The 144,179-nt window shown below is 43.4% G+C and overlaps 4 protein-coding genes across 6 annotated transcripts in view; all 4 read left to right on the forward strand.

Moving 5' to 3' along the window:
- The first annotated feature begins 1,030 nt into the window (after positions 1-1,030).
- LOC125457960 (succinate receptor 1-like) lies at positions 1,031-15,926 on the forward strand. Of its 2 annotated transcripts, none has more exons than XM_059650908.1 (2): positions 1,031-1,145; positions 14,233-15,926. In XM_059650908.1, exon 2 carries the CDS (start codon positions 14,236-14,238, stop codon positions 15,220-15,222), a length of 987 nt encoding a protein of 328 aa, XP_059506891.1. In that variant the 5' UTR covers positions 1,031-1,145; positions 14,233-14,235; the 3' UTR covers positions 15,223-15,926. The 2 variants fall into 2 exon arrangements, with proteins under 2 accessions (XP_059506891.1, XP_048398740.2); XM_048542783.2 differs by having other exon boundaries at positions 1,039-1,133.
- Positions 15,927-28,155: 12,229 nt separating this feature from the next.
- LOC125457449 (succinate receptor 1-like) lies at positions 28,156-63,303 on the forward strand. Its single transcript, XM_059650848.1, is given in 6 exon segments — positions 28,156-28,441; positions 50,625-50,709; positions 51,840-51,907; positions 53,858-53,949; positions 57,288-57,386; positions 62,281-63,303. Coding segments are annotated over 6 exon segments (1,653 nt in total).
- A 19,264-nt stretch (positions 63,304-82,567) lies between these two features.
- Positions 82,568-121,356, forward strand: LOC125457450 (succinate receptor 1-like). The gene is made up of 6 exons (XM_048541647.2): positions 82,568-82,615; positions 102,277-103,201; positions 104,438-104,543; positions 108,615-108,724; positions 117,392-117,442; positions 121,306-121,356. The coding sequence occupies exons 2-6, from the start codon at positions 102,281-102,283 to the stop codon at positions 121,354-121,356; spliced, it is 1,239 nt and encodes a 412-aa protein (XP_048397604.2). The 5' UTR covers positions 82,568-82,615; positions 102,277-102,280.
- A 16,669-nt stretch (positions 121,357-138,025) lies between these two features.
- LOC125457871 (succinate receptor 1-like) overlaps positions 138,026-144,179 on the forward strand; it is a 13,233-nt gene continuing 7,079 nt past the window's right edge. Inside the window, exons 1-2 of one of the 2 annotated variants that reach the window (XM_048542585.2) lie at positions 138,032-138,141; positions 143,440-143,504. In XM_048542585.2, coding sequence (XP_048398542.1) covers positions 138,081-138,141; positions 143,440-143,504 — 126 coding nt within the window. In that variant the 5' untranslated portion in view covers positions 138,032-138,080. Of the gene's footprint in view, positions 138,142-143,439; positions 143,505-144,179 lie in introns of both variants that reach the window. The other variant, XM_048542586.2, reaches the window with a different exon arrangement.

The raw sequence follows: 144,179 nt of genomic DNA on the forward strand, positions 1-144,179 counted from the left end.
TGCTTAAATTTAAACTTTTATTAAATAATTGTAAAAGACAAAAAAATTAATTAAGTAAATTTAAAGAATGAAGAAGAGAGGAAAGAAACAATAAGCCTCATGTCCTTCTGCAGTCAGGGATCCCTCAACTGGTGGTTGGCCTGGAGGCTGAGTTTGTTCCTGGCACTGTACACGATTACAATCGGAGGCGAAATCCAATGACTTGGAATGAAACTCTCTCTCTTATATTGTGTAACAAACAGCCAGGCACAGAAAACTGCAGGTACAAAATACAGAAAGGCTGCCCGGAACAGAAAACACAGCTATGGAAAACAACAAGCTGCAGGTGCCATCTTCGGCCCAAAAAGAAGTGTTCACAGGACTCGCTCAAGGTCATGCAGCTTGTTGAATATCATCTTATTTTCCCATCCTGTACAATCTATTTTCCCATGCAGCTGTTGAATACCATCATTACCTTTTGGTCCTTTGGCCTTTCCTGTACACATAATCAGTATGAGAGTGAGAAGAATGAGTCTGTGACTAGTTCCTTTTTAACCCTCACGTCTTTATCTAATTCACTTTTGAAAGAAAGCTAAGCTTGAATCAAGAACAAAGTTGGTAGAAAAGCTCAGCAGGTCTAGCAGCATCTGGGACGGAAAAAATAAACGAAGGAGGTGTCAACGGACCCGAAATGTTAACTCTGATTCTTTTCTTAATAGGTGCTGCCAGACCTGCTGAGCTTTTCCAGCAACTTCTGTTTTTGTTCCTGATTTATTGCAGCTTGAATCTATATTGAGATCCTCTCAGCAAGTACTTTCCAGAGTGAAACCACTATCACAACATGAAATTGCCTTTCCTTACGTCAACATTGAGTCAATTATAAGATTCTTTAAGTCAGTTTGCTCTGCTTCTCAACCCTTCCACCCAGAGAGTGCTGTGTCTTTGCACAGGAGCAGTTTGTAGACAAGACAACTGATGCAAAACTCACTGGCCACATCACATCCATTTCCTCTTGTGAGCCTCATATACTCTTCACTTCCTCTCTTGTTCGGGCGCACTGTGAAGACTGAACTCACTTACAACGGAACTGTAAAAGGACCTATCGTTAGTGATCCTGGAGTAACCTGCCAGTACAGGGATCCTGTTCGAGGGTGGTGAGTAATCCAGTACGACATATTCTGCTTTGTTGACTTTACATTTAAAAGTATTGAAGGGTTGAGAAGAGATATGGGAGTGATAATTCTGTTGGAAATCAGGAATACAATTCCTTAAGAGATAATGGGAACTGCAGATGCTGCAGAAGCCGAGATAACAAAGTGTGGAGCTTCAAAATTTCCTCTCCCCCCACTGCACCCCAAAACCAGCCCAGCTCGTTCACACCTCCCTAACCTGTTCTTCCTCTCACCCATCCCCTCCTCCCACCTCAAGCCGCACTTCCATTTCCTACCTCCCAACCTCATCCAGCCTCCTTGACCTGTGCGTCCTCCCCGGACTGACCTATCCCCTCCCAACCTCCCCACCTATATGCACCTCTATAGGCTCCATCCCCACCCCTTTAACTTGTCTGTCTCCTCTCCACCTATCTTCTCCTCTATCCACCTCCAATCCACCTCCCCCTCTCTCCCTATTTATTTCAGAATCCTCTCCCCATCCCCCTTTTCTGTTGAAGGGTCGAAGCCCGAAACATCAGCTTTGGTGCTTCTAAGATGCTGCTTGGCCTGCTGTGTTCATCCAGCTACACACTTAGTACAATTCCTTAACATTGTCAAACTGTTGGAGACCTTTGACACAGCTTCCTGGAAAGCAAAGCCTTACATCTTCCATAACCTCGCGACACTGTTTACAGCCAGTTGAGTGCTTTGAAAACTGAATCACAGTCGCACCTGTGACAGTAATATTCTACAAAAAAAATGCAATCAAAGTCATTTGCTCACAGTGATGTTGGTCCAGTGATGCAGTATCTAAAAATTAATCTGTCGGGGTGGGTCTTGCTGGGATACCGTCATTTATTGTCCATCGCTAATTGCTTAGAGGCAATTATAAGTCTGAAGTCACATGCGGGCCAGGCAAAGTGAGGATGGAAACTTCCTTTCGTAAAGGGCATGAGTGAACCAGATGCGTTTTTGTGGCGATTGGTTATAGGGTCACAATTAGACCCATTTCATTTTCTCGTGTTCAGTTCCTTATATCTAAAGTTCATCAAGTAGAATTTAATCCTACCTCCCAAACCTATTAGTTTTGGGTTGCTATCACAGTAACATTGCCACAATATCACGGCTGCCCCATGTTAACTGACATGTTACTTAGGGGATTTGGAATCATAGAATCACTGCAGCGTGGAAGCAGGCCATTCAGCCCACCAAGTCTGCACCATGCTTCCAAACAGCATCCAACCTAGACCCATCCCCCTATCCTTTCCATTAACCTTGTCTTTCCCATGGCTGATCCACATAACCTACATATTCCTGGACACTATGAGCAATCTCGCAGAGGCAATCCACCTAACCTGCACATCTTTGGAATGTGGGAGTAAACTAGAGAAAACTAGAGCACCAGAGGAAACTCATGCAGACACAAGGAAAATGTGCAAACTCCACACAGACAGGTGCCAAAAGTTGGAATTGAACTGAGTTCTAGGCTCTGTGAGGCAGCAGTACCATCATGGAGTGATTTAGAGGAATTAGAGAAATTTGAAAATGATTTCAAAATCTCAGAATTTTGGAACTGCTGTCATGCTTATAAAGGCCATTCACCCCAATCTGAGTATGGTAACAGAACTGGGGTTTATAGTAGCAGGGATGACTATTTTCTTGAGCTCTTCATGCTAGTGAGAGAAAGTCCAAAGGTTGGTTGAACAGAGATCTGAAAGTTGACAAAACGTTTCAATAAAATAAGGATAGAGAGTGTGTTTCCACTTGGGGTAGCAAAACTAGACCGAGAACCCGTAAGCTTACAATGATCACTAATAAATCCAACAAGGAACTAAAGTGAAATATATTTACAAGCAGACTCATTAGACTGTCGAACTCAGTATCACAAGAAATAGTTAAGATCAGTAATGGGGAAATTAGATAAACAGATGAAAGTGAAAGGAAGAGAAGGAAATGGAGTCATAGTGAAATAAAAAAGAGTAGATGGTGGCTTATGTGAAACATAAACATCCACAAGGAGCTGTCGGGATGAACAGTCTGAATCTATTGTGTAAATACTTAGTAACTTTTTATCAAAATGCTGGTAATCTATTGACATATTGTGTCAAACTCACGTCAATATTGATACTCTCCTGAAGACCATGCATCTTAACCCCTGATTTCATTCCCACTAGCTAAGCACTGATATTGTCTCTCTAATGATACACAAACTTGTCATTCTGAATGATCTTAAGCTGAACTTCAACAACCACATGCTACACACTACTAAAATGGTCCATTTCCAAATTCACCCTTTGACTTATTCCAGGGTAATCTCATGTGCACACGCACAGACACCCTTGTTAATCTTTGCCTCCAGGTTTAGCCTCAATGTGCTTCCCTCTTGCAATCCTAAACTCCACGCTATATAAACTCAAGAATCAATTCAAATGCCTATCGCCCTATTCTAATCCATATCAGGTACTCTCTTCCCATCAGCCCTGTCCCTGTCATGCCCTCTAATTGTGCTTCTGTCGAAATATTAAATTCAACAGCCTTTTTGTCATCAACAAATCTTGACAAACCCCACCCTCATCTCCACCTGTAATCCACTTCTAGTCCCATACATTATCACACACACTGTACTAATCCTGATTCATTCATTTTGGCACCTCCTTGCTCTCCTGACATGGCATTTGATTGTTTAAAACCAAACCTTCTGGAACTCCTTCCCTACCTGTTTCCAGCCTTTCTAAATCCCCATGTCATCGACCATACTTTCAGTCACTTCCCTGTGTTCACTTCCTCCTCTGACTACTGTACATCAATTGTTTTGCCTCTCCAAATTGTGTTACATTTTTCACTGCATTAAAGCCTTGTTACTTGTAACCATAGGGGCCAATCAATTAAGCTAAAGACACAGCATGCGTATGGACCAGATTCATGCCAACGCCGCAGAGTTGGATCCGGAACTCAGCTGAAGTATACTCAGGATCTGCTTTCTTAGTGTAACCATTGTAGAAATTCATGGCTTTTCAGTGACTCACTGCCTTTGGGGTGAAAATTAATGAATATTTGTGATGTGGGACTGTCGTTGTGTAATGGTGGACAATGGCTATTGGAGGTACTTTTTGATAGTTCTTAAGACCATAGATATAGGCAGAAGTCACACAATGCCAGGTTGTAGTCCAACAGGTTTATTTGAAATCATAATCTTTCGGAGCACTGCTCCTTAGTCAACCTTTGAGGTCAGGCAATTAGTGCTATTTTGCCTGTTATGTAGATGAACCCCAAATACAATATTCCATCACCCATGCACCTTAACCCTTTAAACCTCCTTATGGCGTTGATGCAACTGACATATTCTGCCAGGCTTCCTCTGATGTGGTTGCAAAACAAAATCACTTTGTACATTTCAGGTTAGATCATGGTCCATGGATATGACAGCAATGTCTAATGTTTAGTATCTCTCCCACCTTATCACTGTTCCTTCGTTTCTTTCACAATTTCCTCATTGCTTATCCTTCCTTATTTGCTCAGTCATAATTACTTCTTTGCCTCAATCAATAGAGCTAAATTAACACATTTCAGCCTTTCTGTCATATCACCTTCTGCTTGTTAAAATGCTAATCTCCATTGACTCGTAATAAATTGACTTGCTACATATCAGTAATAGCACACGCACACTGATTGGATAGTCGCCGCCGACATTTACTTTGATTAATACCGTTTAAAATTCTCCATGGACGCAAACATCATCTTGTGCGACACTTTCAAATCAGTCACATCACTTGAAAAGTGCTGGCTCTCTGTTCAGAACAGCGAAGAACTGCAAATGCTGCAGGACCTCCAAAAAGAGCAGAGGCTGCTACTGGAATTTGGCAGTTTGGTTGCATCTGTGGAGAGTGAAACTGAATCTTATAGGGACCTGAACGATATGGATTACAGCGAGGAGAGTGGCAGAATGGTGTGAGAAGTTCAGTTGTGCCTAACTTAATGTTGGGAACACTTGCTGCACCTTTAAACAAGATTCTGGGTATCGAGGCGATATTCTCAGTGGTGAGTTGCCCATTGAGGGATTATTGCTTGTTAACAACCTTATTAATTGCAGCTCCCACGCCATTAATTATAGCTTTCTATCATACAATCTGCCAGCAGAATTAGGGATGTTGAGAATTCTTGACGTGAGAATCACCACTTTCCAAAGGGCCTCCACATTGGGAACAAAGTACCAACATTTCAGGAGATGCTCCATGTGCACTTGCCACATGCATCCTGTGCTCATGGAGATTGGTATCTGACATGTGTTAGTCTTTGAATTCTCTCAGTACATCTCTGATCCACTTGCTGTATAGGGTCTGTTCCTCAAAGCTGCCTCTGAGAGCGTAACAGCAATTACCGTTGTAAACTGGCAACACGGACACTTTGCACTTGGGGGCAAAAGAATGTTTGGAAAGACATTGAAATACAATATAAAATAGCATGCATAAATCTAAAAGGGGTGTAGAAACAGAGGGTCCTGCGTATATATTTGCACAGATCATTGAAGGTGGCAGGACAAATGGAGAGAGTAGCTACAGTTACATGGCATACAGTGTTCTCAACTTAATTAATGACTCCAAGAGCAAGGTGGTGATGTTGGCTATGTACAAGGTGCTTGTTAGACTTCAGTTGGAGTATTGTGTACAGTTGTAGGCGCCAAATTATAAGACATTATGAATGCATTGGTGTGAGGGCAGAAACAGTTTACAAGAATGGTTCTAGGAATGAGAAACCTCAGCAATGGGGGAGAGTTTGAAGAAGTTAATACTGTTCTCCTTAGAAGGAAGAAGACTGAGAGGGGGTTCAATAGAGGTTTTCAAAATCATGGCTAGATAAAGTAGAGAGAAGCTGTTCCCACTTGGAAAACGGAAAAGCAACAAGAGGGCATTGATTTAAACAGATATGCAAACAAGGCAACAATAATGCGATAACAATAGTGAGTAGTTAGGGAAATGTGGTGCAGGCGTGTTTAATTGAAGCACTCAAGGGGGTATTGAATGATTACTTGGATAGAAATGGCAAGCAGGGATATGGGGGAAAGGCAGGGGATTAGCACAAGGTAATAGAATCAATGCAAGCATGATGGGCTGAATGGCCTCCCTCTACACCATAACAACTCTGTCATTCTGTGACATGTGTCTAGCTCATGGAATGGACAGGCAGGCTCTCCAGGCTGCTGATTTAGTATCTAAACATTGTGAGCCAATCCTAGTGCTCTGGTCGAGGATTGCCTTGATTTTAGACATAGCCCCTCAGCTGGGGACACCAAGCTTGTGGTATTGCTGCATCATGATTCCCAGCCATCCTCAAACAAGTCAAGGCTGATAGCCATCAAATAGGATGTGCAGGACGCTAAGTCAAGAGCAGTATGTGATAATTATCTGTGGACACGGACACGGTCAGTCAGTTGGGGCAGTCACAGTCAGGGGTGAGAGGTTAAATGTTGTCATTTGGATAGCTTTTCATTTCAGGGTTCTGTTGAATTCAAATCCCACCATCTGCCATGGTGGGATTCGAACCCACCCACCCTGAACATTAGCCTGGGGTTTGTGCATTAGTAGCCCAGTGACGTAGCTCAAGGCCACCACCTCCCACGTTGAGTCCAATCTGATTCTTTTTCAGAGCCAAAGGGAGCTGGAAAGTGATTAGTTTAATGCTGTTGGAAAAGAAAGGGAAGGGGGAGCAATTGGAACAGATGGTATCGTCTGTGCTTATCTCCTTTCTTTATGGTATCAACGCTGCTTATCTGCAGTTACTGTGCTCAAGGAAGCCTGCTGTGATGTACTGAACATTAATCTCCAGCCTTTTTGCAAAGACACATGACATGGAAAATTTCCCAGTCACTGAAAACCTAACACATTATCTCGTAACCTGGCAGCAGATTCAGGGAAATTCCACTGTCACTGGGATTCCTGATTTTAAAAAAAATCTTCCATTTCATCATCTGTGTCTGCAGTCAAGAAGAGAGTTATGTGTTGGAAATATGTAGTCTGTTTTCAGCCTAATGCATTTCTGGGAAAAGGACAAAACACAAACCAATAATTACATCAAGTTTTGAAATTTACACAGCCTTTACTATAGAAGTTGAATTTCATGAACCCATCCCCACCTCCGCCAGCAAATGTTTTTGACAGGAGAGCATGTAAACTATTTTTCGTGACTAAACCACTGCCTTTTCCATGTATTTCCTCAGGCAGCCCCCATGACATAGAGGGCAGATTAGGCTCCCACTCTCCCACTGAACCTACGGCCTATTGAGGATCTTAGGTGGGGCCTCAATCTGCGTCTACTGATGTAAAATGCTGCATAGCATAAGACATATCAGGATGAAAAGGCAACATTTTCATCCGTGTTGGTGATAAGGTGGGAATGAAAGGTAATACATTCTTAAGAGAGTGTACTGTATGCATCAGGGACAACTCTAACTAACTCTGTACCCCAAGATAATAGGAACTGCAGATGCTGGAGAATCCAAGATAACAAAGTGTGTAGCTGGTTGAACACAGCAGGCCAAGCAGCATCTCAGTAGCTGTGCTCCTGAGATGCTGCTTGGCCTGCTGTGTTCATCCAGCTATATGCTTTGTTAACTCTGTACCCCTCCTTCTTGGTGGCCTCCCAATTGGCCTCCAAAACCTTCATGCAAGCCCCTTCAACTCCTTCCCTGAAGTGTTCGATCCCTCCTCACCCTACAAATTGGGATATACCTCAATCCAGTCGCCATCATCTCACTCGCCGGGCCTTCTTCAAGTCTCAGCAGCATGGCCGGTGCTGATGGCAAGTCAAAAGCTGCTATGCAATCAGATCGTCTGAAAGCCTTCACGGAAAAGACCCCCTTCCATGATGAGGCAGAGATCTGAACCTCATCTAGTGGCCATCATCTGAAACATATTAACCCTGGGGGCAGCCTTATTTAATGCTGGTCAGTTTTTGTACGAGGAGTGGACAAGGAACATGTGCCTCACCCCAACCTTTGTGCAATTCAGGCCATTATTTCAGGATAGAGCAGTTTTAGAGATCATACAACCTTACACAGTCCTCAAGTAGCATGACTCGCATGTCAAAATTGACAAGAAACATTTCAGCATATATGGATGTAAGAAATGCGCTTTCAAAAGGTACACATAAAGTCAAGAAAACTTGACTTTGACCTCAAATATGGTTGTAATGCACACTTTCTGTGGGCTTCAACTATGTAATGACTCACTCACTGACTCCAAACATTAGATGTATAGAAAAGTTTATGCAAGTACATGGCTTTTTCTTCCCTCTGAATAAGGATGTAACTGTCTCTAAACATTTCATTTTTGTCAGCCTGTACAAATTGACAAAGAGAGGTCAGGATTTTTATAGGTCTGTAGTCATGAGTACTGTCCTAGATAGCTTATTATGGAATGACAAGTGCTTTTGAGTGCAAGACCTCCAGAGATGGGGTCAATCCTATAAAACACCAGATGTTCACTCTTGTCTTGTTAAACAAATAACTATCCACCTTGTATCTATTATTTTGTTTCCTAGCTCAAGAGCTCTCAAAGTTTTTCAACACATTCACATCGTTATCAGATACTAAGCACGTACTCTGTACCTCAATGGTAAACAAGCATCAGATTCAGCTAAATTTTAAACTGATTCATTGCAGCATGAAAAATCAGAGCATAAGTCAACTATGATGCCCATCATAGATAACAAAGTGTGGAGCTGGATGAACACAGCCGGCCAAGCAGCATCTCAGGAGCACAAAAGCTGTCATTTCGGGCCTAGACCTCTCTGATGAAGGGTCCGGGCCTGAAACGTCAGCTTTTGTGCTCCTGAGATGCTGCTTGTCCTGCTGTGTTCATCCAGCTCCACACTTTGTTATCTTGGATTCTCCAGCATCTGCAGTTCCCATTATCACTATCTATGATGCCCATCAGACCAGGTCCATCATTCAATACAATCACGAATGGCTGAAAGGTCACAAAGTGCATGGAACAGCCAGAATCTTGAGTAACTGTTCCTCCAATCACAGGCTGTAGCTCTCCTGTATCTCTCCCACTTCTCCCATCTTTTGCACTGATGTGCTGGTCTTCCCAGTCACTGAGAACAGAGCTAGTTGTGGAGCCCTCTCTTCCAAAAAGTTGTTTAATTATCCCCTGTCATCCATGGCTAGATATTACAGCACCATGGGCATTAGATCTGACCCATTGGTGTGGGATCAATTAGTCCTGCCCACTTCTTTTTCACCCAATTTCTTGCCCTCTTGATTGACATTTCCCTGTATATTTTGAACATGAGGGTTGATGAGCCATCTCAGCCTCTTCCTAAAATACTCAGTATTACCAACAACAGGCAACAAGTGGTGGTATAATGGAATTATCATTTGACAATTAATCCACAGACCCACATAATTTTCCTGGGTTCAAATCCTGCCACAGTGTATGTTGGAGATTGCATTCAATTTTTAAAAATAAAAATCTGGAATTATGGGTTTAATGATGACCGTGAATACATTGTCATTTGTCAAGGAAAAATCCATCTGGTTCATTAACGTCCTTTATGGAATCGAACAGCTATATTTACCTGTTCTGGACTAAATGTGACTCCAGGACCCCAGCAATGGGGTTGAGTCTTTACTGCCCTCTGGGAAATTACGGATGGGCAATAAATGCTAGCCTGGCCAATGGTGCTCTCATGTCACAAATGAATAAATAAAAGTCTTCAGCCAACTTAATTCATGGCATGTGATATCGAGAAATGGTTGATGACACTATAAAGACTGTGAGCCGTCACAATACTGCAGCATTCGTCATGATAATTGTGCTCCCGAACTAGCTGTGCCTCTTTGACCAGCTGTTTCACCATTCCCACCTTGTTGGGTATGCCAATGTTGTGGCTAATAATGTACCAAACAACGTGGCAAATCTGGCAAGGTTGCAGGAACAGCAACTCATATTCCACTTGGGAACCCTGCAGCCCAATGGTATCAATGTGGATTTCACAAGCTTCAAAATCTCCCCTCCCCCTACAGCATCCCAAAACCAGCCCACCTCATCCCCGCCTCCCTAACCTGCCTTTCCTCCCACCTATCCCCTCCTCCCACCTCAAGCCCCACCCACATCTCCTACCTACAAACCTTATCCTGCCCCCTTGACCTGTCCATCCTCCCTGGACTGACCTATCTCCTCCCTACCTCCCCACCTACACTCACCTTTACAGGCTCCATCCCTGCTTCTTTGACTGGTCTGTCTCCTCACCATCTATCATCTCCTCTATCTAGCTTCTATCCGCCTCCCCCTCTCTCCCTATTTATTTCAGAACCTGCTTCCCCTTCCCCATTTCTGAATGGTCTAGGTCCGAAACGTCAGCGTTCCTGCTCCTATGATGCTTGGCCTGCTGTGTTCATCCAGCTCCACACCTTGTTATCTCAAATTCTCCAGCATCTGCAGTTCCTACTATCTCTAATGACACATCTGCTGGGCCAATCCCTATTTGGAGACAGGACGTACTGAGAGAAAGTGAAGGTGGCCTCAGGAACATTGTCCATAAGTTATGATCCGATGTGTATGACTATGTCTGGCAGCTTCTTGATTTGTGTGTGGGACAGTTCTCTCAATTTTGGCACAAGAATACAGAGGTTAGTAGGGAGATCTTTGCTGGGCTGATAGGAGTGTGTGGCTTTATTCATTATTGACATTGCTCCAGCAGTTTGATGCAACGGAGTACCTTTCTGAGTCATTTCAGAGTCTTTCACATTGTTGTTGGGCCTGGTCATATATAGACCAGGATGGCAGATTTCAAACCCCAGCATGGGCTTTTATGATGAGAAAAAGAAACACCATTGCTGTGATTTCATTCTCAATTCCAGATTCATTAACTGGATTTATTTTCCATGGCGGGATCTAAACCCTTGCTCTGATAGTATTAGCTTGGGGTGCTGAATTATCCTCATCCAGGTACATAACTACACCTTTCTTTGTCAGTGGGCTTACGTCAGGTTTCTGACATTTCAGCACATTGTTTCCTTGCGTACCTGCCCAATACTGACTAAATACTGCACTAACCATAATTCACACTCACTTTCATCTCCCACCCACCTCTTCCACCCACTTCCACATCCATGCAGGCTACAGATGCAATTCCACCTGCCACTTACCCTTCACTCTTCCAGCTGCCTTTGTGTCATCAGCAAACCTAGTTGCATTACACATATCATCTCATCATAGTCGTTGATTTTATACTGTTGATAGCTGAACTCCAAGCACTGATCTTCCTGTACACCACTAGTTGAAGCCCACTATGCAGAGTTTGCATGCTGTCCCCATGCCTCTGTGTGGGTTTCCATTGCGTGCTCCAGTTCCTCCCACTGTCCAAAGATCTGCAGGTTTGGTGAATTGGCCATGATAAATTGTCCAGTAGTGTCCAGGGATGTGCAAGCTAAGTGGATCAGCCATGGAAAATGGGCGATCATAGGGATAGAGTTGGGAACTGTGTCTGGGTAATATGGTCTTCGGAGGGTTAGTGCAGGCTCAATGGGTCAAATGGCCTCTTTACAAACTGTAGGGGATCGACGATTCTATCTCAGAAAAGAGCCATTTATTTCTACCCTGATTACTGTCCATTAGTCAATCCTTGATTCTTACAATGATGTTACTCCTAATAAACTGCCTTTCCATGGATTGCCACCTAAGTATGGTGGTGGCGGGGGGGGGGGGGGGGGGGGGGGGCGCTGCACAGTCGAAGTGTTCCATTCATCCTGAGAATGATGCAATCAGGAATTCTCAACTCCAGGGAGACCCACCACAATGGTAAGGTCAGGGGGAAGGAACTTCACAAAGAGCAATCTGAAACAAGTCCTCAATGGTGATTGATTTGGAAGATGCCCATTGATATCAATGGCTGTGATAATGGATGAAGGCTGCATCAATAGGGAGATGCCCAGTGGCTGAGGTTTCTTTGTCATTAGAACTGGAATCTACCTTCTGTCAAGGACCTTGTGCCTGCCGCTGTGCAATGACATTCCCATGTTAAAAGATGTCCCATAAAAGGCACCTATTCAGTCCCCTAAAATACAACACAAACTCTCCCGTGATCGCCAAGAGTTGACAGGGTCAAAATTGTGATCTCTGTCAATCTCTAGCTTCAGACTGGCGTGTAAGTGGTAGAATTTGAATCAGTTGTTTCACTCTTGAAATAGGCAAAGGAGAGCTTTCTTCATGGCTGAGCAGCTTTCTTCAGGATCCACTCTGTTTAACGTCCCACCATGCCACCCTAACCCCCTATGGAAGGGGTCAGAAAAGGTATCTTAAAATTAGCTTTTACCATCACCAAACTGTCCAGAAAATCACATGTAGATGGCTTATCTACCTATGGTCTGAAAGCCAAAGGAAGAACCTGTCCCATGTGAATTTTTCACAGTTAACAAGCAAAACAAACACCCAAATGAAGAACTGCCATCTTGCCCGGGAACTCAGGCACTTCAACATTGATATTGTTGCCCTGCAGGAGACTCAAAGACCAACTGAATGACAACAGAGAGAAGGAAATGGTGACAACAAGAGGATCAACCCAGGATCCATGTATTTGGTTTGTCATCAAGAACTAATTTGTCAAACAACTCTTGGAGCTCCCTGTTGGTGCCAACAATTGTCTCATGATCCTCTGTCTATAACTTGCCACAAGACAGAAACTAATAGTCATGAGTGCCTATGTTGCAACCTTTGATGCCATTGATGAGTTTAAAGAAGGCTTTTACCCAATCCTGGATCCATACTCATTAACATCCCTAAAGAAAATCCTCCTGAGGGACTTCAATGCCAGGGTTGGAAAGGAATTCAAATTCTATCAAGGAACCAATGAAAAAAAAGCAGGAGTCAGGTATTGCAATGCCAGTGGGATTCTTTTGCTCACCAAATGCGCAGAACACCAGCTGGTCATCACGAACACACTGTTCTGCCAAAATGACCAGGTCAAGGCTTGTTGGAGGCATCCTCAATCAAAGAACTGGCACGATTGATCACATCATTCTTTGATTCCAAGGCCAAAAGGATGATGTCCTCACTACCAAAGTGATGACCAGTGCAGATACTGCTGGGCAGACCACTGCTCATCCAATCAATGTTGCTAGAAGAAGCTGAAGATGAAGAAGCTATTTGAAAAAACATTTAATGTTGACCTGCATCAAGAGCCAAATGGACTAGCAAACCTCCAACAATGTCTTCATCAAAGCCCAGAAACAGCTACAAATGTGTGGGCAGGGTTGAGACTCAAGAATCGGGATCTTCAGCCACACAAGGACCTTCAGAACCCGTGGCTGTTTGCATGGAATTTCCGAGGTAGACAATCAAATTTGTTAGTGAGTGATTGCCAATGATTACTCCCAATGCCATGAGATTTATTTTGTGTAAGGAAATCTTTCCTTTCTCAGAGGATTGGTGTATCAGAAAGCTGGCATGGGCTTTATGGGTCAAATGGCCTCCTTCTGTTTTATAATCTCCGAGTGTTCTTTGACTAAGTTGGTTTAGCCGATTGTGGGAATGGAACTTTTCTCAGTTGTCCTCCTCCCCATCACATGAATCTGTCAACTGAATAATGACAAAGGAATTGTATGTTGATAATGTTGAAATAACAAACATAGTTTAACATAATTTTTATGTGTAATATTACAACTATTTTTCTAAAACTATAAAGGTGGTCTTGTAATTAAGAGGAGGCAATTGCCCAGTAGTATTATTGCTAAATTATTAATCCAGAGACCCAGCTAATGTTCTGAGGACATGGGTTCAAATCCCACCACGGCCGATGGTAGAATTTGAAATTAACAAAATTTTGGAATTAAGAGTCTGATGATGACCAGGAATCCATTGTCAATTGTCAGAAAAAACACACGTCTGGTTCACGAATGTCCTTTAGGGAGGGAAACGTGCCATCCTTAACTGGCCTGGCTTACATGCAACTCTTATCTGCACTCTGGACAATTAGGGATGAGCAATAAATGTTGGCCTAGCCAGCAACACCCTCATTATGCAAATGAAAAATAAAGTTACATACTACAAACTCTTTTACTGTGCCCATATTGTTTTACCTGTGTTTGTTTTCCAATTTCTAGGAAATGAATAAGACATGTTTGGACATTAATCCTCAGCTGGAGAAGTATTACCTTCCAACATTGTACGCAATAGAGTTCATTTTAGGACTGGTCGGAAACGTTTCTGTGATATGGGGCTACATATTCTGTCTGAAGGAATGGAAGTGCAGCAACATCTACCTTTTCAATCTTTCCATCACGGACCTGGCTTTCATTTGTACCCTTCCCATGCTCGTCGTCTACTATGCCAAAGGCAATAAGTGGGTTTTTGGTCAGGTCACGTGTATATTAAATAGATACATCCTTCACGCTAACATGTATACAAGTATCTTGTTTCTCACTTGCATCAGCATCGATCGTTACCTCCTTGTGGTAAGCCCATTGAAGCTTCACTGGTTTCAGAAAAAGTTCAATGCTGTTAAAATCTGCCTCAGCATCTGGGTTTTTGTAACACTGGAGTTGGTGCCTATATTCATTTTTATTGATGGTCAGATAATCAACAGCACAGACGATGAGTCCTCCTTCCAGTGTTTGGATTATGCCAGCTCGGGAAATGCCTCCCAGAGTCTGATTTACAGCTTGTGCCTCACAGTTTCTGGTTTTCTCTTACCTCTCTGCGTCATGTTTTTCTTCTATTTCCAAACTGCACGCAGCCTTAAGAAACTAATGCAACAGCGCACCAAGGTTCAGGCAGAAAAGCCGCTTGCCTTGGTCGTGTTGGCCATTGTCATTTTCTTAGTATTCTTCACTCCTTATCACATAATGCGCAACATTCGCATTGCTTCCCGAGTGGAGACCAGCACCACGTCAGAGTGTAGGAAATTAGCTGCAAAGGCTCTGTATGCCATCTCAAGGCCCCTGGCTTTCCTCAACTCCATTACAAACCCAATTTTCTACTTCATGTTGGGGGACATGTTCAGGGAGCAGTTCCTCAACAAACTGAAGAGCATCTTCTGGGGAAAGTCTGAGGTATCCCATCAGAAAGAGGACAGTCCCACAAACAAATGCTGAGGCTCAATAATTCTGTAAATTAATGAAACAATTCATGAACTCTCCATAACTCACTTCATGTTTGGGAGTAGTGTTTTGATGTATCAACATTTGTTACCATTATCAGGATGGCAGAAGGCAAATTAGATGGACTTCTGATTGAAAGTAGGTTTTTTCTTTCTATGTTAATTCCTATACAGCTATTCATTTAACATTTTTTAAAAATTGCCAAGTTTTAAACTGTAACTGGTAAACATGTTGAAATAAGATTAAAGTATCTATTGTATTGCTGTATTATGTTGCATTATAATGTGTAGTTAAATGCTTCCTGTACTTCTTTGGACAATGACTGCATACATTGTGACATTTCTTCCTCTCCATGTGAAGGACACTGTTTTAGCTTTGGGAAAACGTCAGGGACATTGAAAGCCAGAAATGCAGCCTTGGACATTAGGATTGTAGATGCAACCTGGCTACTTGCTCAAGTGCAAGAGCTTTTGACAAAAAGATCTCATCAGTCTCACCAACACTTGGCCCACCACAATTGTGTACGCCTGAAAACTTTGCGCAAGTTGTGGAAATGCTCAGTGATTAGCAATGCCATGATCAACTCATTAAGAAAGTGGAACTCGTGTTTAAGTGGAATAATTTTGCAATGATTTGCAAGTAGAAGACTGCTTCATTGGCTTGACACATGGAGGACTGCCTTCCTGAGCATAATGTAATTACTGTCACAAACAATAAAAACTGATGAAGAGTCATCTAGATTCGAAATGTTAGCTTTCTGTCTCTCCACCGATGACCTGCTGTGATTTTCAGCATCTTTTGTTCTCAATAAAAACACATGGTCATTTTAAGAAATGCACAGTCTTGCTTCTCATTGCAATTTGGCCTCGGTATTTTTTCCAACATTCTCTCATTCCTGTGCCAGACTCCCTTCAATCTTAAAATGATTCAGTTAAACTGGTATTGAACAACCGTAGTTTCATTGCACTCCAGAAAGGTCACACTAGACAGGTTCACATTCTACGTGGCCAAACGTCATCAAGTTTCAGGGGACAATTCTATGCCATAATTTTAGCCTCAAACTTACAGCCTGAAGCATACAATGGCACAGCCCATGCACAATGTTATCATTCCATTTCTACTGAATTTGGGCAGATTGAGTGATACTGTCATACTCCCTTCAGCAACACATCAAGCCCCCAACCCTCACCCCATCATTTTAAAAAAATACACAATAAAGTAGAGTCTCTTCCAGGAATTGAATTAATCAAATTATAATCAAGATTTATGTTGTTTTTAAATCAGTAGTTTTGTTAAGGCACTGAGCATTTAAAAAAGGGGTATTATAGTGAAGGTAATTACACATTTGGAATTTCAAAATGGGCTTGCATGTTGCTTAAAAAAATCTGGGATAAGGAAGCAGTTTGGATTATACAAAGCTTTCAACTAAAGTTAAACTGAGAGAAACAGTAGGTAAATTGAACATAAAAATGAAGAGAGAATCGATTAGATTAGGTTCCCTACCGTGTGGAAACAGGCCCTTCAGCCCAACAAGTCCACACCGCCCCTTGAAGCATCCCACCCAGACCCATTCCCCTATAACCCACACACCCCTGAACACTATGGGCAATTTAGCATGGCCAATGCACCTAACCTGCACATCTTTAGACTGTGGGAGGAAACCGGAGCACTCGGAGGAAACCCATGCAGACACGGGGAGAATGTGCAAACTCCGCACAGACAGTCACCTGAGGCTGGAAACGAATTCAGGTCCCTGGTTCTGTGAGGCTGCAGTGCTAACCGCTGAGCCACCGTCCTGCCCAAGTGATGATATGATTAAAGAATTTTGAATTATAAAAAGGGAAAGCTGAACTTGACGTGTCTTCACAAGAATTAGTTCAGGAGTGAGAGGAAAAGCAAAAGGTTAGTAGATCTCTGAATGGGCCCCATCAAAGTTTTAATTTAATGTCGATCTCGCTCTTTGTACACCTTCTCTACAGCCGTAACATTGTATTCCTCGCTCTGTTCTATTGCCCTAATGCACTTTTTATGATCTGCCTATGTTGCATACAAAACAAAACTTTTCACTGTATCTGGATACATGTGACAGTAATAAATCAAATCAGGAAATCATTAGTCAGTTTGCAGATGACACCAAAATTGGTAGTGTAATGGATAGCAACGAAGGTTACCTCAGAGTAGAACGGGACCCTGATCAGATGGCCCAATGGATCGAGCAGTAGTAAAAGAAGTTTAATTTAGATAAATATAATGTGCTGCATCTTGATAAGGCAAATTAGGGCAGGGTATACACACTTAACGGTAAGGTCCTGGGAAGTGTTGCTAAACAAACAGGCCTTAGAGTACAGGTTCATAATTCCTTGAAAGTAGAGTTAAAGTAGACAGGATCATAAAGAGGTTGTTTGGTATGCTTGCCTTTATTGGTCAATTCATTAAGTATAGGAGTTAGAAGCCCATGTTCTAGCTGTGTAGGACATTGGTTAGACCCTCTGATGAAGGGTCTAGGCCCGAAACGTCAGCTTTTGTGCTCCTGAGATGCTGCTTGGCCTGCTGTGTTCATCCAGCCTCACATTTTATTATCTAGGACATTGGTTAGACTACTTTTGGAATACTCCATGCAAATTCTGGTCTCCCTGCTACAGGAATAATGTTGCGAAACTTGAAAAGGTTACAAGATTTACAAGGATGTTGCCAGGAATAGAGAAGTTAAGCTATAGGGAGAGGCTGACTTGGCTGGGGTTTTCCCTACATTGATGCCAAGGGGTGAACTTATAGAAGCTTATAAAATCAGGAGGGGCATGGATTGCGTGAACAGCCAAGGTCTTTTCCCAAGTGTGGAAGAGTCTAAAAATAGAGAGCATAGGTTTACTGTGAGGGGAAAGATTTAAATGGATCTAAGGGGCAACCTTTTCACACAAAATGAAGTGTTTTTATGGAATGAACTGCCAGTAGACGTGGTGGAGGGTGGTACAATTACAACATTTAAAAGATATCTGGATGGGTATATGAATAGGAAGTATTGAGATGCATTTTGTCCAAATGCTGGAAAATGCGACTAGATTTATGTAGGATATCTGGTCAGCACGGGTAAATTGGGCTGAAGGGCCTGTTTCCATGCTCTACAGCTCTATGACTCTGAATCTAAAGGAAAACAGAATTGGAAATAAAAATATTTAAATTTGAATGAAGGCAGAAAGAAACAAAGATGAATCGACAGAGCAGAGAAAGAAAGCAGAGGAATGTAAAGGGACACAGAATTGAAAAAAGTTTAAACTTCTTGGAAACGATTTGGAGAGACATAAAGCAGAAAGAGGAGGATGATTGTGACTCCAACAAGCAATCTGATTTGACTTTAATTAGTGTCTAAATTTGCAGAGATGGTACTTAAAAGGTATTCCATCTAATTTGTAAAGAGGTGAAATAGCTAAAAGACATTTAGATCTTAATATTATAGTGTTGAGATATGCAATTATGAATCTGTACGACAGCTGGGCAAAAGAACAACCCACAGTGTATGAAACTGTTAAAAGACCAATTCTCAATGCTTATGATCTTGTTGCTGAAGCTTAGTAATTAAAATTTAGGATGGCAAGAAAGAACTCTAACTTGTGAAACAAAATAAGGCCATAAGACTAGAAGAGGTAGGAGCCATTCCACAATTCAATCATGGCTGAAATGTTTCTCAAAATGTAAGAGATAAAGAAAAGGTATGGGATCTGTTATCGAGTCATAGAGGTGTACATCACAGAAACAGACGCTTCAGTCCAACTCGTCCATGCCGACCCAAATTAATTTAATCCCATTTGCCAACATTTGGTCCTTATCCCTCTAAATCCTCCCTATTCAAATGCCCACGCAGATGCCCTTTAACTGTTATAATTGTACCAGCCTCCACGACATCCTCTGGCAGCTCATTCCATACACACAAGCACCCTCTGTGTGAAAAAAGTTGCCACTCTAGTCACTTTGAAATCTCTCACCTTAAGCCTGTCCCATCTAGTGGGTTCTCCTCACTGGGGTAAAGACCTTACTATTCATCCTATCCATGCAGCTCATGATTTTAAAATACTCCATAAGGTCACCCCTCAATTCCTGATGTTCAAGGGAAAATAGCCCTAGTCTATTCAGCATCTCCCTATAACTTAAACGTTCCAACCCCAGCAATATCCTTGTAAATCTTTTCTGAACCCTTTCACATTTCACAGCATCTTTCCTGTAGCAGGGAGACCAGTTGTTTTGATCACTGAAGGTAGAGAACAAAATTGAGGTGGTAAGGGAAATTGTGGTTATGGAAGAATTCCAAAGTAATATTCTAATAAACCTGGATGAGGGCCAAATATCAAAAATTTGAAAGGTAGCAGTTCTTCCAGATACCAATGGTATCTCATATAGCCAATGAAGAAGAGTGAAACCTAAAAGTGATGTAAGAAATCACTTTTTTTTTCATTTTATTCAGACTCGGCATTCTAAAGCCAATTGTCAAAAGCTAATTGGGAGACCAATTGCAGTGTTAGGAATACTCAAAGAAATGTGAGAAAATAGGGACAAGAAAAAACTGCAGAAAGCTGCAGCACAGATGAATTTGGAGGTTGTCAAGCATAAATCACAAAAAGGTAGAATACAAGTTCGGCAGGTAATGCTTAAGTCAAATAGGATTTGGAACAAAAACAGAAATTGCTGGAAAATCTCAGCAGATCTAGTAGCTTCTGTAGAGAGAAATCAGTGTTAATGTTTTGGGCCCAAAGACCTTTCTTCATCACTGATGGTAGCTAGGAAGATAAAAACAGAAATCTCTGGAAAAGCTGAGATGGTCTGGCAGCATCTGTGGTGAGAAATCAGAGTTAACATTTCAGATCGAGTCTCTGATTTGCAGCTTCTGCAGTTCTTCTGTTTTTTTTATAGTTAGGAATTTGTCTGGCCCATGGCCAAATAGAATTAGGCCCTTTTTTCCAAAGCAGTGTAGTGTAAAAATAGGGAAGTCTTGCTAAAAGTACATAGGTCTCTAGCCACACACCTGGAACATGGTAAAGTTTTGGGCCAGTAATCTAGGGAGGGTTATAAAGGCATTGGGGGCAGCCCAGGCAAGGCTCACTGAGCTGATCAAGGGTAAGAAGGGATAACGAAGTGTGGGGCCAAATGAACACAGCAGGCCAAGTAGCATCTTAGCAGTACAAAAGCTGACATTTCGGGCCTAGACCCTTCATCAGAAAAGGGGAATGGGGAGAGGGTTCTGAAATAAATAGGGAGAGAGGGGGACGCAGAACGAAGATGGATAGAGGAGAAGATAGAAGGAGAGGAGAATATTGGTGGGGAGGTAGGGAGGGGATAGGTCAGTCTGGGGAGGAGGAATAGGCCAAGGGGGTGGGATGCGGTTAGTACGTAGGAAATTGAGGCGCGGTTGAGATGGGAGGAGGGGATGGGTGAGAGGAAGAACAGGTTAGGGAGGCGGGGATGAGCTGGGCTGGTTTTGGGATGCAGTGGGGGGAGGGGAGATTTTGAAGCTGGTGAAATCCACATCGATGCCATTGGGCTGCAGGGTTCCCAAGCGGAATATGAGTTGCTGTTCCAGCTCCACACTTTGTTATCTCGGATTCTCCAGCATCTGCAATTCCCATTATCTCTGATCACAAGGGTAGGAAGGGAGTTGCTTTTCAGGAGATGTTGAGTAGAATGGACCTGCACTCATTGCAGTTTAGAAGAAAGAGAGATGAGCATATTGAAAATAGAGTAATGATTGTCAGATCAGCCAAGATTTCATTGAATAGTAGAATAGACTTAATGAGTTGAATGGCTTACCTCTGCCTTTCCATCTTATGGTCTTCTGTAAGGTAAGGTGCGTTGCCTTCTCAAAACATTACAGTCCACCTGGTGTAGGGCCCTCAGCCCTCAGTGTTGTGAGTTCCAGCAGGGATCTTGTGCTTCTAAATGGAAGTGGTCACGGATCTGGAAGGTGCTTTGCGAGGAATCTTGGTGAATTTCTGCACAGCATTTTGTAGATAGTAGCAGAAGTGTGTACTTTCAGTATGAAAGGAGGGAATATTTGAACATACTGCTTTTTCCTAGATGGTGTCAAGCTTCTTGAGTGTTGTCGGAACTACAATCATCCAGGCAAGTGTGGAGTATACCATTTCACTCCTAACTTGTGCCTTGGAGATGGTGTACAGTCTCTGGGGAGTCAGTAAGTGAGTTAATTGCTGCAGGGCTCCTAGCCACTGACCTGTGTTTGTTGCCATAATATTTATATGGCTACTTATGAGGATACATTGCCTTTCCCAATGAACAGCTGTCATGTTAATCATTTGCTTCATTACCTGAGTTGGCCATGCATAACTCCAGGCTTCAATTTGTAAACCTCAGCACTGTCACTCAAGACCTGCATATGTCAAAGATTACTTCTGTACTTGGTGGAAATCAGTGGCGCAGTGTGGAAAGCAGCCTTTTGGCCCATTGAGTCTACACCGGCCGTTCAAAGAACATCCCACCCAGACTCCACCCGATTCCTGAAACCTTGCATTTCCCCTGGCTAATCCACCTAGCCTGTCCATACCTAGACACTGTAGGCAATTTTACATGCCAATCCACTTAGCCTGCAAATCTTTCAACTGTGAGAGGAAACCCACGCAGAAATGGGGAGAATGAGCAAACTCAAACAAGGACAGTCACCCAGGGCTGGAATCGAACCTGCTGTGAGGCAGCATTATTAACCACTGAGCCATCATGCCGTAAAACCTGAAATCTAAGAAATGACTTGATGAATCAACATTTTATGTCTAGGATATCTTAAGTTAATATAGGACTTCAGTTTTACAGGAATGAGACGTAATGTTTAATCATTCATTTGTTCTGTGTTTGATTACGTGTGTAAAGTATCCTCCATCCTCTCTACGCGTAATTAGTTAAGAGTTAGTATGGGCCACTGAGAAAAGTGAATCTAAGCTGTTTGTAAGTAGTTGTAAGCAGAAGACCAGCTATTTTAAAGAAAAAGGAACAAAGAAAACAAAGAACAGGCCTGTACGAAGAACAGGCCCTTTGAAGCGTCTGCTGACACATTATGCCTTTGTGAACTTATAACATTTTGCCTCTATGCAATTAATATCCCTCTATTCCCTGCATATTCATATATCTGTCAAGATGCCTCTTAAACATTGCCAAAGTGGTGGAGGCAGATATAATAGCAGTGTACTCCAGACACTTACCACCCTCTGTTTGAAAGACTTGCCTTTTGCATCTCCTTTAAACGTTCCCCCTTTTTCCTTAAACCTATGTCCCCTAGTAATTGATATTTCTACCCTGTGAAAATTCCAACTATCCATGCCTCTCATAATTTTGCAAACCTCTATCATGTGAAGGCAAAGCAAATTTGTACAATCTCTCCTTGTCACTAATACCCTCCAAAACAGGCGACATCCTGGTTAACCATTTGTATACCCTCTCCAAAACCTCCACATCCTTGTGGTAGCTTGGCAAAATAGGCTCCTATGCTTCCAGAAAAGAGCTCTCTGCACTTTGGAAACAAAGAGGAACAGGCTCATTCGAGCCTTTGAGCCTATTTTGCCACTCAGTATGGTCATGGCTGATCACCCAACTCAGTTCCCTGTTCCCACTTTTACCTCATATTCTTTGAACTCTTTAGCTCGAAGAGTTATATTTAACTCCATCTGGAAAGCATTCAATGTTTTGGCTTGAACCACTTTCTGTGGCAGAGAATTCCACAGGCTCATCATTCTCTCAAAAATTTCTCCCCATCTCAGTCCTAGATGACCTACTTACCCTTACCTTAAATCAGCTCTCCTTGTTTCTGGGCTCTCCAGTCATCGAAAACATCCTTTCTGTCTAGTCCTGTTAGAATTTCAGGATAATAAAGTGTGAAGCTGGATGAACACAGCAGGCCAAGCAGCATCTCAGGAGCACAAAAGCTGACGTTTTGGGCCGAGACCCTTCATCAGAGAGGGGGATGGGGAGAGGGTTCTGGAATAAATAGGGGGAGAGGGGGAGGCGGACCGCAGATGGAGAGAAAAGAAGATAGGTGGAGAGAAGAGACTGCTCTTGACCGCGTCTCCCATGTTTCCTGCAACACATCCCTCACACTCCACCCCTGCCACAACCGCCCCAAGAGGATCCCCCTCGTTCTCACACATCACCCCACCAACCTCCGGATCCATCGCATCCTCCTCCGACACTTCCGCCATCTACAATCCGACCCCACCACCCAAGACATTTTTCCATCCCCACCCTTGTCTGCCTTCCGGAGAGACCACTCTCTCCGTGACTCCCTTGTTCGCTCCACACTCCCCTCCAACCCCACCACACCCGGCACCTTCCCCTGCAACCGCAGGAAGTGCTACACTTGCCCCCACACCTCCTCCCTCACCCCCATCCCAGGCCCCAAGATGACTTTCCACAGTAAGCAGAGGCTCACCTGCACATCTGCCAATGTGGTATACTGTATCCATTGTACCCGGTGTGGCTTCCTCTACATTGGGGAAACCAAGCGGAGGCTTGGGGACCGCTTTGCAGAACACCTCCGCTCGGTTTGCAACAAACAACTGCACCTCCCAGTCGCGAACCATTTCCACTCCCCCTCCCATTCTTTAGATGACATGTCCATCATGGGCCTCCTGCAGTGCCACAATGATGCCACCCGAAGGTTGCAGGAACAGCACCTCATATTCCGCTTGGGAACCCTACAGCCCAATGGTATCAATGTGGACTTCACAAGCTTCAAAATCTCCCCTTCCCCCACCGCATCCCAAAACCAGCCCAGTTCATCCCCTCCCCCCACTGCATCACACAACCAGCCCAGCTCATCCCCTCCCCCTACTGCATCCCAAAACCAGCCCAGCCTGTCTCTGCTTCCCTAACCTGTTCTTCCTCTCACCCATCCCTTCCTCCCACCTCAAGCCGCACCCCCATCTCCTACCTACTAACCTCATCCCACCTCCTTGACCTGTCCGTCTTCCCTGGACTGACCTATCCCCTCCCTACCTTCCCACCTATACTCTCCTCTCCACCTATCTTCTTTATTCTCCATCTTCGGTCTGCCCCCCCCCCTCCCTATTTATTCCAGAACCCTCTCCCCATCCCCCTCTCTGATGAAGGGTCTAGGCCCGAAACGTCAGCTTTTGTGCTCCTGAGATGCTGCTTGGCCTGCTGTGTTCATCCAGCTCCACACCTTATTATCTTGGATTCTCCAGCATCTGCAGTTCCCATTGTCCCTGTTAGAATTTCATTGGTTTATTGAACGCCTTTTGCCCCCCGCAACTCCCCCACCACCACCCATTTTTCCTAAACTCCAGTGAATATAGTCCTAACCAATCAAATCTCTCTTCATGCATTACTTCTGCCATTCCTGGAATTAATTTGGTAAACATGTGATGTACTTCCCCCTTGGCCTAAAAACCTTCCTGAAATATGGAGATGAAAACTGCACACAACATTCCAGGTGTGTTCTCACCAAAGCCCTTTACAATTACAGCAAGAAAGCCTCTTCATTCAATGGTGTTATCTTGCTGTTATTTGCAGCAGCCACCTATCAGTCTTTGCAAGAAGCAGGGCAGCTTTAGAGATGACCTGAGCTGCTTTAAGAGATAACTTTAATCTGCTCCTTGACCCCTCACAGCTCTTCATGTGCTATGCATGCTGTATCTTTCTGTAAAAGAAGGCAAGGGAATTGATGTCACTATAAAATACAACATTGGTTCTCTGCGGCTCAGCAGCAATGTGAAGCAGTGGTGTTGGTGTCACTTTGCAGGGACAGTTTGTAGACTTTTTAAACATTTATTTATGGGATGTGTGCATCACTGGCTAGACCGGTACTTGCTGCCTGGAGGGCAGTTAAAAGTCAAGAATGTTGGTGTGAGTCTGAAGTTGCATGTAGAACAGATAAGGTAAAGACAACAGCTTCCTTCCCTAAAGGTCATTAGTGAAGCAGAATGGTGTTTCCCCCAACCATCATCTGCAGCTTCATGATCATCATTAGATTGTTATTGCCAGATATTTGTTGAATTCAAATTCTACTATTTACCATTGTGAGATTTGAACCTAAGTCCCCAGAACATTGACTATATCTCTGGATTAATAGTTGAGCAATAACACCACTAAGCCTCCCCACTATATAAAGATTACAGATAGACTACTCACAAGACACATCATATCCATTTCCCCTTTGTCGGCCTTTTATACCTTTCACTTCCTCTGTTGTTTTAGATGCACCGTGAAGACTGAACTCAAGCACAACAGGTTTACAACAGGAGCTGATCTGCAGTGATCCTGGAGTAACCTGAAAGTTAATGTGGGGATCCTGTTCTGGAGTGGTAAGTAATCCTGTACTACGTGTTCTGTTTTGCTGATTTTAGGTTTAAAGTACTGAGACAGTTGGGAAAAGAGGGGTGGTATAGTGGTTCAGTGGTTAGCATTGCTACCTCATCAGTGCTAGGGACCTGGGTTCAATCCTACTGTAGGGCAACTGCCTGTGTTGAGTTTGCACATTTTCTGCATGGGCTTACTCTGAGTGCTCTGGTTTCTTCCCACAGTCCAAAGATGGTCAAGTCAAGTGAGTTAGCCATGGGAAATGCAGGCTTACAGGGGTAGTGTAGGGGAGTGAGTTTGAGTCTATGTTCATGGGTGAGGCCTTGTTAGGCTGAATGCCTTATTTCCACACTGTGGGTCTTCTATAACTGAGAGCCATAAGAATGATAATTCAGGAGCACAATTCCTTCACATGTCAAATTGATAGTGACAGCTTATGGAAAGAAATTACTCTAATAATCGACAACACTTTGTGGTTAATGAGTTCCTTTGGAAGATCAGTCACTGTTGCACACATGACTGCAATATTGCCAAACAGCAAAGTCATGATGATTTGTTTCTCGTGATGTTGGCAGAGCAATATGCATTGAACAAGGATGACTTCCCCGGTCTTCTGTGACTAAGAAAATTCGACAACAACCTGAATACACTTCCTTGGAAGTATCCCTCTGAATTTGGTGCTTCAGTTCCCAAAACCACAACTTCCTGAATCAGGTATAAGGGGATTACCACTTAGTAATACAGCACAATTTAAATAGTCATGCTAGATGTGGGGCTGTGCTAGACCTAATCCTGTGGAATGAAGTTAGTCAAGTGGATGAAATTTCAATGGCAGAGCATTTTGGGTACAGTAGCCATGAATCTGTAAGTTTCAAAGTCATTATGGAAAGGGATAAGGATAGTGCAGAAGTGAAGTGCCTAAACTGGGGGAAAACCAATTTCAATATCATTAGACCGGAACAGGCAAACATAGACAGGAAGTAGCTACTTGAAGGTATGTCTATGTTTGGCAAGTGAGAGTATTTCAGAATTAGTGCAGTGAGAATTCAGAGCCAGTGTGAATCACAGAATCCCTGCAGTGTGGAAACAGGCCATTTGGCCCAACTCGTCCACATTGCCCTTCTGAAGAACATCCCACCCTGACTCATTCCCCTACCTCTCTATTTCCCCCTGTCTAGCCCACCTAACCTAAACATCCCTGGACACGAGAGGCAATTTAACATGGCCAAACCACCTAGCCTGCACATCTTTGAGCTGTGGGAGGAAACTGGAGCAAACCCACACAGACACGGGGAGAATGCGCAAACTCCTCACAGACAGTTACCTGGGTTCCTGGTGCTGTAAGGCAGCAGTGCTAACCACTGAGACACCGTACTGCCCAACGATGCAAGGATTTCTAGGAACATTGAAGAATAGCTAAGAAAGACATAATTAACAATAAGTTTAAAATGAGGAGTAGGTGGCTTAGAGGAGATCTGAGAGAAGATGTTTTCACCTGAGTGGTAGAAATATAGAACACAATGCCTAAGAGGGTGGTGGAGGCAGATACTCTTGTAACATTTAAGAAGAAATTAGATGAAAGGTTAAAATGCCAGAGCGTAACAGGTTATGGACTAAGTGCAGGTGAAATGGGATGCATGCAGTTTGGTGTTTGTTGGTTGGGATAGTCATGGTGGGTGGAAGGGCCTGATTCCATGCTGGTTTTGATTCTAATGGCAAAGAACAAAATGCCTACCAACCATTAAAGTTACACCTTATAACCCAAAGCAATCTGTCTCCCTGTGGGAGAAACTATTTTCTGAGGATCTATTATCAGAGGATCCCTAACAATTACATTTCATTGAAAGGATCTTCTTTTTGTATTATTTGTAAGTCTCCTGCTTTGCAAATGTATACATTAACTCTGTACAGATTCCTCCCACTTTCATGTGACATGGTATTATTTAACATTGTTCCTTAATGAATCAGCGAAGGTTCCTTTATGAATGGTTTGTTTTAAATGATTTGAATGTTTTATTGTCGCGTGTATTTTAAAGTGAGAAAAACAGTAAAAATAGTGAAGAGATTTTCCATTATTGCCATGATTCGGCACCATTTTGAATAGTTTTAAGAATAAGAAAAGCATAGAAAGATATAACTTAAGACAGTCTATCAAGCCTGAGCCAGCTCTTCATCAATGGTGCTTATGCCGTTATCCCTCCTCCACTGCCTCACCGACATCTACACCAGACACAACCAACATTGAAGTTGTGTCAGTGATAATGGGAACTGCAGATGCTGGAGAATCCAAGATAACAAAGTGTGGAGCTGGATGAACACAGCAGGCCAAGCAGCATCTCAGGAGCACAAAAGCTGACGTCTCGGGCCTAGACCCTTCACCAGACCCTCTCTGATGAAGGGTCTCGGCCCGAAACGTCAGCTTTTGTGCTCCTGAGATGCTGCTTGGCCTGCTGTGTTCATCCAGCCCCACACTTTGTTATCTCAACATTGAAGTTGACGCTCTTCAGGAGCCATCAAATACCACCAGGCTGATTCTCCTTTGCCACTGCCTCTCTGCTGCCTGTGCTGGGCCTGCCAAATGTCAGAATTGCGTCTCCTGCCACTGGACCTCTCTTGTCAATGTCGCTGCGCTCCCCATCCACCGCTGCCAGCACCCGACCCTACTATCAACGACGTTGCCAATACTCAGGTGCCACCTTTGGCCACTGGGCCTACCTTGCCAATGTCGCCTCTGCCAATGTAGCAGCCATCAATTCCAATGCTAGGCCCCGTGATCACCCTGGAAAAGTAAGTATGGGCTCACTGGCCACTGCCAAAATGCCCACACACGGCCCACTCTTGACCGCCATGAGATCCACGCTGGGCCCACTTGAGTCTGTGCTGGGATTCCTTGCTGTCGCTGATGGTATGTAAGGATGTAAACAAAAAAGAGGAAAAGAAGAAAAGTGTCGAATGAATCATGAGCTTTATCCAGTTGATTTATTTGCGATCTTTTCTACTCATCAGGATATTCCTTTATCTGTCCTCTATTCTTTCATCTCAACACAATCCTTCATTACATGTTTTTCAGTAAAGATGCTTCATTTCTTTGTTTTTATAAGTGTTGTCGTATTCTGGTTTCCAATTATATTCCTGCAAAAAGAATGATTTCCATTTCTGTCGGATGGTTTTACTTTGTTTTGTGTCATTAAAAAAGCTCTTTGCCGAAGAGAAATAAGGCCCAGCCCAAGACTATTTTTTCAGTGATTTCAGTGAAATTAAAACACTTGTTGCTCCTCAAAATTGTTCAATTGTTGATAACTAGACTTTAGAAATAACAGACCTTGGGTATCAAGTTTGTAACTTAAACAAAAATGAACAAGTTGTTCATAATGTAAATTTAGCAGAACACAAATGAACAGCAAGGCTGCCTCATTAATATCTATGATCTGAGTCCAACTTTTTTTTTCAATTGTAAACACCCCCTCGAAGATACCAACATACATTTAAGGGATAAATTAAAAAGAAAATAATTATACATTTGACAGTGCAATAACTGTTCCAATGATGAATACCGGGCCTTCATGAAATCCTTTAATGATGGGCATATTATAGGCAGTTAGGGCTGTACATTTGTTTGAATTTCATAGTCACCAGTCAAGGCAAACAGCTTCAACAGATCTTTGGAGACTGATGTTCTTTTCTCAGAACTTTTAACAAGTCAATAACTAGTCAATAACTAGAAAGTAAAACCATAAAATAGCTTCCCAATCTAGCAACTTCCCAAGCAAAACTGCCTTCAAACCAAAACCCAGTCACAGCTAAATCAGTCAATACTTTTTATTTTAATGTTTGCGTAGTTGGCTGGCCAGCACCGGTCCTCCCTCAATTGTTCATCCAACCCATTGCCAAAGCAATTGAGCATAATATCACCTTGATGCAAATCAACTACAAGGTCTTAAAGCTGGAACTAACCAGCCATTAACCTTCCAGGCTAGTTCCTAAAAGCAAATATCCATCCTTTGTTCTTTCTTTTCTTCTTTAAGGAAAAACAAGCCATTGTCCAAAGGTCAGTCTTCAATCCTCAACTTGCAGTTCCAAACCAAACATGGGAAAATTAAAAGAAAAAGTAACAATGGTCTCAATGGTTTTATTAAGTCCACAGCCTGACCAGACAGGCTAAGATTAAGCCTTCAGCAATTTTTGTTGCCACTTTAGTTACACTTAATGGTCATTGCTTTGCACCATCAGGCTCAAAATCATGTTAAAGAAATGAACGAGGAAGGGAGAAAATGCAACTCTATTCACATTAGAAAGCCCCAGAAACTCTGCCAAATCCAAAATCCAATTGAAGTAGATCAATATAAATTGTGTTCTTGGAAATTAAACATATCTGTTTCACAGGAAGGATGAACTATTTGTCTCTATGCTAGTAGAAATTGACAAGTTAAATTTAAAAAGTAATTGATTAATCTGCAAAACAAAATATTAGCTTACCTTTTAAGTATTTTGATGCTGCACACACCAAGAATATAGTTGATACTGACTGTAAATGGTCCGTGCAAGTTCTTTGGGCTTGTATAAGAATGTTTTTACAATCTGAAGAATTCTGTCCTCTGTTGAATTAGGCCCAGGCGGAAAGTAATTCACTCTAGAAAACGACAATGTTGTCGAAGTGAATACTGAGATACAGGCTACTAAACTAGGTGGGATTGAGGTTCACACGGAAGAGGTATTAGAAATCCTTCAGAGGGTGAAGATAGATAAGTCCCCTGGGCCGGATGGGATTTATCCTCGGATCCTCTGGGAAGCCAGGGAGGAGATTACCGAGCCTTTGGCATTGATCTTTAACTCGTCATTGTCTACAGGAATAGTGCCAGATGACAGGAGGATAGCACATGTGGTTCCCCTGTTCAAGAAGGGGAGTAGAGACAACCCTGGTAATTATAGACCAGTGAGCCTTACCTCAGTTGTTGGTAAAGTGTTGGAAAAGGTTATAAGGGATAGGATTTATAATCATTTAGAAAAGAATAAATTGATTAGGGATAGTCAGCACGGTTTTGTGAAGGGAAGGTCGTGCCTCACAAACCTTATTGAGTTCTTTGCGAAGGTGACCAAACAGGTAGATGAGAGTAAACTGGTTGATGTGGTGTATATGGATTTCAGCAAGGCGTTCGATAAGGTTCCCCACAATAGGCTATTGTACAAAATGCGGAGGAATGGAATTGTGGGAGATATAGCAGTTTTGATCGGAAATTGGCTTGCTGAAAGAAGACAGAGGGTGGTAGTTGATGGGAAATGTTCATCCTGGAGAGCAGTTACTAGTGGTGTACCGCAAGGGTCGGTGTTCGGTCCACTGCTGTTTGTCATTTTTATAAATGACCTGGATGAGGGCATAGAAGGATGGGTTAGTAAATTTGCAGACGACACTAAGGTCGGTGGAGTTGTGGATAGTGACGAAGGATGCTGTAGTTTGCAGAGAGACATAGATAAGCTGCAGAGCTGGGCTGAGAGGTGGCAAATGGAGTTTAATGCAGATAAGTGTGAGGTGATGCACTTTGGTAGGAGTAACCAGAAGGCAAAGTACAGGGCTAATGGTAAGATTCTTAGTAGTGTAGATGAGCAGAGAGATCTCGGTGTCCATGTACACAGATCCTTGAAAGTTGTCACCCAGGTTGACAGGGCTGTTAAGAAGGCATACAGTGTTTTAGCTTTTATTAATAGAGGGATTGAGTTCCGGAACCAAGAGGTTATGCTGCAGCTGTACAAAACTCTGGTGCGGCCGCACTTGGAGTATTGCGTACAGTTCTGGTCACCGCATTATAAGAAGGATGTGGAAGCTTTGGAAAGGGTGCAGAGGAGATTTACTAGGATGTTGCCTGGTCTGGAGGGAAGGTCTTATGAGGAAAGGCTGAGGGGCTTGAGGCTGTTTTCGTTAGAGAGAAGAAGTTTGAGAGGTGACTTAATTGAAACATATAAAATAATCAGAGGGTTAGATAGGGTGGATAGGGAGAGCCTTTTTCCTAGGATGGTGACGGCAAGCACGAGGGGGCATAGCTTTAAATTGAGGGGTGAAAGATATAGGACAGATGTCAGAGGTAGTTTCTTCACTCAGAGAGTAGTAAGGGAATGGAACGCTTTGCCTGCAACGGTAGTAGATTCGCCAACTTTAGGTACATTTAAGGCGTCATTGGATAAGCATATGGACGTACATGGAATAGTGTAGGTTAGATGGGCTTGAGATCAGTATGACAGGTCGGCACAACATCGAGAGCCGAAGGGCCTGTACTGTGCTATAATGTTCTATGTCTATATCTAAACACACAAATCATACATTTGCTACTCAGTTCCTTGAATTTGCACCACCATTCTACAAGATCATGACTGATCAGATTACACCACATTCCCAAGTATATGTGGTAACCCTTGCTTAACTATTTACCTCGATGTCAAAAGCAAAGAGAGAGTTGTGTTGACTTTGCATTATAATGGATTTTCCAGTTCTAAGCCCAAGAGGGCAAAGTTTTGTTTGATTGATTTCTCTTCATGTTCAGGCAACCCAAAGATGTCACCTGAACCCTAGTTTTTAAATTATAATTCAGTTTGTTTCATTTACAAAAACTTTTGAACTGCAAAGGAATTGCTTTGTTCCTCTGTCTGCACATTTAAGGCAGAGGACAGGAGAGAAGATAAATTTGAAATTACAGGCTTTGGTATATCTAGGGGTATTAGATTAGATTCCCTGCAGTGTGAAAACAGGTCCTTCAGCCTAACAAGTCAACACCACCCCTTAGAGCACTCCACCCAGACCCATCCCCCTATAACCCATACACCCCTGAACACTATAGGCAATTTAGCATGGCTTATCCACCTAGCCTGCACATCTTTAGACTGTGGGAGGAAGCCCACGCAGACACGGAGGGAACGTGCAAACTACACGCAGACAGTCACCCAAGGCTGGAATTGAACCCAGGTTCCTAGTGCTGGGAGGCTGCAGTGCTAACCACTGAGCCACCGTGCTGCCTAGTTTATTTGCATTTCAACTTTCAGGAGGTCAGAGTCCAATAATAGTTTCCTCGGTGAACTAGATCCAGTAGTTTTCCCTTGTGCAGGCAACATGAAGGCTTCTTTCCAGCTAGCAACTTGGACTCAGGGATGGAGGGGCCAAGGCAGTCTGCCAGGATGGCCTGGAGTACCATTCTCCCTCTGCTTGTCAAACTGCAATTGAGCTAGACTCTTGGAAGTCAAGATGCACTGATTTCAGTGATTTGACAAGGGCAGATATTTCAGGTACTATTTATCTCAGTGGACGAATGCTCTCCTAGCTGGAAACAAATGGTATGTCTCCAAGTCCTTTGTCAGTTTCAGCTGGAATGTGTCTACAACACAGTGTTCAGAGCTTCTGGGAATACAGCCATGTGATTAGTCTCTGCTATTCTCAGTTCACCATTTTTATAAGAAATAGAACTTAAACATGAAAATACAGAAGAGGATGGAGTTTTCTGTGTGTTTCTCTATGCGCAGACTGGCCGTCACAGCTGCCTTAAAAATATTCAGAGACTGCTTCCACCCTTTTTGGGGAAGAGAAATTCAAAGGCTCACGTTTTTATCTCAGTAATAATTTAACTTCATCTCTGCCTTAAATGGGCAATCACTTGCCTTTTATTCGTCCAGCCAAAGTGGAAAATTTCACATTTCCCCAGGTTACACTCAAATTAGCAAATTTAAATTGCCAATTCATTTAGCCTATTTATACCCTTTCGTACCATCCTTATGTTCTTCATACCTTAGTTTCCTACATATTTTTCTGTCATCAACAAATTTAGCAACTATTCCTTCAGTCCTTCATCCAAGTCACTTATATAAATTGTGAAAATGTTGAGGCCTCATTACTGATCCCGGTAATCACTTATTAAATGTCACCTGACCTGCTGTGTTCCTCCAGCTCCACACTGGTGTTATCTCTGACTCCAGCATCATAGAAGAGGGATGATAGCAGAGGGATGTTTTTGTGATTGGAAGCTGATGACCAGCAGTATACCACGGGGATAAGTGCTGGCACCGTTGCTGTTTGTTATAGAACATAGAACATAGAATAGTACAGCACAGTACAGGCTCTTTGGCCCATGATGTTGCGCCGAACTTTTACCCAAAACCTAAGGTCTATCTAACCTCCAACCCTACCTTATACCATCATCCATATGCCTGTCTAATAGCCGCTCAAATGCCTCTAATGAGGCCGACTCCACTCCCCTCTCCGGCAATGCATTCCACACTCCTACCACTGTCTGAGTAATGAACCTATGTCAAACATCTCTCCTATATCTACTTCCACTCACTTTAAAACTATGCCCCCTCATAACAGCTACCTCCACCCTAGGAAAAAGTCTCTGGCTGTCTACTCTATCTATACCTCTGATCATTTTGTACACCTCTATCAAGGCACCTCTCATCCTTCGTCATTCTAAAGAGAAAAGCCGTAGCTCTCTCAACCTTTCCTAGTAAGACCTTCCCTCCATTCCTGGCAACATCCTGGTAAATCTCCTCTGCACCTTTTCCAACGCTTCCACATCTTTTCTGTGATGAGGCAATCAGAAATGGACACAATACTTCAGATGTGGCCAAGCTAGGGTTTTTTTTAATATTTATAGCTTGGATGTGGATGTAAAAGGTAGAATTAGAAAGTTTGTAGATGATATAAGGATCGTCTTATTGATAATGAGAAGGATGGTCTCAGGCTACATTCTGATATTGATTTGCTGGTAAATTGGGCAAAGCTCTGGCAGCTGGAATTTAATCATGATAAGTGTGAGGTGGTGCATTTTGAGAGGTCTAATAAAGAAGGATATACACAATGGATGGTAGGTCTCTAGGGAAAACTGAAGAACAAATTGACCTTAATGTACTCATTCATTGATGCCTGAAGGTGTGAGGACAGGTAGATAGGATGGTGAAGAAGGCATATGGGATGCTTGCCTTTATTAGCTGGAGTACAGGAGCAAGGAAGGCTTGTTACAACTTTATAAAACTTTAGTTAAGCCATGGGTGGAATACTTTGTGCAGTTCTGCTTGCTATACTGTCTGAAGGGTGCAACTTCACTAGAAATGGTGCAGAGACGATTCAGCAGGACGTTGCCTGGGATGAAAAGTCTCAGTTATGAGGACAGCCTGGATAGGCTGGGCTTGTTTTCTTTGATAGAGAGGAAGCTGAGGGTGAATCTAATTGAGGTATACAAAATTATGAGAGGCATAGACAACTAAGTCGTGAGAGTCTTTTTTTCCTCATGGCATACCTGTCTAAAACTAGAGAGCATAAGTTTATGATGAGGACTAATTGGTTTAGAAGAGATCTAAGCAAAACATTTTTGTTCCTCACCCAGAAGGTTCTGCCTGAGAGAGGGTTGGAGGCAGATACTCTCACAGCATTCAAGAAGCATCTGGATGAGCATTTAAAATGGACACCTGTATCATACTGGGGCTGGTGTTTTAGCAAACTACAGGCTTGGTGCAGAAGAGAGAGTTCTAAACTAAATAATTGGAGCAAGAGCTGAAATTTAAGAAGACATTGTGAATCAAAGTATAGAGACAAGGCAGGCGAGTAAATGTTAACATGGGAAATTGCAAACAGTGACAGGAAGCAATGAAGAGCATGAATCTAATTGTGAATCAGCAGATAAGACCAGAGCTTATAAATATAAAAAAGGGATAAAACTAAGTGCTTTGTGTTTGAATGCACAATGCGTTCAAGACAAATCAGATTAACTGATTGTGCAAATAGAGATAAATAATCATGACTTGAAAGACATTTCAGATACATAGATTAGAATCTGACCAGTGGAGATCACATGATGTCTAAAAAGGACAGAAATCTTTAAAAATTGAAGCGTTTGTTCTATTAATTAATAATGATAACAGAACGAAGAGAGAGGGGTGGCTTAAACCATGGAAACATGATATAGAAGTGGTCTAGATAGAAATGAGAAATGTTAAAGGCAAGATGTCACTTGTGAGGAAGTGTAGAGGCCCCCTAACAGTTGCCACTTGGTAGGAAAAAAGGAAGAAATAATGGCAGTTTGTCACAAATGTTGAAATCGGGAATTTTAATGCACATTTTGTTGGAAAAATCAGATCAGCAAGTATAACCTCAATGAAGAGTTCCTACAATGATTTGATAATAATTTATTACATGAGCACGATGGTGGTATCCTTAACTCTAAGCCAGGAAGTCCAAGTTCGGTTCTGAACAAATTGATTAGAAAATAAAAACATAAACTTTTTATAGTAGTAGGTTCTGGAGCAAAGCAGAGAGCAAGCTGTACTTGACCTAATTTTGACAGCAAGATGGGAATAATCAATGATGGTCATAGTGAAGGCATACTTAGGCAGTTGAAATCATAATGTGATTGAATTTTATATTCTGTTTGAGGGAGAAAAGATTGAGATCAAGGCTAGTATCTTCAACTTAAATAGGGGCAATTATAAGAGTATGAAAGCAGAGCTAACAAAAGGGAGCTGTTAATTTAAATCAAGGGACAGATACAGGGGCCGAAATTTAAGACAATATTTCAGAATCCACAGAATAGATGCATTTCGATAAGAAAGAAACAGCCTAAGGAGAGGACCCGCCATTTATGTTCACTTAAAAGAGTTAGAGGCTAAAGCTTAAAAAGTTATTCCTATATTCTATTTTACCACTGTGGATCAACCTTTTGGTACGCCTTTGCTGAATTCTAAATTGCTCCCAGTCCTCAGGCTTACAACTTTTTCTTGCAACTTTATGATACCCCTTTGGATTTAATACTATCTCTAATTTCTTTATTAGTCATGGGCCACTATTCATCTGTGTTTTGCACAAGAAAAAAAATGTATATCTATCACAATGTGTACACTAATTTCTTAAACTTAAAGCTTTATTTTTAAATATCAAAATAAATTATTGCTATCTGTTTTGATATTTCTTGATAACTTTCTCTCAATTTTGATATTTTTCAACTCCTTAATCTTATATTTACTGTTTGCTATTTTTAATATTCAGGCAAATAACAGTCGACTATAACAGCTTCTATAAGTGTGTAAAAACACAAAAGATTGTGAAAACAGTCAGCCCCTCATTGTCAATAAGAGAAATGTTGACAGAGAAAAAGGAAATACCAGAGGACTTAAACAGCTACTTTAGTTCTGCCTTCAAGGAACAAATAACTTCCCAGGTATGCTTGGGAAAGAAAGACCTTAGTAAGGAGGAGGAACTGAAATAAATTAGTATTTGTAAAAGAAATCGTGCTGGAGAAATAATGCAAGTCAAAGCTAATTAATTTCCAGGGCTTTGTAATCCATACCTGAAGGAAGAAAAGGTGGTGGTCAAGGAAACAATGGATATATTGGGTTGCTATCTTCCAAAATTCTGTAAAATCTGGAAGACTCCTGGCAGAGCTAAGGATGTTTTTTTCCTCTAATTATTTGTGGGATGTGGGCATCGCTGGCTGGCCAGCATTTCTCCTCCATCCTAGTTGTCTTTGAGAAGATGGGGGTGAGCTGCCTTCTTGAACCACAGCAGTCCATCTACTATAGGTTGACCCACAACACCTTTAAGGAGGGAATTTCAGGATTTTGACCCCGCGACAGTGAAGGAACAGCGATATATTTCCAAGTCAGGATAGTGAATGGCTTGGAGGGGAACTTGGAGGAAATGGCGTTCTCATATGTCTGCTGCCCTTGTCCTACAAGTTGGAAGTGGTCGTGGGTTTGGAAGATACTGTCTGAGGATCTTTGGTGAATTTCTGCTGGGCACCTTGTAGATAGCACACACTGCTGCTCCTGAGCATCGGTGGTGGAGGAAGTGAATGCTCATAGACGTAATGCCAATCAAGCGGGCTGCTTTATCCTGGATAGTGTCAAGCTTCTTGAGTGTTGTTTGGGCTGCACATATCCAGGCAAGTGGGGAGTATACCATCACACTCCCGATTTGTGCCTTGTAGATGGTGGGGGGGCAGGCTTTGAGGGAACAGGAGGTGAGTTACTCACCAGCTTCTGGCCTACTCTTGTAGCCATTGTGTCTATGTGGTGAGTCCATTTGATTCTCTGGTGAATGATAACACCCAGGATATTGATAGTAGGAAATTCAGTGATGGTAACACCATTGAACGTCACCGGTTGGTGGTTAGATTGTCTCTTATTGGTGATGGTCATAGCCTGGCATTTATGTGGCGTGAATGTCACTTGCCACTTGCCAGCCGAAGCCTGGATATTGTCAAGACCTTGTTGCACTTGAGAACGTTTAATCACATCATTTAAAAAAAGAGGAGGAAGGAAGCAGAATTACAGGCCAATTCACCAAATCTCATGAAATAGGGAAATTACTAGGGCCTCTTATAATGAAATCACAGAGTCATAGTCACACAGCATCAAAACAGACCCTTCAGTCCATGCCGTACATATTCCCAAACTAAACTAGTCCCTGCTGCCTGCACTTGCCTCATATCCCTCCAAACATTTCCTATTCACATGTTTTTTCCAAATGTCTTTTAAACATTGTAATTGTACCCACATCCACCACTTCCTCAAGAAGTTCATCCATACACAAGCCATCATCTGTGTAGAGAAATTGCCCCTTATACCTTTTTAAAATTTCTCTTCTCTCACCTTAAAAATGTGTCCCCTAGTCTTGAAACTCCCCATCCCAAGGAAAAGACAGCTACCATTAATTCTATCCATACACTTCCTTATTTTAAACTTCTATCGGGTCACCTCTCAAACTCCTAAACTCCATAGAAAAAAGTAATAACAGAAAACTTAAAAAACATCAACAGTTCGACAAAATCAAGATGGATTTACGAAAGAAAAATCATGTCCACTTCACCAACACCTTCCACTCCAACCTTCAGTTCACCTGGGCCATCTCCAGCACATCCCTCACCTTCCTGGACCTCTCAGTCTCCATCTCAGGCAACCAGCTTGTAACTGATGTCCATTTCAAGCCCACCGACTCCCACAGCTACCTAGAATACACCTCCTCCCACCCACCCTCCTGCAAAAATTCGATCCCCTATTCCCAATTCCTGCGCCTCCGCCGCATCTGCTCCCACGATAAGACATTCCACTCCCGCACATCCCAGATGTCCAAGTTCTTTAAGGACCGCAACTTTCCCCCCACAGTGATCGAGAACGCCCTTGACCACGTCTCCCGCATTTCCCGCGACACATCCCTCACACCCCGCCCCCGCCACAACCGCCCCAAGAGGATCCCCCTCGTTCTCACACACCACCCTACCAACCTCCGGATACAACGCATTATCCTCCGACACTTCCGCCATTTACAATCCGACCCCACCACCCAAGACATTTTTCCATCCCCTCCCCTGTCTGCTTTCCGGAGAGACCACTCTCTCCATGACTCCCTTGTTCGCTCCACACTGCCCTCCAACCCCACCACACCCGGCACCTTCCCCTGCAACCGCAGGAAATGCTACACTTGTCCCCACACCTCCTCCCTCACCCCCATCCCAGGCCCCAAGATGACATTCCACATCAAACAGAGGTTCACCTGCACATCTGCCAATGTGGTATACTGCATCCACTGTACCCGGTGCGGCTTCCTCTACATTGGGGAAACCAAGCGGAGGCTTGGGGACCGCTTTGCAGAACACCTCCGCTCAGTTCGCATCAAACAACTGCACCTCCCAGTCGCAAACCATTTCCACTCCCCCTCCCATTCTCTTGATGACATGTCCATCATGGGCCTCCTGCAGTGCCACAATGATGCCACCCGAAGGTTGCAGGAACAGCAACTCATATTCCGCCTGGGAACCCTGCAGCCATATGGTATCAATGTGGACTTCACCAGTTTCAAAATCTCCCCTTCCCCTACTGCATCCCTAAACCAGCCCAGTTCATCCCCTCCCCCCACTGCACCACACAACCAGCCCAGTTCTTCCCCCCCACCCACTGCATCCCAAAACCAGTCCAACCTGTCTCTGCCTCCCTAACCGGTTCTTCCTCTCACCCATCCCTTCCTCCCACCCCAAGCCGCACCCCCAGCTACCTACTAACCTCATCCCACCTCCTTGACCTGTCCGTCTTCCCTGGACTGACCTATCCCCTCCCTACCTCCCCACCTACACTCTCTCCACCTATCTTCTTTACTCTCCATCTTCGGTCCGCATCCCCCTCTCTCCCTATTTATTCCAGTTCCCTCCCCCCATCCCCCTCTCTGATGAAGGGTCTAGGCCCGAAACGTCAGCTTTTGTGCTCCTGAGATGCTGCTAGGCCTGCTGTGTTCATCCAGCCTCACATTTTATTATCTTATGTTCAATAACCAACTAGTTTTTAACTAGTAGAACAGAAAAGGAAAATCAGTGGATGTAGTGTATTTGGATTTTCAGAAATAATTTGATAAAGTCTCAGATGAGAGATTTGTATGCAACAATTAAAATACTTGGCACTGGGGCTAATATACTGGCATAGATTGAGAACTGTTACCAGGGAGGAATAAACAGCCTTTCTCAATTGGAAGGTGGTGACAAGAAGGGTACTGCAAGAATCAGTGCTTGGTCTCCAGCTATTCACAATTTGTATCAACCACTTTGAGGAGGAATCTAATTTAATATTTCCAAGTTTAGAGATGATACTGAATTGTATGGAATTGTGAATGGTGAGGAGCATGAAAGAATTTTAAAAGCAATTTACGTAAGTTGAGGTGGCAAAAAGTAAGTGCAGTATAACATGGATAATAATGAAGCTGTCCATTTCAAGAGGAAGCACAAGAAGGCAGGGTATTATGGACATAGCAATAGTTTGGGAAGTTTTGGTGCAGACCTGGGCATCCTTGTTGACTGAAGGAAAGTATGCTGGTTTAGCAAGCACTTCAGAACAGATCTGGAACGTTGGCCTTTTTTGCAAGGGGTAATGAGTACAGAGGCAATGATGTCTTAAAGCAGCTGCAACTGCACTTTGTATGGTTCAGTCTCCTTATCTAAGAAAGGATATACGCATCAAGGGAGTCTAGTCAAGTTTCACTAAACTGATTCCTGGGGTGACAAGTTGTCATATGAAGAGAGAATAAGCCAACCAGGCCTGTACACAGTAAATTAAAAACTGGAAGAATTGCAGATTCTGGAACAACTTTTGGGTTTGAGCTGTCCCTGTCCTTACCTCCACCCCCACACACCCAGCCTTGTGATCACATCATCTGCTATGACACTCAGCCCATTGTTAGCTAATAATAGTCTCCGTTAATCACTATTCATTCTCCCAGCCTGATTGGCAGACAAAGGATTGGATAACAATCTGTTCTTCTCTCTCTTTGGGCTCAATCCCATTTATTGTTTAAATCCTTACCCTCTCACCAACCCTATCTTCTGCATTTAAAAAAATGACATTTTCCGAATTACCATCAATTCTGAGGAAGGATCACCGGACCCGAAATGTTAACTCAGATTTCTCTGCACAGATGCTACAAAACCTCTTGAGCTTTTCCAGCATTTTTTGTTTTTTGTTTCTGTATTCAACAAAACTTAGAAGAATCTCACTAAAATATAGAAAATCCTGACAGGGTTTGACAGACTGAATACAAGAATGATGTATCTTCAATCTGGGGGTTGAAGAACATGATTCACTGTCTTAGGATAAAGAATAATCAAATAGGACTGAAATGGGGGAATGTTTCTTCTGTGAAGTCATGTTTGAATAATGACTCAAATTGTTGAGTGGTGAAAATAGCTTCCCCAGGAGCACAGCTTGGGGCAGCAATGGAATCCGAAGTACAGTTCTTACAGTAGTCTTATTATACACAGTTCTTACCTACATTAAAATTCTAGCACTATAGTGTTACATCGTTGCATCTGTTGTATACAAAAGTTTGCATGACATCTGCCCTGGGGAAGCAGAAGATAACGTTGTGTGAAGCTGGCTGAACACAGCAGGCCAAGCAGCATCAGAAGAGCAGGAAAGCCGACGTTTCGGGCCTAGATCCTTTTGAAGAAACCCCTTCCCCTCCCCCATTTCTTCAGAAGGGTCTAGGCCCGAAACGCCAACTTTTCTGCTCCTCTGATGCTGCTTGGCCAAATCTTTCCGTCTGCCATCAGTCAGCTTTGAAGGATCTACAGGCTGGCAAACAATCTTTCCGACCACATTCCCCTGGGATTATAATACAGCGGCAAATCACTACAGAAGCTCAAGTTTGCTCACACGCATTCTAACCTTGGGCCAAACGCGTTTCCCAAGTTCAGTCTCCGATTATAAACTGTCACAACTTCAGATACCATTGTAATCCACCAGAGGCCAGTGTTCAACACTAAAGCTTCAAAAATGATATGCTCAGGGCCAAAAGTGAAGCAGTTACAAAATATATCTTTTTAAATTTTAATTTGTTGTATTTATCAAGGTGAGGGATCTCAGCGCAGGCTTGTGGAACAATATCTTTGTCAGCAGCAACAATTCCACGGCCTGTTACAACAAAGTTACTTCCATATTGAAGCTTTTCCTACTGCACTCTTAAGATTGTCGCTGAATTTTGAAAGGCTGCAAAAAGTATTTAGAAGTCTGATTTACCCTCTTCAAAGGGAAATTGTTGCGTCTTCGACTCTTCGAAAACAGTTGCCAACACTCTATTTATTTCGTATTGATTAAAGATGTTCCACCATTGGTAGTCATGCCTACAGCTGACCAGGCTAAAAGCTCTGACATCCCTTTGCTAAACATCATCATCTGTCTGCCGCTCTTTTCTTCCTTAAGATTATATGCAAAAACTATCTCCTTGACACAGTGTTTGGGCACCTATCTTAATATGTCCTCCTAGGCTCAGTGTCAGTGTCCTGTTATGATTCATTATGTTAAAGGTGTTCCATCAATGCATGTAGCTCCTGTATTGGAATTATCTGATACTTGTATCGTGGCTCAACTGCTACAGAAATATCTTCCCCACGAGTTGCAACACAACAGCTAAAAACACTTGACCTTAAAGTGGAAAGATATTGTAGATGCTCAGCAGGAGGGAGAAAGCAAAAGTTGGGCTGGAGAGCCGAAGGAATGATAAAGCAGGCTAGATTTTGATGATGCAATTTTCCAGTACCATGCACATTTGTTACATCAGCTTGTGTGGACTTAAGTAACAGCCCACGGTCATATACTCCCTTTGGGATAATGTAACATCTCTCAAAACGATTCAAAGGCACAGTAGAAACCAAATCACACAAGGAGGTATGAGGACATGTGACCAAAAATCTGGTTCTAAGGGTTCTCTTAAAGGAGTATTGAGTGGTAGGGAAATTTCAAGAGGGAATTCCAGGGTTTTGAGCCCAGGCATCTGCCTGTGATGGATCAGTTGAAATCCTGTGCATTCTCGAGGCTGAGATCAGACAATCACAATCACCTTGGAAAGTTACAGAGATGAAGAAGGATTTTTTTTATCTGTGTTGCTTCCATTGTTTGATGTAATAGCCCCAGTGGCACCCAGTGTATTGGCACTGAAATAACTCCACAGAGGCTGGTATCCTGTCACAAAGTCACCTTTTATTTACATAAGACCAGCCCTTGACTACAGAACTGCCTTATTCAGAGCCTGGTACTGGAGTACCAGCATCTCTGACACTCTGCTTTTATATGTCAACCAGGACAGACGTCAAACAGATTAACAGCCCCAATCAGGGTGCTAATATTCTTTGATGTCCAGTTGGCTGCCCTTATTATAATTTCTGCAAGCAATTGCATTAAAATTGTCAGTTACATCGATCACCTTCGATGCATGTATTCTTAGCAAACAGAGTGAATTGTTTGTCTGGCCGAACCAACTGCGTGCTGCTCATTTCGATTGATTGCAATGCTGGCCGAGCCTTGTGGGTTCTGTAATAGGCTGGTGATCTGACCTGCCCAATCCCATGCCAGAGATGACACTAAACCTTACCAGAGGGTCAGTAAGTTCTCGAATAAAAACAGAAGTTGCCGGAAAAGCTCAGCAGGTCTGGCAGCATCTGCGAAGAAAAAAATAATCAGAGTTGATGTTTCAGGTCCAGTGACCCGTTAGTAAGTTCTTTCCTGTCCAGGAAAAATCGAAACGTTTTGAAATCGGGCAGAGTAGTGGTAGTACCACTGGGTTAGTAAACCTGAACCACCAGGCTAACGTTCTGAGGGCATGAGTCTGAATCCCACCAGAGTAGATGGTAAAAGCTGAATTTAGTTAAAAAAAACTAATCTGAAAATGACCTCGTTAAAAAGCTTCTTTAGTTTGGAAGCTAATCACTGTACTCCAGTATTCCTACCCTCAAGTCCAATAATATCAAAATCTGTACCTAGGTCACTAATGTCCTTTTCGGAAGGAAAGCTAGTATTCTCCCTAAGGATTGGCAATAAATGCTGCCTTAGCCAATGAGTAAAAAATGATATGGGCAGGGGAACATGAAGAAGACAACATTGTAATGATAAAACGAGGTAACCTCCTAAAACTGTAAACCTGTCTCTCTCTTCTCAAAATTTGGCCTCTCTACTATAGGAAAGATGTTGTTAAACCTGACAGGGTGCAGAAAAGATTTACAAGGATGTGTTTGCAGTTAGAGGGCCTGAGCTATAGGGAGATGCTGAACAGGTTGGGGCTATCTTCCCTGGAGTGTCAGAGGCTGAGGGTTGACCTTGGAGATGTTTATAAAATCATGAGGGGCATGGATAGGATGAACATCCAAGGTCTTTTTCCCAGGGTAGGGGAGGCCCAAACTAGAGGGGCATAGGTTTAAGGTAAGAGGGGAAAAGGTATAGAAAGGGCCTGAGGGGAAACATTTTCATACAGAGGGTGGCGCGTGTATGGAATGAGCTGCCAGAGGAAGTGGTGGAGGCTGGTACAATTACAACATTTAAAAGGCATCTGGATGGGTATATGAATAGGAAGGATTGAGGAGGATATGGGCCAAATGCTGGCAAATGGGTCTAGACTAATTTCGAAAACCCAGTCAGCATGGACGAGTTGAAACAAAGGGTCTGTTTCCGTGCTGTACAAGTTTATATTCCTGTGCCTCTATTAGTCAATTTTGTTGTCTTGTTGATCCCATCATATGCCTCAGAAAACAGACTTTTGCTGCCTTAAATTTATATTTCAGTGCCTTCTTTATATCCCAGCTTTCACATCCATCTGTTAAAACCGGTTGGGTGTGGCATTCTGAACAGTTAGAAGGTTTTAATTAATTAATATGTGTATGTAAATCCCCGAATCTCTTTCAATTCACTACCCTGAGAGAACTAAAGGTTTTATCAGTGGAAAGAAGAGGTGACATTTTAGGCCAGACAATGCATGTTAGGTGTGAGATAACAAAGTGTGGAGCTGGATGAACACAGCAGGCCAAGCAGCATCTTAGGAGCACTTCATGACCTGCTGCGTTCATCCAGCTCCACACTTTGTTATCTTGGATTCTCCAGCATCTGCAGTTCCCATTACTCTGTTAGGTGTGAGGCCTTGTTTAGAATCTGTTTGTTTAGAACACTTCCTGTTTCTGAATACTTCCACCAAGTCCCCTTAGATCTTGTGAATACTAAAACTGGGCTGATCAGTCCTCAAGTCTGTCTATTAATAGAGATAACAAGGTGTAGAGATAACAAAGTGTAGAGCTGGATGAACACAATCGGTCAAGCAGCATCAGAGGAGCAGAAAGGCTGACATTTCAGGCCTAGACCCTACTATCTCTGTGTACTAATAGCATTGTTCATTTACTATGTGACAGCATGCCATTGATGGGAGGAATAAATGAATGAATTTCCATTGATCTCACAATGCACATTGGTCAGTCAATCTCAACACTGATAAACAACAATATGGTGATAGCCTTGATGTACGCAGTTACGCATTCCAATTTGAAAGGAGTGAATGGAGCATTTGTCAAAAACTAGAAAAGGTGAGGCATTGTGGGTCACTGTGTTAAATCAGTCATCAATCGCCAAAGGTAAAGCTAAAGTAAATTATTTATGATACTTTGTTATGATGAAAATGATATAAAATCCTCTACTATGGAAAAGCCTATTACTTGCCCTCATGCAGTGTTAATTTGTATCAGGAATTCAGCAGTTATATAAGATTATTGCTACAAAATGTCTTGGGCTGGAATGTAATTGAACGTAAGAATTGTTTAACCCTTCCAATTATACAATTTCTTTGATGTCAACATTAATTGCTTACTGCAGTTGGTTGTCATTCCATCACATCATAGGTCACTCAATAACATAGTCCCTCCCTTCCTCAGACCCCAGAACCCTCTGATATATACATGTATCCCCTAATTTTAGCTGCTCGTGAATTCCCAGTCAAGGCTGTGCCTTTGGTTGCCTGGGCGTCTGAAATACTCACTCTGCACCCTCCTCTACCTCACTTACCTTCATGAAGTCACCCCGAAGGATATCCTTCTATAATCAAGCTTTTGAATTTCTGACTTGACCTTTGTGGCTCAGTGCCCCATTTTGTTTTATGATGCTCCTGTAAAGTATCGTGAGGCCTTTCACTGCATTGAAGGCACTCTATAAATAAACCATTGCTCTCACTCTTGAAAATTTAAATTGTCCCAACCATTAGCCACAGGCTTCCGAGTTTCAGAATTTGAGACTTCCACTACCCTTTATATATAATTGTAACAATTCCTGAATTCATTTGCCTCCTCTTAGCCCAATTGTTCTCTCCTCAGCTAAACCCCATTGAATCACTTTCACATTTCAAACTGTTTCTCTTCCTCATTCAAAACAAAAGCAAAATGGTGTGGTAACTGGAAGCCTGAATTTAGAACAAAAAAATTGCTGGAACTATTGGTCAGGTGGCATCTCTGCAGGAATGAGGTGACTTTTCATCAGAAGATCCTGGTGTGCTGAGTAGCTCTAGCATTTCTTTAGCTTCCGTGTTCCTCTTTCGAGCCTACAACTGGTTGATGTAAAAAAAATGGAATCATTACTGCTAACTGGGTGGGAAATGTGATGTGGTATTGCGTTTGAGTCAAACCAATGACTTTCATGATTTGTACGGGACAACATTTGGAAATTAAGGTGCCCAGTAATTAATATGAGCATAAAGGAACATCAGAAGGGCAACAAGTTTGTTGCTTTAAGAGTCAAAGTGCTTTAAGATCTCTGAATGCAGATAGGCTAAGGGCCACTATGCGTGAGGTAACCAGAGACCATTGTCACTCTGTATTATAGTACTGGTGTGAAGGATGTATTTGGAGATCACCCTTCTTGGTATACAATGATTTTAGCTGTAAGTAAGCCTGCTACAGACTTTCAAATGAACGGAATCTACATACATTATTTCTGATACCTATAAGTACAAACAATTGCAAAAATTACAGCCCATGCAAAACTGCTGTTAAGAGGTAAAAGCACCATTGTCCTCCTCGGTCGGAGGGCTGCTGTCTCATTAGAGAGAGGCAGGGTCATTTAACTTGTGGGTTACCACACCTCCTTTGGTGGTAAGCTGAAAGGGACAGTCCTTCATAACAACCTCAGCTGGGGTGGGACTGCAGCCCACATCACACTACATTGCAATCAAGGCAACTGGCCTCCTATATTTGCTGTTTGCAAAGCCCATGTATGAGCTTTTACCTCAGCTACACTTTCCACATGATTCCTCCATGTCCTTTTATTCCCAATAATATCCAAACAGCCAAGGTTTTAGATTAGATTAGATTCCCTACAGTGTGGAAACAGGGCCTTCGGCCCAACAAGTCCACACTGCCCCTTGGAGCATCCCACCCAGACCCATTCCCCTATAACCCACACAGCCCTGAACACTCTGGGCAATTTAGCATGGCCAATCCAACTAGCCTGCACATCTTTGGACTGTGGGAGGAAACCGGAGCACCCGGAGGAAACCCACGCGGACACGAGGAGAGTGTGCAAATTCACTTGCAGTTACCCGAGGCTGGAATCGAACCTGGGTCCCTGGTGCTGTGACGCTGCAGTGCTAACCACTGAGCCACTGTGCTTCTGAATACACTCGCAAACTGGGTGTGTTCACAGCTCTGCGATGGGGAGAGGCGTTTTCTGCCCTCTCCTGTGAGATGTTTGGGGGTGAGTCAGACCATTTATTTAAACTGGTACGCAAGCATTTTCTCACCTTCCCAACTCCAACAAAATTAACACAGAGTTAACATTTCGGGTCCACTGACCCCTCTTCATGATTAATTTGTGCTGGGATAAATGCTGAAGGTGGAGAAGTGTTGAGGGCTGAGGAGTAAATGATAGGTAGAGATGGAGTCCAGAGAGAGATAAAAACAGTTGGGCAAACAAGGGAATGGGTAAAGGTGGGCCAAGGGAGAATCAAAGGCTATTAACGGGAATCATTAGAAGCTGAGCTGACAATGGGTTGGTTTCCCTGCCTAGCTCACTCCTCAGTCTTCAATTTTTGTTGCCAAGGCAGCCACCCAGCTCTCTGAAGTGAATTGGTCGGCAGCTCTCACTGGGTGAAATCACTGTCACCGGCATCCTCGACTGGTGAAAGACTGCCAGAGGCCAGTAAAATGTTCTAAGGCAAATTAACACTGGCAGTATATTTGGAAAGAGACATACCAGGTTTATTCCTACTCCCTAACCAATGGGTGAGATAGCTCGAATCCCTCCACCGTGCCATGGACGAGAATTCCAAACTCCAAACCCACATCTCAGTCCCAACCCCGTACTCTGAGGGCCCCTAATTCTAACTCTCCAGTCAGTGGAAACATCCTCTCAGCACCTGAGGGTGGTATGGTCGCTCAGTGGTTAGCACTGCAGCCTCACAGCGCCAGGGACCGAGGCTCGATTCCAGCCTTGGCTGACTGTCTGTGTCGAGTTTTTACATTCTCCCCGTGTCTGTGTGGGTTTCCTCCGGGTGCTCCGGTTTCTTCCCACAGTCCAAAGATGTGCAGGCGAGGTTGATTGGCCATGCTAAATTGCCTATAGTGTTCAGGGGTGTTTAGATTAGGTGGGTTAGACATGGGAAATGTAGGGGAATGAATATGGGTGGGATGCTCAGAGGGGCAGTGTGGGCTTTTTGGGCCAAATGGCCTGTTTCCACACTGTAGGGATTCTATGATTTGATCTACCCTATTAATCCCTATGTATGTTTCAATTGCATTGCCTCTAGGTTTTCAAACACTTGAAAATATTGTCCTTATCCACTTTATCTTTCCTCCTGGGATGGTCTGCTCATTTCAAAAATCATTCTTGTTGCACTCAATCCCTCTGAAGCAAAGATATCTCTTTTCATGTGTAGAGACCAAAACTGTACACAGTACTCCAGGTGCAATCTATACAAACAATGCCCTGATTTTACTCCTACAGCTCATCCATAGGACCATAAGACATAGGAGTGGAAGTAAGGCCATTCGACCCATCAAGTCCACTCCGCCATTTAAACCATGGCTGATGGGCATGTCAACACAACGTCCCTGCACTCTCCCCGTAGCCGTTGATTCCTTTTGAGATCAAGAATTTGTCGATCTCTGCCTTGAAGGCATCCAACGTCCCGGCCTCCACTGCACTCTGCTGCAATGAATTCCATAAGCCCACCACTCTCTGGCTGAAGAAATGTCGTCTCATTTCAGTTTTAAATTTACCCTCTCTAATTTTAAGGCTGTGCCCATGGGTCCTAGTCTCCCTGCCTAACGGAAACAACTTCCTAGCGTTCACCCCTTCTAACCCATACATCCCTTTCTAATAAAAGTTAAAATACATTATGAAGAACCCCCATCTTAAGATTTTGGTATTTCAAATACATCCCCTCTAAGAGGGAGGTGATGGCCCCATTGTATTATTGCTGGATTGCCAATTCAGAGACCCAGATTACATTCTGGGCACCTGGTTTCAAATCCTGCCTCAGCAGATGCTGGAATGCTAAATATCTGGAATAAGAGTCTCATGATGACCTTGAATCAATTGTCGGGAAGAACCCATCTGGTTCACTAATGCCCTTCAGGGAAGGAAACTGCCATCTTGCCTGATCAGGCCTATGTTTAACTCCAGACCCACTGCAATGTGGTTGACTCTTAACTGCCCTCTGGGCACCTAGGGATAGGTAATAAATACTGCCTCACCAGCGATGCCCTCATCCTGCGAATGAATAAAGGAAGGGGGTATTGCAACATTTTTGGGAATTTCCAGGGCAGAGACTGTTCCTTTTTTCTCAGGCATGAGCAATGAGTTAGGAAGACTTCAGAATGGTTGAGAAATGAGAAAATATTATTAAGAAGCAGCCTTCTTAAATCACACCCGATCCTCCACCTTTGACATTGACTCCCTTCACCATCGGTACACAGTGTGTACCATCTTCATGTGGAGGTGCCGATGTGTGACTGGGGTGGACAAGGTCAGAAGTCACACGGCACAAGGTTATAGTCCAACAGGTTTATCTGAAAGCACGAGCTTGCTGTGTGCTGCTGCTTCATCGGATGAAGAACTCTGAAAGCTGGTGATTTCAAATAAACCTGTTGCCGTGGGACTTCTGACTTTTACCATCTTCAAGATACGGAGCAGCAACTTGTCAAGATTCCTTCAACAAGAGCTATCAAACCTGTGATCTCCGCTATGTAAAAGAACAAGGTAGTAAACACAAGAGAACACCAGCGCATGCGAGACGCCCTCCAAGCCACAGCCATCTTAGCTAGGAACTATATCACTGTTCCTTCACTGTTGCTGGGTCCAACTTCTGGAATATTTTTCCTGACAGTGCGTACCACGCAGACTGCAGCAGTTCAAGAAGGCAGCTCACTAGCACCATCTCAAGAGCAATTTTGGATAGGCAAAATTTGTTACCAATTGGTCATATTTTTAAAGAAGAAACAATGCATAAGTAAAATTAAATGTAAAAGAGCGAATTTGTGACATTCTGTTTGTAACTATTGTGAACCTAATGTTGAAAATCTCACACATAGAATGATGTAAAATTTATAGAAATTATAATAATGTAAAATAAACAGAACAGGCATGTCAACCCAGCAAAGTGCAAAAAATATTTAATTAGCTAAAATATATTTCAAAATATGATAACTTTTCAGTGGTTTCAGAATTCCGTATAAACATCCTTCCACTCTATATCATCTAATCCTCTCAATGCACCTCAATTCCATACTCCTTCACATCTCTTGTAGCTTCCTGAAACAAATGTTTTTATTCTAAACCAGCAAAGGCTGTGTTTGCTTCATCATTTCTGCACAAGGGAACAGAGAAAGCTGAGTTGCTTATATGGAACTCTGAAACCACTGAAAGGTAAATTGTACTTTTAACTATATTTTAATTGTTTAAATATTTTCGCGCTTAGCTGTATTGTTCTCTCCAGTGCCAATCAGGCTCCAATGGTTAAAAAGACAGAAAAACAAAACTTGCGCACTGTGTCAGAGTTCAGCTCAAAATTTCTTTCTATAATACCATGGCCCACCCTCCAATTTTACAGCAAACGTGGCAGTTTGGTAGAGTTCAGGTCAACACACAGTTCTTCCTTTGTAGCTCAATGACACTAAGGTAATTAAGCGCAGACGAAGAGATCTGACATGAAATGAGTAGGACTAAAATTTTTGAGAGTGTCTGGAGCATATCGTCTCCATCAAATACGCCATCAAACAGGTCTGCGTAGGTAGATTTGTGTTACAGATCACGTTGGAAGTGGGGCTTGGAGTAGCAACATACACGTTCCATTCCTGAGCTGCAGATAATAATTGTGGAATGTCCAATTTCCCATCGCATGGCTGACCAGCAATGCCCGCCTCTTTTACCACTTGCCAATGGCATGTATTGAAAGGATTTACAGGTAGATACTTAACCTCTTTAGCTGAGTTATAAAAAATCTTTCTTAGATTATACCCTCTGGATCTCCTATTTGGGATTGAGTTGCAACAGCTTTAAATGTGCTTTTCTGGGCTCCCATGATCTTATTCAATGGCGCAACAGGCTCAAAGAGGCCAAGTGCCCTACTCCTACTCCAAGCCCCACTTCCAACGTGATCTGTAACACAAATCTACCTACACAGGCCTGTTTGATGGCGAATTTGATGGAGACGATATGCTCCAGACACTCTCAATGACCAAAAAAGTCATTGATAAGTCCAGGCCTGTTTCTCATAGTCTTACAGGAAGTGGTAACTTTGGGCTGAATCTTATGTTTTGTTGGTTGCATCAAGCTTTTCAGAGGTTTGCTCGCTGCAAGGCTGAAAATAATTCTCCGTGTCTTACCAAAGTTGCTCCAGTAATTACCAACCTACTGCTTTGCCAGTCCCCGCGTCTGATCCTAGCCCCATCTAACCACAAGCCATTCCCAAAACAACTCACCACTCAGCTGAAATCCCAGAATTCACTGCCATCCTCCGCACTCATGCAGTCTTGAAAAGCCCATTGTGTGCGCAGGCAAGCACTGTCAGTCTGGAGCTGCCTGGAACAGCTCCTAGCATTTGGCCTGGACATGGCAGGCTGGGGTAAGTTGGCACATTCTGCTGTGCAGGGAGAGATCTGGAGCTCCTTTGGACATGATGGTGCACAGTGAGGCCTTCCTGTTTTCTAAGGGCCGGGAGTGGAGGCCACAACACCAGACCTGAGCTTGCCATCCCAGTCAGATAAAACAGTTGGAATACTGCAAGCAATATTGGCCCCCTTATTGAAAGAAAGATATACTACTATTACAGGCAGTCCAGAGAAGGCTTACAAAGCTGATACCACGTCTGAAGGGACTGTCTTATGAGGAGAGGTTGGGCCTGTACTCATTAGAGTTCAGAGGAATGAGAGGTGACCTCATTGAAACGTATAAGACTCAATGGTGGGTTTCACAAGATAGATGCAGAAAGTTTATTTCCCCCTCTGGGAGATTAACACCTGAGGGCATCATCTCAGAGCAAGGGATCACACAATTGAGACAGAGCTGAGGAGGAATTACTCCTCTATGAGGGTTATGAATCCTTTTTATTATGGAGAGCTGTCAAGGTGGTGGTTGTTATATCACTTTAGTCAATGATATCTGGCATGGAATTCCATCACCATCCATAAAATATAACCAAAAAAGTCATTGATAAGTCCAGGTGAATGCTTTTGGTCTTTATATTCTTGATCACACAACTTGTCCCCATTGGACCAACTTATCCATGCTTAAGCTCAGTGTGTAGGTAAAAGTTATTAAGGGGCTTGCATGACCTAATTAACTTTGCACATTAGGCATGGAAACACACTGAAGTTTAACCAATTTAGCCAGGCCAGTATCTTGAGCTTATAGAATAAGGTTCCCTGATTGGGGGTCTTAACCTGGTCTAATCAGGGAGCCCCGATTCGGGCTGGCAGACGTAAACAGGGGTGTCAGAAGCTCTGCTCGTTCTGAGAGAGCTGGATCAGTGTCAAGGACTCACCACATGTAAATAAAAGGTGGAGTGCTGATAGGATACTGGCCTCTGTGGAGGTATTTCAATATTATCCATGGCTTGGTTTGTAGCAAACTTGTCTGAGTCAAAAGATGTAGACTAAATCGTAGAATTTCAAATTTCCGCAGTACAGAGAGGCCTTTTGGATCTGTCGCACTACATGAAATCAGTATTAGAATTAGGCTTATTGTCATGTGAAGTCATGTTACGAAAGGACGGGAATGCAGTGAAAAGTGTATAATGTTGCCAACACACAGTGCCTTCTTAAGTACAAATCTTGGGACAAATAATAGAGAAAATAAGGAAAAAAATATATACTTTGTCACAGATATACATTTTATAAATTAGGAAAATAAGAAATAAAGGTAAAAAGATTTTCTACAAGGCCTTCCATGTGGTCAGATTGAGCTCGATTGATCCCAGACCATTAGCCATTTTTGTTCTGGACCTGCTGACCACCGTTCCTGCTCTCGCTTCAGTTTGGGAAAGCTGGTCGGGATGGACGGGTTTAGGCTGAAGGGTCAGTTTCTGTGTTTTAAGGCTTTATGACATTAGTCCCAGTTTGCAATTCTAGGCTCATAGCCGTGAATATCATGACACTTTAAGTGCTCAACCAAGTACTTTTTAAAGGTTGTGAGTTTACCTTCCTCAACTGCCCTCCCAAACAGCACATTCCAGACTCCCACAAAAAGGATTTTCCTAAAACACACTCTAAACCTCCTGCTTTGCACTTTTAAAATGTGCTGCTTTGTTATTGACCCTTCAACTAAGGGGAACAGCTGTTTTCTGTTCGCCCTTTCCAAGCCCTTCATTATCCGATACACCCCTTCCAGGTGTTACCTTGCACCGCACCCCCCCACCTCCCACTTCACCCCTCACCCACCTCCCTCCTCCCACCCCCTTGACCCAAATGCCTCTGCTCCAAATAGCCCATGCAACCTCACCTCAAAGCCAAAGACGCCACATCCTGGTGAATCTCCTCTGTACTTCCCCTCCAATGCATGCACGTCCCTCCTGTAGCACAGAGACTAGAACTGCTCTGCTCCAGTGACGTGTACAAAATGCAAGCTCACATTCTAGTGCAGTACCGAAGGAGTGCTGCACTGCCAGAGGTACCAAATTTCAACTGAGGCTTTTTTGTTACCATTTAGCCCAAGCCAATCCCTGAAGCCAAGTGATAGCTTTCCCATTTGTCCCATTTAAGGTGATTAGCCTGTAATATGTAATATGCAGCATTGTTTGTGTCTTTCCAGAAGTGCATGTAGGAAGGATCAAGCAGTGGACTTTGGCAATGTCAGACCCCTAGCTGGTTCTGAACACAGTTAGCAACGACCCTTCTCTTTGTCGTAGCTCAAAGCCTACCTTTGACAAATGGGGTTTGTCACAAAGTACTTGTTAACAGTATCCTTTATTCCCCATTCCTTGTGTTCTTCTGGTTTTGCCATTTTGGGTATGTACTATCTTACATGGATGTTCACTTGTCTTCCCGGAAGGCTATTCTAGATCTAATAACGCAATTTCAAAGAAGGAGCTCCCCTAATGGATTGGATGCCATTTATCTGGTCACCACATTACAGGAAGGAAGTTTAGGATTTGGACAGGGTGCGGAAGAGGTTTACCAGCATGCTGCCTGGATTAGAGGGTCTGAGCTGCGAGGAAAGGCTTGAAAAACTTGAGTTGTTTTCTCTACAGCAGCAGAGGCTGAGGGGGGACTTGATGGAATTATGACTTGCATGGATGGGGTTGATCGTCAGAATCTTTTTTCTCAAAGGTGAAGTGTCTAATACCTGGGAACAACCATCTAAGGTGAAAAGGGGTAAGTTCAGAGGAAATGTGAGGGGCAGGTTTTTTACACGGGGTGGCAGTGGAGGCAGATACGATAGCAGCATTTAAGGGACTTTTAGATGAGCACATGAGTATGCAAGAAATGGGGAGATGTGGGCCAAGGGCAGACAGAAGGGATTAGCTTAATTTGGCATCATGCTTGGTACAAAATCATGAGCCAAAAGGCCTGTTGCTGTGCTGGGCATTTCTTTGTTCTATGCTCTATCTCTCAAACAATATTATGAAGACAAATGCTCTCTTTATTGCATTGCTTGTGTGGTCTTATTTTCTACACTTCAACTGGGAATCGACTTTGAAAGTTGCACAGCATTTCAAGCAGTTTTTATCTCGTGAAAAGTGTTATATAAGGAAAATTATTTCTTTCTTAGCAACATTTTCAATGACAGTGACATTGATGACTAAACTGTATGGCCTTTGCTATTTTGTTAGTTTACTGGAATAAATGCTGAAAACGAATAGGTGATCAGTAGTTACCAACACTAACTCCATTCTCAGTCCCATTGCACAACTTTTGTTTGCATGTCTTTTGTTACTTTTAGTGAGTTCATGATCACATTTAATTAGGACAGGCAATTTACAATTTGCCACAATTTCCTGGCACTTTATTGAGAGTAGCAACATTTCAGATATGGTGCATTAATGAAGCCAGCAAAGAAATAAAATATATGAGCCATGAGAGATGAAAAACATTTGTCCCAATCTTGGAGCACCTTTGCAGGAGTAGAAGCAACACGCTCCCATAGCCCAGAGGTCTAGCAAACAGCACATGCAGTCTCTCCATAGCCAATCGTCTCCAGGCCAGGCCACATCTTGGTGAATCTCCTCTGTACTCCCCCTCCAATGCCATCACATCCCTCCCATACCAGCCTTTGTTCTCCCTTTGGGTACTCATGGTCTTCTCTTAAGAAGATGGTGGCTCACCTCTGGATGTTTTCTCTTGTAACCCCTTCTCTCCACTTAACCTTATTGATATCTATTATTCCGGGAGATTATCATCTCTGCTACGTCAATCATGTATTTAAATCCTTTCTGCCAATGACTATGGTCAGCTACTCATAATGCCAGGTTAACTGATCCCTTGCTCACCTCCATTTGAAAGTTAGTTTTCCTTTCTTCTAAGAACAAAACCTTTTTATTTCTTATAAAGATTGTACAGATATTAGGATAGTGCAGTGCCTGATGAATCTTTTGTTTATGCTTGTGAGAGGCTAGTTACTAATGGGACTCAGTGAAATGAGGTGTCATACAACACAGGAATTATAAAATGAGGAATACTAAGAGAACACAGGTTTAAAGGGGACTCCTATTTCCAATGCTTTGCCAACAAAAGGCTGTCATTCGACTTAATTGACTATGGCTCTCTTCTTTTTAGAATTTAAAGGCCATATTCCAACTTCCAGCTTCTGACTCCAGCGGACCAAAAATATCGAGGTGAGCTTGATGCTATTTACTTGGGGAGGGTATGGCCTAGTGGTATTATCATGACTGTCAATCTAGAGAGTCAGTTAATTTTCTAGGGACCTGGGCTTAAATCCTGTCATGTGTTTGAATTTGATCTTTTAAAAATGTGGAATTAAGAGTCCAGCGATGACCATAAATCAGTTATTTATTATTGGAAAAGCCCACCCGGTTCATTAATGTCCTTTAGAAATGGAAGCTGCCATTCTTACTTGGTCTGGCCTACATGTGGCCCCAGACCCCCAGCAATGTGGTTGACTCTTAACTGCCAACTGGGTAATTAGGGATGGGCGATAAATTCTGGCCTAGCTGTAAATGAATAATATGGAAAAAAATGTATTTTCAAACTGACTGCTTTTGATTCAGAGGGGGCAGAAACAACATCTCAATGTGGTAAGGTTACACATTATGTATCCAGTCTTTTCTCCTTGTGAGACCTTTGTTGCCCTCTTTCACAACATTGAAACAGTGTCTACATTTCCAAAATATTTATCTATATATATTATAAACATGTTTCGAGACATCGTCCGCTTATGAAAGGCACTATGAAATACAAAGTTATTCGATTTTCTTTTTGATGATTTTTGTAAGCGTGATGGGAAATGAGGAATTCTACAAGCTTTTTTAGCTCTGCGTAACGGTAAGCACGCGGGTTTGTGACCGCTGGGGTCTGAGTTCGAGTCCCGGGGCAGCCTATTTCCTGGTCACTTTAGTGCTCAGCCTGGGCGAGTCCCTTTCTGGGGCAGCACGGTGGCTCAGTGGTAAGCACTGCAGTCTCACAGCGCCAGGGACCCGGGTTTGATTCCAACCTCAGGCGACTGTCTGTGTGGAGTTTGCACATTCTCCCCACGTCTGCGTGGGTTTCCTCCGGGTGCTCCGGTTTCCTCCAACAGTCCAAAGATGTGCAGGTTAGGTGGGTTGGCCATGCTAAATTGCCCATAGTGTTCAGGGGTGTGTGGGTTATAGGGGAATGGGTCTGGGTGGGATTCTTCAAGGGGCAGTGTGACTTGTTGGGCCGAAGGGCCTGTTTCCACACTGTAGGTAATCTAATCTAATCTTACGTGACAGGGACAGCTCTGGCAATTCAGCATTTGTTTCCTTATCAATAAGTACCTTCTGAATTGAATGACTCTCTTTGCCATTTCAGAGGGTAGCTAAGCAGCAACAGCATTGCTGTGGGCTCCGATGGATGTTATCCAGAGCCTATGGAATAGGAAGTCTGGGGAAGAGCCAGAATGTGACTGTGGTTTGATGTCTAAACTTCAACATTGACCTTTGTTGAAAGTCATGCCAGCATTCACAGCTTCGGCTGATGGTTGATTAAGAACCACTTGAAATATAAGGACAAACAGCCTTTCTATACCAAATAGTAAAATTTTCTTCAAATATATTATTAGCAGAAGATGAGTGTATGATAGAGGGATCCAATAAAAATATGATGTCAGGCATCATAGACTGGGCTTACATCCTGCCAATGATAGACTATGAAAGAATAATTTATTTGAGTTATTGAAGATGCTTCCAGGATCTGATGGATTGTGTGTAGTATATCCCCTTGAATCCAAGATATGGTGCATAATCTTGCAACTGAAATGAGATCTTTCAGGAATAATATAAGGAAGCATTTCTTCTTCAGGAATAAACAATGGAAATCAGGAATTGTTAACCAGCAAAGCTGTTGAGGTTGGTGTTGAATTGAAAATTAAAAATAAATGAGACTGTTAGATTTTTATGTTAGGGTGTAAGTTATAATACCCAGCCACCGATATGAGGTTAAAGTACCGCAATACTATGATGTAATTGGAAGGTAGATTCATGTCACAAAATTCAAGAACTTCTCACTTTTCCTATGTTCCTGGTGTTTTCATTACAATGGCATGAAGCTTCATTCTCTATGAAGTCACTTCAATCATTGCTTTTTAACATCTGTCAATTTCTCCCCCCACCCCTCAATCCCAAACTAACTCTCAGAAAAGGAGTGATCTCAGGCAGTTTAAACAGCTCACTGAAACAAAGTATATGGCTAAGGTGCTACATGAATATTTTACTCCTGTTTTTACTAAATTAGAGAAAGGAGACAATCGCACTGTTGGAAATTCAGCTGTTGAGTAACTATACAGTATAGTGATAGATAAAGAAGAGGTGGTACAAATGCTAGCAGCACCCCAGGTAGATAAGTCACCAGGCCCAGATGGGATGCATCCTAGACTGCTGAGAGAGGTAAAAAAACTAATCATGGAGTCGTTTACAGAAATTTTCCAGGTCTCTTTGAACACAGGATTATTCCCAGAGGTTGGAGAGTTGCAAATGTGATGACATAACTTTGTAAAGTGGCAAAGGATAATTCAGGGTACCTCAGACCTGTCAGCTTGACATCAGTAGTGGGATAACTGGTGGAGGCCATAATATGAGATAAAGCAAAATAGCTTAATACCAGATAGTCAACATGATTTCCTCAGGGGAAGGTCATGTCTGAAAAATGTAATTGAGTTCTTTGATGAGGCCACAGGCACTGACTGCTGATACAATTGTGGATGTTGTATATTTTTTACTTTCAGAAACCAGTCAATATGGTGCTACATGCTGGGTCAGTTAACAAATTTAAAATATTTGGGATTGATAGACCCTTGGCAGCATGGGTTAGAAGCTGGCTAAAAGATAGGAAATTGCGGGTTGGTCCAGATGGGCCTTGGACTGGAGTTGGAAGTGGTGCTCCCCAGGGATTGGTGTTGGTATCCTTGATTTTTCTAATTTGCATGAACAATTTGGAGTTAGGTGTTATCCCTAAATTTGCAGATAGTACCAAGTTAAGGATAATCATAAATTGTGAAGATGATGCTGAGCGAGTTGGCTAAATGGACAGAGAGTAGGTAGATGAATTTTAGCGCAGGAATTATTCAGCCAATATTTGTTACAACCCCTCTAAAGCCTATCCTTCCTCAAGTATAGAGAGCAAAACTATACTCAACTGTCTCCTTATCAAAGCTCTGTGTTAATGCAGTAAGAAGTTCTCAGCATTGTGCTCTGAGCGTCTTGATTTTCAGGCTAACATACAATTTAGTGTCTACTTCCTAGCCTGTCCAATCAGGGTTTCCAGTGCGTGAATGCAAAAATGGGCTCAAGTTAAATATAAAAGTTAGCAGGGTCATGATAAATTTCTGACACATTGGTACTTTTCCATCTTTAACCTCTGCAAACAATAACATCCACCCCCATATAGAATGAAACTTGTATCAAACCAAGTCTTCTTGGCCCACTACTAAGTGTTTTTCCTTTGTCACACTAGACCAGGTGTGTCCTATAGATTCCTATCTTGAAAGACAGTGGCAGCAGTAAATCTACCTTATAGTGATCAATATTAATTACCGCTCCAATTAACCACCTTGCTCTCATATTAACAGTTCCATCCTGGGCCTGCTACAACATTCCAGTAATGTTCAACTGAAACTGAAGGAACAACACTTCATTTCTTGCTAAGCCACTTTAAAGACTCTAGCTTTCAATATTGAGTTCTTTAGCTTCAAAGCATGACCCTTATCCTGCATTTTTCTTATATAACCTCCACTCTCCCTTGGCTGTGTCCTGTTTGCCTTTTGTTGATGTTGTTCTGAACAGAGCAGACCCATTTTCTGCTTTTCTCACCTAACATTTCCACCTACTTTACATCTCTTTCACTCCTTTATAACCATACCACCTTTGTCTTTGGCGTTGGACACTGTAACAGCCTGCGCTACTTGCTCCTCCTCCCACTCTGTCTACTGCACAAAAAGAAACATTTTGAGGCATAGATAGAGTGGATAGTCAGAGACTTTGTCCCCGGGAGGAAATGACTATTATGAGGGGGCATAATTTTAAGGTGATTGGAGGAAGGTATAGGGGAGATGTCAGAGGTCAATCCTTCACACAGGGATTGGTGGGTGCTTGGAATGTGCTGCGGACAGTGGTAATAGAGTCAGATACTTTCGAGACTTTTAAGCGGCTCTTGGATAAATGCATACAAATTAGTAAAGTGTAGGGTATGCAGGGTAGTTTGATCTTAGTAGGATAATAGGTTGGCACAACATCATGTGCCTGAGGGTCTGTACTGTTCTACGTTCTATGTTAACTCCTTTCAGTTACAAAGAGAAGATACGCCAGACTTGAAACATGAACTCTGCTTCTCTCTCCATGAGTGCTGCCAGACCTGCTAAGTTTCTCCTGCATTTTATGTTTTTATTTCACATTTCTAAAATCTCCAGTATTTTGCTGCCTTGTGGGTGCATATATCTCTTTAGCTTTCCACCAATCATTAGCAAATTTAAATAATAACTGTTTAAAAATAAGGGGTAGGCCATTTCGAACAGAGTTGAGGAAAAACTTCTTCACCCAGAGAGTGGTGGATATATGGAATGCTCTGCCCCAGAAGGCAGTGGAGGCCAACTCTCTGGATACTTTCAAGAAAGAGATGGATAGAGCTCTAAAGATAGTGGAATCAAGGGTTATGGGGATAAGGCAGGAACAGGATACTGATTGTGGATGATCAGCCATGATCATAATGAATGGTGGTGCTGGCTCAGAGGGCCGAATGGCCTACTCCAGCACCTATTGTCTATTGTCTATTGTCAAATCTGGATATTTTAGATATTTTTAATCAACGTGCCCAGATGTTGCTGAACAAAGAGATATTGCAGAGACATTCCTTGAAAGTGGAATTGCAGGTAGAAAGGGTGGTGAAGAAGTCATTTGTCACACTTGCCTTTATTAGTCAGTGCATTGAGTAAAGGAGTTGGGAGTTTATGTTGTGCTTGTACAGAACATCGGTTTGCCACATTTACAATACTGTGTTCAATTCTGGCCCCACTGCTGGAAGAAAGATGTTGCTAAACTTGAAAGGGTGCATGAAAAGATTGACAAGGATGTTGTTGGATTTGGAGGGTTTAAGTTGTAGAGAGAAACTGCATAGCCTGGGGTTCTTTTCCCCTGGAGCATTGGAGGCTGAGGCGTGATCTTATGGACGTTTATAAAATCATGAGAGGCATAGATAGGGTGAATAGCCAAAGGGTAGGGGAGTCCATAACTAGAAGGCACAGGTTTAAGGTGAGAGAGGGAAGATATAAAAGGGACCTAAGGGGCAACTTTTCTACGCAGAGGGTGGTGTGGAAAGAGAATGAGCTACCAGAGAAAGTGTGAGAGGCTGAGACAATGACAATATTTAAAAGGCATCTGGATGGGTGCATGAACAGGAAGGGCTTAGAATAATATGGGCTAAATGCTGGCAATTGGGACTAGATTAATTTAGGATATCTGGTCAGCATGGACAAGTTGAGCCAAATGTTTGTTTCCAAACTGTACAGCTCTATGGGTTTATGCATTTGGATACACCTCTAGAGCCGGTTGAACTTGATTCATGGCATACAGGTGGGGACATTACCACTGTATCACAAAAGGCCCTAATCTGGATACTTCACACTTAATCTCATCACAGTGATTAATTATGCATTAAAAAGCCCTGCGTCCCAACCATTAATTCTCATTGCTTCCCCACAGTTGCAGACTGCTAGCCCCTTTATTTCTGTTCTCTCTGGTAACAAATTTTCAACCACCAGAAATAGATTACCCCAGTACCATGCGGAAACAAATTGTGGAAGGAAAATTTTAGCTTTTTGAAGGCTTGCCGTAGTACAGAATGCATCATGAACAGTTGAGGCAGGAATCAAAAGAAAGTGGATAAAAGTTTGAAGCAAATGAAAAAGGCACAGGATTCTGTGAAATCAGGGCACAGGGATTAGGTTTTAGATTGCTGCATCAGAATGCTGAAACTGGCATGATCGACCAACTAGCACCCTTCTGTTCTATAAGCTTCTAGTGATCTTTGACTCTAACCTGGAGAAGCCAAACATGAATGGAAGTGACCTTGCATTGTTGTTCTGCTCTTCATCACAAATCTGTCAGTTGAATAATGAGGAGTAAATTATGTCCTGAGACAAAGAAACAATTGCACAATGAAAAGATTGAAATTATAATCGTAGTTCAACATTTTTATAATGTAAAGTGTAATATCAGAACTACTTCTCTAAAAATGTAAAACAATCATATGATAGATGACAAACTCTTTTACTGTGCCCATATTGTTTTACCTGTGTTTGTTTTCTAATTTCTAGGAAATGAATAAGACATGTTTGGACATTAATCCTCAGCTGGAGAAGTATTACCTTCCAACATTGTACGCAATAGAGTTCATTTTAGGACTGGTCGGTAACCTTTCTGTGATATGGGGCTACATATTCTGTCTGAAGGAATGGAAGTGCAGCAACATCTACCTTTTCAATCTTTCGATCACGGACCTGGCTTTCATTTGTACCCTTCCCATGCTCATCATCTACTATGCCAAAGGCAATAAGTGGGTTTTTGGTCAGGTCACGTGTATATTAAATAGATACATCCTTCACGCTAACATGTATACAAGTATCTTGTTTCTCACTTGCATCAGCATCGATCGTTACCTCCTTGTGGTAAGCCCATTGAAGCTTCACTGGTTTCAGAAAAAGTTCAATGCTGTTATAATCTGCCTCAGCATCTGGGTTTTTGTAACACTGGAGTTGGTGCCTATATTCATTTTTATTGATGGTCAGATAATCAACAGCACAGACGATGAGTCCTCCTTCCAGTGTTTGGATTATGCCAGCTCGGGAAATGCCTCCCAGAGTCTGATTTACAGCTTGTGCCTCACAGTTTCTGGTTTTCTCTTACCTCTCTGCGTCATGTTTTTCTCCTATTTCCAAACTGCACGCAGCCTTAAGAAACTAATGCAACAGCGCACCAAGGTTCAGGCAGAAAAGCCGCTTGCCTTGGTCGTGTTGGCCATTGTCATTTTCTTAGTATTCTTCACTCCTTATCACATAATGCGCAACATTCGCATTGCTTCCCGAGTGGAGACCAGCACCATGTCAGAGTGTAGGAAATTAGCTGTAAAGGCTCTGTACGCCATCTCAAGGCCCCTGGCTTTCCTCAACTCCATTACAAACCCGATTTTCTACTTCATTTTGGGGGACACATTCAGGGAGCAGTTCCTCAACAAACTGAAGAGCATCTTCTGGGGAAAGTCTGAGGTATCCCATCAGAAAGAGGACAGTTCCACAAGGTCGACCGGTTTAAACAAATGCTGAGGCTCAATAATTCTGTAAGTTAATCAAATAATTCATAAACCTCTCTATCCGATCATAGTTGTTAACCTCAAACATAAAACAACAGAAATTGCTGGTGAAACTCAGACGTTCTGGAAGGGTCTATGGGAAGAATGCAGGATTCTCAAGCTCAGTGACTCTTCATCAGAATTGCTAGTAACTGAGAAAAACTGTAATTTATGCTGCAGCAGGTTGGGGCTTGGGGAGAGGAGAGGTGAACCGATAGGTGGTATAGAGCTCAGAGAGGCAGATAGAGAGAGATACAAATGTGGCAGGTAAACAAGAAGATAGCAGGCCAGGGCAGAAGGAAAGCTGAACAAGAAACAACCAATGCTAAGAGAAGAGCATGTGTTAGCCATGCTGAATGCAACCCATATAATGTAATAATGGGCCGAGGAGTTTGTGCGAATGGGGACAGAATGAGGGGTGCATAAAACAAATGGATGAATAGCATCAAGTTCCAAAGTTATTGAACTCGATATTGAGCCCCAAGGTGTTGCTCACTTCATGTCTGAGACTTTTGCAAAATTTCATTGGCTTAATGGATCAAAATTTTCATCAATAGTGGAGCAAGATTATAAAAAGCAAATTAGATAAATGTTGGAAGCAAAAACATTAGTTGCTGGAAAATCTCAGCAAGACTAGCAGCATCTGCGGAGACTAATGTTTGGGGTCCGTTTCGGCTCAGAGTTCTGAGGAAGGGTCACTGGACCTGAAAGTCAAATCTGATTTCTCTCCACATATGCTGCAAAATCTGCAGAGATTTTCCAGCAATTCCTGCCCCCCTTTCAGATTTTCAGCATCTGCAGTTCTTTTGGCTTGTTTATCTAGATAAATGTTGGTCTTTTTATCATCTTGAAATTCTTATGTTAACTAATTGTTCCTGCACAACTTGATTGCTCCATTATTGCTCCAAAAAAGCATTCTTTTTTCTGCCAAATTGCTGTTGCTGTCTCTTTGCAAAATAATTCCTTTATTTCCAAAGATAACCTGAAAGAAATTTATAATTTAATATGGCAGCCATTGTATAACTTTCCATGAAAGTTAATATTTTCCTGTAGCTCTCTGAAATTTCATCATGTACATTGTGACTTTCCTCAGTCTCCTGGACACATTGCATGTAAACAAACAAAATCTACAGATCCCTGACCAGGGATTGCAAAGTCATGAGATGATGATATATGTGATGACCAAACAGTGACATCTGCAGTCAGGTACAAGATACTAAGAGTGAAGGAAGAGAAAGAGGTGTCCTAACAGTACTGCCTAGAATGTATTTCAGTGTAAGGTAAGCAGTTTTGCAGATACTTTCCAAGTTGGACCATTGTCAATCTTAGAGGAAAACCTTCCTCATATATTACCAGGACACAAGTTAAAGTTAGGATTAGAGTCAAGAACAGCTTCTACCCTGCTATTATCAGACTTTTGAACAGACCTCTAAAAAAACTGAAAGAATTGTGGAGGCTGGAAATCGGAAACAAAATAATTTTTATATCAAATTATTATTTTTAAAATTTCAAAAATTGAAGTTGATCTCTGCACCTTCTCTGTACCTGGAACAAGATATTCTGCATTCTGTTCTAGTACCCTAATATACTGACATTTGGTATGATCTGCCTAAATAGCATGCAAAACAATCTTCTTCATTCAATTTCAGTACATGTCACAATAAATCAAATCAGATCAAGTTACCCAAAGACACAAGTGAACGTTAAACAAAAGCAGAACTAGATCACAATTACTTGTCCAGATTAAACAATGAGCTTACAGCTGAAAAATGGACTGTTTTTTTTAAAGAAAGTAACAAAACTGAGAGGAAGTACATTCTGAAATATGAATTCAAATTGCCGTTTAAAGGGTTTTGTGATAAAGCGGGAACAACACTGAGCAATGATTAATTTAGAATTAATAACTATAGTAAAGACAATGACACAACAGAGAAGCGATTGTGCAGGCAACCTTCCTTTTTGGCATACAAGGTTCTCTGTGCAGGAGTGACAGACACAGATACCAGAACCAAGAGTCATAATTTAAAGACAGTGTTGGCCATTTAGGAGCTAGATGAGGAAAGACTTCTTCGCTCAGAGATGAATCTATGGAAATTTCTGCTATAGAAAGTGGTTGAGACCAAAACATTAGAATATGTTTAAGAAGGAGTTTGATATGGTTCTTTGAGCTAAAGGGATCAGAAAGAATGGGGAGACAGCGGCAACAAGATATTAAGATGGATGATCAGCCATGAGCATATTCAATGGTGGGAAGACGAGATGGACTGAATGGTCTACTCCTGCTCATTTTTTTTTCTATGTTTGAATGTTTCTATGCATATACTAACAAGAGTGGATGCCCAGTTTTGGACCAAGCATTGACCTGCTGGTTTGTCCTTAAATAGGGCCCTGATTTGGGACTAGTACAGATTTCGAGTAGTTTCTTGTTATTGGTGCAGACTCAATGGGCAGATGGGCCTCATTTGTACTTCTATGATTAATTTCCACCCATTTACTTTTGCTGCTGTCCACAGGGAAAACATATTCACTGCCAAGTGCTCATCATCTCCCTCTTAGAGGCTAATGGCCCACTGTGCTTTTCCACCATTTTCCCTTTAGCACTACTCATTCCTTAAAACAAGCCTGCACTGAGTCAAGGGACTTCTCATGCCTAGTGCTAGGCTCTAAATGGGACAACATCACAGAGGATGTATCTACATCTTTATGAACTGGAATTTCTGACCTTTCTCTGCGAATGCTTCATGAAATAAGCTTTCCAGTTTGGCAAACCATTGCTGGGGCATCTGAGTCACAGTCCAATTACTTGTAAACCATTACAAAATGGAATTTTCCTTTTGAGCTCTTTGACTTACCTTGCAGGATCTTTCTTATGTTGCTACTTTCTTTCTCCATGTCAACTTTATCCCTGATGTAAATTTCTTTATGAGATTTCAGATGCCATTTAAAGCATCGTAATATGTTGACCTTGCATCAGGAGATTGGCAATGGGTGGGTGTCGGGGCTAAGATCACATCATTCATTTAAGTAATTCACATAGGATAGATCACCCCCTCCATAGTTGAGACATTATGGGTTTGGTATTAACTATCCACAGATGAGCTTTGAAAACGTCATCAAGTCTTCATTATCAACAGCTTCGTGGACTCACAACCTCCAGCACCTTGAGTGTCAAAAGGTCTGGGACCACCATCATCTCCAAGGTCACCCCTTCCCACTCCCCCATCTCCCTCCTCAAGTCACACAGCATCTTGATAATGTGCACATATTTTAATTCCTCTTCCTGGTTAATCATAATCCTGGAAAAGCCCAGCACCATGAGAAGGTGTCATGGTGGCTTAGTGATTAGACTTGCTGCCTCATCGTCCCGGGGACCTGGGTTCGATTTCAGCCTCGGGTGACTGTCTGTGTGGAATTTGTATGTTCTCCCCGTGTCTGCATGTGTTTCCTCCCACAGTCCAAAGATGTACAGGCTAAGTGGATTGGCCACGCTAAATTACCCATATTGTCCAGGGATGTGCAGACAAAGCGGATTAGCCATGAAGAAATGCAGGGTTCTGGGGATAGGGTAAGGATGTTGGGTGGGATGCCCATTGGAGAGTTTGTGTGGACTCGATGGGCTGAATGGATTGCTTCTACTCTGTAGGAAATCTATGCAGTGTCTTCTGCACAGAGATTTCAGCAGTTCAAGAATATGGCTCACCACTACAAGTTATTTAGGGATGGGCAATTAATAATGAGACAGCCAATGGTTAGTGCCTACTTAGAATGAACAATAAACAACATCTTCTTCGGGCTCCATCTCCATCCATTGTTTAGCCCTCTCCCCGTCTTCCATATACACCAACCTTTTCCAAGCTACAATCAGTATGTAGAAGGGTCACTGGACCCCAGAAGTTAACTCTGCTTTCTCTCCACAGAGGCTGCCAGATCAGCTAAGATTTTCCAGCAATTTTTGTTTTTTCTAATAAACTATACTCTTCTCATTACCTCCTCAGCAAATATAGTATCTATGATAGAATCCATGTGTCCTTGATTGAAAGGAAAATGCACATTGGGCCAAACCTTCTGATCATTGGATTATCAAGGCTGAAGATTCACCTTGAGCACTGAGATGTCCTGGTTCGCTGGTCTCCATGAAAATTCCTTGGGAAGTTCTAACTTCCAAAGGATAATTTTCTTGATCCCTGAGATCTTCCAAAAATATCTAACTCTAAATTGAGTGAGAAACTTTGCAGATCTCCTTGGTATCAGGCATTGGACAGATGACAAGGGAATGTAAAACAGGTTTAAATCTAGTTTCGCGTAACTAAACGATGGAACCTCAATCACCATGATTCCACGCTTCTACCTTTGAACTGGGCAGAATGGTGGCTCAGTGGTTAGCACTGCTGCCTCACAGGCCCCAGAACATGGGTTCAATTACACCCTCGGGTGACTGTCTGTGTGGAGTTTGCACATTCTTCCCGTGTCTGTGTGGGTTTACTCCAGGTGCTCTGGGTTCCTCCCACAGTCCAAAGGTGTGCAAATTATGTGGATTGGCCATGATAAATTGCCCATAGTGTCCAGGGGTGTGTGAGCTAGGTTAGATTAGCCATGGGAACTACAGTGTTGCAAGGATAGGGCAATGGGAGGAGACTGGATGGAATGGTCTTTGGAGGGCCAGAGTGGAATTGATGGGCTGAATGGCCTGAATCTACACTGTTGGGACTCTACAAATCCTGACATTTTCCTCTTCTGAAGACAGAAATAAGGTGGGTCTTCACACTTAGTTCTTCATGTGTAAAACTGAACACATTGCTTTTGGTTTTTACATTGTCAATTGCCTGGCATAGAAGCTGCCAATTTTGCTTCAGCAATGATCTATGGTTTTGTGGTTCATGGCTTCTAAATAGTCATTCATGCGGAGACGTGAGTGTGACTCATCACTCTTATTGACAGTGCTCTAGAAGGTAGGAATATATGACTATGACCATAGGAGAAAGGCTAATTTGACAAAATAGCAGAAGGTCCTTTTTGGGCTAATGTCTCATAAACTCCACACCAGGCCACTAGATGATTAGGAATTTACATGTCAAATTATAATTTGCTGCCCAAGGGAAAAAAATTGGCACTGACACTGGATCAGGAATTCATACATCCTAACTACAAAGACCATACTGTCAATTGCAAATGTGCTGGCCCTTTGACTTTTTCACCATCTGCTATGGTAGGATTTGAGCACATACCCTAAGAACATTGGACTGGGGCTCTAGATTACCCCACCAATATATTAGCACTAGGACACCACCTCCTCACAATCCTGGAAGGCATTGTGCAGGTGGATGGCATCTGTGTTGGCTTTCATCACCAACAATTGACAATTGCATAGGATATTCAGCACAACACCAGCAAGCTATTTGGTCTAATCAGTGTATGTCAGCACTTTTGCTTTATTTAAGTTTCTTTGCACAACTATCTTTATCAGCACAGCCTCTCTTCTCCTTCATTTGCTCAGCTAGCTTCCGCTTAAATGCAATTAATATTATTCATTTCAACAATTCTATACCATTCTCCTTGTCTGATTTCTTGGTGGCTATGTCTGTTCCCCTAACCTTTTTCCCTCACCTTCACCTTCTGTTTTCAAGAGAACAAATGACCATATCTGTCCACCCATAGTTATTTCCATACTGTTCATTGTAGATTTTGTGATGATCCAATAGCTTTAACAGGTGTCTTTTGTGCTTTCTCTTGTATGAGGAAAGGTTGAGACAGACACAATGAGCAGAATGCTCAAAGATAATAAAGGAAACAGCTTGTGAGGTCTTGGGATTTCTTTTTAAAGTTGGAACAATAGAAGCATCCTGAATGGGTGAGGTCAAGATCCCACAGAAACAGGATTTTTTGTTTTAGCTTTCTGCAGTAGCTGGGGTATTGAAGCTGGATGTGGAAGCTCATATTCCTCCCTCTGCTACAGCTAAGCTGGGAGTTCTCTTCCGGTTGTTAGAAAAGCATGGAGACAATCTATTTTACTGAATTTACATTGCCAAAGGTGTATTTATAGAATATTACAAAACTGGAGCAGTGAATTAGTCATAGTTAACATGTCTATTATTTTGATAAGTATTTTGATAGGGTTGATTAAATTTGACCAATCAATTCACATCTGGAACACCACATCTTACCCTTAACATTATAATAAGAAAATACTAGGATCTAGGTTATCTTCTTAATATATTTTGAGGGGGCTTGAACTGGTTCATAACTGTCTCTTTTATAGACATTTTAAGGCTATGTATACAGAATATAAAACAGGAACATTTTTATGATTTGAAGATTTTCATTTCAGATATTTTAAATGTACAGCTCACTATATTGTATTTTTAAACTCAGTTTCTGTACATTAATGCGATACAAGGAACTATTGTGATATTGAATTCAAATATATGATCATTTGTTACTTGAAGGTATGGGTATTACTTGTGTCAGAATATAACTATTTTTGTGATCCATGTCCTTTCTTTGAAGTTGTTGCGTTCAGAAGAATTTTAAAAATCAGACAAGATGAGCCAATTGCTTCCATTGGTCATGCATCATTTCCGTAGTGAACTGAGCCCAAACCAAGTCATTCCACATTATCTCAAATGAGGTCAATGAATAGCAAGATACTGTACCTCCAAAAGGTAGTGGGCATATCTCAAAGGTATTCAGAGAAAGTTTTTTTAAAAAATGAAAGAACTGTATTGGCTCGAAATCAGAAACACAAAACAGAAATTGATGGAAAAGTTCAGCAAGCCTGGCAGAATCATCGGAGAGAAATCAGAACTAAGTTACTGGACTCGAATGTTAACTCTGATTTCTCTCCACAAACGTTGCCAGACTTGCTGAGCGTATTCAGAGTAGGTGCCTGAATTGGAATCCATTTTTCAAATGGTGAGGCAAGATTCAAATTTGTTGAAGAACTAGTTAGGTTGAACTCAGGTTCTTTTCCAAAACCGTTAAGACACTTGATATCATGCGCAGAAGGAGATGTAATGTTCAATTGTCAGTTTTATGAGTTTTTTGCTGTTGATGCTCTGCTTGATTGGCTAAGCTCGGGCATGCTCTCCAAGAAAACGTAGCAATGCTGTACAAAAAAAACCTAAAAGTGTGGAGCAGGCATTTAAAAGCACTGTCCATAAATCCTGCATCACACACACTGAGAAATTTGGGCATCTCCAAGATGTCAAATATATATTTGGGGTTTTGATGGTTAAAAGGCTCACTGAAAATCCTGACCAGGACAGACTTCAATGAAGTGATCTAAGAATAAAACTCTCATTAACAGCTGGCCAACACTTTTATAGATTGGGTATGGGTTCATATACTGCTCAATTAGTGCATGACATGGGGAACCAGAATAGGAAGCACCCAAACTCAGTTCAAGTTGTTGGAGGAGAACTACAGGATTGACGCCAGCTCTAGAAGTGCCCTCCTTAAACAGTGGCCACCAGGCCCAAGGCGGACCAAATGATCCACAAATGCGAGGTAGACTATCAAATCCAGTATACTGTGGATTCACCACTGCATTGAACCCCCATGTATATGAATTCATAATCATTAATTGCATAACAAGGCGAGTTTAACATTCAACAAATTATATTCAATGATAAAAATGAACTTGATTTTCAGAGGTTATTAGGTGTTGAGAAAGTATAATAAGGCACATAATTATATAATAACTTCCAACCGAGCTTCAGTCCATGATATCTTATAGAAGAACCAAGGGGGAAGCTGTTAAGTGATAATGGGAACTGCAGATGCTGGAGAATCCAAGACAATAAAATGTGAGGCTGGATGAACACAGCAGGCCAAGCAGCATCTCAGGAGCACAAAAGCTGACGTTTCGGGACTAGACCCTTCATCAGAGAGGGGGATGGGGTGAGCGTTCTGGAATAAATAGGGAGAGAGGGGGAGGTGGACCGAAGATGGAGAGAAAAGAAGATAGGTGGAGAGGAGAGTATAGGTGGGGAGGTAGGGTGGCGATAGGTCAGTCCAGGGAAGACGGACAGGTCAAGGAGGTGGGATGAGGTTAGTAGGTAGGAGATGGAGGTGCGGCTTGGGGTGGGAGGAAGGGATGGGTGAGAGGAAGAACAGGTTAGGGAGGCAGAGACAGGTTGGACTGGTTTTGGGATGCAGTGGGTGGAGGGGAAGAGCTGGGCTGGTTGTGTGGTGCAGTGGGGGGAAGGGACGATCTGGGCTGGTTTTGGGATGCGGTGGGGGAAGGGGAGATTTTGAAGCTGGTGAAGTCCACATTGATACCATTGGGCTGCAGGGCTCCCAAGCAGAATATGAGTTGCTGTTCCTGCAACCTTCGGGTGGCATCATTGTGGCACTGCAGGAGGCCCATGATGGACATGTCATCAAGAGAATGGGAGGGGGAGTGGAAATGGTTTGCGACTGGGAGGTGCAGTTGTTTATTGCGAACCTAGCGGAGGTGTTCTGCAAAGCGGTCCCCAAGCCTCCGCTTGGTTTCCCCAATGTAGAGCTTTTGTGAAACGTCAGCTTTTGTGCTCCTGAGATGCTGCTGGGCCTGCTGTGTTCATCCAGCCTCACATTTTATTGTCGGGGAAGCTGTTAATATCATTTAACCATGACAATAAGCATCTTGAGAATGAATTGTTATAGAGCCATAGAGTCATACAGATCCTTCCATCTAACTTGCCCATGTGACCTAAAGTGAATTAATTCAATTCTCCTACATTTGGTCCATATCTCTCTAAACCTTTCCTTTTCATGTGATTGTCCAAATGTCTTTTAAAAATTGTAATTGTTCCAGTTTCTATCACTTCCTTTGGCAGCTCATTACACACATGCGCCACATTCTGCATGACAAAGCTGCCTTTCAGGTCCTTTTTAAATCTTCCCCTTTTCACCTTAAACCTATGTCTTGCAGGACTGTATAGGGAGGGAAGATAAAGGAGCATGTTAGTAAGTGATAAGTTGACACTTACAAATATTGCAGGACAGTTTATAATTGAAGTAGAATGTACGTGTTTAGAGCTGACATGGATACAGATAGGGATTTCAGCAATGACTGGACTGAGGCAGAGCCAATGGCTCAGGGATGGGTGACACCGTGAAAGAGATGGGTGTAGTTCATGAAACTTTGTTACAGCAGCACTAAGCAAACTGATGGATGTGCAAGCTGACCAGGCGTGGCATCAAGGAACATTGGACAAACTAAAGTCAACAGGAATCGGGGGAAACGCGTTTGTCAGTTAGAATTGTACCTGACACAGAGGAAGATGTTGGAAGGGTCACCAGGCCCAAAACATTAACTTGGATTTTTTTCTTCACGGATGCTGCCAGACCTACTGAGCTCATCCAGCAACTTCTGTTGTTGTTCAATATCAGTCATCTCAGCTTTAGCTGCAAGAGGTGACTCCTCCCAACACCAGTATGTTCCACCCTCAAGATGCACTGCAGACTTTCACCAAGGGTCATTAGTCAGCATCTTCCTAACTTACATCCACTGCCATACAGAAGAACAGGGGCACCTGGTAGATGAGAACACCACCTGAAAATTCTTCTCCATGCTGCCACTCACCAGCCTGAATCATCATAGAATCATCTACAGTGGATCCCCTTTGGCCCAACAAATTCACACCAATGCTTGGAGCATCCCACACACACCCATTCTCCTTAATCCCACCTCATCTACACACCCCTGAACACTACAGGCAATTTAGCTTAGCCAATCCACCCTAACATTTCTGGACTGCGGGAGAGAACCAGAGCACCCAGAGGAAACCCACACAGAGACAGGGAAAATGTGCAAACTTGACACAGACAGTCACCCAAGGGTGAAATCGAGCCCAGGTCCCTGGCGCTGTGATGCAGCAGTGCTAACGACTGAGACGCCATGCCGTCCCTATTTTTGACTTGGAAATATAGAATCATTCCTACAGTGTCACTGGGTCAAAATCCTGGAGCTTTCTCAGTAATAAGATTGTGGGTGTACCTACAACAAATGGACTGTATAAGTTCAAGAAAGCAGCTCACCTCTGCCTTTTGAAGGTTTACCCAGGAAGGGCAATGAATGTTGGCCCAGCCAGAGATGCCCTCATTCTCTGAATGAGTAATAATTTAAAAAACCACCTATCTCACCCATCTCACATGAGCAGCATAGTGGCTCAGTGATTAGCACTGCTGCCTCTCAGCTCCAGGGGCCTGGGTTTGATGCCAGCATTAGGTGACTCCCTATATAGTTTGTATGTTCTCTCTGTGTGGGTTTCTGCCTGATGTACCCATTTCCTCCCACAGTACAGGGATGTCCAGGGTAGGTGTGGATTGGCCATGCTAAATTCCCCAGTAGCATCCAGCTTAGGTAGATTAGTCATGGTAAATGCAGGGATATAGGAATAGCGGTTGGAGGAATGTGTCTAGGGGATACTGTTCAGAGGGTCAGTACAAACTTGATGTGCTGAATGGCCTCTTTCCGCACTGTAGAAATTCTAATCCCTTATTAGGAATGTGGGATTTCCCAGACTTCGTGTCACAAAATATGACAATGCAAAATTATTATTAATATGGAGAATTGTTGATCAAATTATAGAGGTCCGTTGGTAAAGCCAGAACAGACCTCTCCCAGAAGTCTCATCTCAATTTTCCTGTAGTCAAATTTTAAATATGGCTATATTAGCATAATCAACACAGCATCAATTTGCACCATTACTGCAGCTGGAATGTACATGAACACTGTCTTCATTTTCACCCCCTTTGTTATTCTATGTTGAAGACCACTTCAACTATTAATCACATAATCTGTATCAACCATGACTCATCTTAACTCTGAGTCTGTTGATTCAACTCCCAGAAGAGAATTTAGCACAAAAATACAAATGATGGCTCAGTGGTTAGCACTGCTACCTCACAGTACCAGGAAGCCAGGTTCAATTCCAGCCTCGGGTGACTTTCTGTGTGGAGTTTGCACATTCTCTCCATGTCAGTGTGGGTTCCCTCCGGCTGCTCCGGTTTCTTCCCACAGTCCAAAGATGTGCAGGCTAGGTGGATTGGCCATGCTAAACTGCCTGAAGTGTTCAGGGATGTATGGAGTAGGTGGGTTATAGGGGGATGGGTCTGGGTGGGATGCTCTGCGGGTCAGTGTGGACTTGGTGGGCTGAAGGGCCTTTTTCACATTGTTGCGATTCTGTTCTAAACTGATACTCCTGTACTGCACTGTTTACTATGTTGTCTTTAAGAAGTGATTTTAAAACTGAGGCTGTGTCTACCCTGTTATTTGAAATGTTAAAGGACCCACAGCATTGCTTTACGGGAGAATTATCTCCAGTATCCTGACTAATACTCATTTCTTCACCAGCATGATAAAAATAGATGAACGTGTTATCATATTGGATGGCACTTGAAACATCATAACATTGAAGGCTGTGGGCCAAGTACTAGAAAGTGGAACAAGTGTGCATTCAGAGTAATTTTATATGAGTGCAGACTCAATGGCTGAAGGGCCTCTTCTGTATGAATGAATGAATGAATGAGCTTCATTGTCACATGTACTCAAGGTGTCCAGTGAAAAGTTGTCAAGTTGCCACTTATGGCGCCATCTTAAGTACAAGGTACCTCAGTACAAGTTCTTCAGGAAATTATTATGAAAACAAAGAAATAAGAAGTCCAGATTAATAGAATAAAGTAGAAAAGAGAGAAATAAGAAGTTCAGAACACCAGCCCTTCTAACCTAGTCTATATCGGCGCCTGGCCTCCAGTCTGCACTGAGTCTTGACTCCAGAATGCACCAGGCTTCATCTCGAAGTTCTTCAGGCTGGGAGACCTCTCTAGTATCACCTTGAGCCCAGAAGTCCACACTGAGGCCACGCTGGGCTGAAAGACTGCCACAGGGGGGGGGTCACTGAAAGACCACCATGCCTGGCCAACGGCCCACCATGCTGGGCCAGGAAGACACCATGCCAAACCGCGAGGGCGCGCCACTGAATCCATGCTGAGGCAAGGAGTCCGAGGCCAAGAACAAAGAAGAAAGAAAAGAGAAGAATAAAAGAAACAGACTAGCTACGCTTAAAGCTTCCTATTTCACCACCTTCTTGGTTTATAATCTCTGACTGCTCTCTGTGGGAGCTTGTTGTTTCCAAAGCTATAACAGTAACATTTCAAAAGTACTTCATTGGCTGTGAGGCATTTTGAGATGTCTGGTAAAAGACTTGCTTTATGTTGTTCATCTGGAGCACATCCTCAAGGAAGGAACTTTTTTTTAAAAAAAGGCCTATTGACAACAAAACTAGTTTTGTATTTAAATCAAGTAAATCATGAAAGTAAAACGATCTGGGCACTTGGGTGCAACTGACATTAAATACCAGGGAAAGTTCAGTTCCTGTTTCGATCCCAGCGGCATTAGAAATAACTTGATTTTTACCTGACTTTAATTCTCCAGAACTCAGGAGGTGTTTGCAAATTCTAGTTTTGGAGTTAATCTCAATAGCTACAGTTTGTGTTGAATTCTGTTTGGAAATGTGGGACTTATCCTTAGCATTATCGTGCTGACCTGGGCAGCTCCAGTGAATGATTAATAAAGAAAGACTTGCATTTATATAACACAAAAAAAATCCAAAGAACTGTGGATGCTGGAAATTAGAAACAAAAACAGAAATTGCTGCAAAAACTCAGCAGGTCTGGCAGCATCGGCAGAGAGAAATCAGAGTTAATGTTTTGGGAACGTTCAGAAGAAGGCTCACTGAACCCAAAATGTTAAGTCTGCTTTCCCTCCAAGGATGCTGCCAGACCCGCTGAGATTTTCAAACAATTTCTGATTTTGTGTTTGTGTTTACATAACACCTTTCATGATTTCTGGATGCCCACAAGAACAGTTAAGTACTTTTGAAGTGTTGGTACGATAGAAAGCCCACCGACTCCCACAGCTACCTAGAATACACCTCCTCCCACCCACCCGCCTGCAAAAATTCCATCCCCTATTCCCAATTCCTCCGCCTCTGCCGCATCTGCTCCCACGATAAGACATTCCACTCCCGCACATCCCAGATGTCCAAGTTCTTCAAAGACCGCAACTTTCCCCCCACAGTGATCGAGAACGCCCTTGACCGCGTCTCCCGTATTTCCCGCAACACATCCTTCACACCCCGCCCCCCCACAACCGCCCAAAGAGGATCCCCCTCGTTCTCACACACCACCCTACCAACCTCCGGATACAACGCATCATCCTCCGACACTTCCGCCATTTACAATCCGACCCCACCACCCAAGACATTTTTCCATCCCCACCCCTGTCTGCATTCCGGAGAGACCACTCTCTCCATGCCTCCCTTGTTCGCTCCACACTGCCCTCCAACCCCACTACACCCGGCACCTTCCCCTGCAACCGCAGGAAATGTTACACTTGCCCCCATACCTCCTCCCTCACCCCTATCCCAGGCCCCAAGATGACATTCCACATTAAGCAGAGGTTCACCTGCACATCTGCCAATGTGGTATACTGCATCCACTGTACCCGGTGTGGCTTCCTCCGCTCGGTTCGCAACAAACAACTGCACCTCCCAGTCGCAAACCATTTCCACTCCCCCTCCCATTCTCTAGATGACATGTCCGTCATGGGCCTCCTGCAGTGCCACAATGATGCCACCCGAAGGTTGCAGGAACAGCAACTCATATTCCGCCTGGGAACCCTGCAGCCTAATGGTATCAATGTGGACTTCACCAGTTTCAAAATCTCCCGTTCCCCTACTGCATCCCTAAACCAGCCCAGTTCATCCCCTCCCCCCACTGCACCACACAACCAGCCCAGCTCTTCCCCCCCCACCCAGTGCATCCCAAAACCAGTCCAACCTGTCTCTGCCTCCCTAACCTGTTCTTCCTCTCACCCATCCCTTCCTCCCACCCCAAGCCGCACCCCCATCTAGCTACTAACCTCATCCCACCTCCTTGACCTGTCCGTCTTCCCTGGACTGACCTATCCCCTCCCTACCTCCCCACCTATACTCTCTCCACCTATCTTCTTTTCTCTCCATCTTCGGTCCGCCTCCCCCTCTCTCCCTATTTATTCCAGTTCCCTCTCCCCATCCCCCTCTCTGATGAAGGGTCTAGGCCCGAAACGTCAGCTTTTGTGCTCCTGAGATGCTGCTTGGCCTGCTGTGTTCATCCAGCCTCACATTTTATTATCTTGGAATTCTCCAGCATCTGCAGTTCCCATTATCTCTGAACTTATTATCATATTGAATGAACACTTGAAACGTCATAACATTCAAGGTGGTGGGCTAAGTGCTGGAAAGTGGACTGAGTGTGCAATTAGAGCATCAGTGCAGACTCAGTGGGCTGAAGGGCCTCTTCTGTATGAATGAATACATTCACTGATGAAAGTTATTCAGGGTGAGGCAGCAGCAGACAATAAACCAAGTACATAACTTCGGGATGAGTACACCTTAACAAATATAAAGCATATAGCAGACTGATTCTAACAAAGAGCAATGTAATTCTGAAGAATTCTGAAGAAGGGTCCTGACCTGAAATGTCAACTTTCCTGCTCCTCTCATGCTGCCTGGCCAGCTGTGTTTCTCCAGCTCCATGTTGTGTTATCTCTGGACACTAGAATCTGCAGTTCTTACAATCTTTTGCAATGTAATGATAACTAGCCAACCTGTTTTAATGACATTGCATGAGGCATAAGCATTGGTCAGGATATTGACCATAGGATCACCAAGGATGGTTCAGGGGTCTTGGAGGAGGGGAAGCAGTGTAAGGGGGAGGTGCACAGGTATCAGAGATCCTTTATGAAGAAAGGGGGTGTAAAGTGCCTTATGGGACTGTTGACTGTTGAGCAGACAGTGCATAAACCCGTTGGAAATGTTCTACCTGTCAAGGCTTGTTACCATGTTAAAATGCGCACTGATAAATGAGAGAGCTGTTCTCAAACTTCTTCACTGTAGAAATGCTAGTAATAGAATGATATCCTGTTCTCCTCGATGAAAAGTCAATGAGTTACCACAGTAGATGAAGACACAAACAGCAATTGATAGAAGCAAGTACTTCTTTTTCATTTATTCATGAAATGTAGATTTTGCTGGCAAGGCCAGCATTTATTGCCCATCCCTAATTGCCCAGAGGGCATTTAAGAATCAACCACATGGATGTCAATTTGGAGTCACATATAGACCAGAACAGGTAAGAATGGCAGTTTCAAGGTCGCAGGAGTGTACCAGCAGGCAGGAAGATGGTTCTTCAATGTCCACTTCAATGCCAAGAGAATCTGGAATAAGGCGGGTGATCTTACAGCATGATTTGGTACCTGTGACTTTGATGTTGTGGCCATTTCGGAGACATGGATAGAGCAGGGACAGGAATGGTAGTTGCAGGTTCTGGGGTTTAGATGTTTCAGTAAGATCAGGGAAGGTGGTGAAAGAGGGGCAGGTGTGGGATTGTTAGTCAAGGACAGTATTACGGTGGCAGGAAGCATGTTTGATGAGGACTCATCTACTGAGGTAGTATGGGTTGAGGTTAGGAACAGAAAAGGAAAGGTCACCCTGCTGGGAGTTTTCTATAGGCCTCTGAAAAGTTCCACAGATGTAGAGGAAAGGATTGCAAAGATGATTCTGGATAGGAGCAAAAGTAACAGGGTAGTTGGGGCTTTAACTTTCCAAATATTGACTGGAAAAGTAGTTTGAGTGCTTTAGCTGGGTCAGTTCTTGTCCAATGTGTGCAGGAGGGTTTCCTAACACAGTATGTAGATGGGCCAATAAGAGGCGAGGCCACATTGGAATTGGCGTTGGGTAATGAACCAGGCCAGGTGTTAGATTTGGAGGTAGGTGAGCACTTCGGTGATAGTGACCACAGTTCTGTTATGCTTACGTTAGCAATGGAAAGGGACAGGTATATCCTGCAGGGCAAGAGTTATAGGTGGGGGAAAGACAATTATGAGGCGATTAGGCAAGATTTAGGATGCAGAGGATGGGGAAGAAAACTGCAGGAGCTGGGCACAATTGAAATGTGGAGGTTGTTCAAGGAACAGCTACTGCAAGTCCTTGATAAGTATGTACCTGTCAGGCAGGGAGGAGGTGGTCGAGCGAGGGAACCATGGTTTACGAAAGAAGTTGAATCTCTTGTCAAGAGGAAGAAAGAGGTTTATGTAAAGTTGGGGCGTAAAGACTCAGTTAGGGTGCTTGAGAATTACAAGTTAGCGAGGTAGGACCTAAAGAGAGAGCTAAGAAGAGCCAGGAGGGGACATGAAAAGTCTTTGGCAGGTAGGATAAAGGAAAACCCTAAAGCTTTCTATAGGTATGTCAGCAATAAAAGAAAGACTGGAGTAAGATTAGGGCCAGTCAAAGACAGTAGTGGGAAGTTGTCCGTTGAGTCCAAAGAGATAGGAGAGGCACTAAATCAATATTTTTTGTCAATATTCACACAGGAAAAAGACAATGTTGTCGAGGAGAATGCTGAGATACAGGCTATTAGATTTGACAGGATTGGGGTTGATAAGGAGGAGGTGTTAGCCATTCTGGAAAGTGTGAAAATAGATAAGTCCCCTGGGCCGGATGGGATATATTCTAGGATTCTCTGGGATGCTCGGGAGGAGATTGCAGAGCCCTTGGCTTCGATCTTTATGTTGCCATTATCTATAGGAAGAGTGCCAGAAGACTGGAGGATAGCAAATTTTGTCTCCTTGTTCAAGGAGGGGAGTAGAGACAACCCTGTTAATTATAGATCAGTGAGCCTTACTTCAGGTGTGGATAAACTGTTGAAAAAGATTATAAGGGACAAGATTTATAATAATCTAGAAAGGAATAATTTATTTAGGGATAGTCAACATGGTTTTGTGAAGGGTAGGCCGTGCCTCACAAATCTTATTGAGTTCTTTGAGAAGGTGACCAAACAGGTGGATGAAGGTAAAGCGATGGATAAGGTTCCCCATTGTAGGCTACTGCAGAAAATATGGTGGCATGGGATTGAGGGTGATTTAGCGGTTTGGATCGAAATTGGCTAGCTGTAAGAAGACAGAGGGTGGTAGTTGATGGGAAATGTTCATCCTGGAGTTCAGTTTCTAGCAGAGTACTGCAAGGAAATGCTTGGGGCCACTGCTGTTTGACATTTTTTCATAAATGACCTCGATGAGAGCATAGAAGGATGGATTAGTAAATTGACAGATGACACTAAAGTTGGTGGAGTTGTGAATAGTGCGGAAGGATGTTGTGGGTTACAGACGGACATAAATAAGCTGAAGAGCTGGGCTGAGAGGTGGCAAATGGAGTTTAATGTGGAAAAGTGTGAGGTGATTCACTTTGGAAGGAGTAACAGGAATACAGAGTACTGGGCTAATGATAAGATTCTTGGTAGTGTGGATGAGCAGAGAGATCTCGGTGCATAGATCCCTGAAAGTTGCCACCCACATTGATAGGGTTTTTAAGAAGGCGTATGGTGTGTTAGGTTTTATTGGCAGAGGGATTGAGTTTCGGAGCCATGAGGTCATGTTGCAGCTGTACAAAACTCTGGTACGGCCGCACTTGGAGTATTGCGTATAGTTCTGGTCGCCGCATTATAGGAAGGATGTGGAAGCATTGGAAAAGGTGCAGAGGAGATTTACCAGGATGTTGCCTTGTATAGAGGGAAGGTCTCATGAGGAAGGCTGAGGGACTTGAGGCTGTTTTCGTTAGAGAGAAGAAGGTTAAGAGGTGACCTAATAGAGATATACAAGATAAAAAGAAGATTAGATAGGGTGGACAGTGAGAGCCTTCTTCCACGGATAGTGATGGCTAGCACAAGGGGACATGGCTTTACATTGAGGGGTGATAGATATAGGACAGATGTCAGAGGTAGGTTTTTTACTCAAAGAGTAGTAAGGGCGTGGAATGCGTTGCCTGAAACAGTAGTTGACTCGGCAACTTTAAGGGCATTTAAATGATCATTGGATATGGAGGATAATGGAATAGTGTAGGTTAGATGGGTTTCAGATTGGTTTCACAGGTCGAAGCAAAATCAAGGGCCAAAGGGCCTGTACTGCTCTGTAATGTTCTATGATCTGTGTTCTAAAGGGCATTAGTGAACCAGATGGGCTTTTCCTGCAATCTCACAATGGTTTCATGTCAGGAGTGTGATGGAATGAGTGAATGAGTGAATGACTCCAACAACACTCAAGAAGGTTGACACGATCCAGGACAAAGCTGCCCGCTTGATTAGCAGCACATCCACAAGCATCCACTCCCTCCATGGCTGATGCTCAGTAGCAATGTATACCATCTACAAGATGCACTGCAGAAATTCACCAAAGATTGTCAGACAGCACCTTCCAAATTCACAACAACTTCCATTTGGAAGGACAAGGTCAGCAGATATTTGGGAACAGCGCCATCTGCAAGTTCCCCTCCAGGCTACTCACTATCCTGACTTGGAAATATGTCGCCTTTCCTTCAATGTCACTGGGTCAATATCCTGGAATTCCCTCCCTTAGGGCATTGCAGGTCAACTCCACAGCAGGTAGACTGCAGTGCTTCAAGAAGGCAGCTCACTCTGACCTTCTCAAGGGCAACTAGGGACGGCAATAATTGCTGGCCAGCCAGCGATGTCCATGTCCCAAGAGTGAAATGAAAATAAAATTCAAGGAAAGCTCTTCAGAGTGGGAGAAAAATTCCCCATGGGAGGGGGAAAATCCAATGGTGGTGGTCATGAAGGTAGCAAAGGTACGCAGGGTAATGGCACTGTGTATTCAGAATGAGGAGCTCGGTATCAAAAGAAGAAGTGGTATCTGAGCCACCACCTTGTCAAGGACAACTGGAGATGGTCAACCAGAGATACCCATGTACCATGAATGAATAAAAGTCAGTTGAAATCCAATAGACTCATTGGGATATTAAATTGGCTTCATGAACATCCTCTCAGTTGATGGAAACAATTCAAGGGCCAAATTTTAAAGATTGTGTGTCACCTTTTGGGGTTTTCTGACAGTGTGACAAGCAATAGAAAAATGTTTCATTCTTCCTATTGCTTGTCTTTACTATGACTGATTCTACTGTTTCCTTGTTCTTGAATTAATGACAAAGGTTTCTGTGCTGCTTTTACTTTGTAAGAATCATCCAAAGAACAATGTTAACAATACAGGAAGTTAATACACGAGAAGTGAAATTATAGATACTACACTTTCAACAAGGGATCAACTTTCGAGTTATAAGCCACAAACCAAAGTATCCCATTTGAGCAGAATAATAGGGCTGGCTCTGGAGCAATACCACACCAAAGAGGAAGTGGGATCTTATTTCAAATCAGCTCTAGTACAGGTGGCATCATAACCTAAAAGCCTCAGATAAGGATACCTATCTGGAAGGGTAAGTGTTTGTCTCTCATTTTGATAAAGAAATTAATTTTCAATTGGAAATATTCTGTTTTTTTATCAGCACATCCTCTAAGCCTTGCTGGAACACAGAATGTATTGCTGTTGCAGTGCAAGGCTCTAGGTGGTCAGTACATATAGTAAGCTGGAGTTATAAATATTGTAGTGGCAAGTCTGATACCAGATGTCCTGCTGATGAGAATGTCAGTGGGAATGGTATTTCATGAAATTCCTCATTGTCACCCCACTACTGAGAAATGGTGTTCCCATGATAGATTTTGCTTTCAGTACAGGTTTAGATGATCAATCCAGAAATGGAGCGCATGCGCTTTACTAATGACACCATGATGTTCTGGCTAGAAATTACAGCTCCAAATTCAAGAGCTGATATTCTGTTTCCAGGCCTCCTGATACCAGTACCTCACTCACCATCTGTAGAGATAGGGCTTTACGTGAACAGATTAACCAAAATTTCGGTTGGATGAAACAAAAGCAAGCAATGAGGCAGTTAAAATGAGTGCCAGATATATGTTTCAAGGAATTAGAGAGAATTTTTTTTAAGTTATTGGTCAATTAATTTGTTAGCATTAACTTCCCCAAGTGCAGTGTTCAGGAACACATTGCCACCTTAAACTTCTCTCTCTGCCTCAATGTCCTCCTGCAGTCATCTCCTTTAAAGACGATGCTTTGACCAAACATTCAGTGCCTCTCCTAATATTCAGTTACATGGCATGGGGTCAGAATGTTACCTGATAGCATTTTTGTTTCGTGAAAGGTGTTTTTGAATTGAAGTTGTTGTTAGCTGTTCAGCAGAGAAAAGGAGCTATCTGTTGTTTGCAGAGTTCACAAACGCAATAACAGGAGTTTGCAGATGTGAATTGTTAGCAATTCCAAATAAAATTCCAGAGTACAAGCCAGACAAAAAGTTGGCAGGTGATGATGAATTGAGAGGGACGAACTAAAGGAAATCAGTATCGGTCTGGAAATTTTGTTTTCTTTATGCGTTCACGGGATGAGGGAATCGCTGGCTCAGCAGCATTTATTACCCATTTCTAATTGCCCAGAGGGCAGTTAAGACTCAACCACATGCTGTGGGTCTGGAGTCACAGGCGAGGATGGCAGTTTTCTTCCCTCAAGCACTGTGGTGGTGTTGGGGAAACAGCTGGGGTAGGCAGACAATAAACGCCAGGCCTCAATAATTGACATCAGAGAGTACTTAAGAAACTGGTCCTAGAAATAAGAGATACCTTGATGGTTATATTTCAAGACTGTATAGAGCCTGGAACAATTCCTTCTGACTGGAAGGTAGATATTGCAATTCCTTGATTTAAGAAGTAAGGCAGAAAAAATATAGGGAATTATAGACCAGTCAGCCTGACCTTGGTCGTGGGGAAAGTGTTAGAGTCCATTATAAAATACGTAACAGTTGAGCTTTTGGAAAACAGTGGCAGGATTGGATAGAGACTGCAGGAAAAAGGCAATCATGCTTGACAAATCTACTGGGATTCTTTGAGGATATAACTAGGGGAGTTGACAAGGGACAATGAGATTTATTTTGACTTTCAGAAGACTTTCAACAAAGTCCAATGTAAGAAATTGCTGTGTAAAATTACAGCACATGGGGCTAGGGTAGGGTATTGAGATGGGTAGAAAATTGGTCAGCAGACAGAAAACAAAAGGTAGGAATAAACTGGTCTTTTCTGAATGGCAGGCAGTCATTAGTGGAATTTCACTGGGAACACTGCTTGAACTCAAGTTCATCACAATACACGTTATGATTTAAATGAAGGAACTAAATTTCATACCCCAAACTTGCAGGTGACATAAAACTGGGTGGGATGGTGTGCTGTAAGGACGATGGAGAGATGCTTCGTTGTCTTTGGACAGGTCGAGTGAGTTGGCAAATGGCATGGCGCATGCATAATGTAGATTAATGTGAGATTACCCACTTCGGTAGCAAGAACAGGAAGGCAAATTATTACCTGATGGGCTGAAAGCGTGCAGGTGTAGCAGGCTGTAAAGAAGGCAAAATGTACATCGGCCTTCATAGCGAGAGAATTCAGGGACAGGAAAAATGACATCTGTTACAATTATAGATAATAAAATGTGAGACTGGATGAATACAGCAGGCCCAGCAGCATCTCAGGAGCACAAAAGCTGACGTTTCGGGCCTAGACCCTTCATCAGAGAGGGGGATGGGGTGAGGGTTCTGAATAAATAGGGAGAGAGGGGGAGGCGGACTGAAGATGGAGAGAAAAGAAGATAGTTGGAGAGGACAGTATAGGTGGGGAGTTAGGGAGGGGATAGGTCAGTCCAGGGAAGACGGACAGGTCAAGGAGGGGGGATGAGGGTAGTAGGTAGGAGATGGAGGCGCGGCTTGGGGTGGGATGAAGGGATGGGTGAGAGGAAGAACAGGTTAGGGAGGCAGAGACAGGTTGGACTGGTCTTGGGATGCAGTGGGTGGAGGGGAAGAGCTGGGCTGGTTGTGTGGTGCAGTGGGGAGAGGGGACGAACTGGGCTGGTTTTGGGATGCGGTGGGGGAAGGGGAGATTTTGAAGCTGGTGAAGTCCACATTAATACCATTAGGCTGCAGGGTTCCCAAGCGGAATATGAGTTGCTGTTCCTGCAACCTTCGGGTGGCATCATTGTGGCACTGCAGGAGGCCCATGATGGACATGTCATCTAAAGAATGGGAGGGGGAGTGGAAATGGTTTACGACTGGGAGGTGCAGTTGTTTATTGCGAACCAAGCGGAGGTGTTCTGCAAAGCGGTCCCCAAGCCTCCGCTTGGTTTTATCTCTGTTACAATGATACATTGCATTGGTGAGACCACACCAGGAATACTTTATGCAGTTTTGGTCTCCTTATCTGAAGAAGCGTATTCTTGTAACAGAGGGAATGCCACAAGGGTTTGCCAAAGTAATTCCTGGAAAGACTGACCAGTAAGGAGAGGTTGAATTGGTTTGGACTATATTCCCTAAAATTTAGAAGAAAGTGGGGTTCTCTGTAGAAGCCTATAAATTTCTAACAGGAATAATCACAGATGATGAGAAAAGGATGTTCCTAATGGCCAGGCCCATACCCAGTGTTCACAGTCTAAGGATAACGTTTAAACCATTGAGAACTGAGATGAGGAGAAATTTCTTCACCCATAGAGTGGAAAGCCTGTGGAATTCACTACCACATAAAGCTGTAAAGGCCAAAACATTGTATGATTTCAAGAAGGGGTTAGATACAGAACTTGGGGACTAAAAGGCATCAAAGAATATTAAGGAAAAGGGGGCACAGGTTAGAGTTGGATGAGCAGCCATGTTCATAATGAATGATAAAGCAAGGTCAAATGGCGTACTTCTGTTCCTATTTTCTATGTTTCCATGATGAACCTTTAGCCTTTTTTGAGTAATTTCCAAGTAACTTCTCTATGACAGGTACATGATTAATCTTGTTCAGGAAATGCCATATCTAACCGTGTACACTTTCGTAGGCTGATCAAACCAGTTTGACAAACTACGTTATTTTTAATTATCTGAGAACATAAGATGCATGATTCATTTTCCTGGTAAAATGTAAGTGCTCCAATCCCTCTCATAGATTTAACATTCGTTACCCTGGGATATTAACGCAGTAGCAATTGAACCAAAAACAATGCAGCAACTTGAAATGCAATACCACATTCTGACAAATATTTTCTCCTGCTGTTACTAAATTTTGTTGAATGAGCATGTTTTATGATTAATTTTCCTGACTTGCAAAAAGCTCATAGAATGCCCTGTAGTGAACATGAAAAGAATGGTTTGTCTCTCCATTCAGTCTCCTCTTGGTAAATGTGAGAAACATAGAGAGCCATGGAGCTACAATCGAACCATCCAGCATAGAAGGGAGCCATTCCGCCGACCAGAATTGTGCCAGCTGGTTTAAAGAGCTCCAACTTGGCCAACTCTCCACTATTCTTTCCCTCTTAGTTCAACATGTTGTTTTCCTTTTCAATTTGTCCAGTTTCCTTCTGAAAGTCATTAACAAGTCTGACGCCAATCAGCTTTTCAGATCATAGCAACTAGATCACAATCATTGATCATAGTGTGACACTGACTACTGTCTTATGTTGTCTCTGGTTCTTTTGCAACTCCCCTTAAATCAGAGATGGATTGTTATCGAGTATTCTACGAATGAAAACCCAGCTTGCTTCTAAGATTTTGAACAATTCTTCTCTGTACAGAGCTTCAGATCTCACTATGTGATGGTAAAATTGGAGCATTCCATCAACATTACATCTCCACATTCCTCCTACGGAAACAATTGACTTTGCACTCTGTATTAGATTTTCTGTAGCATGGGTCTCTTCATTTCTGAAGCCTATTTATATCCACCTAAAGCCGGTCAGCGTCTTCCTCATAGATCACGATATTCTGGTGTTTTGTAGCTTTTAAATCAAGTCTCCTGGCCAAGTTTGGTTTATTAACATGCATCAGGAACAGCAGAGGTCACAACAGTGGCCCTGGAAGGCCCATCTCCATGTTTTGAACCCAGTCTGAAGAAGAATCATTCACCACAGCTCTTTGCTTCTTGTACCTGAACCAAATCCGCACCCATCCAACCATTGCTCCTTTCATCCCATGGACTCTGTGGTGGCAAATCAACACAAGTTACTTTTAATTCAGCTACTTATTAAGAAATCTCACAGAAAGCGAAGTATTCAAACAATAATTCAAACTTGATTGTATGTAGCAACCAAATATATGACCCCTCAAATAAGCAAGTATAAACCTGTGACCTAACTTCGCTCTTACACAGTTATTGGTGAAATCTGGCCAGAACTTCAACCAAGTCACTGGTAGCAGTTCTGCAATGTTGTTCTTCGAAGTTATGCTGAGTTGTTCTGGTGTTTGATTCTTATATAGATTTTCGACCTTTGGTCTCTGAGATGATATATTGCTGATTTTTAAAAAAAGTCCTTTCATCCAAATTACTCCAAGTCTGCAGCTTGCCTTATCCTCAAAAGCAATTGTCTTGCTTCTTGTTATATTTGGCATTGACTGTTCAAAGACACAACTTTCCTGTGATTAACTCCTTAAATTCTTCTGCAGGGAAATCAGTTGTACGTGTAGTTAAAAAAAAATCAAATTTAATCAGGCAGGTATCAAAGCAGTGATGAAGTGTCTAGGCCCGAAACATCAGCTTTTGTGCTCCTGAGATGCTGCTTTGCCTGCTGTGTTCATTCAGCTTCATACTTTGTTATCCAGGTATCAAAGCAGTTTTGTTTTCCAAGGTATGGCCATTTTTTTTTCAATTTCCTGTATATGTCTGCCCTTAGTTTCATTAGGTTTTTGGGCAACATTTTATCTTTTGTTGATTGATTCAGCCTATAAACAGTATTGAAAGTTCTGAAGTCTATAATATCATACCTCCAATTTTACTGAGGCCAGATCAACAATATCAACCACATTCTATCCTCATTTAATTTGCGTTATATTCCCAAAGAATTTAATCTGTTCAACCAAAGAAATTTTGCTTCAACAAATACACTGCAGCTTTCAATCATTTTTTCAAGTATTAATTAACTTTATTGAAGGTTACTGTCTTAAAATGACCCCTCACCACTGATATTCGGTTGATGGGTCTTTATTTGTCAGCTTATACATCCCGAATTCTTTCGACCAACATTCTTCCAGGTCCTTGCTGCTGCCTCGAAAGCTGAAAGATGTTGATGGCTCTAATCATAGCAGTTCTTGCCCTTTACATCCCCCAGCAACTTAAATATAAACAATTCAGATTGAGTAACATTTCCAAACTTGAGCGTTGGCAACCTTAGAAATATCTCCTCACTGGTGGAAAAAAAGCAGCCAGTGGTGTCTTACAGTGACAATTGCAGGGAAATGCAAAAGATCACGAAAATTTGAAGTCGTTGCCCCATAAAGAAGATTGGAGATTGGATCCGCTTTCCTTTTTAAGCTTGAGAACAAGAGATTTCAGTAAGAACTTTGAACAAAAATGATTAAATGTAGATTTGGTGCTTTCCTTTATTCTTTTGTGGCATGTAGGTAACACTGGTATTTGCTTTCTGCCCTTATTTACCCTTGATCTGAAAGGCTTGCTTGGTAATTTCACAGGACAGTTGGGAGTCAACCCATTTATTGTTGTGAATCGAGTACCACATCTAGGACCAGACCAGGTCAGGATTCTTTCACTAAAGGAAATTAATGAACCTGATAGGGTTTTAAAAACCAAAAGAACTGCAGATGCTGTAAATCAGGAACAAAAACAGAGGTTGCTGGAAAAGCTCATCATGCCTGGCAGCTTTTGTGAATAAAAATCAGAGTTAACTTTTCAGGTCCGGTTCTGAGGAAGGGTCGCTGGACCCGAAATGTTAAATGCAGCCAGACCTGCTGAGCTTTTCCAGCAACTTCTGATAGGTTTTTACTTAGTTTCATGGTCACCATTACTGAGACAAGCTTTCAATTCCATATTTGATTAACTTTCAACATTTAGTCACTCTACCACTGATGCATAATGGAAGCACTTAGAGGTTTCTGCACCATGGAGATTCACCAAGACTGATCCAACACTACTTTCTAAATCGTGATCTCTACCATCTAGACTGACAAAGACAGCAGATGCATGGAAAAATCACCAAGTTGCCCTCCAAGACACTCATTATCTAGACTTGGAACCGTATCATTGTTCTTCCAGTATCACTGGATCAAAATTCCGGAACCTTCTCTCTAACAGATATTGTGGATGCATGTCCACCACAGGTTCTATACTGGCTCAAGAAGGCAGTTCACTGTCACCTTCTCAAGGGCAATTAGGGATGTGGCAATAAATGTTGACCCAGCAAGCGAAGCCTGCATGCCACACAAAGTATTTTTTTTTAAATTAGGCACACTCAGCCTATCCAATTCTTTCTTCAAATGTACAATCTACAATTCATAGTTTTGTCCTTGCATCACAGCCACCAGATAGCTCCATGGTATGGACAATGAGTAGTGAATTTATCTTGATTGTTTAGCCTCCTTTCAGTTTATCAGGGCTCCAGTTTGAAAGTAAACTGTTGCAAAGCTTTACCTTAAAGAAAACAAAAGTTAGTTTTATTACACAACTATTTCTGAAAGTTATTCAGTAAAAGTAGGGCATAGTTTTCACGTTCAACACAGGTACAAAGAGTGAAGATGCAGAGTGTATCACAAGTGGGTGAAAAGATTGCCAAATTAATCGGACTGAAGACAAACATGTCTTCATCCTGCGTCCAAGTGGTCTCAAGGAAGCAGCTAGAGAGATAGTCACAGTCAAAATATTCCAGACTGACAGGATTGCAGAGTGACCAGAGCTTTGGAAAGTCACTAACATGATACCCCCATTCAAGAAAGGAGTAAACCATTGATCAGTCTGTCTTTGAGAAAATGTTAGATTCCATTAGTGTTGGGAAAAAGGAAGATTTTTCAGAAAATCTTAAAATAACCAACATAGTTTTGTGAAAGAGCAGCCATGTTTGACAAAGGTACTCGACATCTTTGGGGCTGTAACAAGCAGTGTTGATAAATGGGAACCAACAGATGTCAGTGTTTGGTTTTCCACAAAGCATTTGATAAGAAACAAAAGCAGAAATTGCTGGAAAAGCTCAGCAGGCCTGGCAGCATCAGTGAAAAGAAATCAGAGTTAACATTTCAGGTCTGATGACCCTTCCTCAGAACTACTATTCACAGATGCTCCCAGACCTTTTCCAGCAACTTCTGTTTTTGTTTCTGATTTACAGCATCCGCAGTTCTTTCAGTTTTGTTTAGGAATTTATTAAGGCATTGTGAGCTAAGTTATTGCACTAGGCAGGAGCTCACTGTAGAGGGGGGTGTTAATGCATTAACATGGATTGAGGATTGTTCAGTGCATAGAGGAGAGAAGCTTAGAATGAATGGGTTAGTCTGGATTAGAAAGATATTAGTCCTAAAGCCTTAACTATTTACAATCTAAATTAATGAGGAGAGGGTTAAGAGTAATGCATCTAAATTTTTAGATGATAAAAAGTAAAAATAGAGTCATATTATTAATAATAATTTTTAACAAAAACAAATGGAAAGGAATCTGTTTCAGAGATAGTCGGAACTGCAGATGCTGGAGAATCTGGAGATAACAAGTTGCAGAGCTGGATGAACACAGCAAGCCAAGCAGCACCAGAGGAGCAGAAAACAGGTTTTCTGAAGAAGGGTCTAGGCCCGAAACGTCAGCCTTCCTGCTCCTCTGGTACTGCTTGGCCTGCTGCGTTCATCCAGCTCTACAATTTGTTATCTCTGGAGAGGAATCTGGATGTTCTTGTGCATGGAACACAAAAGATTAGCTTGTAGGCACAGGAGCAGTGAAAAAGACAAATATTACTTTGCTTGTGGGTTAGGGTTTAAAAATAGGGGAGTTGTGTTACAACTGCACAAGGTGTGAGTGAGGTGACACTCTGAGGAATGTGTACGGTTTTGCTTCCCATATTTATAAAGGATATGCTGAATTGGAAACAGTTTAAAGCAGATTTATAGGCTGATTGCTGGGATGAAGTGATTGACTTATTGAGAGCAGCTAAACAAGTGAGACTTTTATTCATTAGCATTTAAAAGAATGAGGAGCAATCTTATTGCAACGTACTTGATTCTGAGGGTGTTACACTCAGTAGATGTTGAGAAGATGTATCCACATTTTGGGTAATGTCAAACTAGGGGAAATGGTTACAGAAAAAAGGTAGCTCACTTCACACTGAGATGCGAAGGAATTTTTTTTTGCCCAGAGGTTAGGGAATGTTTTGAACTCTCTACCCCCGAAGTGTGGAGGCTAGGTAACTGAAAATATTCAAAGAAGAGGCAGATGGATTTTTGACATACCAAGAGTTGAGGGCTAGGAGAAGCTGGCGTGAAAGAGGAGTGAGGTCTGGGGAAGATCAGCCATGATCTTGTTAAATGGTGGGGTAGGTTTGAGGGGCTGAATGACCTACTTCTAGAGGTGTTGGAAGTTTTTAATACTTTTGATGCAGGCAGAGGAGGGGCTAGGGTGAAAATGGTACAGACAGAAAGGAACTTTCAATGGTAGTGAAAAAGAGATGCAAAATGGGTGTAAATTACAGCGTGAAAGGGGGAGAATGTATTTAGAATGGAATCCCAGCAGTGTGGAAGAAGACCATTCAGCCCATTAATCCCACGTTGACCCTCTGATAACCACCCACCCAGACCTGCACACTACCCTATAACCTTGCATTTCCCATAGCTAATCCACCTAAACTACACATCCTGAACGCTATGGACAATTTAGCATGGCTAATCCACCAAACCTGGAAACTCACACAGACACGGGGAGAATGTGCAAACTCCACACAGACAGTTGCCTGAGGCTGGTGTCGAACGTGGATCCGTGGCACTGTGAGACAGCAGTGCTAACCACTGAACCACTGTGCATCTCTACTTCCACTCGTTAAAAAAAGACTCAAACACTTCATTTCTGAAAAAGCTATACCAGGCTGAAAACTGTCTTACTCATTTCAGCGATGCTGCCAGACCTGCTGAGTTTCTCCAGATTTCTGTGTGTTTGTATCAAATTTAAATTTATCTAGTATGGTAACCTGTTGCCCTATTGCAAAACTGTTCACTGAGAGGAGGTTTTGGAATGAAAGCAATGTCCAGCTGAAGTTGCAGTCACCATGATGCTTAACAAGGGCCTAGATATTTTCTAATCAACTCTTCACAGATGTCATTGCACACCTCTGGAGCAGATAGGACTCGAAACTGGGCCTCCTGGCTCACAACTAGGAGCTCTATCACTGTACTACAAGGATCAAAAAAAACTATGAGACAATGACTAAGCAATCAGTTATTTGTGATATTAAATAGGAATAAAATTTGGCTGGTTTTACTTCCAGGGAAGCTCATTGCAAGCATAACTCAATTATTTGAAAGCAAAGTCAATGGCTTCAAATGGCAATTAAAAGTAGGTTTCATCACCAACAAATTCGATTTCTGGAGCTGGGAGAATTATTTTGTGACTGTCAACGTGTTCATAGCCTCTATGTGAGCAGAAATCGCCCATCTCCCTGATATACAGATGCCTTCGAACAGAATTTAGGATTTCAGTGAAACATAAAGTCCAATACTTCTAAAACATGCCACAGTGTTTATTGCAAAATGCAAATGCTGGAACTAACAGTCAATATGTTACTGCACTAATCAATGGCCTACTTTAATCCTTTTGTTACCTGAATGTTGATTTTGTATCACAGAGTTCACCCATCAAGCAGCATTTAAAGTGCATGGAGAGAAAGCATGTTCTTCTCCTGAACAAAGCCTACTTAAAAAAAATGTCGATGAAATGGTTGAAAAGGAAGATATTACCAACTGCTGAAGCAATTTCTCTATAAAGACATTTGGCTGTCAGCCAGCATCTCATTTCTCTCTTTTGAAGGAAACGATAGATTAGCAAGTGGCAAAGAGAATAAAAAAGTTGTTTAACACTGTTCCAACGAAAATGGAAAGACATTCCGACCAAAGGATAGGAGTAGGGCAGAAAATGAAGCCTCAACCCACAGACAAATTTATGGTTTAGCGTATGGACGGATGGCTCCATTATAAGACAGCCAGAAGTACAAGGGTTATTTTGTAGGGATGCTGGTGATGAGGCCACTGGCAGATTGTGAGTCACACTCAGTGAATTGAGAGTGGATCTGGCATCTACAGGTATCAGACATCGCTCACCGGGTACCACTGTCTCTTCTGAGCCAGGGTTGTATTTCAAAGGTTCACTCTAGAGTTTGAGCAGAAAAATCACAAGCTGATGTACCAGGCCAGTTCCAACGGAGAGCTGTACTTTCAATAGTGAGATTGTACATTAAGTTGAGCAACCAACTGCTCGCAGGTAGAAGCAAAAGATTGCACTGAGCTAGTTTAGAGAGTTTGCATCATCATGGTCATGACACTGAGCTAACAATTCACCAATGAAGGTTAATGTTCGCAGGAGTAGGTTTAAATCCTACCATGGCTGATGATGGAAATCTGAATTAATATTAACAGCTGGGCAAATGGTGACCATACACTCAATCCATGTATAAACCCATCTGGTCATTCATACATGTGATTAGCAAGTTTTGAGAAGATTTGTAGCTCAGGTTGAGGTTCTGGATGTGAGTTTGCTCGCTGAGCTGGAAGGTTGGTTTTTTTTCCAGATGTTTCGTCACTTTTTTTTATTTGAAAAAATATACGTTATTCATAAGATGTACAAAAAATAAAACATATTTATACACCTACCCAGTCATGCAAGCCGCTCCGGGTTACCCAGGGCGTACATACATCAACTAAAGGAAAAAAAAACAAACAAAGAAGAAAAAAAAACAAAGCAAAGAAAATAGCCAGGCAGTTGTCACCCCGCGCAGTCCCAGTTGGCCCCCTGACCAGTTGGGGAAGGCGCCAGCTGGGCCCAGGTACAGGATAGGGCCCTTTTTCCTATTCTGGACGAGGGGTTTCATACCGTGGTCTTTCACCACCGCGCCTTGGCGGCGGCTGCCCCAAGCTTTAGCGCGTCCCTCAGCACGTAGTCCTGGACCTTGGAGTGCGCCAGTCTGCAACACTCGGTCGGGGTCAGTTCTTTCAGCTGGCAGACCAGCAAGTTGCGGGCAGATCAAAGAGCGTCTTTCACCGCATTGATGGTCCTCCAGGCGCAGTTGATGTTGGTCTCGGTGTGCGTCCCCGGAAACAGCCCGTAGAGCACGGAGTCCTGCGTCACGGAGCTGCTTGAGACGAACCTCGACAAATACCACTGCATCCCCCTCCAGACCTCCTGCGCATAGGCACACTCCAGAAGGAGGTGATCGATAGTCTCGTCCCCCCCGCAGCCGCCTCGAGGGCAGCGTGCGGTGGTGCAGAGATTCCGGGCATGCATAAAGGATCTCACTGGCAGAGCCCCTCTCACTGCCAGCCAAGCAATGTCCTTGTGCTTGTTTGAAAGTTCTGGCGATGAGGCATTCTGCCAAACGACTTTGGCAGTCTGCATGGGGAACCACACGACAGGATCCACCCTCTCCTTTTCCCGAAGCGTCCCGAGGATACTACATGCTGACCACTGCCTGACGGCCTTGTGGTCAAAGGTGTTTCCTTTCAAAAATTTCTCCACGAAGGACAGGTGGTACGGAACGGTCCAACTACTCGGAGCGTTCCGCGGCAACGAGGCCAGGCCCATCCTTCGCAACACCAGGGACAGGTAGAACCTCAGTAGGTAGTGACACTTGGTGTTTGCATACTGAGGATCTACGCACAGATTGATGCAGCCACACACAAAGGTAGCCGTCAGGGCGAGGGTGGCGTTCGGTACGCCCTTTCTCCCATTTCCCAGGTCTTTGTACATGGTGTCTCTGTGGACCCGGTCCATCCTCGACCCCCAAATGAAGTGGAAGATGGCCCGGGTGACCGCAGCGGCGCAGGTCCAGGGAATAGGCCAGGCCTGCGCCACATACAACAGTACCGAAAGCCCCTCGCACCTGACAACCAGGTTCTTACCCGCGATGGAGAGGGACCGGAGCGTCCACCTGCCCAGCTTCTGCTTCAATTTGGCAATACGCTCCTCCCAAGTCTTAGCGCATGCCCCAGCTCCACCAAACCAAACACCCAGCACCTTCAGGTAGTCTGTCCTGATGGTGAAGGGGATGAAGGAGCTGTCGTCCCAGTTCCCGAAGAACATGACCTCGCTCTTACCCCTATCGACTTTGGCACCCGAGGCCAGTTCAAACTGGCCGCAGATGTCCAACAGCCTACTCACCGACCGACGATTGGTGCAGAAGACGGCGACATCGTCCATGTACAGGGAGGTCTTGACCTGAAGGCCTCCGCTGCCTGGGATAGTCACGCCCTTCAGGCTCACGCCCTTCCTGATGGAGGCGGCGAAGGGCTCCACACAGCACACGAACGAGGCAGGAGAGAGTGGGCAGCCCTGCCTGACTGCAGATCCAGCAGGAAAACTGTCTGATTCCCACCCGTTGATCGAGACTGCGCTAACGATGTTGGCGTAGAGCAGCCGGATCCAACTGCGGATGCCCTCCCCGAACCCCAATTTGGAGAGGACGTCCCTCATGTAAGCATGAGAGACCCTGTCGAAGGCCTTCTCCTGGTCCAGGCTGACGAGGCAGGTGTCCACCCGCCTGTCCTGTACGTAGGCGATTGTATCCCTGATGAGCGCGAGGCTCTCAGCGATCTTCCTGCCCAGCACAGCACAGCTTTGGTCAGGGTGAATCACTGACTCCAGGACAGACCTGACCCGGTTGGCAACGACCTTGGCCAGGATTTTGTAGTCCACGTTCAAAAGTGAAATGGGACGCCAATTCTTAATTTCTTCCCTCTCCCCCTTTCTCTAGTAAATGAGGGTGATGATGCCCTTCCTCATGGACTTCCACATTTCCCCTGCCCGAAGCGCACTATCGTACACCCCCAGCAGGTCCTGGCCGACCAGGCCCCACAGAGCGGAATACAGCTCGACCGGTAAGCCGTCGCTTCCAGGAGTCCTATTCCTCTGCAAGGACTTGAGGGCTCTGGCCAGCTCGTCCAGGGATATCGGCCAGTCCAGCCACTCCCTCGTGCCGTCGTCTAAGAACTCCGTGATAGACGACAGGAACGACTCGGAGGCCGTGCTGTCCGTGGGCTTCGTGTCGTACAGTCCGGCATAGAAGGATCTGCTGATCCTCAAAATGTCGGGCCGAGACGACGTCACCGAGCCGTCGTCCGCCTTCAGCCGGCTAAGCACAGAGCTCTCTTTGTGCACCTTCTGAAAGAAGAAATGCGAGCACGTCTCGTCCTGCTCCACGGAGCGGACCCTGGACCGGAAGATTATCCTGGAGGCCTCCGTGGCGAAGCGCGAGGCTTGCTGGCCCCTCACCTCGCGGAGGTCCTCCGTGACATCGACCCCCATCAACTGCAGAAGGAGCAGGTTCTGCACCCTTTTCTGGAGTCGCGACAGCTTTCCCCGCCTCTCTCTTGCCTTCTGAACACCCTTGAGGACAAAGAACCTCTTGATGTTCTCCTTCACCGTCTCCCACCAGTCGCCTGGAGACTCAAAGAGGGGTTTCACGGTTCTCCAAACGACGTACTCCCTCTTAAGCTCCTCGACATTCTCTGGGGTCAACAGAGTCGTGTTGAGCTTCCACGTCCCCTTGCCGGCCGGCTGGTTGTCCTGTAAGTGACAGTCGGCCAACAGGAGGCAGTGGTCAGAGAAGAACACCGGCTCGACACCGGTGGATCTGACCGAGAACGTCCGTGACACAAACAGGAAGTCTATCCTTGAGCGGATAGACCCGTCTGGCCGCGACCAGGTGTACCTCTGCTGCGCTCCGTCTGCAAGGGTGCTGAAGACGTCGAGCAGCTTGGCGTCCTTCACCGTGCCCATCAGGAATCTGGACGTGACGTCCAGTTGAATCCCCCCACCCGCTGTCCCTACGCCGGATCTTCCATCTGCATCGATGATGCAGTTGACGTCTCCGCCGAGGATGACCGGCCTGGACGTAGCCAGCAGGGGTGGAAGCCGCTGCAGGACGGCCAACCGCTCACTCCGTACCGCTGGGGCGTACATGTTGATCAGCCTCAGGGGAGCGTTCCTGTAGGTGACATCAGCCACTAGGAGGCGCCCCCCCCCACCACCTCCTGAACTTGAGAGATGGTGAAGTTGTGCCCCCGCAGCAGAATAGCCAGGCCCGAGGAGCGACAGTCGTTACCCCCCCCCGACCAGATCGAAGGCCCACAGGTCCAGGCGCCGGACCATTTCCCGTACCTGCCGAGGTGTGGTATCCCGCACTCCTGCAGAAACAGGAGGTCCGCCTTGATGGTGGTCAGGTAGGCCAACGTGGACACACATCTCGCGGTTGACTTGACGCTGCGCACATTAATGCTCGCAACTCGTACCCCCATTGAGGGCAGTGACCGCAGTACCCTCCCCAAGTCCAAGGTCCAGCCCCTCCATCTGTCCCTTCATGCCCATTGCCCGGGCTAACTGCTGGACGCTCTCTGGGCTCAGGAAACCGTCCGTGCTGCCTTCCGGGTGGCATCCCCCCGTCAGGGGTGTGGAGGCAGGAGGGTCCGGCTCCGGTTCAGGCTGGGGACGTGCTGTTCCCTCCTACCCGCCTGGAAGTTCTGGGGGGCCCTCCAGTGCTCCACCGGCACTTGACTGGGTGTCGGAGTGAGCCTCAGGACGCCTCCCGTCACCTGGAAGCGGGGTGCTGCTTTCCTTCCCCCTCGAGACCTTTAACTTCTGCTTCGGGTAGGCCCTCTCCGAATCCTCCTCGTCAGAGGAGCTCTTATAGCCCCCCTGTAGCTGCCTCTTCCCGCCTGATGGTTGCGGTTCCTGGGCCCATCGACGCACCTCCCTCCTTGCTTTCCGGACTGTTGTCCACTCCCCTGGGTCGCCTGTCGCCGCCTCCATTGGCTCCGGGTTGTCGGGGGGAAATCGGAGCCTGCAGGGGTGCTTTGCTGGCCTCGGGCCCATCCTGCAGGGCTGGGCCCTCCTGCACGGCCTGACCCTCCTGCACATTAGTGGGGTCCTTGCTGGGCCCTGGTGCCTTCCTCTCCTCCGGGGGGGCTGGCCCCGCATTTCCCCTGCCGGCGACCTGGGCGTAGGTGGTACCCCGCCGCGGGCATGCCCTATAGAAGTGGCCCGCTTCCCCGCAAAGGTTGCAGCTTCTCTCTCGTGGGCAATCCTTTGCAAGGTGTCCCTCCTCCCTGCAGATGGTGGCTTTGCAGTCGGCCGCCATGTGACCTGACCTACCACAGGCATGGCAGACTTTAGGTTGCCCTGCATAGGTCAGGTAGCCCCTGCTCCCGCCGATCGCGAAGCTGGACGGTGGGTGTGCGACATTCACGTCTGCGCCCATCCTCAGCGTCACCTTGACCTGCCTCTTATTCGTCCAGATGCCAAAGGGGTCCACGATGTCAGTTAGGCCCCCTTCCACCTTCACATACCTTCCGAGGAAGGTCAGGACATCAACTGCTGGCACATGCGGGTTGTACATGTGTACAGTCACCATACGGCTCCTCTGTGCTGGCATCACAAACAGTGGGACAGCGGTCAATACAGAGAGGGGGCCCTCACCTCCTTTCTCCTTGAAAACCTCCAGGAAGCGCTCGCAAAGCTTGGCACTCCTGAAGGTCACATCGTAAAAACCTCCTCCGGGGAAATCCTGCAGGCAGTAAATGTCCGCAGCAGCAAACCCACAACAGTCCAACAGGACCCTCTTCACGAAGAAAGTGCGGTCCACAGGTGCACCTTCATCCACCTTCTTCACGGAAACACGGATGGTGTTCCGGACCCCTGACCTGGGGCACGAGCACTTGCCGCAGCCATCGTTGCACGTTGGCTGCTCCCCTGAACCAGCGTTAGGCCGAAGCCAGCATTAAGATCCACTGTCGCAAGGGTGCACAGCCAACCCGACGTCCTCCTTTCACCTCCAAGACAGCACTCTCGTCCTCTCGGTCCACAAGAGAGTGGGTCTTTATTGTGTTCGAGATGTAAGCTGGTTCACTGAGCTGTAAGGTCTGTTCCCAGATGTTTCGTCACCATTCTAGGTAACATCATCAGCAAGCCTCCAACGAAGTGCTGGTGTTATGTCCCACTTTCTATTTATCTGGTTAGGTTTCCTTGGGTTGGTGATGTCATTTCCTGCATTGGTGATGTCATTTCCTGTTCTTTTTCTCAGGGGATGGTTGATTGGCTCCAAATCAATGTGTTTGTTGATGGAGTTCCGGTTGGAATGCCATGCTTCTAGGAATTCTCGTGCATGTCTCTGTTAGGCTTGTCCTAGGATGGATGTGTTGTCCCAATCAAAGTGGTGTCCTTCCTCATCTGTATGTAAGGTTACGAGTGATAGTGGGTCATGTCGTTTTGTGGCTAGTTGATGTTCATGTATCCTGGTGGCTAGCTTTGTGCCTGTTTGTCCAATGTAGTGTTTGTCACAGTTTTTGCAAGGTATTTTGTAGATGACGTTCGTTTTATTTGTTGTCTGTATAGGGTCTTTTAAGTTCAGTAGCTGTTGTTTTAGTGTGTTGGGTTTGTGGGCTACCCTGATGTCAAGGGGTCCGAGTAGTCTGGCAGTCATTTTGGAAATGTCTTTGATGTAGGGGAGAGTGGTTATGGTTTCTGAGCCCGTTTTGTCTGTCTGTTTGGGTTTGTTGCTGAGAAATCGGCGGACTGTGTTCATAGGGTACCCATTCTTTTTGAATATGCTGTATAGGTGATTTTCTTCTGCTCTGCGTAGTTCCTCTGTGCTGCAGTGTGTGGTGGCTCGTTGGAATAATGTTCTAATGCAGCTTCGTTTGTGGGTGTTGGGATGGTTGCTCCTGTAGTTCAGTATTTGGTCCGTATGTGTTGTTTTCCTGTAGACGCTGGTTTGAAGTTCCCCATTGGCTGTTCGCTCTCCTGTGACATCTAGGAATGGCAGTTTGCTGTTGTTTTCCTCCTCTTTTGTGAATGTTATGCCAGTAAAGGGTATTATTGATGGTCTTGAAGGCTTCCTCTAATTTGTTTTGTTTAGTGATGGCAAAGATGTCATCCACATAGCGGACCCAAAGTTTGAGTTGGATGATTGGCAGAGCTGTTTGTTCGAGTCTCTGCATTACTGCCTCTGCCCTGATATCGGAGATCCCATGGGTGTACCGTTGGTTTATCTGTAGGTTTTGTTATTGAAAGTGAAGTGGGTGGTGAGGCATAGGTCCACTAGCTTGATGATGTTATCCTTGCTGCTGAGGTTGGTGGTGTCTGGTGTATGTGTCTTTGGTTCTTCTAACAGTGTAGTCAGTGTTTCTTTGGCCAGGTTGATGTTGATGGATGTGAACAGGGCTGTTACGTCAAAGGAGACCATTATTTCATCCTCTTCTATCTTGGTGTCTTTGATGGTGTTCAGGAATTCTTGGGTGGAGCGAATGGAGTGGCGGGAGTCTTCTACTAGGTGTTTTAGTCTTTGGTGTAGTTCCTTGGCTAATCTGTAGGTTGGTGTTCCAGGTAGCGACACTATGGGTCTGAGGGGGGCTCCTGGTTTGTGAATTTTTGGTAGTCCGTAGAAGCGTGGTGTGTTAGATCCATCTGGTTTCATTTTTTGGAAGTCTCTCTTGTTTAATTTTCCAGATTTTTGAAGTTTTTTGAGTAAGGCTGTGATTCGGTTCTCTAGTTGTGGGGTCGGGTCTATCGGCACCTGTTGGTAAGTGTCGGTATCTGCAAGCAGTGCTTTCGCTTTCTCAATGTCGTCTGTTCGGTTTAAGATGACTGTCAAGCGTCCTTTGTCTGCAGGTAGGATAACGATGTTTTTATCTTTTTTGAGTCCTTTTAGGGCTTTCCTTTCTTGTGTATTGAGTGTGTTTTCTTCCTTTTTCCTGCTTAATGTTGGTGCGACTGTCTGTCTGATGGTTTGCTGGGTTTCTTCTGTGAGTTTGTTGTCTTTCAGTGTTGCTTCTAATGCTGCTAAGAAAAATGTGACTCCTCACCGCCAGCAATAGGGTTGACTTTGGATTAGATTAGATTCCCTCCTTTGGGGAAACAGGCCCTTTGGCCCAACAAGCCCACATCGACCTTTGCAGCATCCCACCCAGACCCATCCCCCTATAACCCACACATCCCTGAACACTACGGGCAATTTAGCATGTCTAATCCACGTAGCCTGCACATCTTTGGACTGTGGGAGGAAACCAGAGCACCCAGAGGAAACCCACGCAGACACGGGGTGAATGTGCAAACTCCACACAGACAGTTGCCCGAGGCTGGAATTGAACGTGGGTCCCTGGGGGTGTGAGCTGCAGTACTAACCACTGAGCCACCGTGCCGCGCTTTACCAACTCGCTGAAATGGTGCTGGTAAACCAATTAGTTCAAAGGCAATTAAAGATGGGAAACATATACTGGCCTTGTCAATGACACGCACATCCAATGCAAGAAAAAAGAGAGTGGTTAATGAAGGGGCCTGAGATGGGAAAGCACGACTAAGTACGTATGCATCACCCCTATGTGCTCATCAAAACTGTTGGTATAAATCCTTTTGAAATTATTTTACTGTAGGGAAATGTGTCGGCACCTCTGCTAGATGCTCATCATCAATGATGTTTGTGCTACAGCGATGGTGGCACTAGCTGCTTTGACAAAATGGGTATAATTGTGGAAATTGAGGGCAGAAGCAAGTTTCCCTGAGGGCATTAACAATGTTGTAGCGATGGAAGTCTGGAGTAAGTGAAACTCCTACTAGTGGTAGAATTGTGCATCTACAGGTGTGTGTGCGTGTGTGTGTGTGTGTGTGCGTGTGTGTGTGTGTCTCTGTGTGTGTGTGTGTGTGTGTGTGTGTGTGTGTGCACGCGCGCGCCACAGAATGGTGATACCAAATAGACCAATTTGTTGTAAAAACTCACCAGGTTTATTAACATCTTGAATCAGTCACCCTGGAGCAAATGGACCTGGACGTATCTTCTGATCTCAGTGTTATGGCTGATTCTTGACTGCCCTCTGAAATTGCCCGAGTAAACCATTCAGTTATGCTCAAGGAGGCAATTAAATATAATCAAACCTTTGTTGGCTTGCTGGTGGTACTAATAACTAGTGAATAAGTAAACAAACGTGCATAAGTTCCGAATGCTTCCTGATGGTATTTTTTTTAACCTTACAATGCTCCTAAATTTTTCTGTTTGGAATTGCAGGAAAATGAATGACACATGCTCAAGAATGAATGAGATCTTGGATACCTACTACCTCACAACGTTTTACGCCATTGAGTTCTTCTTGGGGTTGACAGGGAATCTCATTGTGATAAGTGGCTACGTATTCTGCCTGAAGGAATGGAAATGCAGTAACATTTACCTCTTTAATCTTGCCATTTCGGATTTGGTCTTTATCTGTACCCTTCCAATGTTTGTGGCCTATTATGCTAATGGAAAAATATGGATATTTGGTGATTTCCTTTGCAAGCTAAATAGATACATTCTCTACACCAACATGTACGTAAGCATGCTGTTCCTTGCCTGCATCAGCATTGATCGATATTTGCTGGTGAGCAACCCAATGAGGATCCATATCTTTCAGAAGAAAAAGGTTGCTGTTAGCATCTGTGTCTGTTTGTGGATTTTTGTCACCTTGGAAGTGCTCCCCACATTAACGTTCATCGGTGCAACAGCCCATGACAATAATACTGTCATTAAGTGTGTTGACTATGCAAGTGCTGGGAGTGCTGTCCACAATCTGATATACAACGTGTGCCTCACTGTTGTCGGATTCGTGCTCCCAATGTCCATTATGGGAGTCTTCTGCATCAAAACTGCACACATGTTAAAGAAACTGAATAATTACCAACCTCGAGGTGTCACTCTTGAAAAGCCCCTCACGTTAGTTATATTGGCAATTGTAATGTTTTCTGTGTTCTTCACTCCTTATCATGTCATGCGGAATATCCGCATGGTGTCTAGATTGGAAGATGTTAGTCTTTCACATTGCACTGTTGAGATCATAAAGGCTGCGTACACTATCTCAAGGCCTATTGCTTTCCTAAGCATTATCACGAACTCTGTTTTCTACTTCCTTTCTGGAGATAAATTCAGGGAAATAGTTATGAACAACATTAGGAATGCAGCAAGGTCTCACTGTTTCAGAAAATGTATACAATAAAGCTACATTAATCACAATCTCGTGACTTGGGACAGAAAGAGTACTTAGTTCAGAGGCTTGTGGCTCCATTGGCTGGAGTCTTCAACATTTAATGACATATCCAATTGCTGAAGATATCTGACTTGTTCTGCAGGTTCATGGAGACACATTTTCAAACTTGCCACATCAGGTCTAAGATATGTGATCATCATGGAAACTGTCTGGGCCCAAGGGAAAGAACTCTATTGTAAAGACTAGTTTCCACCTGACGACACTAAATATAGGTTGTTTCTAGGAAATCCTGGAAGTTTGCCCAATTGTACTTTATTAGGAAATCAACTTCCAGAAAACTGAATGCTGATGTTATGCGGGCCCATGACATGACTTTTGATAATACATCAGAAAATTATATCTACGATTTATATGATGGCTCCTGGGGTTTATTTATCATAAACTTGAAATTTTAATATTTTGATGCATATTTTGACAAGGTGATGTCAAAGACAATTTGTTTTAAATAGGAAAAGTCCAGCCACGTTTAGTCATTAAAAGCACAATGCTTTAAAAGACTTACACAGAGCATGTTTATAATATGAAATCTATAGCAATTGCTTCTCATTCCTTGTTTCATTTAAGTAGACATTTTTGCCCCCTGTATTGACCAAAAATAAGAAATAAATTTTACTGACTGACTGTGGAGGTATATTTTATTTTTTGTTTTCTCTGTAAACGTGCTTCAGTGTTTGTCTGCTGAACCTTGGGTAGGTGCAAGTTTTGCACATACGCTGATACCAGTCCCCCACTCAACACTTATATTAAGTCATATAGCTGGAAACAAGCCCTTCAATCCAATTCAACCATGCTAGCCAAAGATCCCAATTTGACCTCATCTCATTTGCCAACATTTTGACCATATCCCTCTAAACACTTCCTATTTATATATCCATCCAGATGGCTTGTCATTCCCACTCTAACTCTGGCACCTCCATATCCCAGACAGCGAAAACATGGCAACCCAACTCCAATACTCAATGTTATAACCAATGATGGCAATTGTGTCAAACACCTTCTTCACTACCCGAATTACCTGCGACTCCACGATCAAGGAATTATGTATTTGCACGCCTAGGTCTCTTTATTTGGCAATAATCCCCAGGGCCCTACCATTAACTGCTTTAGCCCTGCTCTGGTTTGCTGTACCAAAACTAATTTAAACTCCAGCTGCCATTCCTTGGTGCATTGGCCCATCCGATCAAGGTTCTGTTGTGCTCTGAGATAATCTTCTTCATTATCTACAATACCGTCTATTTTGATGTCATCAGCAAAGGTACTAATCATACCTGCTATATTCACATTCAAATCATTTATATAAATCACAAAAAGCAGCGGGCCCAGCACCAATCCTTGCTGCACACCACTGGTCACGGGTCTCTAGTCCGAGAAACAATCCTCCACCAGCACCCTCTACCTCCTACCTTCAGTTCAATTTGTATCCATTGGCTTGAGCCTCTGGAAGACATGTGATCTAATCTTGCTAAGCAGTCTACCATGCAGAACCTTGTTGAATGCTTTCTGAAGCCCATATAAATAATGTCTACAGCTCTGCCTTCATCAGTCTTCTTTGTCACATCTTCAAAAAGCTCGATCAAGTTAGTGAGACACAATTTTCCCAAGCACAAAACCATGCTGACTATCCCTAATCTGTCCTGGCCTTTCCAAATGCATGTACATCCTGGCCCTCAGAACTCCCACCAACAACTTACCCACCAATGGCATTAGGCTCACCAATCAATAGATCCCTGCCTTTTCCTTACCACCTTTTTTAAATAATGGCACCACTTCAGCCAACCTCCAGTCTTCTGGCACCTCACCTGTGGCTGTTGATGGTAAAATATCTCAGCAAGGGCCCAGCAATTTCTTTCGTCAGTTCCCACAAAGTTCTGGGAAACATCTGATCAGGTCCCAGGAATTTATCTACCTGGATGTGAATTTGCTCACTGAGCTGGAAGGTTAGTTTTCAGACATTTCGTTACCATTCTAGGTAACATCATCAGTGAGCCTCCGACGAAGGGCTGGTGTTATGTCCCGCTTTCTATTTATCTGGTTAGGTTTCCTTGGGTTGGTGATGTCATTTCCTGCATTGGTGATGTCATTTCATGTTCTTTTTCTCAGGGTATGGTATATTGGCTCCAAATCAATGTATTTGTTGATGGAATTCCGGTTGGAATGCCATGCTTCTAGGAATTCTCGTGCGTGTCTCTGTTTGGCTTGTCCTAGGATGGATGTGTTGTCCCAATCAAAGTGGTGTCCTTCCTTATCTGTATGTAAGGTTACGAGTGATAGTGGGTCATGTCGTTTTGTGGCTAGTTGATGTTCATGTATCCTGGTGGCTAGCTTTCTGCCAGTTTGTCCAATGCAGTGTTTGTCACAGTTCTTGCAAGGTATTTTGTAGATGACGTTCGTTTTGTTTGTTGTCTGTATAGGGTCTTTTAAGTTCAGTAGCTGCTGTTTTAGTGTGTTGGTGGGTTTGTGGGCTACCCTGATGTCAAGGGGTCCGAGTAGTCTGGCAGTCATTTCGGAAATGTCTTTGATGTAGGGGAGAGTGGTTATGGTTTCTGAGCCCGTTTTGTCTGTTTGTTTGGGTTTATTGCTGAGAAATGACTGCCAGACTACTCGGACCTCTTGGCATCAGGGTAGCCCACAAACCCACGAACAAACTAAATAAAACGAACGTCATCTACAAAATACCTTGCAAGAACTGTGACAAACACTGCATTGGACAAACTGGCAGAAAGCTAGCCACCAGGATACATGAACATCAACTAGCCACAAAACGACATGACCCACCATCACTAGTATCCTTACATACAGATAAGGAAGGGCACCACTTTGATTGGGACAACACATCCATCCTAGGACAAGCCAAACAGAGACACGCACGAGAATTCCTAGAAGCATGGCATTCCAACCGGAATTCCATCAACAAATACATTGATTTGGAGCCCATCTACCATCCCCTGAGAAAAAGAACATGAAATGACATCACCAATGCAGGAAATGACATCACCAACCCAAGGAAACCTAACCAGATAAATAGAAAGTGGGACAGAACACCAGCGCTTCGTCGGAGGCTCACTGATGATGTTACCTAGAATGGTGACGAAACATCTGAAAACTAACCTTCCAGCTCAGTGAGCAACCTTACATCCAGAACCTCAACCTGAGCTACAAATCTTCTCAATTTATCTACCTTTATGCATTTTAAGACCACCAGCCCCTCCCCTTCTGTAGAATGTACTCTTTTCAAGACACGACTATTTATTTTCTCAATTTCCCTAGCTTTCATATCCTTCTCCACAGCAAATACTGATGCAAAACATTCATTTAGGAACTCACCTATCTCCTCCGGTTCCAAATATAGATAACCATGTTGATATTTAAAGGGCTAATGGGAACTGCAGATGCTGGAGAATCCGAGATAACAAAGTGTGAAGCTGGATGAACACAACAGGCCAAGCAGCATCTTAGGAGCACAAAAGCTGACATTTCTGGGGTCTCGGCCCGAAACACCAGCTTTTGTGCTTCTAAGACCTGCTGTGCTCATCCAGCTTCACACTTTGTTATCTCTGATATTTAAAGGGCCCTATTTTCTCCCTAGTTACAATTTTGTCCTTAATGTAATTGTAGAATCTTAATAGTTTCTCCTTAACTCTATTTGCCAAAACTATCCCATATCCCCTTTGTGCCCTCCCGATTTTCGTTTTAAGCACACTCTTACTGCCCGTACTCTTTTCTTGGGATTCAATTGATCCCAGCTGTTCATACCTGATATATGTCTCCTTCTTTCTCTTGACCCGAGGCTCAATGTCTCCAGTCATACAGCATTCCCCACACCTACCAGCCTTACCCTTGACACTAACAGGAACATTTTATGTCCCAACTCTTGTTATCTCATTCTTAAAGGCCTTCCACTTCCCAATCATCTATTTACATGTTATCAGCCACCACCAATCAACTTTTGGTTGTTCCTGTCTAAAACCATCATAATAGACCCTACTCCAAATTGGAACTTTAACTTTTTTGTCAGCCCTATCCTTTTCCATAACTATTTGAAAGCTAATAGAATTATGATCTCTTGCCCAGAGTTGTTCCCCACTGACACCTCAATCACTTGCCCTGCCTTAATTCCCAACAGGAGGCCAACTATTGCTCCTTCTCTAGGAGGTATATCCGTATATTGAACCAGAAAGCTTTTTTGTACACACTGAACAAATTCCTCTCAGTCCAAGTACCTAATACCGTAAGAGCCCCAGGCTATATTTGGAAAGTTAAAATCCCCTGATATTGGGGTGGCACGGTGGCTCAGTGGATAGCATTGCAGCCTCACAGCACCAGGGACCTGGGTTTGATTCCAGCCTCGGGCAACTGTCTGTGCGGAGTTTGCATACTCTTCTTGTGTCTGTGTGGGTTTGCTCCAGTTTCCTCCCACAGTCCAAAGATGTGCAGGCTACGTGGATCAGCCATGCTAAATTGACCGTAGTGTTTGGGGGTGTGTGGGTTATAGGGGGATGGGTCTGCGTGGGGTGGTGTAAGGGGTGGTGTGGACTTGTTGGGCTGAAGGGCCTGTTTCCACACTGTAGGGGATCTAATCTAATTACAACACTATTTGTCTTACAGATATATGATGTCTCCTTAAATATTTGCTTCTCAATTTCCCACTGACTACTGGGGAGCCTATAATGCAATCCCAACAACATGATCATCCCTTTCTTATTTTTAGGTTCCATGCATATAACTTCAATATAACTTCAATGGATCCTCCTGAAGTACAGCTGTAATGTTGTCCCTAACTAAAAATGCTACACCCCTCCCCCTCTTGCCTCCCTTTTTATCCTTCTTGTAACATGTCTACCTCAGAACATTAAACTGCCAGTCCAGTCCATCCCTGAGCCACATTTCTGTAATATGATTCAAATCTGATTTGAATTGAAATGAGGTCAACATTTTCGGTGATAGCCTACGGTACTATTGTTGGACTGATAATCTAGAGACTCCGGTAACATTCTGGGAACCTGGGTTCAAATCCCGCCACAGCAGATGGTGCAATTTGAATTCCATAAAAATCTGGGATTAGGAGTCTAGTGACAACCATTGTAGATTGTCAGAGAAACCCAACTGGTTCACTAATGTCCTTTAGGGAAGGAAACTGCCATCCTTACCTGGTCTGGCCGATGTGACTCCAGGCCCACAACAGTGTGGTTGACTTTTAACTGTCCTCTGGGCAATTGGCGATGTGCAATAAATGCTGGTGCCCTCATCACATGAATGAATAAAAAAGAAGCCATGGCTCATTCGGTAACCCACTCTCACCTCTGAGTCAAAAAGTTGTTGGTTCAAGGCCTGCAACAGAAACCTGAGCACAAGACACAGGGAGACACCAACATAACACTGTTCGAGGTGCAGCCATTTGAAGGAGATATTGAACTCAGGAAACCCCTGCCTTCTCAGGTAGGCGCAACAGATTCCAAGAAGAAATTTTGAAGACAAACAGGGAATACTCCACACCTCCCTTACTTCCCAAACCTGTCCAATAACACCACAATGTCCCCCAGTATTTATTCATCAATTCATTTTACTAAACAGATGACCTGATTGTTCATCGTATTGATGCCTATGGGAGCCTGCAATGCGTACAATCACTTTCTTTACTCAGAAATGGAATGAGGATGTCCCTGGCCAGGCAGCATTTATTGACCATCCCTAAGTGCCCAAAGGGCAGTTCAGAATCAACTGCATTGCTCTGGGTGTGGAGTCACATAGAGACCAGACTAGGTAAGGATGGCAGTTTCCTTCCCTAAAGGACATGAATGAACTAGATGGTTTTTTTTCCTGACAGTTGGCAATGGGTTCATGGTCATCATTAGACTCTTAATTCCAGATTTTTAAAAAAAATTGCATTCAAATTCCAACATCTGCTATGGCAGGATTCGAACCCCGGCCCCCAGAACCTTATCTGGGTCTGTGGATTAACAGTCAGACAACAATATCTACTAGCCCATCGTTTCCACACCTTGCCAAGTGGAACTGTATTGTGGCAGGAATTATGCTTCAAAGAAACTTAGTTGCTTATGAAACAATGTCCTGAAGTTGCAAAAAAGGTACGACACAAACTCAAGTCTTTCTGAATTCAGAGATGCTGATGATATAAGCAAGATGACCATGAGATGGCAGCCACACAAAACTTTTCAGCACGCTCGACATCTGTCAGGAGCTAATTTACTGAGCTGGGTTTGGAATTTCAGGATGATGAGAGGCGAGGTTGGGAGGAAGGGGTAAAAGCTGGAGAGGCAATGGGGAGGGACTCAGCCAACTGAAGACATGGCTGCCATTGAAACTGGGCATGTCTAAGAGACTAGGAAAAGCGTGCAGGGATTTGGGGCTGAAAATGGCGAAGGGAGAAGCCATGGAAAGGCATGAAAATTAGGTGAGAATTTTGAAATCGAATCTTCTGAAAGGCCATGGATGCTTGGGGAAAGCAGAGCTGTCAACAGAGAAATGAAAAAGATTATGTTGGAGATCAAATATAACTGAGCAACAAGGGTGTTGAGATAAAGATTGGACATAGCAGATAGGAACTCCATGAAAGTTAGGTCACATGGGACCCAAGGAGAGCTAGCTAATAGGACTCAAAATTGGCTTAATGGTAGGAAGTGGGATGTGATTGTTGAAGGTTATTTCTCGGACTGGAGGCCTATGACGAGTGGTGTGCCATAGGGATTGGTGCTGGGGCCTTCGTTATTTGTTTGTTAACTACATAAATGATCTGGGCGTGCATGTGCAAGACATGATTAATGAGTTTGTGGAAAGTACAAAATTAGAAGGTATCCTTGATTGCAAGGAAGGTTATCAAAAATTACAGAAGGATCTTGATCAAATGAGGAAGTGGGCTGAGGATTGGCAAATGCAATTCAACACAGATAAGTGTGAGGGGCTGCACTTTGGAGAGTCAAACCAAGGTAGAACTTGTACAGTAAACGGTAATGTCCTGAGGAGTGTTGTGGAACAGAGACACCTAGGAGTACAAGTACATTGTTCGTTGAAAGCAGCGTCACAGGTAGACTGGGTGGTGTAGAAGGCATTTAGCATGGTGGCCTTCATTGGTCAAGACTTTGAGTTGAGGAGTTGGGGCGTTATGTTACACTTCTATAAGTCATTGGTGAGACCACAGTTGGAATATTGTGTACAGTTTTGGTCACCCTGTCATAGGAAAGACATAGTTAAATTGGAAATTGTGCAAAAAAGATTTACGAGGATGCTGCCAGGACTAGTTGACCTGAGTTACAGGGACAGGTTGGCCAGGTGAGAACTTTATTCTTTGGAATGTAGGAGAATGTGGGTTGACCTTATTGAGGTTTTATAAAATCATGAGGCGTGTAGATGAGGTGAATGCATATGGTCTTTTTCCCAGAGATGAGAATTGAAAACTAGAGGGCATAGATTTGAGGTGAGAGGGGAAAAATTTAAGAAGGACCTGAGGGACAACTTCTTCACAAAGAGAGTGGTGTGTGTTTGGAATGGGCTGCCAGAGAAAGCGGTTGAAGCAGGTATAATTGCAACCTTTTTTTTCTAGAAAACCCAACAGTGTGGAAACAGGTCCTTTGGTCCAACAAGTCCACACTGAACCTCAGAGTATCCCACTGAGACCCATGCCCCTATAGCCCACCTAACCTCTACTTCCCTGAACACTATGGGTGATTTTAGCATGGCCAACCCACCTAACCTGCACGTTTTTGGACTGTGGGAGGAAACCTGCACGGACACAGGGAGAATGTACAAACTCCACACAGACCACCGCCTGAGGCTGGAATCAAACCTGGGTCCCTGGCGCTACGAGGCAGCAGTACTAACCACTGTGCAACCCCTATTTTTAAACAAATATTTGGGTAGCTACATGGATGAGGAAGGTTTACAAGGATATGGGCCAAATGCGGTCAATTGGAACTAGCTGAGAGGGCACCAGGATCAGCCTGGACCAGTTTGGGTCAAAGGGCCTGTCTCAATGCTGTGTTACACTGACTCTGACTCCAACAAGTGACAAGAGAATCAGAAATCATAACCAATGGAAATGAGCAACAAAGGTGAAACTTAATATGGGCTAAACAGTAATATAGTCATACAGCATGGTAACAGACCCTTTGGCCTAAACTAGTTCATGCTGACCAAGTTCCTAAACTATACTAGGACCACCTGCCTGCGTTTGGCCCATATCCCTCCAAACCTTTCCTGTCCATGAACTCATCCAGATGCCTTTTAAGTGCAGTAACTGTACCTGCATCTATAACTTCCACTGGCAGTTCATGCCACATATGAGCCACCCTGTGTGTGAAAAAGTTGCCCTTCAGGTCCCTTTTAAATCTTTCTCTTCTCATCATAAAAAGTATGCCCTCGAGTTTTCAACTCCCCCAACTTAGGGAAAGCAAAACCTTTACTATTCACCTTATCCATGCCTCTTATGGTTTTATAAACTTCTATAAGGTCACCCCTCAACCCTTCATGCTCCAGTAAAAATGTCCCAGGCTGTTCAGCCTTTCCTTATAACTCAAACTCTCCATGTCTAGCAACATCCTGTTAAATCTTTTCGGAACCCTGTTTAGTTTAACACAATCCTTGCTTTAGCAGGGCGGCCAGAACTGGAAACAATACCCCAGAAGTGGTCCCACTAAAGTTTTGTACAATTTCAATTTGGCGGCCCAAGGCGATGAGTATAGAAGCAATGAAGGCAAGCAAGCTAAACACTTTCTTAACCACCCTGTCTACCTGTGACACGAATTTATTGAAAGGGAATATAGAAAAAAAATTGCATGAGATATATTTTTGAAAACATTTGTATCTTTCTCAACTGCCAATAGTGGGAATGGAGGCACCATAGCTACATACTGTGCTCTTGCAGCCTGTGTGTTGACAAGCATGGCAGCAGGTATTGTTGAGTCATGATCGCAGAAATAAAATGTAAACAGGTTCATACTAGGGAAGAGGCAATTCCGGGAGAGGCTGGAAAGGTCAGTATTGTTTGCAATGGATCTAAATAAGTTAGGGGCTAATTGAATAATTGTTTTCAAAATGAGAGGTTTGAATTGTATAAAGGAACTGATTAGAGCCTTTGTAGGTCTTGCGTTTGTACAATTTTAGGCTTCTCCCCTAAGCACGGATATACTTTCCATTGAAGGCGTGCAGTGAAGATTCACTAGATTTATCCTTAAGTGCGAAGAATGAGAGTCGAGCTTATTGAAGCATGAATTCATGGTAGTTGGGAGTGTGTGGCGCAAGTATGTTTCCCCTGTCGGGGTTATGTGTAACAATCTCGGAATAAGAGGCAGGGCATGAAAGACTGAGATAAGAATATTTTCCACTTAGGGTGGTGCATCTTTGGAATTATCTACCTTAAGACTGGTGATATGGTCATTAGTGTGTTCAGGGCAGAGATTGATGGATTTCTGGAAAGAAACATAGAAACAAAGAAGTGGTGATAGTGTGGGAAATTGGCATTGAGGTCGAAGATAAGCCTGATATATGGATGTACATGGAATAGTGTAGGTTAGATGGGCTTAAGATTGGTATGACAGGTCGGCACAACATCGAGGGCCAAAGGGCCTTTACTGTGCTGTAATGTTCTATGTTCTATGTTCTATTACAGTGAGCACCTTACTTTTTACAACCTGAGGCCGAAAAAGAGAGGATCCACGAAAACAATAATTGGTGATGCTGTGAATAAGAGCGACAGTATTCCCAACAGTACTTACAGGAAAAGGCCAGCATGCCAAACAATCCAAAGAACACAAAATAAGTCAGGCTGCAGGACTGTCACATTTACTCAAGCAAAATAACCAAGAGACTTGGTTGTACTCTACAAGGAACACAAAATGCAAGTATGTAGTTGCAGTGACCAATTAGGAAGACAAATGGAACACTGCAATTTATTGAAAGGGAAATGGAGGAATAGAATAAAGAAGTCTTGCTACAATTGTAAGGTTCTTTATTGGGACAACGCAGGAACACTAGATGCAATTCTCATCTCTACTTGTCACCCCCAGCGCAGGCAATACAGCAAAGTTCAATAAACTGTTCCCTGAGGTGTGGGGATTACGGTCCGATGATGTGATGTTTGGTTAAGAGCCCAGATTCAGCAGGAAATTCCAACCTGTACAGTTGGAGACAACTGACACTTGTTTGAAGCAAAGACAGAAACTTGCTGGAAAAACTCAGCAGGTCTGGCAGCATCTGTGAAGAGAAATCAGAGTTTCGGGTTGGACTGACACTAGATTGACATATTTAAGTTGTTATAATAAATAATTTTACTGTGATGTCTTTTGTCAGTGCTTTATTCTTAATTCTTTATGCCTAATTCTAATTCCAACTCCAATTAATGTTTATTTGTGCAAGATTGAGAGGTGAGAAGCATTTGATATTTATTTGGTCAAACAAATTAGCACTTTTACAGCTTTGTACGTTGTCTTTTCCCAAGAAGATTTATGCAAGGAACTAGTTTTTGGATCAGTTTCACACATCCCATTGTTACCATATGGTTCACTGCTTTGGAAAATTGTACATATTGGATGAATAGTCAAAGAAGGTCCATGACTAAGTGTGGAGATTAGGATGGGTCATGAGGATAGTTAGGGGGTGTATGTTGAAATACATTGACATGGATGTGGCATGGAGAATGGATTGGATCATGAGTGGATATGAGGAATGATATCTAGATGGTCTAACAACCTTTCATGTGACTAAACAAAGCCCCAAAGAACTGAGCGCTGGCAGTTAGCTGCTCCCTCCCCACTTATGCATTGCTTCTATTATCGTCAGGCCCAAATTTGTGCCTCATCTTCTGAGCAGCATTCATCGTGAGCAACAACTCACACAGCATCATGAGGTGGCCTAATAATATTGCAAATGCAACAATCACAAGCTGGAGTCACGAAATTTGCTGTGGTTTAAGAGAGAAATCACATGACCCAATTTTTGGGTGTAACAAAGTTAACTAAACACACAGGCACAATTTCACATACCACACCACCACCCTTTGAATACAACGCATCATCCTCCGACATTTCTGTCCCCTACAATTGGATCCCACCATCAAAAAGATATTTCCCTCCCCACCCTTGTCACTTTCCACAGGGGCCATTCACTCTGCGATTTCCTCATCAGCTCTACTCTTCCCACCAACTTCTCCACCACACCTGGTACCTTCCCTTGCAACTACAGGAGGTGCTAAACCTGCCCCTACACCTCCATCTGAGGCTCCAAACCATCCTTTCAAATCCGGCACAATTTCACCTCCATTACATCTAACCTCGTCTACTGTTTATGTTGTTCCCGATGTGGTCTCCTCTACACTGGGGAGACCAAATGCAGACTCGAGGACCAGTTTGCGGAGCATCTGAACTCTGCACAAACCAAACGGCCTGACCTTCCAGTTACCATCCACTTTAACTCCCCCTCCCAGTCCCCTGGTGACATGTCCATCCTTGGCTTCCTCCATTGCCTGCGTGAGGCCAAATGTAAATGGGAGGAACGAAGCCTGATATTTCACTTCGGCAGTTTACAGCCCAATAACCTGACTATTGTATATGAAATAAAAACTGAAAGAACTGCAGATGATGTGAATCAGGAACTGAAACAGAAGTTGCTGGAAAAGCTCAGCAGGTCTGGCAGCATCTGTGAAGACAATATCAGAGTTAACCCGAAATGTTAACTCTGATTTTTTCTTCACAGATACTGCCAGATTTAGTGAGCTTTTCCAGCAACTTCTGTTATGGCAACTTGACTGTTGACTCCACCAGCTTCAAAATCTCCCCTCCACCCACCTATCCATCTTCTGACTCACCCCTCTGCTCCACCCTTCCCCCCGACCGACCACTATAATCTCCTACCTGCAGTCACCTATCTCCATCTCACACACCCTCCCCCCAGCTCCAACCCCCTCCCTCTATTTATTTCTGGGCTTTCCACCTCCTCCCCATTCCTGAAGAAATGTTCCGATCTGAACCATTTACTTTCCTGCTCTTCAGACGCTGTCTGACCTGTTATGTTTTCCAGCTCCTCTTTTTTTTGACAAAACATTCATTTTTGGTGTATGTATTCAGAGGTGGGTGAGATCTCAACTCCCTGAACCTGACCCTGAGAAATAGCCACTAACTTTGCCCATTTTCAATCCAAGGTGGGGGGGAAGGTAGGTGTGATTGTGGGCTGGACCAGAAGTCAGGCCTGGGAATCTGGGAAGGCTACTGATTCCGCGGAGGGTGGGCTTTCAGCAGTGTGTTAGAATATAAACATACAAGAATGTCACCCAAACATGCCTCCAGCCTTCACCATTTACATACCCTTCACTTCCTCCCAACTTCATGCCCATACATGCCAATACCTCATAGCTCCACGCACTATAACTCTTCATATTCTCCTGTGCCCCTCTTCCTATCTCCGTGGTATCTCAGACACCCTCTCCCTCTCTAACTATACACCATGGCCTCTATACTCTTTCACCAATTTGGTGTTCGCTTCCACTGACCTTCCTTTCCCTGCAACGTGCTTGCATCACAGACTCCACTCCATTGAGAAAAGCAATTTCTCTCATAAGACAGAAATAAACAGGAGTGTCAGGGATTCTCCTCACTTGAGAGACTGGTTCTGAGCTAGCTGGTCAGAGTTCATGTACTATGCCCATGTAAATAAAGAGTGACTTGGTGACAGGATAAGGACCTCTGTGGAGTTATTTCAGAACGTGTGTGTGTGTGTGTGTGTGTGTGTGTGTGTGTGTGTGTGTGTGTGTGTGTGTGTGTGTGTGTGTGTGTGTTGTTATGTCGAGATTCTACACGAGGCTCCTCAATTTGTTTGGGTTCCCGATGGGATACTCAGGCTGATTAAGCTCCCAGCTGATGAAGGATGAACTGGCTCCCTTTCTATATTCAACAATCCCCTCGGTTAGTCAGAAGAAGGTCATTTTAAAAATGGAGTCTTTCCCTTATGGACACTTTTGTTCCGGGCCCAAAGGTAGGTTATTTTTGAAAAGAGCCAATTTAAACCCGCTTTATTGAATTAACAATGGGTTAGATAATTTTTTACCACATGTGATAAGAAATAGTGTCACAGCACACACAGACAAGTGGGGCAGAGACGGAGAGCAGACTTTCCTAACCTATAACAAGTATAAGTATTGAGATGAAGATGGCAATGTACATGTAAAGAGTTTATAGTAATGGTTATTATAGATGTCAGTAGTGAAACCACAGCATTCTGACTTATTATCACATGTGCTGGGTCAGTGATGGTGTAACACAAGCAAAATGGGTTGGGTACGGTGACTGTGGTGTTTAGTCATGGTAACACAGAATTACTCCGAGTGATTCAAAGCTGTGTAGCTTCACTGTCAGTGTTTGATTGCTGTCTAAAGTATGATACAACTGCAGTGGAAGAGATACCACAGAGAATCATACAGTACAGTAGAAGGCCATACAGCTGAGTGTGTCTGAGCTAGTTCTGTGGCAGAACAGTAAGAAGTACTCCCTCACTTTTCTCCAAACTTCTGCAATTTCTTCTTTCTTCTACCTCTAAGCTTTCCAATTCTCTTAAGAAAGTTCCCTTTGAACGTGCTTTCCTTATTAGGCAGAGAACTCCTGTTCACATCAACCCTCCAATTAAACACATTGCCCCTCATCACCAATTCCAAATGGCAGTGGAGAAGAACGTTCCAGCCTGAGCCCGTCCACTCTGACCATTCCTTTTCATTTCTTTTTTCTCTTTTTTGTCTCTCTCTTGCATTTTATTCTGCCCTTCTGTCTTTTGCCTCAACCCAGAGCGGAATGGAGATGTAGGCCAGGAGCAAATCAGGGACCACGACCGGTAGGCCAGGAGTGAATCAGGGACCACAGCCGGTAGGACAGGAGTGAATCAGGTTTCACGGCCAATAGGCCAGGAGCGAATCAGGGACCAGGGCCAGTAGGCCAGTACCGAATCAGGGATCGTGGCCGGTAGGCCATGAATAAAGATAGTTATTGTTTGGGAACCAGTGGAGCCTGGTCAGACCACATAGAAGCCCTTTTGGAAAGGCTTTTTTCATGTATATCTGTAATATAGGGTAACTTTGTTTTCTTTAAACTCTGTGTTTTTGTACCTAAGATTTGTATCTCGGACCTTCCTCTTAAGACGGCACCATGTGTTGGTGACATGGTACACTTTTCACTGTACTCCTGTTCTTTTGTAAATTGAGTTCATATGACAATAAACCTAATTCTATTCTATTCTGTTCATCTCCTCTCAGATTCTTTTGACAATATCACTAAATCAAGCTGTTTGACCGCTGCATTCAAGTACGAACAAGGGTGGGGAGATAATAAGGGCGGCAGATGCTGGAAGGGGTCGAACCTCACGGTTTTGGCCTGAAACGTTGACTTTCCTGTTCCACTGATGCTGCCTGGCTTGCTGTGCTTTTCCAGCCTCACGCCTATAGACTCAATAAACAAGGGCTCCTGTTTTTATCAAGACTTCTCGCACATTGCTTCATATCGTTACCACATCTTCCTTTGTCAGGATATTTCTTCAAGAAGTGTTGATTTGGCAGATTTTATAGTTTAGTTCCTGATTGCGCTAACTACCTAGAGATCAGGAACAGGACAAAATCTAGTGTATTGTTATTGGTTGCTGATATCCGTTACCAATGTAGTAGCGTGCTCAAATTAGTTTCACTGTCCATTCTCCCCACAACCCTTCCCAACCTCGAGAGGCTAGTTTTAATCTGATTTCTCAATGGATAACAAGAACCTTTGCTTGTTTCTGATCTGTGTGCAGGTTAGATGAAGAAATGATCTAATAACGTGGGGGCTAATGACCTGCTGGCTCACACATACAAAGAATAGCTTTATGGGAAAGGAATGAAGGTTTTATAGTGGGCCTACAATAGTTCAAAATTAGGCAAGTGCACAAGAAACACTAATTACATTTGTTGCATATGTGTTGATATTGTAACACTTGTGATGGTCAGTCTTGATGGGCAGTAGATGTTATGACACTCTTGATAATCAATACTGAAGGTGAAATACTGATAATAGCTGTATAGGTGTTGGGTAGACACTTTCAATACTAATGATGTTAATTATCATGTTGTGTTGATGTAGCCTGAGTGATTCATATATATACATATACATATATTATACATGTTATTTATTCTAATATGGTACAGTTTGTATTGTTATGCAAGCTTGAGGATGGATTTTCCGAGTTTCTGAATTTAATTGTTTATACATTTCTCTACAGCCATGATTTATTTTCAAACAGCGTTTCAACGACAGCCTTTAGGGTGAATGGGTTTGCGTACATCACTAATGAACTTTTATTTATTCTGAGATAATAAAATGTGAGGCTGGATGAACACAGCAGGCCAAGCAGCATCTCAGGAGCACAAAAGCTGACGTTTCGGGACTAGACCCTTCATCAGAGAGGGGGATGGGGGGAGGGAACTGGAATAAATAGGGAGAGAGGGGGAGGCGGACCGAAGATGGAGAGTAAAGAAGATAGGTGGAGAGGGTGTAGGTGGGGAGGTAGGGAGGGGATAGGTCAGTCCAGGGAAGACGGACAGGTCAAGGAGGTGGGATGAGGTTAGTAGGTAGCTGGGGGTGCGGCTTGGGGTGGGAGGAAGGGATGGGTGAGAGGAAGAACCGGTTAGGGAGGCAGAGACAGGTTGGACTGGTTTTGGGATGCAGTGGGTGGGGGGGAAGAGCTGGGCTGGTTGTGTGGTGCAGTGGGGGGAGGGGATGCACTGGGCTGGTTTGGGGATGCAGTAGGGGAAGGGGAGATTTTGAAACTGGTGAAGTCCACATTGATACCATATGGCTGCAGGGTTCCCAGGCGGAATATGAGTTGCTGTTCCTGCAACCTTCGGGTGGCATCATTGTGGCAGTGCAGGAGGCCCATGATGGACATGTCATCAAGAGAATGGGAGGGGGAGTGGAAATGGTTTGCGACTGGGAGGTGCAGTTGTTTGTTGCGAACTGAGCGGAGGTGTTCTGCAAAGCGGTCCCCAAGCCTCCGCTTGGTTTCCCCAATGTAGAGGAAGCCGCACCGGGTACAGTGGATGCAGTATACCACATTGGCAGATGTGCAGGTGAACCTCTGCTTAATGTGGAATGTCATCTTGGGGCCTGGGATGGGGGTGAGGGACGAGGTGTGGGGACAAGTGTAGCATTTCCTGCGGTTGCAGGGGAAGGTGCCGGGTGTGGTGGGGTTGGAGGGCAGTGTGGAGCGAACAAGGGAGTCACGGAGAGAGTGGTCTCTCCGGAAAGCAGACAGGGGAGGGGATGGAAAAATGTCTTGGGTGGTGGGGTCGGATTGTAAATGGCGGAAGTGTCGGAGGATAATGCGTTGTATCCGGAGGTTGGTAGGGTGGTGTGTGAGAACGAGGGGGATCCTCTTGGGGCGGTTGTGGCGGGGGCGGGGTGTGAGGGATGTGTCGCGGGAAATGCGGGAGACGCGGTCAAGGGCGTTCTCAATCACCGTGGGGGGAAAGTTGCGGTCCTGAAAGAACTTGGACATCTGGGATGTGCGGGAGTGGAATGTCTTATCGTGGGAGCAGATGCGGCGGAGGCGGAGGAATTGGGAATAGGGGATGGAATTTTTGCAGGAGGGTGGGTGGGAGGAGGTGTATTCTAGGTAGCTGTGGGAGTCGGTGGGCTTGAAATGGACATCAGTTACAAGCTGGTTGCCTGAGATGGAGACTGAGAGGTCCAGGAAGGTGAGGGATGTGCTGGAGATGGCCCAGGTGAACTGAAGGTTGGGGTGGAAGGTGTTGGTGAAGTGGATGAACTGTTCGAGCTCCTCTGGGGAGCAAGAGGCGGCGCCGATACAGTCATCAATGTACCGGAGGAAGAGGTGGGGTTTGGGGCCTGTGTAGGTGCGGAAGAGGGACTGTTCCACGTAACCTACAAAGAGGCAGGCATAGCTGGGGCCCATGCGGGTGCCCATGGCCACCCCCTTAGTCTGTAGGAAGTGGGAGGAGTCAAAAGAGAAGTTGTTGAGTGTGAGGACGAGTTCAGCTAGGCGGATGAGAGTGTCGGTGGAGGGGGCCTGGTCGGGCCTGCGGGACAGGAAGAAGCGGAGGGCCTTGAGGCCATCTCCATGCGGAATGCAGGTGTACAGGGACTGGACGTCCATGCTGAATATGAGGTGTTGGGTGCCAGGGAAGCACCTCCCAGTCGCAAACCATTTCCACTCCCCCTCCCATTCTCTTGATGACATGTCCATCATGGGCCTCCTGCACTGCCACAATGATGCCACCCGAAGGTTGCAGGAACAGCAACTCATATTCCGCCTGGGAACCCTGCAGCCATATGGTATCAATGTGGACTTCACCAGTTTCAAAATCTCCCCTTCCCCTACTGCATCCCCAAACCAGCCCAGTGCATCCCCTCCCCCCACTGCACCACACAACCAGCCCAGCTCTTCCCCCCCACCCACTGCATCCCAAAACCAGTCCAACCTGTCTCTGCCTCCCTAACCGGTTCTTCCTCTCACCCATCCCTTCCTCCCACCCCAAGCCGCACCCCCAGCTACCTACTAACCTCATCCCACCTCCTTGACCTGTCCGTCTTCCCTGGACTGACCTATCCCCTCCCTACCTCCCCACCTACACCCTCTCCACCTATCTTCTTTACTCTCCATCTTCGGTCCGCCTCCCCCTCTCTCCCTATTTATTCCAGTTCCCTCCCCCCATCCCCCTCTCTGATGAAGGGTCTAGTCCCGAAACGTCAGCTTTTGTGCTCCTGAGATGCTGCTTGGCCTGCTGTGTTCATCCAGCCTCACATTTTATTATCTTGGAATCTCCAGCATCTGCAGTTCCCATTATCTCTTTTATTTATTCTGGATGGTTTTGCCACTCAGCACCCCATTAGTGGTATCACATTAGTTGCTGTCTGCCATTCAGGAAAAGACCCATTTATTCGTACTCTTTGTTTACTGTCTGCTAACTAATTTTCTATGCATCTCAATACCCTACCCCTCTTCCAGTGTGCTTTATTTTTACACATTATTCTCTTCTGAAGCTCAGGGACATAGTCCAGGAAGAGATTTTGCAGTGGTACTCTAAAATGTGAAGTCGCAAGTGACTTAAATCTACTGAGGAGTGAGATTCAGGTGTGAGTCTTATTTGACCAGTATTTTAGATATTGGGCCACGATTGTATTTAATTGCATTTGATTTGATTTCTTGATGTCACATGTACCTAAGTACAGTGAGAAGTTTTTTTTTGCTAATAGTAAAGACAAATCATAGTCAACAAGTACGTACAAGTCACAGGCTGCTGAGACAGAGTGAGGTAGATAAGGAGAACCGAAAGAACTGCAGATGTTGTAAATCAGGAACAAAAACAGAAGTTGCTGGAAAAGCTCAGCAGCTCTGACAGCAACTGTCAAGAAAAAAAATGGGGTTAACATTTCAGGTCCAGTAACCCTTCCTCACAACTGATGGTAGCAATAAAATGCTGGTTTATATGCAGGAAATAGGGAGGGAGATGGGGTAGGGAATAAACAATAGGATAAAGGATAGAGCCCAAAGAGAGAGAGAAGAGCAATTGGAGAGACAAAGAGTTGATATCAATCTGGCTAGGAGGGTGAATAGTTGTTAATGGGGACTGTTAGTGAGTAATAACAGAGGGTTTGTAATGGCAGGCTATGCGGTAACAAGGCCTGCTGTGTTGGGTGGGTGGCTGGGACATGGGAGAGTTTAGGCCCTAAAATTATTGAATTCAATATGGAGTCCACAGGGCTGCAGGGTCCCCAGGTGGAAAATGAGGTGTTTTTCCTCCAGCTCACTCTGAGTTTTGCTGGAACACCACAGCAAGCCAGATACAGAGATGTTGGCCAGGGAGCAGGATGTTCTGCGAAGTGGTCACCTAGTTTACGTTTTGTTTCCCCATTACAGAGGAAACTGCATTGTGAGCAGCGAATGCAATAGACTAGATTCTGGGAAGTGCAGGTGAAGTGTTGCTTCACCTGGAAGGTATGTTTGGGCCCTTGGATACTGGGGAGGGAGGAGGTAAATGGGCAGGTGTTGCACCTTCGCCGGTTACAGGGGAAGGTGTGGAGTGGCTGTGGGGATTGGGGGTTGGTGGTTGTTGGCGCTCTCAGAAGAGTGGACCAAGCTGTCCCCAAGGGAATGGTCCCTACAGTAGGAGGACAAGGGAGGGAAGGAGAATATATGTCTGGTGGTGGGGTCTCACTGGAAGTGACGAAAATGGCATCTGATGATCTTCTGGATGTGGATGCTGTTGGGATGGTAGGTAAGGACAAGGGGAACCCTATCACTGTTAAGGGTGGGAAGAGAAGAGGTGAGGGCGAAAGTGCAGGAGATAAGTCAGACCTGGTTGAGGGCCCTATTGAATACGGAGCTGGTGGCTCCTCAGTTGAGGAAGAAGGTGGATATTTCGGAGGGTCCCTTGTCGAAGTCGGCCTCATCGACAGAGACAGAGGAACTGAGAGAACTGGATGGAGTCTTTACAGGAAGTGGGATGCAAGGATGTATCGTCCAGGTAGCTGTGGGAGTCAGTGGGTTTGTAATGGACATTAGTGGTCAGTCTATTCCCAGAAATGGAAACAGTGATGTTGAGGAATGGAGGGAGGAGTCAGAGATAGATCAGGTGAAAGTGAGGGCAGGGTGGAAATTGGAAGCGAAATTGATTAATTTTCCCAATCCCGGATGAGGGAAGGAAGCAGCACTGATGATATCACGAATATATCGGAGAAGGAGCTGTCTTGGGGACCGGAATCGGACTGGAACAAGGAATGTTCCACGTACCCCACGAAGAGACAGACATAATGGGGGCCAATGCAGGTAGCCATGGCCACCCCTTTGACCTGAAGAAAATGAGCAGAGTTGAAAGAGAAGTTGATGAGGGTGAGGACAAGCTCAGCCAAGCAGGGAAGGGTCATGATAGATAGAAGTGGTTCAGGCCTTTGCTCCAGGAAGAAGCGGGGAACCTGACAAGGAGGTATACAAGGTAATGGCTGCACAGAAAGTGCACAAAGCAAGGTCAACAGTAGCAAGATCTTAGAATTTAGGTTTAGAATTATGGAATGGTTATAAGAAATGTGAGAATAAAATCTGCTGTAGAGAGCTCACAAAAAGTCGCCTGGTATCAGTAACATCGTGAATGGGTACCATAAAAATTGGTTTGTTTCTTTTCATTTCCTGAAGGGCTTTTTTGGATTAATGGAATTATACTTTCAATGTGTGTTCACAAATCTTTGAATGTATATTTTAAGATGATAATTTTGTTTATTTCAATTTATCTTCAATTCTTTTGTGAACAAACTTCTGTTTTATTGTTAAAGCAAAACCTGCTGCATTGCGAGCTGAGGTTTCAGCAAGAGAACGCTTTGTTAAACTCGAAACAAATCAAATTTTGATCTATCAAACCATGTTCCTGTCTGACTTGCCCTGTATTAACTGGGATCCAGTTGGTTCATAACAGACGCAATACTAATTGCTCGAGCAAATTTAGATTTTGGACTGTACGATCTGAATGAATATTTCCATTGAAATATTTTGCTTTCTTCGAAACAAAAACAAATTTTAACAAGGCATCTGGATGGGTATATGAATAGGAAGGGTTTAGAGGGATCCTAGCAAATGGGACTGGATGAATTTCGGATATCTGGTTGACATGGGTGAGTTAGACTGAAGGGTCTATTTCTGTGCTGTACAACTCTGTAACTATGACTTTATCCAGAAGCTAGTGCCAATAGGATTTCTGTAGGACCCTGTGTAAATAAGAGGTAAATAGGCCTTGCGAAGAAAGACAAATGAGTCAAGGGTGGTAACGTTGATTAGATCCCTGATTAGCAATGTCAAGGATAAGTTTGAAATCTCCCTGTCTGAGTGAAGGAGACATTAACAACATCAACCTATGGCCTAGAATGGACACTGTATTTTATGCTTGTATTGAGTACATTTGCAGTTTGGATAATGTGATGCTCGAGTGTAAATATACACAACTCCCTGCATACCCTGAAGATTCACTTTAGTATAACTGAGGTGTATCTCTTCGAGTCACTTAAATAGCATGATCGAATTGCTTTTCAACGATTGATTGCTAAAACCAAAACATTAAGATAGCATTCTGGTGATGAATAGGAATGATATAAACCCAGTCATAGCCAGTATTGATGTTCAAGAGCAATGTGATGGTCCGAAATGAGGTATAACATTAGTGATAATCAGTTGTAATGGTGTAATGCTACTGATTATAAAAACAGTTGTATCTCACGAGTAACATTGTAACGCATGATATGCTTATGATGTTCAATCATATAAGGACATATGCATTATTAAATATCAATAAGAATGCAAAAGAAAAGTAACAACTGCACCTCCCAGTCGCGAACCATTTCAACTCCCCTCCCATTCCTCAAACGACATGTCCATCCTGCGCCTCCTGCAGTGCCACAATGATGCCACCCGTAGGTTGCAGGAACAGCAACTCATATTCCACTTGGAAAACCTGCAGCCCAATGGTATCAATGTGGATTTTACCAGCTTCAAAATCTCCCCTCCTTCCACTGCATCCCAAAACCAGCCCAGCTCATCCCAGCCTGCCTAACCTGTTCTTCCTCTCACCTATCCTTTCCACCCACCTCAAGCCGCACCTCCATTTCCTATCAACTGACCTCATCCTGCCCCCTTGACCCGTCCGTCCTCCACGGACTGACCTATCCCCTCCCTACCTCTTCACCTATACTTTCTTCTCCACCTATCTTCTCCTCTATTCATCTTCAGTCCGCCTCCCCCTCTCTCCCCATTTATTTCAGACCCCTCTCCCCATCCCCCTTTTCTGATGAAAGGTCTAGGCCTGAAATGACAGCTTTTGTGCTCCTCTGATGCTGCTGGGCCTGTTGTGTTCATCCAGCTCCACACTTTGTTATCTACACATTTACCCCATTTGTTTCCTCTCGGTAGAGATGTAAACTTTGTTGATAGTTTAAATCGTAATTCTTGTTACAGATTGTGCAAGAAAACTCTGTACTTCTAAGACAATAGTTGGATATAACGTCTCAGTATAATTTGGCATCTGTTCTTGTGAGCAATGAGCGCAGCAAGCACTTAACTGTGTGTGGTATCAAGGAGCTCTGACAAAAGTGGAACCAACAGGAATCAGGGACAAATACTCCATTGATATGAATGAAACCTGACACAACAGATGCAGGGAATGATCATTGGAGGCCAATGTCATCAGCTCAGGGAGATCTCTGCAGGAGTTCCTAAACGGAGTGCCCTGGGTCCAACTATCTTCAGCTGCTTCATCAATGACCTTCCCACCATTAGATATAGGGGATTTTCACAGAAGATTGTATGGTGTTCAGCATCATCTGCCACCCCTCAGGAGCTGAATCATTCTGTTTCCAAATGCAGCAAAACACGAGAAACTCTTACTTTGATCAGGATCTGCTGTCGTTGTATTAGACAATGGAACAGGATTGAGTGGCCAGGCTTCAATACTTGTTCATTTTACTCATTGACAGGTTGTGGTTATTGCTGGTTGGGTAAGGGTTTTTTTGCCCATCCAAAGTTAAACTTGAGAAGGTAGAGGTGAGCCACCTCCTTTAACTGCTGCATTCCATCTACTGTAGGGACATTCATACTGTTATTGTGAAGGAAATTCCACAACTTCAACCCAATGATACTGTGGAAAAGGTGATATGGTTCCAAGTCAAGACAGTGTGGCTTGGAGCAGAACTTGTACGCATTTAGTTACACAAATCTACAGATCCACTCAATGATTTAATCCTGATGAACATTCTAGGACCCACAACATTCTTCCTGAATATCTCCATCCTGCTGTCAAGGGTTTTTTTTTAATTGCGATGAGGCCCAGCGGTCAGTGGTGTGAAAAGCTGGTCAGATCATGTGCGGAAGCCACTGTAATGTAACGTTTATCTGAAATGTCTTTATCTGACTGTAGTGTTTATCCTTTTAACTGTGTCTTATTTCTAAATAATGCTATGAATCACTATAAGGTAATGTAATACTTTTTCCTTCTTTATTCTTCTTTTTGTACCTAAGATTCGTACCTAGGTATCTTGTTCCTCTGATGGTACTAAGAGAGGTGACATTCTAAATTTTTCACTGTACCCCTGTACTTGAGCGCACGTGACAAGAAAAACTCATTCCAATTTTACTTCAAACCCCTTTATCAAATTCAACTGTCACATGAACTGTATTCCTCTCCTTTGTGGTTTTTTTTTGTTTGCAGGATCCATAGCCAGCTGACTTCCAAATAATTTAGGCAGAGTCAAATAATTCTGTTTCCTCCATTAAAAGCAAAATTCTATAAATGCTCAAAAGCAAAAATAAAAACAAGAAAAGTGCTGGAAAAACACAGCAGGTCTGAGAGCATCTGGAGAGAGAGAAAAACAGTGTTAACATCTTGAGTTCCAAAGAAGAGTCGTGCTGGATTCAAAACATTGATTCTGTTTCTCTATCCAAAAAAGCTGCTGAGTTTCTCTAGCACTTCCTTGTTTTCTTTCTTTAAATTTCCACTCATCTGAAACTATACCAATTCCAATGAGCCTTTCAGCTCAGTACAAGGAGCTGACATGTTAATTTCAGAAAGGTTTATTTCATTTTATCTTCAATTCTTTTGCTAACAAACTTCCTTTTTATTGTTAAAGCAAAACCTGCTGCATTGCGAGCTGACATTTCAGCAAGAGATCACTTTGTTAAACTCAAATGGATTTTAATGTCTCAATTTTCATATTTAGTTTAAAAATAGAAAGGCAATGACTTAGGAGAAGGACAGTAAACACCTGGTGGTAGATGACTGTTATGACTCTTTGAACCAACTAACATGTATAAAGTGTGACGTTATCAAAAAAAACTTAAAATCTCCGCATCAAAACCACTTCCCTATTAGCAGCTTGGAGTTCTGTCTGGTTGGACGTTACCTTCTTAAAATTCAGATTAATTTCAGACTAACCTCACCCCAAGTCCAGTAAAAATATGTCTTGAAGGAATGCACTTGGCAGACTTCAAAATTCATTGCTATCCCATGACACCACTCATTTGTAGGAGCATGGAAGAAGACTGTATTGCTCATCATCCTTCTTTACATCCTTAATTGTTTATATTGCGTTGATTCCCTGAAGCAGAGCAAAGAGGAAGGTAAAGCAGGTGTTTAGTACACTTCGTGTGTGGAACTGAATAAAACTGAAGAGAAACTATTTCCTTTGCAACCTCACACTTCCTGTCTTTTGATTCCGAATGAATTTAGTGATCCCCTTTCTGGTATAGGTTGTTGGCCAATGAGTTGCACTTTTAACTCGATACCAGAAGGTTGGGCCAACTCTAGCTTGGACAGGTAGGTCAGGCTGATATCTCAGTATCCAGTGGAATTGCTGCCCCATCGTACTGGTGCTGTCTTTTGGGCTAGATATCAATAGAGTTGGTCTTGAACTTTCCAGGCCATTTGGCAATGATTGGGAAATTGGAGAATCACAAAAAATGGTTTGGGACATTTTTCACCTGACCATAGGAGGTTCGGAAAATCATGAGGGGCGTGGATAAGGAGAATAGTAAGTCTTTTCCCACAGATGTGAGAGTCAAAACTAGAAGGAATATTTTGAAAGTGAAAAGAGAAAGATGTAAAAGAGACCTGAGGTACAACTTTTTCCACACAGAGTGTCATTCATATGGAGAATAAACTGCCAGAAGAAGTGATATAGTTACAACATTTAAAAGAGTTTTTGATAGGTATGTGAACGGGAAAGATTTAGAAGGATATGGGCCAAAAGTAGGCAAGTGGGTCTAGTTTAGTTTGGGAAACCTGGTTGGCATGGTTGCGTTAAACCAAAGAACATGTTTCTGTGCTATATGGCTCTATAGCGACTTGACTGTGCACCACTTTGTAAAGCCCCATAATGTTACTATGGAGGTGCATGCCTTCTATTCCTCTTAAATCTTGAGGAGACAATGATAAATTCAGCAAGAGCAGTCCTCTCAGATTTCCTTCAAATTATGAGGTACAATCTAGGGGATGAAATGTCAGCATTGATCCCCAATCATAACCTCAGTATTATTCTGCATTCAGTGCAGATTGGTAAAGGGAAGAATAAATATAGATTTCATTTGAAAAACATTGAAACCCACTGTGGAAGGATGTAACAGCTGAACAATTAGAAATGCATATTATAATCTAGCAAAATCTAGGAGAAATCATGCCTGACAAATTTATTAGAAGTCTTTGAAGAGGTAACAAGCAGGGTAGAAAAAAAAGAAGAGATCTAATGTATTTAGATTACCAAAAGACTTTTGGTCACGTATATCACTCAAGGCTATAATAAGGTAAGAGCCCATGATGCTAGACATTATGCCAGCATGGATAGTGAATTGGTAAACTAATAGAAAGCAGAGACTTGGGATAAAGGGCACATTTTCAAGAAAACAATTGTCACTACTGGGGTGAAACAGGGACCAGTGCTGAAACAACAATTATTTACAATATATATTAATGACTTGGATGCATACATGACAGGTCGGCACAACATCGAGGGCCGAAGGGCCTGTACTGTGCTGTAATATTCTACGTTCTATGTTCTATAATGACTGGAAACTACATATACTGTAGCCAAAGTTGTGGATGTCACAAAAGTAGGTGAGAAAGCAAATGGTGAAGATGATACACAGAGGGATTACAGAGGGACATAGACATGTCATGTGAGTGGGAATAGTCTTGGCATTTGGAATATAATGTGGAAAAATGTGGGATTATGCAATTATCACTGGAAGAATAGAGGAGCTGAAAATTATTTAAATGTAGAAAGACTGTAGCATAAAAGGACTTAGGGGTCCTTAAGCTTAAATCTCAAAAGGCTTGGTTACAGGCTCAGCCGGTAATAGGAATGACAAATGGAATGTTGGTCTTTATTTCACAGGGAATGGAGTATAAAAATACAGAAGTCTTCCCATAGGTAGACAAGACTCAAGTTAGGTCACTAGCATACTGAGAACAGATTTGGTCCCCTTATCTACGAAAAGATGTACTAGTGTTGGAGGCAGTCTCAAGTGAGGTTACTAGGCTGATTCCAGGTATAGAGAGGTTTTGTCTTGAGATGGAGAGGTTGAGTACAAAGAACATTACAGCACCGTTACAGGCCCTTCAGCCCACCAACAGTGCGTCAACACATGATGCCTTTTTAAACTAAAAGCCTTTTGCCTCTACACTGCCTGTATCTCTATAATCACTGCCTATCCATGTATCTGTCAAAATGACTCTTAAGTATCGCTAGTGAAGTTGCCTCCACCACCTCCTCTGGCAGCCCATTCTAGGCACTTACCACCCTGTATAAAAGACTTGCCTCTCACTTCTCCTTTAAACTTACCTCCTTTTACCTGAAACTTATGTCTCCAATCATTGACATTTCCACCCCAGGAAAGGGACTCCGACTATCCATTCTATCTATGCTGCTCATAATTTTATAAACTTCTGGCAGAGGTAGGTTGGGCCTGTGGCCATTCGAATTCAGAAGACTGAGTGACGACCTTATTGAAATGTGCAAGATTTTTATGGGACTTGGCAGGTTAGATGTGAAATGGTCATTTCTCCTTGTGGGAGAGTCTAGGACCAGAGGGTTTAATCTCAGAATTAGGGATAGACTGATTTTTAATCAATAAGGAATGAAGATTATGAGGAATTGGCAGAGCAGACTCAATAGGCCTACACCTGTTCCTAAGTCATATATTTCAGGAGCACTCAATTAAAATACACATCTTTGTGCTTATCAGAGGAGAAACATGGCTTTTGTTGATCACTCCTGAGTTTATCCTCATTTACTACATCGTCACAATAATAACTTCATTCAAATAAGAATTCTGAATATGGGTAATATTCTAATGTTTGCCCCTCCCAGTCCCTCCAAATCACACTACTCCAACACTGTAGCTCACTTTCAATACTGATGTCTCCCAGAACCTTAATTCTTTTTACCCCCACCACACTTTTAGTTGTTTACTGTCTAAACGCTCAAGATCTCTCCCTAAATCTCCCTGACTCTCTCTTTCCTCCTTCAAAATGCTCCTGAAGATCTACATCTGACAAAACATTTGATCATCTCCTCTAACATCTCTTGATTTGTCTCTCTATCCAATACTGCTTGATGACACTGCTGTGAAATACTTTAAGAATATTTCAAAATGTTTAAGGCAATATGTAAAGGTGCCTATACAATTAAATACTCTTTATTTAAATATGATGTTCTGACTCACAGGGACAGTGCACTAGAAATCAAGAACAGTTATTCCTGGAGTCAAATGTTAAAAAGAATCATAGAATGCCTACAGTGTGGAAAGAGGCCATTGAATCTGCATCAAACCTCTGAAGAACATTCCATTCTGACCCAGCCTCCCCATTGTGTCCCTTTAACCTCACATTTACCATGGCAAACCTGCACATCTTTGGACAATAAGAGGAAATCAGAGCATCCAGTGGAAACAGATGCAGACACTGGGAGAATATGTAAGCTCCTCATAGACCTAGTAACCAAAGGCTGGGCATGAACCCAGGTCCATGGTGCTGTGAGGCTGTATGCTAACTGCTGAGCCATTACATCCCCCATAAAAATGAGCTTATCAAAGTTTGCAATGTCCTCAATTTACCTTTCTTATAAGCTTCAGGTTGTCAGACAACACTGATCATGTTTCTGCACTTAATACTAACTACATTTATTACAATAAACAGATTCTACCCAGAGATAAACAATTATAGGACAAAAACATATAATCTGCTCGTTAAGTCTTTAACCACATTCTAAAACCTGCTGCACATATAAACAAGCAGACAAGTGACAAAAAAAGTTGGTGTTATGGATCGAGTGGAAAATTAAAGCTCAAGATTCAGTGGAGGGGTTCCATTTGTTACAAAGCAAGTAATTCAGTCCTCTGTTTGCATGTGCATTAACGTATTATAGGGTCAATACCTGTGCATATGTGGTTAGCACACCTACTGACATTGCTCTGTAGGCAGTGAGCTGGAGGCAGAACCTAGTGGGACTTAAGCAAGTCTAATTAAGAACAAAAAGCCTTCATAGCAAATAGTCGGTTGAACACTGCTATCAGACTACTGAGTCTACTTTTAAAACAATTTTCAGCAAACAGAATTCAGAATTGAAACTGCATCAACATTCCTGGATAGTTGAAGACTGATATCACCAGTAAAATGCATAAAAGCAGAAGTAGAAGCAGAAGTAGGCCATTCAGCCCATTAAGTCTACTCCATCATTCAGTGAAACCATGGCTGATCTGAAAATCCTGAACTGCACTTTCCTGCCTTTTCCCTATAACCCACTGTTCGCTTACTGATGCCCATCACTCCTTGAATATGCTTAACAACTCAACTTCAACAGCTGTCTGTGGTAAAGAACTCCAGGGATTCACTACCTTCTGAGAAAAGCAATTCCTCCTCATCTCTGACTTAAATGGGCATTCTGTATTCCGAGATTATACCCTGTGATCCTAGACTTTTCCACAAGGGAAAACAATCCTTCCACATCAAACCTAACAAATCCCCTAAGACTTTTGTATGTTTCAACGTTGTTGTCTCTCATGCTTCGAAATTCCAATAAGTACTTGCTCAGCAACTGCAGTACAACAAAAGCAGTGAAAGAAGGCAGAGAAGGAATTTAGCAATATGCAGGTTGTGTGTTAGAATCAATTCTGACCAACTACAGCAATTTTTCATTTATTTCCATTATGGGCCAGGTTTTCGTATCATGCAGCTATAAATGATATATTTTCACTCCTTGTTTTATTGCTCGTTGTCCCTGAGAATTTTTTTTTCCTTCCCCCTCCAGTCATGTAAGCAAGGAGGAGACTATTTAGCCCTTTACTCACTGACACCTGTTCAATCAGCATAAATTATGGCTATATTTAGAGTTTCCAGCATAATTGGGTCTGACTGGAGTTTTGTTTGACAATGGCCCCGTGAAGAGCTTTGGCATAGTTCAACACAAGTGGTACTAACAACAGTTGCCCTTTACTAAATTGAGAACTCCCCCACAAAATTTTCTGCAATGGACATCAGCCATGTGGATGAGAGAAACCACACCAAGGTAACAAAGTGTGGAGCTGGATGAACACAGCAGGCCAAGCAGCATCTTAGGAGCATAAAAGCTCCTGAGATGCTGCTTGGCCTGACGTGTTCATCCAACTTCACACTATGTTACCTCGGATTCTCTAGCATCTGCAGTTCCCATTATCTCCAACTACACCAAGGGACTGTTTTAATCCATCCATTTGTAGATACAAGGAACAAGAAACTATTCATCCACCGAATGCCCACTCACTTGGAATAAAGTTGTGCAAAATTCCATTTGCACCTTGTTATCAAAGATTTCACTAACCTGTTCAACAAATTTCATCAATTGTTGCTGAAATGAGACACATCTCATAACAGCATGAAAACATTGCATTTCCATTTATAAGTATTCTTGTAAATTGTCCTGATGAGGGCAAGACAAAAATCTCTGAAGGAATGTTTCTTTTTTCAGCCATATTCAAGACCTGTGCCACCAATTGAACATGTTGATGAATGGCATCTAGCCTAATGCCAATAATGTGAAGCCTCAAATTGTGTCAAGCCCAAAGCCTGCGCCGATTTCATTTTCATATTGAGGAAGCGGTGCAACTGTTGAAAAATCCAAATATTACCCCTGACTTCAGCAGCTGCAACATTTTCCACTATTCTTGCTGCCCCATTCTAACCTGCTGATGTTAGGTTAGCAGGTAATCACTTGTGTGAACTTAGATGAAGTAGACAAGCCCGAGGCACTCTGTAACACAAATCATACTTTCAGAGGGAAGTTTCATATTTAAAATATCATTTCAGGAAGGGGTTGAGACACCTGAGCAGTTGTGTAAAGCTTATAGTGTATTGAACAGACACCTGGGTGTAGAGATAACCTTGAAAGAGTGACAGACAACCGGGGTCAGGGTCCACTCCACGGTCCATTGCTTGTCCCCGTCAATGGACAGAATCACAGAATTGTTACAGCATGCCCATCATACCTGCACAGGTTGTATTGTCTACACAGCTTCTAATACCTACAGCCAATCCCCATATTCCCACAGACTATTTCTATGCAAGAAATCACCCAATTCCCTCTTGAAATGCTTCGGTTGAACCAGTATATTTCTAGGCATTGCATCCCAGGCCCTAACGACTTGCTGTGTGAAAAAGATTTTCTTTTCTTACATCAACCTTACTTTGTTAGCACATCAGTTTAAATCCCTGCCATCTTATCCCTTTTATTTTCAGGGAAGGAAAATCTTCTATCTGCTCTATCCAACCCACTCATGATTTGGAAACCTCTTCTCTTAGCCTTCTTTTCTCCAACGAGGCCAGCCAAAACTTTTTCAACCCACCTTCATAGATGAAATTTTGCATTCCTGAAACTATTCTTTTAAATTGCTTTGCCCTTACTCTGGTGCATTCTTATCTTTCCAATAATGAGGCAACACCTTCGTCCGCCTAGCCGAACTCATCCTCACCCTCAACAAATTCTCTTTCGATTCCTCCCACTTCCTACAGACAAGGGGGTGAACATGGGTACCCGCATGGGCCCATGCTATGCCTGCCTCTTTGTAGGTTACGTGGAACAGTCCCTCTTCCGCACCTACACAGGCCCCAAACCCCACCTCTTCCTCTGTTACATTGATGAGTGTATCGGCGCCGCCTCGTGCTCCTAAGAGGAGCTTGAACAGTTCATCCACTTCACCAATACCTTCCATCCCAACCTTAAGTTCACCTGGACAATCTCCAACACATCCCTCACCTTCCTGGACCTCTCTGTCTCCATCTCAGACAACCAGCTAGAAACTGATGTCCATTTCAAGCCCACTGACTCCCACGGCTACCTGGAATACACCTCCCACCAACCTTCCTGCAAAAATTCCATCCTCTATTTGTAATTCCTTCACATCCACCGCATCTGCTCCAAGGATGAAGCATTCCACTCCCGTACATCCCAGATGTCCTCGTTCTTCAAGGACCGCAACTTCACCACCGCGGTGGTCAAGAACACCCTCGGCTGTGTCTCCCTCATTTCGCGCAACACATGCCTCACACCCTGCCCCCGCTATAACAGCCAAGAGAATCCCCCTAGTCCTCACATACTACCCCACCAACCTCAGCATACAACGCATCATCCTCTGACACTTCCGCCATCTACAATCCCACCCCACCACTCAAGACATTTTTCCATCCCCACCCTTGTCTGCCTTCAGGAGAGACCACTCTCTCCACGACTCCCTTGTCCGCTCCACACTCTCCTCCAACCCCACCATACCCGGCACTTTCCCCTGCAACCACAGGAAGTGGTATACCTCATCTGCTGTACCCGCTGTGGCTTCTTCTACATTAGGGAAAACAAGCAGAGGTTTGGGGACCGCTTTGCGGAACACCTCCCCTCGGTTCGCAGTAAACAACTGCATCTCCCAGTCGTGAACCATTTTAACTCCCCCTCCCATTCCTTGGACGAGAGGTCCATCCTGGGCCTCCTGCAGTGCCATAATGATGCCACCCTTAGGTTGCAGGAACAGCAACTCATATTCCGCTTGGGAACCCTGCAGCCCAATGGTATCAATGTGGATTTCACCAGCTTCAAAATCTCCCCTCTCCCCACTGCATCCCAAAACCAGCCCAGCTCGTCTCCGCCTCCCTAACCTGTTCTTCCTCTCACCTCAAGCTGCACCTCCATTTCCTACATACCACCTCATCCCGCCCACTTGTCCTGCCCATCTTGCCCGGACTGGCCTATCCCCTCTCTACCTCCCCACCCATCCTCTCCTCTCTACCTATCTTCTCCTCTATCCATCTTCAGTCCGCCTCCCCCCCCTCCCTATTTATTTCATAATCCTCTCCTTGTCCCCCTTTTCTGATGAAGGGCCTAGGCCCGAAACGTCAGCTTTTGCCCTCTTAAGATGCTGCTTGGCCTGCTGTGTTCATCTAGCTCTACACTTTGTTATACCAGAACAATACACATGACTCCAGCTGAGATCTGACAACTGTCTTATTCAAGTTCAACATCATCTCCCTAGCTTGTCGATGTTAATAAAGCTGGAAGCACTGCATGCTTTACTAACTGATTTCTCTCCAGTAATGCTTCCGCCTTCAACAATCTGTGCAAATACACATCCAGGCCCTAAACTCCCTTAAGAAATGAATCCCCTATTTTGTTTTGTGTATCAGTGTTCTTCCAACTGAAGTGCATATCCTTAGCTTACTTCTTTGCATTGAACTTCATCTAAAACTGAAAAGTCCGCTCCAACCGATGTATAAATGTGCTTGACTATCTCAGACAAGTCAGTCAGGAACAGGAGGTGATGGGGCATGATCCATGAGGAGCTCCTCCATCCTGTTTGCCCCTTTCTGCACCGGCATTCCAAAGGTTCTCCACTTCAGCATCTCTTGTGCAATCATATCCACAAATGGCAGAACTCAAGAAAATACAAACGTCAAGCAAATGGCACTGTGCAATTGGATGAAACTACAAACTGCTCAGTCCCCAGGTCCTGACGGTCTTCTTCCTTGGGTCTTAAAAAAATGGCCAGTGTGATAGTTGCCACATTCATTTTAGTTTTCCAGCATTCCCTAGATTTGGGAAAAGGAACATCATGATTGGAAAATAATGGCTATATTTCTAAGCATATTCGAAAAGGGAATGAGACAGGAAACTGGAGCATTTGGGCACATATGTGCACAGATCATTGAAGGTGGCAGAACAGATAGCAAGAATTGTTAACAAAGCCTACAGTATCCTCAGTTTCATTAGTAAATACAGAGTGCCAGAGCAGGGAGGTGAACTTGAACTTGCACATTGTTGGAGCTCACCTTGAATACTGTGTACAGTTGTACAGTTATAGATAGATTTTTGATTAGTAAGGGGATCAAAGGTTATAAGGAGAAGGCAGGAGAATGTGTGGTTGAGAATCACATTAGATATGATCAAACAGTGGAGCAAGCTCAATGGGCCAAATGGCCTCATTTTACTCCTTTATCTAGTGGCCTTATGGGTGCCCTATTATAGGAAAGATGTGAATGCATTGAAAAGATTGCAGAAACTATTTAGTACAACCATCTACTAATAACAGGGACATTTAGTTAAACTGCTGTCATAGGACTCAATTATTTTGTAAGAAATCATAACTAGACAGATAGAGAGCTCAAGGTAATTAGAGTTGATGTGATATTGTAAAAGGAAAATCATGTTTAACCAGTTTAATAGCCTTCTCTGAAGAAGTAGCACACACTAAAGATAAAGGAGCCTGTATGGAGATGTTCCTGCTTGTAAAAAGATGAGAAAGTATAGATTTAAAGTGATGTTCAAACAAAGCAAGGAGGACATGAGAAAAGCAGCAAGTAGGTGAGATATGACAGAAACTGCCTGGAAATATGGTAGGGACGCATTCAACTGAGTTGTTCAAGTGGGCATTGGAGATTATTTGGATAGAAATAGCATGCAGAAATATAAGGAAAAGGCAGGAGATGGGAACTAGGTAACGAAATCAGGGCAGACAGATGGGCCACCTTCTGCACTGTAATAATTCAGTGTTTCTGTGAAAGTTTACTGGATTAGTACCTGTAATGGAGGCCTAATTTATGAGGAAAGTTTGGAGAGGTTAGGTTTGTAACAGTTGGAGGTTTTAGGTCTACAAGTAATGTATAAAAATACAGACTTGGCCATGTAGATAGAAATGAAGAGAATTTGTTTCTCAGAAGTTCAGAAATCATTGACTCTCTTCCTTAAAAGGGGTGGGGGTGGGATGAAAGCAAAGTCTTTCAGTCTCTTGGAAGCAAAGATATACAATTTATTGATAAGACTATTGGCAACATGGGGGGGCAAAGATGTAGAACAATCAAATCAGAGGCGGTCTTATTGAGTGGTGGAACAGGTTGAAGGGATAGAGTGGCGTAACCCTGCTCCCTAATCGTGCTATGGTAGGTACCCTTCACTATCATTGACCAATGTTTATTCCTCAACCCATCACATTGCTGGTTCTGCCGTATTTGCTCCATTACATCACATCGGAATTTTTTTTTAATTAGTTGTAGAGGGACTTCCAGAGTTGATGGATCACCTTAAGTAGCCAATTTAAGGATTTAAAAACCAAAAGAACTGCAGATGCTGTGAACCAGAAACAAAATCTGAAATTGCTGGAAAAGCTCAGCAGGTCTAGCTGCACCTGCGGACAGAAATCAGACTCACTGTTCAAGATCAAGCAACCCTGAGGAAGCAATTCTATAATTTTGTTTCTGATTTAAGAATTTAGCAGTTTGAGGTTGAAAATGCACAATATAAATGGACACACTTTATTATTCATGTGCTTCTCCTTTATCTGTGTTTTTTGAACGTTAATTTTATTCCTTATCCAAATGCAAAGAACCTTAATGGGTGTCAGATTAGACTGGTAGGTTTAACCAGGTTTATGGCTCAAGTTTGTTACAAGCACAATGGGAATTAGGTGGGCTTGGTGATTTGAAAGGTCCAGGCTGAAACTTTCAATCTGTTGGCATTATCTTTTACCTACTTTTAGTTCTCTTTTTTGTAAGAAGAAAACTTTAAAGCACTTCACTTCTTTCTCACAGCTCCCAACCGCGTACTGGAGGAAGGAGAACATTAAAAAATGTATGATTTTTGATTGGCTGCACAGCAGCTTCACATCAAAAGCTCAACACACATATATAGAAGGCTGATGCTGTGTGTGTGATATGAGCTTGTTGTTCACTCAACAATTAGCACATTAATTGCAAAACCGTGCCGTTCAAAGGAAGCTCATGTTTGTCTGGCAGCTTTGCAATTATTCTCAAAGCCACAAACCTTGTAGTTGCAATGATGGTAAGTGCATTCTTCTGTTTCCTCTTTTTGGGGTTGTTTGCATTGTTGTGGCACCTGTGTTAATGTAGTAACAAAATAATATTTTGGCAAGGGAGGATACAGGAGAAGTATAAAGCCAGCAATGGAGTGACCAATCTGGTGTCAGAAATTTCTATCCATTAAAACCTAACAATTGACTTGATCACCTTAAATAAATAATTCAAGAGCTGCTTCATGCTCGTCCAAAAATGTACAAAGAGTTAAGAAATCTTGCCGAGCTAGTTATTGGAATGTATTCATGCTCTCATGGATTATCCTGGCCTCATTGCATATTTTCCCTGACATTTTCTGTGCTTCTTGATCAGGCTTAATACGTTTTATTGTTTTCCAAAATATCTTCCTTCTTGGGTTGAGGGCATTGCTGTGTGACTGGATTTTACTGCCAATCTCTAGCTGCCCTGACAGTGTATTTTGCTAAACCCCTTCAGATGTCACTTTGGAGTCAAACATTTCAGAATAGGTTTGAAGTCTAGACTGGGTAAGGGTGGCAGGTTTGTTCCTATGAAACATGTTAACGATTCAGCTGGTGACAGTCTGACTGCTTCAGAGTCACTGCTACTGACGCCAAATTATAATTTTAACACTTAGTCTCTCAAGCTCCAAATTTTTGTGTGCTAGGTTATGAGTCAAGAACAAACTTATCCTAGTGAACAGGCTGAACAGCTGATCTTCAAAATCAGAGAGTCCTCTTTTCATAGCAAGTAAAACTATTTAATATTGTGGACACAGAATTGTAGTCACATCTACTTTTAATACATTTCACCATTTTGCACCTTCCATTAATTTAAATCTAAAACTGGAGCCATGATTCAGGGGGAATAATGTATAAAACAAGAAATTGCATAAGAGGTTCTGAAGGAAAATTTGTAATAGTTGAACTACTGCCTTGCAGAGAGCCTGTAATTGTAACGTTTATTGCAGTATTTGAAGAACATGCAATTCTTTAAACCAAAATGGTAACTTGTTTTTAATAATAACTGGAAGAACTGAGGACGTTGTAGATTAGAGGAAAAAATAGAAATTGCTGGAAAAGCTCAGCAGGTCTGGCAGCATCTGTGAAGAGAAATTAAAGTTAACATTTTGAGTAGAGTGACCCTTCCTCAGAACTCAGAAACTCTTCTGAGGAAGGGTTCCTTGGCCCAAAACGTTAACTCTGATTTCTCTCCACAGATGCTGTCAGACCTGCTGAGCATTTCTAGCAATTTCTATTGTTGCCTTTGTTTTTAATAATTATTAACAGAAATTCCAGTCTGCTAAACACGATCAAGTAAAATATTCACTTATAGCTGATCTATTTGACACTCTCCATATTTTATTGCCCAGATTATCTAATGCTGACAATTAAGACGGTCAGTTATTTTGTAGTAGCTCTGTAGTCCTAAAAATGTCTCAGAGCAACAAAATGAAACTATAGACATTGATAAATTAGTTATTTTTATTAAAAATGTCTCATTTCACTTTAAAGTTAAGAAAGGATAAAGCATTTGTACTTGAATCACACTCTTCACAAATTATTTTGTCGACAATGCAGCACTTTGGAAGTTCAGTTGCTGTTGCAAAATATGAGACTCAGGAACCAATTAGTGCTCAATAATATGCGACAAAAAACCAAATTAATAATGGTCAATGATTAGAAAAGTTGCCATGGTCCCAGAGGATCTCAGCACTGCTCTCTTATTAGAGCGAGATGGTGGTTTAACCTGAGGGTCACCATCCCTCAGGTGAGGCGTGAGGAAGAACCTTCACAGTAAACTCAGCCAGTGCGGAAATTGAACCTAGCTGAAAGCAACAAATTCTGGAGAATGCAGCAGGTCAGGCAGCTTTCATGGAGAGAAAGCAAGGTAATGTTTCAAGCTGAGATGACTTTTCATCAGAGCTGACGTGAAGTGTGGACGGGGCAGCAGTTATCGTCGGGGGAAGGTGGAAGGTTGGAGTGCTGGGGAGGAAGGATGTTGATAGCTCAGATTAAGTGATCGGAATGTGAGAAAGGCAGAAGAATAAACGTGCCTAACCACCAGAAATGCTGGCCAGCCAGCAATGCCCACATCCCACAAAAGAATTTAAACAAAGGCTCAGTTTAGCAGGATGCGATTAGTGGCTTCATGGTCTATGGTTCCACTAAGGTGGGGGGAGGGGAGAGATGTCAGAGAAAGGAACAGGTAAGGCTAAAAGAAAGAGAAGGAATAGGATTTGGTTCACAATTTGAAGGTGTTGAACTCAATATTAAGCCAAGAAGGTTTTAAAGTGCCTAATCTGAAGATGAGATGTTGTTCCTACAGTTTGCACTGTGAATTGAACCTGCACTGTTGATGTCACTCTACATTAGAGACTAGCCATGCAGCTAACTGAACCCCTTTACGAATGACTATTTGATGTTGACTAAGGGATAAATATTAGCCAGGATATCAGAAAGAAGCAAATTGATTCTGCAGTGTCTTCTCTGAAAATATCAAATAAAGCACAGGCCATGAAGCCACTAATCGCATCCTGCTAAACTGAGCCTTTTTAAACATTCTTTTGTGGGATGTGGGCATTGCTGGCTGGCCAGCATTTCTTGCCTGCCCCTAGTTGCCCTTGAGAAGGTGGTGGTGAGCTGCCCTCCTGAACCGTTGCATGTTGACACACGATGCCATTAAGCAGGGTATTCCAGGATTTTGACCCAGTGACAGTGAAGGAATAGTGATATATATCCAAGTCAGGATGGTGAGTGGCTTGGAGGGGAACTTGAAAGTGGTGGTATCTGCTGCCCTTATCCTTTTCAATGGAGGTGGTCATGGGTTTGGAAAGTGCTGTATGAGGCTGTTAATAATGATGGATTCAGTGATAGTAACACTATTGAATATCAAGGGACAATGTTTAGAATGTGTCTTATTGGTGATGGTCATAGTCTGGCGTTAGTGTGGCGTGAAATTACTTGCCACTTGTTACCCAAACATTGAATGTTGCCCCGATCTGTGTGTATTTGCACATGGACTGCTTCAGTATCTGAGGAGTCATTAATGGTGTGGAACATTGTACAATCATCAGTGAATATTTCCCCTCCTGGCCTTATGATGGAGCGAAGTTCATTGATGAAGCAGCTGAAGATGGTTGGGCCGACGACACTGCACTGAGGAACACCTGCAGGGATGTCCTGGAGCTGAGATGACTGATGTCCAACAACTATGACCATCTTCTTATGTGTCAGGTATGACTCCAACCACCAGACAGTTTGGCCCCGATACCCATTGACTGCTTGATGCCACGTTCGGTTGGATGTAGCCTTGATGTCAAGGGCTGTCACTCTCACTTCGCCTCTGGAATTTAGGTTTTTGTCCATGTTTGAAACAAGGCTATAACAAGGTCAAGAGCCAAGTGGCCCTGGTGGAACTCAAACTGGGCATCCCTGAGCAGATTATTGCTGAGCAGGTGCTGCTTGATGGCACTATTGATGACATCTTCCATCAATTTACTGGTGATCAAGGATAGGCTAATAGGACATTAATTGGCTAGGCTGGGTTCATCCTTTTATGTAATGAAAGTACTTGGGCAATTTTCCAAATTGTTGGGTAGATGCCAATGTTGTAACTGTACTAGATCAACTTGGCTAGGGGAGTGGCAAGTTCTAGAGCACAAGTCTTTTGTGCTATTGCCAGAATGTTGTCAGAGCCTATAACCTTTGTAGTATCTAATTTCTCCAACTGTTTCTTGATATCACGTGGAATGAATCAAATTGGCTGAAGACTGATATCTGTAATGCTGGGGACCATTGGAGGAGGCCGAGATGGATGATTTACACAGTACCTCTGGCTGAAGATTGCTGTGAATGCTTTAGTCTTACCTTTTTCACTGATATTCTGGCTCTTCCATCACTGAGGAGGGCGATATTTGTTGAGCCTCCTCATACAGTTAGTTGTTTAAATGTCCATTACCATTCACAACTGTATATGGCAGGATGCAGAGCTTAGATCTGATCCATTGGTTGCGGGATCGCTTATCTCTGTCTTTAATTTGCTGCTTATGCTGTTTGGTGCATAAGTAATCGTAGTTGGTCATGCCCAACAGGTTCACACCTCATTTTCAGGTATGTCTCATGCTGCTCCTGGTTTGCCGTCCTGCACTCTCCATTAAACCGGAGATGATCCCTGGCTTGATGGTCGTAGTTTAGTGGGGATACACCAGGCCATGAGGTTACAGATTGTGCTGGAGTACAACTCTGCTGCCGTTGATGGCCCACTGTGTCTCGTGGATGCCCAGTCTTGAGTTGTCAGATATGTTTGAAGTCTGTCCCATTTAGCATGGTGATAGTGCCACACAACACGCTGGGGGTTATTCTCAGTGTGAAGTCGGGGCTTTGTCTCCACGAGGATTGTGTGATGCTCGATCTAACTGATATTGTCATAGACTGATGCATCTGCAGCCAGCAGATTGGTTTTAATGAGGTCAGTAAGGATAAGAATGAGTATTTACCAACTATTCCAACGCTTTTTCCTGTCATTCAAACAATTTCCTATCCGTGTCAGTGAGTTACTCTCAATTCCATGGACTTCTACCTTAAGATTTTACCAAAAAGCCTTCTGGCTTCATAAAACAACATCGATTGAACTACCTCCATTCACCACTTCTGTCACCTCTTCAAAAAACTCTAAGATTTGTCCTAACCTTCATGAATCCTTGCTCTCCCTTCCTGATTAATTGAAAGTTTTCAAGGTGATGTTACATGATCTGATTATACACTCTAGCAATTTCCCCACCACTGATGTCAGGCTAACTGGCCTATAAAATAGTTTGAATCCAGAGATACAACTCCTGAGTCCAGGGAATTCTAAAAGACTATAGTCAGGGCATCAGTAATGTACACTCCTACCTTCTTTAACACCTATGGATAGGAACGGTCAGATCCTGAGGATTTGTCCCTTTTCAATTCCATTAATTTCCCCATTATTGCTCATTTACTTAAGCTAATTTTATTTAGATTCAATCCCTGACCCTCTATCAATTTGTCGCACAATTGTTAGTTGGATGTGTAGTGCGCCATTCAGGACTAAGACAAGGAGAAATTTCTCCATTCCGAGAGTAGTGACCCTGTGGAATTCTCGGCCACAGAAATTAGTTGAGGGAAAAAAAGAGAACATTTTTAAGAAGAAGTAAGATGCAGGTCTTTGGACTAAAGGGATCAAATGTTTTAGAAACAGGGTATGGAGTTGGATGAGCAGCCATTGTCATATTGAAGGACCAAATGGCCTATGCTTGCTCCTATTTTTTATGTTTCTATTACAGGAGGACAGAATCTTGAAGCATTGTATCAGGGAACCTCTTGCTGCTGTTGGCGACAGCGATGGAAGGTAGTTGGAAATAGTTTGAGTGGGCCCTCTCTGGGAAAGGAGGCTTGGGGATGGTGACTTTTATGAGAAGAATGTATACCTTAATCCAATGTAAATATCAAGTTTCAGAAAATGCTATAAATACTTTTTTTTGGTTAAACCTTAAATTCCCATTGTGTTTTAACGACCTGATGACAATGGAATAAAGAATCCCACTTCAAGATCTTTGCACCATCTCTGTTTTCAAAAAAAACAAAGTGTGGAGCTGGATGAACACAGCAGGCCAAGCAGCATCTCAGGAGCACAAAAGCTTACATTTCGGGTCTAAACCTCTCTGATGAAGGGTCTAGGCCCGAAACGTCAGCTTTTGTGCTCCTGAGATGCTGCTTGGCCTGCTGTGTCCATCCAGCTCCACACTTTGTTACCTTGGATTCTCCAGCATCTGCAGTTCCCATTATCTCTGTTTTCAAAAATCCTTGTTACAATTGGAGTAAGGGAAAAGAAAATCTTGGGGGTGATGAGGGTTCTTGGTTCAAAAGAACCTTTGATTATGATCCAGGTGCGAATGAGCACTGGAACAGAAAAGGCAGAAAGGTCTTGAAATCTGCAAATGGGTAACATTGAGCGAGGTTTGTGAAATCTAATTGCACAATAGGATAGCTCTGGCCCATGAAAAGCAGAAGCTAGTGCTTAATT

Source organism: Stegostoma tigrinum, chromosome 14, assembly GCF_030684315.1.
Source record: "Stegostoma tigrinum isolate sSteTig4 chromosome 14, sSteTig4.hap1, whole genome shotgun sequence".
NCBI lineage: Eukaryota > Metazoa > Chordata > Chondrichthyes > Orectolobiformes > Stegostomatidae > Stegostoma > Stegostoma tigrinum.

What these genes read in the sequence shown, in the direction of transcription:
- LOC125457960 (XM_059650908.1), top strand. Translation starts at nt 14,236, where the DNA reads ATGAATAAGACATGTTTGGACATTAATCCTCAGCTGGAGAAGTATTAC.
- LOC125457450 (XM_048541647.2), top strand. Translation starts at nt 102,281, where the DNA reads ATGAATGACACATGCTCAAGAATGAATGAGATCTTGGATACCTACTAC. An exon ending in TGAACAACATTAGGAATGCA is followed by an intron (nt 103,202 to 104,437) that starts GCAAGGTCTCAC and finishes TTTAAACTCCAG; the next exon opens with CTGCCATTCCTTGGTGCATT. An exon ending in TTTTGATGTCATCAGCAAAG is followed by an intron (nt 104,544 to 108,614) that starts GTACTAATCATA and finishes TGTTGGTTCAAG; the next exon opens with GCCTGCAACAGAAACCTGAG.